Source organism: Schistocerca cancellata, chromosome 4 (assembly GCF_023864275.1).
Source record: "Schistocerca cancellata isolate TAMUIC-IGC-003103 chromosome 4, iqSchCanc2.1, whole genome shotgun sequence".
In the NCBI taxonomy this organism is placed as follows: Eukaryota; Metazoa; Arthropoda; class Insecta; order Orthoptera; family Acrididae; genus Schistocerca; species Schistocerca cancellata.
The window spans coordinates 520,964,052-521,093,853 of record NC_064629.1 but is presented as its reverse complement, the minus strand read 5'-3'; the positions used below and the strand labels follow the sequence as shown (position 1 = coordinate 521,093,853).

Sequence of the window (129,802 nt, the reverse complement as noted above, 5' to 3'; positions counted from 1 at the left end):
CTTAGGGGGAGGCCTTCTTGTCCTGGATGTGACAGGTGAGGAAACCTGGGTTCACCATTTTGAGCCCAAAACAAAACGACAGTCGTGGGAATGGCGCCATTCCCACTCCCCACAGAAGAAAAAGTTCAAAGCAGTTGCTTTGGCCAGTAAGGTCATGATCACTGTATTCTGGGACTGTGTGATTCTCATGGATGTAATGCCAAAAGGCAATACCATTAATACAGAAGCATATGTCAACACATTAGCAAAACTCAAAATGCGCTTCCAGCAACTTCGACGCCACAGCAACCCAGGAGATGTTTTGCAGCAACATGATAGTGCTCGGCCCCATACAAGTCTGAGGAATGCTGAACATATCGCAAAACAAGGTTTGGCTAGTGTTACCCCATCGGTCTTCCACTTGTTTGGGCCATTAAAGGAAGACATTTTGAGGACAATGAGGAGGTGATTCACACAGTGAAGCACTGCCTCCACCACCAGGACAAGGACTGGTACCAACAAGACATGCACGCCCTTGTTTTGCCCTGGAGGAAGGCCATAGAACATGGTAATTATCTGGAAAAATAGGGTTTGTAGATGAAACACCACTCTTTCACGTGTCTAATTCTCATTATGTTCAATAAGGAATTGTTGAAGAAAGAAATGTGGTGTATTACTGTCTGGGCAGTCCTAGTAATATATTCGAGAAATCTCAAACAAACACTAAGATTAACTTCTTGTAGCTGGAGTTCATAGAGATGTAAAATTTTATAAATAATGTCGTGGTTGCCTTTTGACTGCAAAATTATTTATTTGTAAAACCCAGTATTGCTACTTCGGCCATTTCGTCTTCATTGAGTAGAAGCAACTGTGTCTCAGAATATGCAAAAACATCAAAATCATCCAACATGACACAATGCACATGCTGTTTTCGTCCATTGTCTTCCTGAATAGGCCTACTTATGTATTTTACTCTTTGGATTGCACTGTGAATATGTTTTGGGGTAGAACAAATGATTCAATTTTTTTTATATATAACCTAACCTCCTTGGCAGTGACTCGCATACCCAGAGTGATGCTAACCTTGTTACATAAATATCCTTGGCAAAGATGCTGCTTTAATTTGCCTGATAGATTAAAAATCGAAGTGCTTCTGGAATTCAGCTGAAATCGGAAAGTGGTCACATGACGTCCCTCGCTCACTATGTATGAGACTCCATATTTTGTTCATCATATTTCGGTTTTTTGTGTATTATATCTTGCGTGTTATGACAGAATACCGTTTTAAGACTAATATACAATGAAGGTTTGTCGCTCTAGTTGCGATTTTTTGTAAATAAATACCAGTGAGTGGTATATGGGCTATGAGCGTCCTAAGAAAACATAGAATGAACAATTCTAATCTATTGTCTTGGGTATGTTCTCTATGGTTTCAGCTGCACATTCATTGAGATGAAGGTAGTCAATTCGAATCTAGGTACTTGTTAATATTTTATTTTTCCTCTTCAAATTTGTAATGCATTCTGGGAGTTCCTTATTTATGTAACAGAAGCACATTCTGCAATAGTCGATGTTATTTATATTCAAGAACATGCTCTCCCAGTAATAAGTAATTTCCATTTTATGGCTTCAGTCTGATTAAAGCACAGAACATGAAATTGCTTTGAGTTAAACAGTCAACAATGACATTTATGTTCCTTCTTGGCATCACTGTTTTACCCTTTTTTCCGAAGGTGTCGTTATTTATGATGGTGTGGTTAGGCAAGAACCTAAGAGTACAGCATAAATTTTTGAGGGTAAAATAAAGTGCAATAATGTTTATAGTCTTCCTTGTCACCAATAGTTCACAGTTTATTCGGCATCTGTCACGAGCTTAGAGCGTGTGGTTAGGTAGGAAACCAAGGGCACAACTTAAACTGCTGGGAATGAAACGAGCAGCAGTCATATTTATAGTTTTCTTGTCACAAATATGTAGAATCCTTGAAAACGCTTTCGTAAATTTGTCATGCAAGATGGAGGTAGCATTACACGAGAGAAGGGCGTCACGTGACTGCTTTCCGATTTGCATGTACATACGAGAGGTACTGTTACTGCGTTCGTTTCAAAGATATACTTTGGCTGAAGCTCCTCTATGAGGCCATATTGGATTTCGTCAAGCTCGAATTTAGTTTGTTTTACATTATAAACGCATTCTAATTGATGGCTTATAACTAAATGCTGTTCCAAAACACTAGCACATTGAGAATTTCTCGAAAAGGTACAATCTATCGATAGTAAATGTCAGATAACGAATTACTGGCGTTTAAAGGTTTCAGGACACGGATGATGCAAGACATACCCATAAAATTTGAATTAATGCAATAGTGTAGTGGATACTGTGATGTGTACTGGGAAGAGAGGAGGAATTGCATATTCTGTAGTTTTGGTTCGATTTCTCTCATCTGCAAAAATTTTATTATTCACCTTCATGGTCTGAGAGGTTCTGCGACTTATCGTTGTAAATATTTTACAAACTAAGTATGAAACACAGAAATGTGAGTGAATATTTAAAACACATTGATTATCTGGTAAAAATAACATTCCATTCATCGTCAGAACAAAAATATGAAAAAAACTACCACATATAAGAAAGAACTAGAAGGTGACTTAGTCTCACTGTCAGACACCTATGGAGTATAATGGATAATTTACAAGCTGGTTTTTTAGAAGGCTTGTTTTCCAAACATATAGTTCAACAAATTAAGCACATATGCAGACGAAATATATACGGGTATTTGCCAAGGCATATTTCTGCGCTGGTGTTTCAGTTACTTTCAAGAGCAGAGGATGAAGTTTATTCTCATAGCAGTGAATTGTATTTTTTCGCGCAAATTAGAAGATATTCACACCTCCAGCACATTTATTTAGCAGTGGTGGAGCTTCTTCTTACATATCTCCTGTAATGCAAACCACTATGTAAATAACCAGTATGTAGGTGACAGGTTCTCACTCTCAAAGAAAGAAAATACAGTAATAGATGTAATTTCTTGCACAATTATGTAGCATTGTGGGAGCTTCTTAAGTACTTTTGTACGTTTTTGTTTTGTTTTTTTGTTTTTTGTTTTCGGCGTTTCATTCTCTTCTCTGAGGGAGAGGAACAGGCTGTTCTAAGGCGTGCCTCTTCAGCCATGGGGTTCTAAGAAGTTTCATTTAGTTCTTTATTTACGTATTATTTCTTGCAAAAAGGGGGACTTATTTCTCCCAATTGGGAATTTATTTGCAGGAAACTGGGGGATAGCTCTGGTATTCACCTTACAGCCTAAGGAAAACCTGCAAAACCTGGGCAGATCTGCTGGTGTTGCCACATTGCATTTCCTTCTCTAGTGTTACCACTTTGTTTGTTTGTGTTTGTCCTTAGTTCTTGGCCATTTGAATTGCGGCAGTTAAACTCTCGAGCAGCCTGTCAGGCCACTGCTGAGTTTACCAGAGTTTTCATGTCGTCTTCCAGTTGGTCTCTTGTCCTATCCTCCTGCTCTCGCCTTGCCTTCTGTCACTGCTGCGACTCGGCCTGGTCGGCTTGCTGGTGACGACTGCCGCCGCTCTGCGTCGGGTGCCTGGCTTCCCCCTCCATCACACTCACTGTTTCTGGTGGAGGACGCCGATCGCCTTGGAGGGGCGGTTACGTCCGTTTCATCTCCATTCTTCTAGGAAGATATGGCCGCATTCTGGCGACGATTCCTCTTCCTGCATCGTCTTCTCTTCTTTTTGGCGTCTCCAGCAATTGTTTGGATCCCCTGGGATGCATTCTTCTCTTTTTCTTCTGTTGTTGTTTTTGCTTCTCGCCGACGTCGCTATTACCAGAGAAGGCTTCGCAGCCGCGCCAGCACGCAATTTGTAGCCCATCGCAGCGGGCGCATGCTGGTTGTTCTTCCTTCTTGTGACTGCAGATGTACTTGTGATTTGTAACTCATTTGACGCAGATCGCTTGGTTGTGGCAGTGTATCGCCACGTGCCCTTCTTTCTGACAGTTGAAGCACTGCGACTTCTTGGCAAAATTTGCTGGAACAGTTCGATTTTCACGTCGAATTCTGCTAGGCCGATCATCTTAAAGATGTCTATGGTGATGTCTTGACTATCCTTCCAGGTAGCTGCGTCTTCAGATACGTCCATCGCCAAAATGGACAGCAGCGGCCGTTTCTTATTGGTATGCTGGTGGAGCCTTGCCACTGCATCGTATCCACGGCGCAGCAGCATCTAGCGAACTGTTTGGGTATCGAATATCCAAGGCAGGCCTCGCAGTAATTCCGTAACTTGCTATGTCTTCTCCTGATGTTCTGTTCTGAATTGTTCTGCACTCAGATAGTCCTTCAGCGTCTTCTTCACTGTTTCTACGTCATTTATGGTGAATGCGCGCAGCTCCAGCGAGTTGCCGTTATCGGTCTCTGTGACCTTAATGGGGTATTGAAGTTCAGCAGCGATGGCATCATAGATCTCGAGCCAGTCGTCCTCAGTGTAATGGACGTACACAGGGGTGGGATTCTCGAGAAACCTCTCCCTTGGTTGAACTTCTTGCTCTTCTTCGTCACTGTATTGCACCCTTGTAGCGAATCTGTTGAGCTTATACTCTGACTTGCGTTGTCCGTTAGTCAGTCGGTTGTACTGTCATTCGTTCGCCCAGATGAGTCAGGTGTTCAGGTCCGCAGCGATTCCTTGTGTCCTCTACGAGTTAGCGTTGTTGCCACCTCGTCATCCTTTTCTCATGCTGAGCGCGGCACCTCAAAGACAGATTTGGTTTTCGCTGTGAAAACAGCAAACACGACAATTGCCAAGGCGCGCAGGTTTCACGCGTCCATCCACTTTCCTCACTCAGACGGAAATGTTTTCGTACTGTATACCGCTATGCAAGTAAGGAGTATAAAGAGCGCAGGTTGTCACTTTGGAAGAAAGAATGATAATAATAGTTTCCAAATTTGCAATGAGTGAACATATAAAGAGCTTCTGCTTTAAATCGTCTGCTAGACTGGCTGCTGCACTCACGGCGATACCTTGACAACAGAGAGGTATATCTATGCCTTCGAGAAAACCAAAGTATATCTCTGAGAGGAGGACAGCCACAGTATCTCTCGTGACGTATATACACAAATAAAGGCATGTTCAGCCGACTGCTAGACGTACTCATAGATGTTTTTCAGATTTGTGGTCATTCGCATAAAAGAAGAGGTGGAACTGTCATTACCTGCAATTCTTTCGTTGGTTGAGATCATGATACCATAGTCTGTGGTGATACCTTCCTATTGCTAGGGATGGGCTATGATCGCGCTCGGGAAACGCGCGACGCGAAGGCAATTTCTCGAGAATTTCACGGGTACGCTCGAGGAGTTGACAGTGCTGCGCTCTCTGAGAAATTGCGCAGACCTTCAGTACACGAAGCGCTCAGCCGCAGCGGTCGTACTCGTCGTACGTACATGCACAGAAAACTTTGAAATTCTATGATTGATATCAACTCTACTACCGTTATTAATGTGTACTGAAGTATTAGTATATGTCTCATAAGACAAAAATTATAGAATTTTTGTTTAAAACAAAGCACAGAATTCACGTGAAACAGAAGCTTTGTTCTTACAAAATAAATTACCTTGTACATTCTGGATGTATGCATGCGTGCTTAAACGTAAAAGAGAAGTGCTATAGCCTTTTATATACAGAAACTGCGTTCATTCGTTTACTTACTGAAGAAAGAAAGGAAACAAAAGTTGTTCAGCAGAAGGCATTTTTACATCCCATTGCTGCACTGCCGTCGACTTTTGTTTAGAAATGTGATTTTATTAACCAATTGGCCTTTTAGTCTGCTTCTTTGTTTGTTTATAAGTAGTCCCGTTTTCGAAAATATTCTTTCACTGGGAACAGAAGTTGCAGTTATTGCAAGATATTTTACCACGGCAGCTAGACCTGGGTAACTGTTTTTATTTTTTCCAGTAGTGTAAAGGATTATCCGTGCATTGTAGGTGCAGTTCTTCCAAATATCTTTGTACCTCCAGGTCTATGCTATCACAACCGCTTTTCATTAGATTTTTATTGGAAACATCTTCATCAAAAGAAGCACATAAGGAACTACTGGCGTTTTTTACGAAATGGTACTCGTGGCTAGTGTCGTTAGCAGCCGAATGAGTAGATCGTACGGTCTCTACCACGTTTTTGCACTCTGCAGCTAGGCTTGCAACAGCATGTTTTGAATGAATGGTTTTCGTAAATGGTAACGTTTTTGAACCTTGGGTCGAGAACTGTGGCTACGGCATGTACTTTGTTTGCTTCTATTAATCCTAGCCGGGCTATTAGTGAGTTGTGCAAATGTTGCTGTAGCTCTTGCGCTGTCGTGGTAGCCCACTTCCCATTGCATACGATTAGGATTAGCTGTCTGATTATTGGAATAGCTTTCGAAAGAGAGGTAAAGTTGTCAGTTGAGATTTCACATGTTACCACATCAAATGGCTCCACTACACATAAACATTCGCTCAAAATTCGTCACTCATCAGCTGTAAGGTTCTCTACACCTGAATACAAAGATGATAAACAGGCTGCAATCCATTCCTTTTGCTCCAATAGACGTTGTAGCACATAAAACGTACTGTTCCATCGGGTTCCGGTTTCCTGAATCAATTTATGAACAGGTTTTTTCATTAGATCCTGGATCTCATGTAGTTTTTCATTAGCTTTGCAGCTTGTTTTAAAATAGCTAACAATTTTTCTTGCCTTTTCCCGCATTATGCAGAGCTCACTGTTGCTGTTCAAAGAACCTTTCACAACTAAATTGATGGTGTGTGCTAAACAAGGCACATGTTGCATATCTATGTTGCCACTGTGAATAAGTTCTATGGCTGCCATCATGTTACTGGCGTTGTCAGTTGTGATGCTTACAACTTTGTTTTCAATGTTCCATTTTGAAGTCACGTTATCTAACGCCTCAATAATATTTAGCGCTGTATGCTTTTCCGGGCAACAGAATGTCTCTAGAGCTAAAGCTCTCAGGCACCAATTAGTGTTAATGAAATGACCAGTTACAGCAATATATGCCTCACTATTGAGTTAGGTCCAAATATCGGTCGTTAAAGAAACACATGTAGAGTCTTCCACAGCCAAGTTTACAGCCTCTTTCTGTTTATGGTAATCAACTTCAATCATGAGGCGCAACTTTTTTCGATTTGGTATCGAGTATTGTGGGTCCAACAGTGAAACAAAACGTCGAAAACCAGTGTCCTCGACGATTGAAACCGGATGAAAATCGTCTGTTATCACGCCCACTAGTGCTTCATCTAGTTGTTGTTCTCTATGAAGAGAAACGTAAGATTTAGATCAGTGCTCTTGCAATGGGATACATTATGCTCGACAACTAGTACAATAAAATTACATATCGTATCGTGCAAAAGCTAGGATAGTATAGGTTTGATTTTGGGATATGTTGTAGATTATCGGAGTACGATTTAAAAAACAATGTTTTTTAAGCCTGGTGGACCGCTTTGGACACTATACGAACTTTTGCACGGAATTCACCTTTTGTACCATACGTACCTGGATATTTTGTCTCCCTCGCACTATTGGAAGAATGAGCCTCTGTACCCATGGACATCGCTGTTTTATTGCCCGATAAATTGTGCAGTTTAAGATATCTAATAATGCCCGTAGTATTTTTTGATACATTACGGAGATTTTTACGACAAATGTTGCAAGTAATGCTACCTCCATCCCCTGTAAAGTATTGGCAGCACCATGATGTTCGTTTTCGAGTGTCCATAATGATTTGAATAACAACTTTACTCGAATGAAACCTGAGACATACTAGTTACGAGCACAGCGAGCGTGTTTGTCTAGCGGCGGCATTCGGTTCATAAAACAACAGCGGCGGGGCGTATGTTGCAGCCAACTGGCGCGCAGCGGCACACGCCGCCGAGCCGTTTCTCGTGAGCTTCTCTAGAATTGCTTGAGAACTAGAGGCTCGAGGAATTCTCGGTGCGCTCGAGTCGTCGCGCCTCGCCATCCCATCACTGCCTATTTCTGCCTTCGAGAGGGCCAGAGGAGAGCCACTCGTAGAATATATAAATAGCGACGCATATTATGAATCTATGGACCCAACTCCTAGCATATAATAACTTTGATATTGTTTGTAAACTAAATCTGAGGCGCCCTTGATGCACTGGGCCAAGGGCTTGCAATGTTGGTGTTGAAGCGACTGGAGAATTTAAGATTTTGTGCTTTTAAAACTTTTTTTGCGAGGACTATGGCTGATGAAAATTCGTTGGGTAGCCTGAAATCCAATCCTCACTATCAAAAATATGCAGAAAAAATAAAACAACTTCAAAAGTAAGTTACCGGCAGTTTTTGTAACTAATGTGCCTCACTTTTTAAAGTACGTATTCGACGGGCTTTTGTTGACTATTATTAAGACTTGTTCGACAGATACGAAGAATACTGCGGGAAAGGCTATGCTAATTGTTCACTGGTTCAAGTATCTATGTTGTTCAGAAGTAACATTTGACTAATTCTTCGCCTTGTAAGATCCTCAGTAATTGCAGTGCAAATAATGCGGATGTTTAAAGTGTTCGCTGTTGATTGATACTAACTACGTATATATATATTCTAGGGAATAATTTTATTGTTGTGCGTTAATAACTTACTAGGATCACACTCATTTTCCAAGTAATGTAGGTTAAAATATTTTTGTAATTTTAATCAGCTGTAGAGTAGCACACTGCGATGAACTGTTATGGTATAATCGTGTTCGTCCATAAAAGCTTAAGAACTTGATTTGTAGTCAATATTCTGCCACTGTAAAACGAACTCATAAGTCTAGCTATTGAAACGGTAGTTCTGATATTAAAGCCTAGATGATGATAATAGCTTTAAGACAAGAGGAAAGTGAATAGTTAGTCAGTTAGAAGGCTGTCGCAGGAGAATTAATTTCCAGTGGCAAAGTGTTAGTAGTCCTAATAGTTACTATAGGTCAATCATGTTGCAGTATTTTTGTCCTTTCAACATTTCTGAAGACATTTCTCAACAAAGGAATTCGTTGAGGATGTTAGTTCTCCCTTGTACAAACAGTGCAATTATTGTTTAATATAATTTGGGATATTGGAGTATATGCAGAAATGGAGATACAGTTGCATTTTTCATGCAGCATCTCCAAATGAAATGAAGGGGAAGAGAAATAATACACACGTTATGTAGTTTTTGGCGTAGGCTCTGTGTAACAGCTGATGAAGTGTGGGTGTAGATGTTCGTGACAATAACATGAAGCAGTTTAGAGGGAAAACCTAAATCTAGATGGCTGGATATAAATTAGGACCCAGGTCCTTAAGCAAGAGCCCAGTATCATAAACTTTGTGCCAATTCAGTGCAAACAGTGTCAGTCAATATGCTGATCTATGTGTAGCTACCATTTTTAAAGAAATTGGAAACAATTGTATATCTGGACTTACGTTAGATGAGTTTCTCTGTGAGATTTGTATTTGTTCTGTATAGTGTTGTATCTAGCATGAACACACATTCTTCAAGTTATCACATGGCAATATATTGTTACTTGGGGTACCTTACTGTACCAGCATTATTTGCAACTTGTCCATTTGCATTCATTTTATGTGAGAGAATGGTTTTCTTTATGTTTATAGACGTGCCTGATATATTCACAGGAGGAGTGGTACATGAAGATAGATACTTTCAGTTTAAGAAAATGTCTTCAGTACTCTCCCCATCTACTCCAGCCCCATATAGATCTAGTGAACAGTACGATGTAAGTCACCAACCACAAGAACTAAACAACACTGTAAGCAAAGAGCTGAACTGACATCTACAGCTGGAATATACATACAAATAAAAACATTAAAGATACCATCTACTCAACGTTTGATGTCACAGTTCGGAGGGTATATTGTTAGCTCGTGTTGTTCACTAACTGCCTCATCATGCATGGCTGTTGTATGAGAAAGCACATTGACATCTGGATACAGAAAGATGCGTCGGTATGTAGAGCTGTAGTGGAACTAGATCAGTTGAAGGAACCCATTTGCAAAAATAGACAAAAAGTAGAATTTCCTCTACCATGAATGTTGTCAAAAATTCAGATTTTTTTTTTTTAGTTTTAGTATTAAACAATTGGAGAAGATGCGAGCTTCATAGGATGATGGTGCAATTTAGTAAGTGAGCTCACCAATATTTTCTTGTTTGTCATTTACATAAGGAAATTACATTACTCTTCTTATGCACATGTTCATTTGAGCAATTATATACGGACTACCTTTCTCATAACTTGGAATATGTAATTTTTTCATGTGAATGTTGTCCTCTGTGGTCAAACTACTATAAAATAAGTCCTTCATTTTAAGTAAACATAATTTTTAACCAGTGAAGTCTGACATGTATGGGGGCAGAGATGCCAGTCTTAGTGTGGTTTATTTATTTATTTATTTTTTAATGTAAAAACTTTTTATGGGTAGATTGCAATTTTTCTATCACAATTAAAATTTGGTAACTAGTTGCAGTTGCTATCTGCAACCATCTTCATATTGTTGAAAATAGAAAAAGGCTGTGAATAACCATTGGAAAGCATCGTTAGCTGTGTTAGTGCAACAACAAGGCATTTGTAAGTACCAAAACAATAACAGTATATAGTTGGAAATGTCACCGCAAGCAAACCAGGTTGTAGATGGTTATTTCACAGGTTGACGGTCATATAGGAAATTGTCCAGTTGCACAAAAAGAACTTGGAGCAAAACTCATTACTTGTGATAGTATGATAGGTATTATCGTGAGAACAGTATATGCAGTGGTTCCAAAAACTGTCAGCTGTTCCATAGCCTGGGTTACATTTTTCAAATTAAATAAAATGTTAAAACATTTCCTTATTGTTCCCCCATGAAACTTGACATTGCATCAACTACAAATACTGTTGTATACAATTAAAGAGTGTTACAATGACCTGTCTTATGATGTGACAGGCAAAGCACTTGAAGAACTACCAAAGCACAACTTTCATCACAGCTGAGGGGGGGAAAAAAAAAGAAAAAAAAAAAAAAAAAAAAAAAACTTTGGCAGTTTTTAATTCATTTTCCTGTAACATATTTTCAAGATTTATATCCCCTTGTATGGTCAAACTTTTCCCAATTTCTGCAAAATTCTGACAGCTTGGACAGCAAATGTCTGTGCATTTCCATATGAGACTGTAGTTTCAATGGCACCCATAAATTATTAACAGTATGGTTGTTAGGGAATGCAGTGCTAGTGTTATCTTGCCACTATTGTCCCAACCAGAAAAACTGAAAGTTACACTTATTGTTTCACAATAAACACCAGCTATGTAACGTAACACTGGACATGCATTCGGGCAGACGATGACTCAAATATGTGCCTGACCATCCAGATTTACGTTCTCTTTTAATTTCTGTAAATTGCTCCAAGCAAATGCTGGGATGCTTTCTGTGAAAGGGCATAGCCGATTTCCTTCCCCAGCCTTGACACAATCTTAGCTTGTGCTCCATCTCTAATAACCTTGATGCCAGTGGGATGTTGAGGCCTAATCTTCCTTAACATTTTTGGCCATGTGATATGTGAGTTTCTGTGCTACTACCATGGGCGCTGATGATCGCACTGTTGAGTTCCCCACAAACCAGTCATCATATTTTTGTGGTACACGGGTCTCTTTGATAAATAGAATGTTTTAGTGAAAAATTACAAGTACACATGCTTAGTCACATGACCCATACATCGCAATTAGGAAGAAACTTTTTGATGTGAAATATGATGTGAAATATGATGTGAAATATGTTGATTGCACGAAAGTTAGACAAATTTCCTAAAAAATAAATATATTTATGTGGAACTGACAATTTCTGTTCAAAAATTTCTGTGGAGTGAGAAAGGATCTTTTAGGGAGAAACAGTGTTAATTTACATTTGAAAATGCCAATACTATGTGATGCTCTAGTCCTAGAAATGTCTGTCAAAAGCTTTGTTGCTATCTATTCAGTCCTCTAGCAAAAAAGTTGATTGTTCGCTGTTGTTAGCTGCTGGGAGACCGCAAGGGATAAGTTCATCTACTTAATTGGGAAGTTTCGCATTGTTCACACATGTTGGCACCTTGAATCAGTGGTGATGTGTGTGTTGTGTTGTAGAGGCACCTGTTTAATGTTGGTAACCACCACGAGTGTGTACAGAACTTTAGTATTGTGTTTGCATTGTTGATTGTGAGAAAGGGTGATATCCAGCACCACTACTTCGTATGCACCTCTCAAATAGCACCCAGAAGGATGTTGAGTTTAACGATGAGAAGGAGGGTTTGTACACTGACTACTGTAGTACCACTGCCCATACTGCTCTTTGTAATGTGATTTCACATTACCGTCTAACATCGTGACTGTTGTCAGGTCAACTGAGAGAAGTTCTGCTTGCAGTACGTCGGTGTAAAAACTCTCGTTTGTTGCTGAAAGAGTGACCTATTAGCAGGCATTGGTTTTTGTAACTTAATGACCTCTCCTCTCATATCTGCTGCTCTGTGGGAGGTGGCTGTGGAACTGCACTTCATTGTGTATTTTTGTATGTGAATACTACTACTTCCTGTAGTAATGCCAAATAGTGATAGAAACGTAAACTGATCCTCAGCAAAGCCAAGTTGACTAATAACAATATTTAACTGTTTTCTAATGTTGAAGTAAGTTGTTAACTTATTATTACCTCTTCACTCATTTTGCTACTTTAGGCATCTATTCCTAACTTGTTCGGTTACTCGTGAAATTGATCAGTATTGTGGCAGGGTGAATAATTTAAACACAGGCAGTTGCTGGCATGCTGTGTTTACTAAACCTTGAATGTGGCTCTCAGTCATAAATTTCCCCCCCCCCCCCCCCTTTAATTTTTAGGCCAAAAGTTAGATGATATATTAAAAAGAATATTATACGGTTGTGGAAGGATTATCTGAGTTCTGGGAATAATTCAATTCCATTATACTGGAGTATTAGAATAAATGCAGAGACACTCAGATAAGGGTAATGAATTCTCCACAGCTGTATAAAATTGTGTCTTTCAGATGTCATTAGAAGACTCAGTGCAAAATAGTGGTATTTTTTTATGCATCACTACCAGGGCATCTCGCCCACAAACTCAGACTTTGAGGGAACTTGGCTTATTTATTCTCCATATGGAGCTAAGTAACCACACCATATTTTAGCATTATATCTCTCTCTGATTCCATTTTATGGCACTTTAAAATGTGGAAATTTTGTTTTTGATGTTGTTGTGCCACAAAATGAAACTTGTGAAAGTTTGGAAAATAAATGACCATTTATTTATTTACGATCAAAACTGCATGAAATTACTATTTATTACAAGGACTTTAAAAATAATTAATTAAAACCATGAAAACATGGAAAAATGTAAACTCACTTTTTGTATTTTATTTTGTAGAAAAAACATAGTTTACCATTCCATCGAAGATCACATAAAAGAAAAGTGGTAACCTATAATTTTTTTGCAAAATAATTCTCAGACCATGGGCTGTAACATGGGAAAGTAAAATTGATGTTTTTTTTTTGTTTTGTTACATTTGTGAGGGGACGTTAAGCAGGACTAATGAAAAATATATGCCACAGAGGATACCGCCACAGAATGCAAAGTATTTGGAGAAACCTAGTTGCAAACTACAAATTTGCAGAGAAAGCTAAAAACACACTGTAAAACAGTGGTCAGAGGAATGCAAGAGGCAACACTGCAAAAAAGAACTATGAGAACAGTCTAACAAGTTCAAATGCACTCTTCAACTGTTCATAATGAAGAAAGAAAGAAAGAAGAAGAAGAAGAAGAAGAAGAAGAGAGATCCTAACCAATATACTTGTGACAAAAATGAAATTTTAAGTGGTTCTAGTAATAAAAGAAACATTCTTAACCAAGAGTATTAAAGAAAGGGTAAAGTTAATTCAATTAAGAAAAATCACATATGTGGTAGATGTAATTTACAGCAGGAACATTTATTTTTCTGAATAGAGCACTTGAACTGTTTTGAGTGTTGCTCAATGATATTTTATGAGTGTTTCGGTATAAGGGACGTGTGGTATCCAGTAGCTTGCTGTGGAGTACTAAAGTAGTTATGTTTTATTCAGTTTGTTACCCTGTCATCTTTGTTTCTGTGAAAATACGTCAACAACAGTGAAATAGCATGAAATATGCAACTACCAAAGTTAAGGCAATATGGAGTATAGTGAAGCAAGAGACAGGACAACCAACCACAGAAGAGGATAACATTACTATTGAATTGAATGGAAGGGTTATAAATGTCAAGTCACAGGTAGCAGATGTATTTAATAATCATTTCTTAAACACAGTAGAGAGCATAGGGACCAACAGTTCAAGAGAAAGATCACAACAATATGTTGAAGAAGTAACTCTCATAAAGTTACGTCATATGAATGGATGTACCACCAACTTCTACTTCTGAAATTAAGAGGGCCATACATTCTATCAAGAATAAAAGCTCTTCTTGTTTTGATGCTGATTCCAATGGAGTACTAAAGATTTGTTCCAATATAATAAGTCTGGTACAGTCCGAAATATACAATGCATCACTAAATCAAGGCATTTCTCCAGAGAGACTAAAATATGCCATTGTTATGCCCCTCTTTAAGAAAGGTGATAAGAGAGACATCAGTAACTATAAACCTATTTCACTGCTGACATCAATTTCCAAACGTTTTGAGAAGGTGACGTATTCTAGAATAGTATGTGATGTATTCTAGAATAGTATCTTCCCTTGCCAACAATAATATCCTCAACAAATCACAGTTTGGGGTTCAGAATGGTTGCTCTACTGAGATTGCCATTTACGTGTTCACACACCAGATATTACAAGCGTTAAATAACAAAATAGCACTGGTAGGTATTTTCTATGACCTGTCCAAGGCATTTGATTGTGTGAATCATAGTATACTCCTAGATAAATTGAAGTTTTATGGGATTGATGGTATAGCCAACCAATGGATCAAGTCATATCTAACCAAAAGAATGCAGAAAGGTGTACTTAGTAGTAATTCAACTAATAGAATTCAGGGACATAATTCTGACTGGGGAGAAATCATGTCTGGGGTTCCCCAAGGCTCAATCTTAGGTCCACTACTGTTTCTCATATATCTAAATGATCTACCAACTAATACACAACAAGCAGAATTAGTTCTTTTTGCAGATGACACCAGTATTGTAATCACTTCCAGTATGCATACAGAAATGGAAGAAATGGTGAACAAAGTTCTCCAAAGTGTCATTGACTGGTTTTCTGTGAATGGTCTCACCCCGAATTTCACAAAGACACATCATATTCAGTTCTGGAAACAACTTAGTTCAGCCACATTTGCAAGTAGAATCATAGCAAATTTTGGGGAAAGAGAAATCAGTAAGTTGACATATTTTGCTTATTTTCATTCAGTAATGTCATATGGAATAATGTTCTGGGGTGACACATCTTTAAGAAAGGTGGTCTTCATTGCCCAAAATTGTGCTGTAAGAATAATATGTGGTGCTCACCTGCGATCATCTTGTAGACATCTGTTTAAGGAGTTGGGCATTCTGGCTACTGCTTCACAATATATTTATTCCCTCATGAAGTTTGTTATAAATAATCGACTACAGTTCAAAAGGAACAATGAGATATGAAAGTCTCTTCGGGTTTGCTGCCGGATCCTAAAATCAACTTGACTCGATATTTTGGCGATCCAACTGTTCGCCATCTTCAGGAAATGCTGCTTCTGCTGATGAGTCCCGCTGAGAACTGACGCAAGATTGCAATTCGACGTCCTATATACGCCACCGTTCAGTACAAGGCGCATGCGCCGCCCATCACGGTTTCTGGCTTCCAAAACAGGGAGGTGGCGCCGCCCTTAGTGAAACACTGCTGGCAACGATATATCGCAATCAAGGCTGCATCGAAGAATGTTCAGTTTTGATGCGAGATAATACAGGATTCCACGTTTTGCTAAGAGGAAACCCATTGTCTCTGTTGATTAAATTATCGGCCAACCTAATTTCAATCGCCTCTTTATACACACTATTCCAAAAACCGGAAATGTTGGCAATTACAACAGTTTCCTCAAATTTCATTTTGTGTCCCTCATTTAGGCAGTGTTCTGCTACGGCCGATTTTTTCCGGCTGTTGTAGCCTCGTGTGACGGCGATGTTCCACACACCTGTCATTCACTGTGCGAATAGAACGGCCAACGTAAGCTTTCCCACATTGACACGGGATTTTATACACCCCGGGTTTCCTAAGTCCCAAATCATCCTTCACTGAGCCGAGCAGAGCCCTAATCTTAGAGGGTGGACGAAACACACTCTTGATGTTAAAACTCCTTAAAATTCGTCCAATCTTAAATGATAAGCCTCCAGCATAAGGAAGAAAGGCCACAGATCTATGTTCCTCTTCGAACACCTCCGGAGACGGTCCAAATTCCATAGCCCGACGAATCTGTTTCTCGGTGTATCCATTTTCCTTAAAAACAGTCATCAAATGCTCAAGTTCTTGGGTTAAGCTGTCTGCGTCGGAAATGGCATATGCTCTCTGTACCAAAGTCCTAAGGACGCCACTACGTTGGTGTGGTGGATGACAACTCTGAGGGTGCAGGTACAAATCTGTGTGTGTCGGCTTTCGGTGAACACTGTGTCCCAAAGTTCCATCTGGTTTTTTATAAACCATTACGTCTAAAAATGGAAGCATCCCATCATTTTCAACCTCCATAGTAAATTTGATACGGGGATGAAGACAGTTGAAGTGGTCCAAAAACCTGTTAAGAGCATCACGTCCATGCGGCCATATGAAGAAGGTATCGTCCACGTATCTCCAGAAGCACGTTGGTTGCAAAGCTGAAGTCCTCAGTGCCATAGCCTCGAAGTCCTCCATAAATAAATTGGCGACTATGGGTGACAAAGGACTACCCATAGCCACTCCGTCATTCTGTTCAAAAATGTTACCGTTAAATAAAAAAGGGACAATGGGTTTCCTCTTAGCAAAACGTGGAATCCTGTATTATCTCGCATCAAAACTGAACGTTCTTCGATGCGGCCTTGATTGCGATATATCGTTGCCAGCAGTGTTTCACTAAGGGTGGCGCCACCTCCCTGTTTTGGAAGCCAGAAACCGTGATGGGCGGCGCATGCGCCGTGTACTGAACGGTGGCATATATAGGACGTCGAATTGCAATCTTGCGTCAGTTCTCAGCGGGACTCATCAGCAGAAGCAGCATTTCCTGAAGATGGTGAACAGTTGGATCGTCGAAATATCGAGTCAAGTTGATTTTATGATCCGGCAGCAAACCCGAAGAGACTTTCAAGACTTATTACGCCGGGAAAGCCTACGTAGTCACAACAATGAGATACATAATTACAATACTAGAAGAAAAAATGGCATTCATTACTCAACATTAGGGTTGTCTTTGGCACAGAAAGGGGTGCACAATGCTCCAACAAAAATTTTTGACCCCTTGCCCAGTCATATAAAATGTTTGACAGCAAGGTAAAATTTCAAAATAAACTGAAACAGTTTCTCCTTGACAACTCCTCCTATTCCGCAGAATTTCTATGTTTGTAATGGATAAAAAGTGATGGGTCAGAATTGTTAACTCAATGTGTATATCTTGATCTTATTTCATGGAAAAAAATAATAATTATATGGTGATGTTTAGAGTACAAATAGATGTACAAATTAATGTGCAGTATGAATGTAAAATGAGTCGTTCCACATCATGACAATTTATCATGCAAAATGATCCATAGTACATGAAAGTAAGTAACTAACGTACAACTGAGAACACAGAGTAATACAGAAGTAGTGCAATGTGCGTTGTATGCCACATAACTACTGCAGTAGATAAACTTGTAATGCCAGTGACTGTGAAGCTTGATTGCTCCATTATATGTCTGTATTGTTGAGTTCTTGAGCTCTGACCCCAAGGATTGCCATTCTAATGGGTGGGATTTGTGCACCATTTGAAGATGGATTAACAGCTGAGGCTGTAAAGTAATTGAAAGGGAATGAAGAGAAGTTCTATACCATTCCGTGTCAGCCAGTGTGATAAAAATTATCATTTGGACTATACATTTTGTCACTCAGCATAGCAATGGAAGCATTAGTGTGCCCACTGCATCTTGGGCATCTTTGGTTCCTAAACAGTGAAAGCAGGTGCAATGGGATTCATGTCACCAATCCATCCTGCAGCAGACAGGATTAAATTATTATGACAGACAGGCCTCTCATTTCTCCATCTTTTAGCCACCATTGTGAATGAAGTCTCATGGTCCTTTATTGTTATACAGGAAAGGTGCATGTCATTCTCTGGTACAATCATATTTCATTACTCATCTCAGCTTATGGCTTTCTTTTGTACTCTGGTTCCACACTCGAACTCATAATTATCGTAGACATGTTGTCTGTATAGCCAGAATGATGTGATATAGAGGCCCAATACATGCAGACTGATATTCTGCTCTGTTAAAACTCTCTGACATGCAGGTATAGCACCTTTTGAGTTTTTTTAGGTATTTTCTCTTATGTTTATATATTGTTTGACAACTCTTCAGTGATTGAGTTTGATTTAACACTGAACTTTATTGTTACACAAGAGGTAGTGCTATGGAGCCTATCTGTTGGCCATCTTCATGCTGTGTTAATCAGTTATTGCTAGTACACTCTTCATGTCCTCTGGAGTTGGATTTGTTTGTACTAAAGAGACTGCCTACACTACACTTGTCTGTCCTCTGCTAGTGTATTGGGCGCACTGTGAGATCTGCATCAAAAATGTCCAAAGAAGGGCAGCTCATTTTTTATTATTGCAAAGTAGGGTAGAGTGTGTCCTGGATATGATATGTGAGTTCGGGTGGCAATTGTTGAAACAAAGGGATTTTTTGTTGCGGTGAGATCTTTTTATGAAATTTCAATCACCAACTTTCTCTTCGGAATGTGAAAGTATTTTACTGCCGCCAACCTCCATAGGAAGAAATGATCATCGTAATAAAATAAGATAAATCAATCTCCTCCTCTCCTCTCTCTCTGTTCATCTCCCCCACCTCCCTCCCCCCTGTCTCAGTCGATCTCTTCCTCCCCGTCTATCTGATGCCGAGCCTTGTTTATTGTTATTGCAAATGAAACTTTGATTGGGAGTTGGAGTCACTTAAAATGAATGGGTAAATCGGTTGGGATCATTGGTGTATGGTGTTGTGAGAGAGACCACTCCAGCTGCTGGATCTGTAAGGGTAGTAGGTTCAGTGGCAGTATTTCACATAGTTTAAATCTGTGTACATGTGGTGTTACAAAGTCTCTGACAATCCCTATTCCATAGTAGTATTTTAACAATAAGCTGATAAGCCATAAATATAACTTTCCTGTATTCTGTTAAAACTGTCTGCTAGGAAGAAAACAAAACAACTCATTCTGTATAAAATGTTTGTTTAGAATTATACATAAGGGGAAAAATATATGTGGGACAAGCAGTTTGTCTAGTGGTTTAAAGACCCTGCTATCACAGTCAGAACTACCTTTCTCACAGTCATTTTTAATGGAAAACCTGTAAAAAACATGTAGCTTATGTCTGTTGAATGTTTATTAGAGTATCCCGTAAAACAAGAACTTTTGACATTTTTGTTAACACCGTAAAACAATGTTTTGTCTTTGTGTAGTTGTATAGATTACACATTTTTTCTAATAAGTTTTATTGTTGTAGATCATCTCCTGATGAATTTCTTGAGCGAATGGAAGCTCTTAAAAGTAAACCTAAAAAGGTGAAGGATGCTGTTAAAGGCAGAGAGTTCTCAGCTATTTCATCGCCGAAAGAAACATTGGATAGCACTGGTGCAGTGACCACATATAAACAGAAAGTGAGCAGTTTTATAAACATTGGTAAGCTAGTCAGCAAATAGTTTACGTACTATTTATCTTGTCCTACATATTGCCTGCAACAATTAGACAGGAAAGATAAAATTAAATGGCTACTATGAAGCACTTTAGTTTCTGAGTTTTCAAAAAAAGTGAGCATGATTTCTTAACCAGTTTATGTATGCCATCTCAGTGCTTATGTGACACGTAATTTGATCACAGGAGTGATTTTCAGTATTCTGCAAAATTCTTGTAGTTAGGCATTATTCACTTCTTTGTCTTTAGTTATTGTTCACATCTCTACTTACTAGCTACATGTTCCATATCTAATTTTACTGCCTCTTTTGTCAAAATGATGTGGAATGGGACAGTTTTTAGTGTGTATGTATATGTGATTAGTGTTAACGTTAATGAAAACATTATTGTTTAGTCCTTCTCTTGCAACCTGCAGCTGCCGTGGCACTTTTTTCCCCTCTAATCTTAAAACCACTACTCTTCAATCACTTTCTTTAGATTAGATTTAATTTTAATTCCATAGACCCAAAAATGAGATGATTCTCGTAGGTGTGGACAAGTCAGAAAATATAACATGAAAAACATAAAACATCTGAATGAATGTAAAACTCACTACCCTGATAATTTTCTAGGACCTTGTCAAGATAGGTGAATACATCACAGTAAACTGGAACTGCTAATATTTACAGAATTAATACACTGTCAGAATGAAACATAGTTATGCACTTTAAACAGATTTATCATACAGTAAATACCTAATCTTGACTGTTGTGACCAAGTGCTGTCAAAACTGAAATCTAACACACATTTTCAGTTAAGCTCACCTAACAGTCCCTGTTAAGATATTCATGTGTAAAGTAAAAAGAGTTGCCTATCAAAAAGTCTTTCAAACTCTGTGTAAACTGTGCTTTATCTGAAACCAAGTTTTTTATGGTTGCTCACAATTTACTACAAATGTGTGTTCCTGAATATTTGACCCCATTTTGCACCAAGGTCAGTGATTTTAGGTGTTTATATAGATTGTTCTTATTCCTAGTATTGATACTATGTATTGAGCTATTGGTTGGAAATAGAAATATATTACTTACAACAAATTTCATTAAGGAATGAATATACTGAGACACAGTGGTTAGGATAGAAAGTTCCTTGAAAATGTTTCTGCATGATGTTCTTGAATGTACACCACAAATGAGTCTTATTACATGCTTTTGCATGCTTGGTTTGATGAGTTGCCTCAGAATATGACCCTCTGTGACGTAATAGAATGAAAGTAAGTAAAGTCTGCAAGTTTTTTATATTTATATCTCTTACATCTGACGTCATTCTCACTGCAAAAACAGACTTGATTAGACACTTCAGCAATTCTGTGTTACACCCTTCCCAACTGAATTTATTATCAAGTTGTAATCCCAGAAATTTAACACTGTCAACTTTGCTCTGCATGTCTTCACATTTTATACACATGCTGGAAGGAAATCCTTTACAGGTTCTGAACTGCATATAGTAGGTTTTTCCTATCAGCTATCTCCTCCATGGGACCGTATTAGTGGGTGATTGCACCCAGATGTACAGACATCATCACAGACCCAGATCCCGTGACTCCAAGATTAAAATACTAACCATATTGCAGAGGTGATAGTAGAACTTTTTGTGATGGTCACTGTGCTAATGCGGGCATGGAGGGGCTCCAGTTCTTATTTAAAAATCATGCAACCAAGTTTGAAAGCAAGGCATCCTCTTTTTTCCAAGGTACCAGTTTTCAAATAAAAATTTGTTTGTGTAATAGAGTTGCCCAGGGGAAATGATTTTAGGTTAGGTTTAAAACTTGCTTTGCTACCCATCAGAAATTTTGTGTTACTGGGTAAATGTTGAAAAAGTTTTTGTTGCTGCCTATTCAACCCCTTTCTGAATCACTGACTGGATAATACAGGTCATTTTGTCCTTTTTTTACTGTCATAGGTGTGGACCTCACAGCTCTTCTCAAAATTTAAGGGATTATTTATTATGAATTTTGTTAACAATTCTATATGTATTGTGACAGCGCAGTGGAAATGCCTAACTCCCTGAAGAGGTACCGATGTGACAACTGCAGATGACCACCACTTATTAGTCTTACTGTTTGATTTTGTGCAATCAGTATTCTCTTTCTGAGTGGTGAGCTACATCAGCAAATTATTGCATAAGATGTTATAAGATAGAAGTATCCAAAATATGTTCGGAGGTTGAGTCAGGTGTCTCCAAGGCTAACAGGTATATGAAGAGCAAAAGTAGTTGAGCTTAATAGTTTCAGAAGCTTGGTAATATGCTTCTCCAAGTTCAAGTTGTCATCAATATGTTCACTCAAAAGTTTATAGCATTCTACCCTATTTACTGACTCCTGTTCATATGATGCTTCAGTTTTTGGTATGACTCTATTTGTTGTACATAATTGAATATGGTGTATCTTCTCAATATTGAGGGAGAATCAATTTTCAGAGAACCACTTAACAATTCTGTGAAAAGATCATTAACAATCCCTTCCATTGCTTCCTCTCAATGGGATTCATTGTAACACTAATATTTTCTGTGAAAAGAACCAATTATTCTTCTCGAATGTTAAGAAAAAGATCATTCACATATAAAAAGAATTGGAGCAGACCCCACTATTGAACCCAAAGGGACTTCTTTTTTGACTTCTCCCTGTCCACTAAAATTTTTTACCCTTCCAACATTGCTGGACTTACTCATCACAACTTCTTGCATTCTGCTCAAGTATGATCAAAACCAGTTATGTGTAAAGCCATAAATTCCATAAAATTTGAGTTTTTCAAGTATTTTAACATAACCTACACTGTCAAATGCTTTGGAAAAATCACAAAAAGTGCCAACTGACAACGTTTTATTATTTAAGGCTTGTACTATTTGGTGAGTGGATGTATAAATAGCATTCAATGTTAGGCAACCTTTCTGGAATCCAAAAAATGATATGCTATGAGGGTGGCCTGGAAAGTTCTCAGAATCGCCATGAGAGGTCAGTGCTAGTGCAACGAGTTGTTCACGTGATATTCATTGGACTGTTGCCTGTAAACCCGTGCCACGTCAGTGCTCTTGGAAGAGAGCTGTGGCAGTGATGTGGCTGTGTTGTTGTTCCCATATAGTGATTTGCGAAGATGGAAAAAATCGAGATTTGAGCAGTGATTAAGTACTTCGTAAAGAAGGGTATGAAAGCAAAGGACATTCATGCTGATTTCCAGAATACACTAGGGGACTCTGCTCCTTCATATTTAACTGTTGTCAAGTTAAATTTGGTCGGGAGAGCTTAGATGATGATCTGCGCAGTGGTCGGGAAATCATTGCAAAGTGCACAAAATGATCTTGAAGGATCGCCGATTCAAAGTGCGTGAAATTGCTCACGCTTGCCCGATGTAATCTGAAAGGGTATATCACATTTTAACTGAAGAAGTAGAAATGAAAAAATTATCTGCAAGATGGACGCCGTTGCCATGGCAAAATTACACAAACTAGGGTATGAATTGTTGCCACACCCACCTTATTCACCTGATATGGCTTCGTCAGACTTCTGTCTCTTCCCAAAGCTGAAAATTTTTCTTGGTGGACGAAGATTCACTTCAAACAAAGTACTGATAGCCGGAGTTGACAACTATTTTAAGGCCTGGAGGAAACTCTTTTTGGAGATGGGATCAAGACACTGGAGCATCATTGGACCAAGTGCATTAATCTAGAAGGAGACTACATTGAAAAATAAAAAAATAAAAAAAATAAAAATAAAAAAAAATCAGTGATGTAAGTACTTTTTTTCTATTCCGTTCCGAGAACTTTTCAAACCACCCTCATAACATAAATTGTTTTGGCTTAAATGTGATACTAATCTTGAGTACAGTATATTACTTTTTTGAATGTTTTGGAAAAAGATATCAGTAAGGAAACTGGACAATAATGATACAAGTCTGTCTCTTCACATTTCTTATGGAAAGGTTTAACACTTGTTTATTTTAATCTGTCTGGAAAAATTCCCTGTGCCAGTGATGAATTACATATCTCGCTAAGGACATTATTTATTTAAGACAGAACAACCTTTCATAATTCTCTGTGAAATTCCTTCAACACCATATGAACTTCTATTTTCTTTAGAATGTTTTTAATTTTATTACTTTTAATGATGGATGTTGGTGCTACTACTAGCTGCTTAAAATTTTGTGGCACGACATTTTAAATACATTCTCTGGCTTCTCAACTGAATCACTTAATCCTGTTTTTGCTGCTACATGTAGAAAGTGATTGTGAAAAGTACTCACAACTTGTGATTATGAGTCACAACAGTGTCATTTAGTTTAATTGTTATGATATCTTGTACTCTGACTGGCTGTTTTGTCTCCCATTTGACAATATCCCATATGGTTTTAATCTTATTGCCTGCATTGTTAATTTCTGTCAGAATGTACATACTTCTTGACATTTTGGGGGCTTCCCTTAAAATATTACTGTATCCCTCATAGTATGCAAGTAATTTTGGATCTCGATTTATTCTGGTGATTATATAATTTCACTCTTCATGCCTCACATGAGATTTTAATTTCTTTAGCTCTCAGAGGCTTACTTTTTTAATGGATTTTGTGTATAACCTTTTGAGAAAAGCAACTTTCAAATAGTGACACAAATCTGCTGCAGAATAAATTGAATTCGACATCACATCTTTCTACAGGGTGAACGAGAACTCTACGAACATGCTTTCAGAGGTTTTTCAAGGTTACTTTTTGAGTATTTTGGTGTAAGGGACCCTTGGCCTCACATGGCTCATTGCAGAGTAGTAATATAATTATGATTGTTGCCCCATTTACCTTGTTGCAGGTGCTGTCACAACAATGAAAAAGACTGTAATATGCAATTACCGAAATGTACAACACATCCAGTTTTTCATAGATGCCTATGTATAGATGCAAAAGAACTGTGATGTGGTTGTCATCACAGTGAGAACAGCACAACATAGGCATTGTTGTGCTGCTCTTTGATTGCATTCTGCGGAACCTAACATGAAGCGCATATCAGTCATCTCTTCGTCAGTAAACCAGTCCGTACTGCTGTGTATCACTGATAACGTGCAACTAACACTGTCAGAAAAACAAATCTGAGATAGAATAGTGCAGTAGCGAATGCAAGCTTGAGAGTGAAGAGTTGTCAACAGCAAGTACTGTGAGTACAAGTTTGTTTCCAAACAAGACACACAGCACATAATGTTGACTTTTGCACTGTTGTGCACTATTTTCAGTGCCATACAGATACAAATCCAATTGGGTCAAGGAATCAAATGAATGCAATAAATTTGTAATGAGCTACAGAAGATCATGGTCCCTTATACCATAATACTCAGAAGGTATCCTTGAACAACCTCTGAGAGTTTGTTAGTGGAGTTGTGGTTCATTTTATGCATATACCTCATCCCATCCCACATCTTTTAAGTTACTCTTAAACACAGTTTATTCTGTTCTCCTTAGTAAGCCTCTGCCACCTGGCTAAGCTTAGCACTATGTTTCATGGTACTTGTTACCTGGTATTCAACACCTAGGTTTTGCTGTAGCATTTGGCCATACCCTGCTACGGTGCAGTAGGACTCTTTTCTTTCTGCTCTACTTTTCTACTGACCTAACGAACTAGTTGTTACTATGAGGCTGCTGCACTTTGCTTTGCTCAAAAACTTATTGAGGCTCTTCTGCTATTTCAGGTAACAAATGAAATGGATTGCTAACCGGAGTTTGAAATTTGGTTTCTGAGGTTTACTCCTTTTGATTATTACTTGTCACCTTTTCCCAGCTCCTATTCTCCCATCAAAACGTGCCATTTCTAGTTCCACCCAAGTCGCATTAATTTTTCTTCCCTGTTCCGTGATTCTCTTGTCTTGACTCCATAACCTACAACTCTGTGTGAGAGCCTCATCTTACGTTTTACTGGATTTCCTAGTGCAATAATCCCAGTGGAACATCAACTTACTTTTACAGTAGACTAAAAAGCACTATCATACATTTAAACTGTAATAAAGTAATAATTCGTGAAAATTTATATTTCGGTGAGTTGTGCGACTAACTTCCAGGCTGCAGGTAGGTGTAGAAACACAAATGTTCTTGACCTTTATCATCTCTTTGGAGAGCTTTCTATTAGTTTATCAGTCAGTGATGATATAAAATTGCACAAGTTTCACAAAGAGCCATCGTCTGATACATGTCTGATACATGTCAAACCATAATAATGAGCCATGTCTGGCTCAAATTGTGTGTGTGTGATAACTGATTTCAACTCTTACAACTTTTGGGACCAGTTATACATGTGAAGGAGGATGGTTTAGTATTGATTTCTGTTCAAACAATTAACGTGTTAAGACTTTCACACCTGAATAGTCTATTTTATCACACAATGTTTTCTCTCTCTATTGGAACCAGTATTTACGTAGTTATATCTTTCTGCAGTATGTACATTGATATTGTTAAGTATTCAACACTTTCAGAGATCTCCACTTGGTTACTTTTTTTAACAGTAAAAAATCTGTTGTTCCAGAAATTATCCGATATTATGAAAATGGAATTAATTGAGAACAAAACTGCAGATGAAGTGAAGCATGTAAGTATAGCAATAATAATAGTATTCTTTCTTCAAAAATACTTTTTAAAAAACGTGTGTGAGTACTGTTTGAATGACATTCCCTAGATAAAGAGTATAAATTCATTGCAGAAAGTTTCTAGAAAAAGACAATGCTATGTAATGTAGACTCTAGTGCAGTAAAAAAGGCCTTACTGCCTTTCTCTGTGGTGCCCTTTATCTAGCCAATACCAGTTTTGGACTGGTATAATTCTTTTTGAGTTTAATGGAGAACCAACCTTACAATGTGTGGCATTATGAAATTTATCACCTTCAGTGTGCTCTCCTCACCAAACCATTCAATGCTTCATACAAATTTTCCATTGTTCCTAGCAGCGCTGGAAGTTTGCTTTTGCTAACAAAGCTTCCACACTGTCAGATCTTGTCCCTTTAAGTGCCAGTTTGACTTAAAAAAGTCATAGGGGGCCAGGTGGAGTGAATAGGGTGGGGTGGTCCAACCTGGTGATGCCATATTTCACAAAGAACACCTTTGCAGACAAGGCAGGATGAAATGGTTAAATTGTCTTGGTGAAGCATCCAGGATTTGGTGTTCCACATGTCAGAATGTCTCTTCACTCATTTACGAATGGCAGTCAGATTCTCAATGTAATAATGTTGATTGACTGTGATCTTTGAGAATGATTTTAAGGGATCAGTTTATCAATTTTGTCAATGTTGTTTTCTGAATTTGATGTTGGAGTTCGTCCAGTATGGAGATCATTTACAATCGTTTCATGTCCTTCCTTAAACCTTTTGAACCACTCAAAAACTTGTGTTCCAATAATCATCCACTTCCATACATAACTGCCATGAGCTTCTGTAGTAATTTATGCAAGTTTCTTATGAAAATTGAGGTTAACTTTTTTCTCTATCAGAACACTTTGCATTTTCTGTGGAAGGACTTCAATGGATGATTGCTACAGCGAGACTGAGAGACAAATATCCATGCCCGTTGACCTCAGGGTGGGAGAAGCATGAGCTCACACAAACATGTTCAAACCAGCTGTGGCACAGAATGAGATTTTCACTCTGCAGTGGAGTGTGTGCTGATATGAAACTTTCCTGGCAGATTAAAACTATGTGCCAGACCGAGACTCGAACTCGGGACCTTTGCATTTCGCGGGCAAGTGCTCTACCATCTGAGCTACCCATGCATGACTCACAGCCTGTCTTCACTGCTCTGCTTCCACCAGTCCCTTCACCTCCTACTTTCCAAACTTCACAGAAGCTCTCCTGCGAACCTTGCAGAACTAGCACTCCTGGAAGACAGGATATTGCAGAGACATGGCTTAGCCACAGCCTGGGGCATGTTTCCAGAATGAGATTTTCACCCTGCAGCAGAGTGTGCGCTGATATAAAACTTTCCTGGCAGATTAAAACTGTGTGCCGGACCGAGATTCAAACTCAGGACTTTTGCCTGTCGCGGGTAAATTTTAATCTGCAAGGAAAGTTTCATATCAATGCACACTCCACTGCAGAGTGAAAATCTCATTCTCGAAACATGCCCCAGGCTGTGGCTAAGCCATGTCTCTGCAACATCCTTTCTTCCAGGAGTGCTAGTTCTGCAAGGTTCACTGGAGAACTTCTGTGAAGTTTGGAAGGTAGGAGACAAAGGTACTGGTGGAAGTAGAGCTGTGAGGACGGGCCGTGAGTAGTGCTTGGTAGCTCAGATGGTAGAGCACTTGCCCGCGAATGGCAAAGGCCCCACTTTTGAGTCTCGGTCTGGCACACAGTTTTAATCTGCCAGGAAAACTTCAGCTGTGACACGTTTGCTGGGTGAAGGAGTGGGTGGGTGGAGGGGGGGCGGGATGGGGGAATCATAGTACCTATTCTGTCTTGATCTAGTGTAATTGCACGCTCTAGTGTGACATTATGTTTCAAAGTGTTTGTACATTGTGCGTCTGATGTGGGATGTAGGGAACAGCCTGGTATTTACCTAGATGGATGTTGAAAACCATCCAAAAACCACATTCAGGCTGGCCAACACACCAGCCCCCATCATTAATCCACAAGGCAGAGTTAATACAGCGATGGTGTGCCTCCCAGCGTCCTGGAAGCAAGCACTTTAATGCACTTGGCTATCCAGGTAGGTTAGAATACTATGTGCACAATATCTTAGTGTTTAGAGGATATAAAAAGAAACAGTTTATGTGACAAAAATGCCATAGGTGTTCTGTTTACGCTCTAGGGTTCCATGAAGGTTTTGACATTAGTGATATTCAAACTGCTGTGTGATAAATATTGTTTTAGAGATGTTGCTGACCTCCAGTGGATTTCTTTTTGTGGGGAGAGATGAAGCGTTTGGTGTATGAGACATCAATACACACTCCAGAAGAGCTTGTTGCATGTTTGGCTGAAACTACAGCCATTATTCATGAAACACCTGGCTGTTTTGAGCATGTTCGACACTCATTAGAATGTAGATGCCAGTTATGCGTTAATGTTAACAAATTACATTTTTGCAGCATCTCAAAAACTGTATTCATCATATGGCAGTTTAAACACCATTCCTAAATGTCACTAGTGTCAAAACCTTCAGTGAACCCTAGCAAGGAAATGGCGTGCCTGTGATATTTTTGAATATAAAAAGTGTTTCTTGTATTTTCTCTAAAAACTCAAAAATTTTGTACACACAGTTTTTATGCCCTTTTTATGTCAGATTCATCTATATTAAACAGAATTTTTTAAATTTCCATCTCAGTGTATTATTTTAGCCTCAGTATAAAAAAAAGCAGACTGACATGAAAAGGCTTCGTGACTCTTAGAAAATTTCATGTGGCATTTCATGAGGAATTGTTTTAAGAAATCTTGCAGTGTGTACTAATGGAACTCCAATTTTTCAGTAGGGAAACAAAATCAAGAATGCAAAGTGACTAGATATTACATCTGAAATTAGATGGGGGATTGGGTGGGAGGGGAGGTGGGATGAATTGATAAATTTTCCCACTTTTTCCAACATTTTGTTGCAGCTTACAGTCTACTGGCATTATGAGACATTGGCATTTACTGCTGTAAACTGTGAATCATAGTGAAGTCAGTTTTGTCATGGAACTGAAATTGTGTCCTGTTACATGGGGTTCTCTAAACATTTTATGATTGTGATAGTTTTCAACTTGTCAAATGGGAATCTGAATTGTGTAAGCATGTAATGTACAGCTTTTTTCCTATCTGAGAAGATGGTCACTACAACTGAAACCTGTACGAAGTAAAGAATAAATTTTACAGGTGATGGCAAATTTACAGTTCATAAAAATTCTTAAGGCTGTGTCAAGTCACTTCATTGAACTGTTAATTATGGAAGTTTTTCTTTAACAATTGTACAGACGGTTGGAGAAACTTACAGGAAAAAAGGAAAAGAAAAGCCGTTCTCAGTATATGGATGAACCATGAAATCCCCCACTGTTCCCAATAGTGGCAGATTCACTTCACCAAGTCAGAGAGAAAAGATGGAAAAAATCCTTATCAATAAATGGATCCTATCCCACATAGGAACATCAGTGGATTCAGAAATTACACAGAGGAGCTAAAACTCATAGCAGTGGAAAGACCATCGGCATGTGCCTACTCCTTCAAGAATCTAACACTCCTGTGCTGCAAGGCTTTGCCTACTACAGGAGAGAGAATGAAAGACAATGTTGCTGTGTTCATCATTGAGACGTTCCACTCCAGCCACGCTATCTTCACCACTCACTCTAAAAAGTTCGTACTGTGGCTATTCACATAATGCATATCATCACAGTATGCTGTATGTACCTACATCTATACCCTGCAAAACACCTTACTGTGTTTGTCAGAAGGACCGTGTGTACCAGTGTCATTTTCCCCTTTTCCTGTTCTATTCACATAATGTTTGCAGGAAGGACTAGTGCTTGTAAAACTGCATGTGGGCTCAGATCTGGCAGATTTTATCTTCGTGGTCTTTTCTCAATTTATCCATAGGAGAAAGCAGTATATTGGTTGACTCTTCTATCAACGTACGCTCTCAAAAGTTTAACAGTAGACCAAACCGTGATGCAGAAAACCACTCTTGCAGCATCTGCCACTGGAGTTGACTGAGCGTGTCCATGATGCTTTCATGCTTATGAAATGAACCTGTAATGAAACATGCTGCTCTTCTTTGGAGCTTCTCTATTTCCTTTATTAGTGCTGTCTGGTACAGAAAATAGACTTAGCGATGTTCAAGTAGTGGTCAAATGAGTGTTTTGTAAGCTATTTCCTTTGGTGATGGACTACATTTCCTGAGAATTCTTCCAATGAATCTGTCTGGCACTGCCTTAGCTGCGATTAATTTTGTGTGGTTGTTCTCCTTTAAATCACTCCGTATTCATACTTTTAGATATTTTATGGAAGTAGCTGCTTACAGTGATTATGTGCAGTCGTGCAATAAAACAGCGTAAGATCTTTCTCTCTATACGTTCACAGTATATTACATATATGTTGAGGGTCAATTGCCACTCCCTGCACCAAGCATCGATCCTCTACAGGTCTTGCTGCAGTTTGCTACAATTTTCTAGCATTGTGACTTCTCTGGATACAACAGCATCATCCAAGAAAAGTCTCATGGAACTTCTGACATTATGTACTAGGTCATTTTTATTTATTGTGAAAAGTAATGGTCCTGTAACACTCCCTTGGGACATGCCCAAAGTTACTTTCAAGTCTGAAGACTTCCCTCCGTTCAGGATGGCATACCATGATCTGTTTGCTAGAGATGCTTCAGTATGGTCACACAGTTGGCCTGATGTCCTATATGCTCGTATATTGTTCATTAGGTGGCAGTGCAGAACTGTATCAAATGCCTCCTGGAAGTCAAGGACACAGTAACTATCTGGGCATCTGTATCTACTGTTTTCTCGGGCTTGTGGATGAACAGAGCAAGCGGTTTCATAGGATTGTTGTTTTTGGAACCCATGTTGATTCCTAAAGAGGAGATTTTTGGTCTCCAGAAATGTCATAATATGAAAACATAAAACATGTTCCAAAGCTCTACTGACATCAGACATATAGGCCTGTAGTTTGGTGCTTCGATTGGATGACCATTCTTGAAAGTGGTAATGAGTCTCGCTTTTTTCAATCTTTAGGGAAACACCTCTCCTCTAGAGGCCTATGGTACACTGCTTCTGTAAGAGGAGGAAATTCTTTTATATATTCTGTGTAGAATCGAACTGGTATCCTGTTAGGTCCAGTGGCCTTTCCTCTGTTGAGCGATCTCAGTCGTTTTTGTATCCCTTGGTTATGTATTTTGATATCGTCTTTTTGTCATTCATACAACAATTTAAAGAAGGAACTACAGTGTGATCTTAATCTGTGAAACAGTTTTGGAAAAAGACATTTAGTATTTCAATCTCTTCTGTGTCATCCTCTGTTTCAATCCGATTTCATCACAGTGTCAGGACAGATGGCTGGCTTCGATCCATTTATTTATTTATTTAGCATAAGACCAAAGCTTCTTAGGATTTTCTGTCAAGTTGTTAGACAGAATATTACTTTCAAATTCGTTGAAACTTCACTCATGGTTCTCCCTGCAGTAATTTTGGCTTTGTTTAATTTTTGTTTATCTGTGAAGTGATGCTTTCTTTGCTTTCAAAGCAGTTTTCTGACATGGGTGTCAAATCACGGCAGTTCTTTTCCATCCCTCACAATTTTGCTCAGCATGTACCTGCTTAAGCATATTGTATAATGCTCTTGAACTTTGTCCATTGATACTCAGATTGTTAGTGCTGGAGATGAAATTTTTGTGCTGACTGCTCAGATAATCTGATATTTGTCTCTTTTTGCTCTTGCTAAGCAGAAAGATCTTCCTGCCTTTCTTTGTATTCGTATGTACAGTGTACTCAATAATGCTGTAATTGCCTGATGATCACTGATTCCCTGTTCTATCCTGAGTTGGAAAGCTTGGGTCTGTTGCTCACCAGCAGGTCTAACTTGTTATTTTCATGAGTCAGTTTTCTGGTTAACTGCTCAAGATAATTTTTGGATAAAGCATTTAGAACAATTTCACATGTTTCTCTGTTCCTACTAGCCATCCTAATCACAAGTGTCTCAGTCTATAGCTGGTAAGTTAAAATTTCCACCTGAAACTGTAACATGACCAGGGACTTCACACAAAATATTCTGCAGGTTTCCCCTAAATTGTTCTGCCACTACCGCTATCGGGGCAGGTGGTCTATAAAAGCATGTGATGACCCATTTTGATCCACCTTTAACATTTACCTCCACCCAAATTATTTCATATTCTGAATCTGTACTAATCATAATTTTTATTGCTATAAACACATCACCACCACCAGCGTTAAGCCTATCTTTGCGATATACAGTTCAGTCAGTGTTTGTAATTTTATACTGTTGACAGTGGTTTCAACCAGCTTTCTGTCCCTTGTACTCTGTGGGTGTTGTTATCATTTATAACTGAGACTAGTTCCAGAACATTTCCATAGATGCTCCTGCAGTTAACTAATACTATATTAACAGTTCCTTTCACCAAGAAGCTCTCATACGGTTGACCCATCTCCTAAGGGATATGTATCTTGAATAGAAGCCAAGTGATGCACTTCTGTTTGACAGCAGGCACTTCTTTGCCCTAGACGTTGTGCTTTTGTTCACCTACCCTTGCAGACGAGGTTCAGTGGGAAGTTGTTCAGAACACCAGTTGAGAACCACATTCCAGTTTACCTCTCAGAAAGGCTTGTTCTAAAAACAAAACTACCAAAATTGTTCTTCAGTGCAGCAAACTGAATATTGTTCAGATAGTGAGATTTGAACACTGAGACAGTGACCAGGACAACATCACAAGTGTGCATTACTTTTCTGCTGAAGCATCCATCCCATACTCTTCAGGATAGTAAAAGAGGCAGACTGTACCATAGTGGAATAAAGAATGTCACTCTGCAACCTAGACAGGTATGTGGCATTGCAAAGGTAAAAGTTCTGACCATGAGAAGAGAACCTGGAAGGGTACCTACCTGCAATGTCTGTATTACTCTGTCTCTCCCTGAAGAAAGTTTGTCAAATTGTTATAAACTGATTTACAGGTGTTGATCTAATACTGTGTGCTACATACTTATTTTTGTTAACATTGACTTTTTCTGCATTTATTGTCTCTATCAACCCCCACCCCCCTCAATGACCAATTCCAGTTCTCTCAAGAAATATCCTTTACAAGTAGGTTCTTCCATCATCCCAACACAAAGATGGCATATACAACAAAACTACAGAACATTCTCACTGCCAACTTTGACCTTATGATGTCACAACAGTGGCTTTACTTTATGAAAAGCATTGCACACATTATAGTCCATGATGTACCAACAAAGGTAATAGATGTTCAATGTGCAGACACAGTAAATGCCCAAAGTGGCAGTAATACTCAGAACAGAAGTTCAGGAAAGACAACGTAAGTCACTGGTGAAAGTTTACATGTTAAATGAGTCACACAGATACACTGAGAGTATGAGTGACGGAAAGAGACTTTTCTGCATGGGATTATGCTTGTACCAGTCGGGAGCAGATTTGGAACCATTTTTTATATTATAGTGAATAATCGCAGTGTCCTGAAATTTCACATACATCTTGTATGCTAATCTGGCACTGACTCTCGCTGAGGTCTGGGCGTGGTGATAGCTACCTGGGGACTGAAGATTTTGGGGTGGGCTGTGCTATGTAAAGATTGGCATATGAACATAACATGATTATGCAAACTAATTAACAGTTTGAAAAATTGCTAGATAGGCTTTTGATAATTTAGATGTATGTTAAGGTAGTAATTTGGTGTACAAAATATGTGGTGGCTTAACAAAATGTAAAAGTTTGTGGAACCCATTTATATGCCTGCATTGGGAATAACCCATCTTAAAATTTATGATGAACTATACAATTTCTTAATTAATGGCTTAATTACTTAGCAAAGGGTGTCATTTAATTCATAAAAATTAGGCGACAAAAGTGCAGTGGTAAAAGCTGGGATGTTAACATGTACAGTGGCTAAATCTGCAGTGGAAAATCTAAGTGTATCTGAAATTTTACATTAATTATCTGGTACGTTTATTAGTTTCAGGAAAATCAGGTCTGGATGCCAGTCTTTTAATGAGTGGTGTCAATATGTCCAAAACAACGTATTAGTTCACTCAGGTGCTGATATTGTGTAGTGTAGTAATAAGTTTATAGGCAGCTTCTTTTCACTCATAAATATACAGAGAGACACACGAACTTTAGTTGTCAATATGTATTCACCTGCTTAATCAGACTGGAGCTTGACAACCAAAGTAAACAGAGAAATGTTGATCTAGAACTAAGACTAAACATAACAATGCAAACTGAGCCAGTTGGCCAAAGAATATGCGCTCTCAATCACTGTTCGAATTTGGCATTCCCCCCCTTAGTATAGCAGAGCTCCAGTGATGTGCAAGTATTTATGTTGTACCTGTCAGCCCTCCCTTGTATAAGTTGCTGGCATCTTTGCTGCTTCCTGCAGGCTTGTTTGCTGAGTCAAGGATGATGCTGCTGTTGACTGACCAGTACCACAATCCAGATGACTCAAAGTCGCTGATGTAGTATTAGAGGTATCTTCATGTTGTGCGGATACGTCTGGCATTAGAAAATATGCCTGCTTTACCTGTTACCATGACACTGCCATTGACATGTCATTGCACATTATTTGCACTATATGTACCTTACATTTTAGCTCCTGGAAAGGTCCAGAGTGTGGTGGTTGCATTGGAAAGCATACCACATCTGTTCGAAGCATCACATGCGAGCTTGTTTTAAGATCCTTGTGAATGAACACACTCTGTTCTCTGCTGCTGAAGGATGCAGCTTAGCCATTTAGAGCTTGACATGTTGCAGCATATAGCCCTGGTTCCATTTGTGTTTGTTTGTCCCAATGGGGGATCCTGAGGAGTTAGTGGGTACAGAGACAGCGCACAAAATAATAAGGTGCACACATAGTGTTTAAGAAACTTCTTTTACTTAACTTGAACAACAGCAAGTCCAGAGCGCAGCGCAAAGTAAGTCCTTGAGAGAGGCCAGTTAAGTATCTACAATAACAACAGATACTGAATTACAATGCATGGCCTACATAGGCAGAACTGAACTGACTGCCAGACTAGACTTTTGTGCAGCATCCTTTATGTTTGCTCTATGGCAACACTGGCCGCATGGAATGAGGAGGGTGTGTCATGGAACCAGCTGCAGATTGGCAGTGAAATCACACGGGCTACCACCAACTTCTATACGTGGACTGGCACAGCATAGTATGAATAGCACATACCACCATAATCTGCATTGATTTTCCCGGAAAAAACTCTTAGAACAGGTGCAGCATCTCTCCATAAACCATCTTTGCAGTAGATGCTCCAATTTCTGGTTTAAGGGCTGTATAAAGTTGCAGCATTCTGGTGCACTGGATATATGACACTGGTAAAAGTTGACAATCCCCAGGAATCTTTTTAATTTCTGGTAATACATCAGCAGAGGAATGGTCTTAATGACCTCTATATTTTCTTAGAGAGGACAAATACTGGTAGCTGAGACAGTATGACCGAGAAATTTCAATTTGTTTTTGACGCAGAACACTTTTTTCCTCATTTGTCACCAGGCCATATTTATATATACTGTCGAACATTGCCTTAAGTGGTTTGTTGTGTTATTCAGCTGTCTTTGAAAATATCAAAATATCATCAAGGTAGTTGAAGCAGAAATCCGAGCCCCTTAGTATTTCTCTACGAACCTCAGCCATGACTGAGCTGCATTCTTTAAACCAAATGGCATGATAGGTATCTGAAAAGACTAAAAGGCATTATTACGACAGGAATATTTTCTTCTGCAACTTGAGCCTGGTTATAAGCCTCCTTACAATCCACTACACTGAATATTGTAGCTCTGGCTAAAACGTTCATGAAACCCCTTAGGGTAGACATGGGATAGCAGATGGGGATTGTTTGTGGATTTAGAGTTCGGTAATCTCTACAGGGCCTCCAGATGCCGTCTTTCTTTTTAGCTAGGTGTAACAGTGATGCCTGTGGGCTGTGGGATCTTCATATGATCTCTTCAAATTCTGCTTTTGCTATTGAGAAATGGTTGGGTGCTAGTCTTTTTGGCCATCTAGAAACTGGTTGGCTGGGTGTTGTCTTCATGTGATGCACCATGGTATGCAATACTTTCTATGAAGTGGCTGACAACCTCTTGTCTAACTTATGTACCAACCAAACTACTCAGTGAGGCCATGGAATTTTTAGCACTTCTGCCTGTAGTACCTATTACCACTTCACTGTACACCTTAATTCATACCATACTTAACTTTTCCAGTCCTTGGTGGGGTATGAAGTCGATTCACACTGACCATAAGTGGTGATGGGTGAGTTGTTAACTGCTGTAGGTTGAGGGTACACTCATCACTGCAGTCCATCTTTGTATCTGAGCCCGAATTAGTAAGGTAGCACTGATCTGTGTTCCTGCCTTTACATACAAATGGCATTATAATGTCAGCAAGAACACTTGCTTTGCTGTATGTGTGGATGTGGGTGATCTGATACAAATAACGTGGCCGATTGTGAGTGCTGGGTCTTGGCTATTTCTGATAACATTGCTGTTGGCATCTGCGGGAGTAGTGGCAACTACCTCATCAACGCTTTGGCACCTTTGTGGAACTTTATGATCTGTTGTGCGTACTGTAGGCTGCTGGGGCCTGGAAATTCAAAGCGAGATGTGCATCTCGTGGCCTGATCACCATGGCTGTCTGTTTGATTCTGATGACTGGATGGATACCCCTCTTCTTTACCTTTTCTTGTGCGGGTCCACTTATTCATTTCAGACTTCTGAACTGCTTATTCATGTTCGTCTGTTGCTCATGTCGTATAGCTGCAGTATCCCAAGTGTTGACGTCACTACCACCTGTTTTGCTGCTGAGGTACTTGTTTGCTCCACTATAGTGTGCACCTTGTCTGCTACTGCAAGAACAGAATTTATATCACACTTCCCACGCGTCACCACTGCCATTTTCACTGAAAGTGATAGTTGTATTAGCCGTATGTGCTGTAGTGTTTCACCTCACATTGCTTCCTCTTCCACAGTTATCCTCAGATGTTGCCAGAGTTCAGATGGTGTTCTATTGCTGATACACTTGATCTGAATTACTTGTCGCATTTGTTGGTTCAACAAATCTGTCTGACTAGTGTCTCCTTCAAGTGAGGGTGTTTTCAACATAATATCCAACACCATGTTGACAGCTTGGGCATCAAAGCTGTTAGCCTCTACAGGAAACATGGAATAATTGCTAGTAATGCTATTTTGTATTAACATCAAATCCAGCATTGTGAACCACAGCTCAAGCTTCTCTGACAGGAATGCTGGTGTTTCTGTTTTTATCTTCAGGGTGGAAACCACATTAGACTCAGTGGGCAAACTGTCTGTCATATTCAACACCTGTTCGTATAAATTCATCTCGTCTCGATTTTGCAGATCCCTAATTTGCTTCTGCAGGTCCTCTTCTAGGCACAAGGGCTGCCCTTGTATCTGACTTCATGCAACATCACAATGCGAAGTCACTGTTTCACTCTGTACGTTGCTTCAGGTGTCTCCTGTCTTTTGTAATTTTGGGGTCACCAATTTATAGACAGCGTCCATCATTTCAGTCATAAATATGCAGAAACACACACAAACTTGAGTTAAAAAGATTTAATTACTTGATTGTAGAATTTTAGAACATGTATTATGTTCGACTATAATGACTTTTCTGGAGACTAGAAGTCTACTCTGTAGGAATGAGCATGGGTTTCGAAAAAGACAATCGTGTGAAACCCAGCTCGCGCTATTTGTCCACAAGACTCAGAGGGCCATAGACACGGGTTCCCAGGTAGATTCCATGTTTCTTGACTTCCACAAGGCATTTGATACAGTTCCCAACAGTCGTTTAATGGACAGAGTAAGAGCATATGGACTATCAGACCAGTTGTGTGATTGGATTGAAGAGTTCCTAGATAACAGAACACAGCATGTCATTCTCAATGGAGAGAAGTCTTCCGAAGTAAGAGTGATTTTAGGTGTGCCGCAGGGGAGTGTTGTAGGACCGTTGCTATTCACAATATATATAAATGACCTTGTGGACAACATCGGAAGTTCACTGAAGCTTTTTGTGGATGATGCTGTAGTATATCGAGATGCTGTAACAATGGAAAATTGTACAGAAATGCAAGAGGATCTGCAACGAATTGACGCATGGTGCAGGGAATGGCAATTGAATCTCAATGTAGACAAATGTAATGTGCTGCGAATTTGTTTAGCTACAATATAGCAGATCAGCAACTGGAAGCAGTTAATTCCATAAATTATCTGGGAGTAGGCATTAGGAGTTATTTAAAATGGAATGACCATATAAAATTAATCGTTGGTAAAGCAGATGCCAGACTGAGATTCATTGGAAGAATCATAAGGAAATGCAGTCCGAAAACAAAGGAAGTAGGCTACAGTACACTTGTTCGCCCACTTGAATATTGCTCACCAGGGTGGGATCCGTACCAGATAGGGTTGATAGAAGAGGTAGAGAAGATCCAACAGAGAGCAGTGCGCTTTGTTACAGGATCATTTAGTAATCGCAAAAGCATTACAGAGGTGATAGATAAACTCCAGTGGAAAACTCTGCAAGAGAGACGCTCAGTAGCTCGGTACGAGCTTTTGTTGAAGTTTCGAGAACATACCTTCACCAAGCAGTCAAGCAGTATATTGCTCCCTCCTACGTATATCTCTCGAAGAGACCAAGAGGATAAAATCAGAGAGATTCGATCCCACACAGAGGCATACCAACAATCTTTCTTTCCACGAACAATAAGAGAGTGGAATAGATGGGAGAACCGATAGAGGTACTCAAGGTACCCTCCGCCACACACTGTCAGGTGGCTTGCGGAGTATGGATGTAGATGTAGATTGATCAGAATGGAGCTTGATAATCAAAGTAAGCAGAGAACTGTCAAACTAGAACTAAAAGTAAAAATAACGATGCAACTCTGGCCAGTCAACCAAAGAACAATATGTGTGTTCTCAATCACTGTCTGAAATTGGCATTTGCCACAAGTTCCGTGCATAATATCATTTATTAACCTGGTTTTGTAGTGAAACTAGATACACTAATGGGATCAGAGCATTGAAAATAATAGCCTGAGTGATAAATGCAGATGAGGCAAAGTCTGAGTTATGTTTTGGTAGATTCAGGTACATATTTCGTATTGACTGCATAAATAAATGAAAAATGAGTAAAGAAAAATATTAATTGTTAGCAGGAGTGCAATCATAGCAGGTGGTGTAGTTCCAGCTTGCTATGTTATAACCTGTCAAAGTCCACTACACAGGTTTATAATCACTCATTTTCCATGAGGGAGTTAGAATCTGCCTTGTTTGTAGCAAAGAACTCAGAGTCCGACCCAGACAGATTGTGTATGAAATACCACTGTTGCTGCTGCTGCTGCAGCAGCTAAGTCCCAAATCAAGAGAAATCCTCCTAGAACTTCTTAACCTGCTTAGGTCAATATCCCAGTTCCAGGAGTGAAGCTATCTTGAGCATCTCCTAAAGTGAGGGCAGGATTGTTGCTGCACAACTGTTGATTCCACTGGCACCTCCGATTTCTCATGTGATCCTTCCTAAATGATAGGTATTTTAGGTATAGAATAGGGTGCACCTACTCAGAGCATTTTTTGCAGAATAATGTTGTCTGCAAGGCATTATTTTACTTGTTACCCTTTTTGCTGTTTCATGCAATTGTACACTCCTGGAAATGGAAAAAAGAACACATTGACACCGGTGTGTCAGACCCACCATACTTGCTCCGGACACTGCGAGAGGGCTGTACAAGCAATGATCACACGCACGGCACAGCGGACACACCAGGAACCGCGGTGTTGGCCGTCGAATGGCGCTAGCTGCGCAGCATTTGTGCACCGCCGCCGTCAGTGTCAGCCAGTTTGCCGTGGCATACGGAGCTCCATCGCAGTCTTTAACACTGGTAGCATGCCGCGACAGCGTGGACGTGAACCGTATGTGCAGTTGACGGACTTTGAGCGAGGGCGTATAGTGGGCGTGCGGGAGGCCGGGTGGACGTACCGCCGAATTGCTCAACACGTGGGGCGTGAGGTCTCCACAGTACATCGATGTTGTCGCCAGTGGTCGGCGGAAGGTGCACGTGCCCGTCGACCTGGGACCGGACCGCAGTGACGCACGGATGCACGCCAAGACCGTAGGATCCTACGCAGTGCCGTAGGGGACCGCACCGCCACTTCCCAGCAAATTAGGGACACTGTTGCTCCTGGGGTATCGGCGAAGACCATTCGCGACCGTCTCCATGAAGCTGGGCTACGGTCCCGCACACCGTTAGGCCGTCTTCCGCTCACGCCCCAACATCGTGCAGCGCGCCTCCAGTGGTGTCGCGACAGGCGTGAATGGAGGGACGAATGGAGACGTGTCGTCTTCAGCGATGAGAGTCACTTCTGCCTTGGTGCCAATGATGGTCGTATGCGTGTTTGGCGCCGTGCAGGTGAGCGTCACAATCAGGACTGCATACGACCGAGGCACACAGGGGCAACACCCGGCATCATGGTGTGGGGAGCGATCTCCTACACTGGCCGTACACCACTGGTGATCGTCGAGGGGACACTGAATAGTGCACGGTACATCCAAACCGTCATCGAACCCATCGTTCTACCATTCCTAGACCGGCAAGGGAACTTGCTGTTCCAACAGGACAATGCACGTCCGCATGTATCCCGTGCCACCCAACGTGCTCTAGAAGGTGTAAGTCAACTACCCTGGCCAGCAAGATCTCCGGATCTGTCCCCCATTGAGCATGTTTGGGACTGGATGAAGCGTCGTCTCACGCGGTCTGCACGTCCAGCACGAACGCTGGTCCAACTGAGGCGCCAGGTGGAAATGGCATGGCAAGCCGTTCCACAGGACTACATCCAGCATCTCTACGGTCGTCTCCATGGGAGAATAGCAGCCTGCATTGCTGCGAAAGGTGGATATACACTGTACTAGTGCCGGCATTGTGCATGCTGTGTTGCCTGTGTCTATGTGCCTGTGGTTCTGTCAGTGTGATCATGTGATGTATCTGACCCCAGGAATGTGTCAATAAAGTTTCCCCTTCCTGGGACAATGAATTCACGGTGTTCTTATTTCAATTTCCAGGAGAGTATTTCATCCATAACAAAAGTCTTGTTTAGTTATTTCTGTGTGGGGAAGGTTTTTCTATGTTCTGCCCATACTCTGTCTTGCAACTACTTGTCATTAACTTCAGCCGACACTCAAGAGACCAAAGAAATGTGCAGAGAATATTTATTTCAAGTTTTCTGCAGACAAAAATGTGTGCATCAATTTCAATTGCTCACATTGTGTTTTTAGTATCCCTCTTGCCTTTAAGAATGCAATGTTAAGGGGGGTAGGGCATCAAACGGGCCAACTTGGATCAGGAGAGACATCACAGAACATTTTAATTTCCAGTGTCTATACTTTTACAAATAAATTCATAAAACTTTGTCAGCATCACCAGGAAGGATTCAGGATTCACACCCATTGCAGTTCGAAAACATAACAAAATAATTTTTTTATGTGCAAAATTTCATCATTTTTTCACTTACTAATGGCTGCATTTGTTGCTATAGGTACACTTTTCTTCATAAGTTAGAGAGATTCTTCGATGAATTTTGCACAGCATACATACCATACTTACAGGTGTATGAAACTCTAGAATTTATTTAATTTATGAAAAAACGAATGAGTTGTTGTATTTTAAACTTCATGTTTAGAAAAAACACAAATTTCGTAGTTAATTACCTCAATTTTTACCACAGTTTTTAATAGATTTGGAAAATTCTAGAGTTTCATACACCTTTAAGTATGGTTATTATGATGTGCAAAATTCGTGGAAGAATCTCTCTTACTTATGAAGAAAAGTGTACCTATAGCAACAAATGCTGCCATTAGTAAGTGAAAAAAATGATAAAATTTCACATGTAAAAAAAATTATTTTGTTATGTTTTCGAACTTCCACTGCTAGTGTGAATTCTGAATCCTTCCTTGTCATGCTGACAAAGTTTTATAAATTTATTTGTAAAAGTATAGACAGTGGAAATTGTAATGTCCTGTGGTGCCTCTCCTGCTCCAAGTCGGCCCGTTTGATGTCCTACCCCCCTTAACGCACTTTTCATTTTAGTGAGACTTGCTTGGCCACCATAATTGAAAGGCCTTACAGCTAGATCAGTAGGAATAACTGACATATTAAAATGCCTGAATGCCAAAACTGGGAGGCAGGCAGAAAACCTCTGTTGCAATTATAGAAACTTTGTTCATACCCACATCTGTTACAGTTGTAGCATATATTGATCTGCACTATTGTCACATCTACAGATGTTAGATGCAGTCTGTCATGAGGGCATTAGGTTAGCTTATGGATGCAGAGAACAAACTTCATTTGCAACCTCTGCATTGAGGCTGCAGCAGCTTCTTCCTCATGTGAAGTGGCTACAAATTCCATTCCATTTCATTGAGCTGCCGGTCACCTGAATGTCCGTCTGTTGCCCATCTGTGTATGCAGCACTTATATGTGTGACATCCAAATTATGCGTGGACATTTATGACTTGAACACTCCAGATTCTGACAGACTTAGATGTCACAGGCACAAGGGTTCTAGCTTAGTACTGGAGTAGGTTTCATTTATGGTTATTTAAAAGACCCAGGATATTTTTAAACTTAATGAAGTTTGATAAGTCCTGTGCTTTATATTTAAAAAATGACAATTTAAATGAGAATAATGATTTTAACATTATGTACACAGATGGGTCGAAGAGAGGTGATAACCTAAACTGTGCAGCCACTTTCTGTGATAATATGTTCTGGACTTATTTCCTGAAGGAATTTACTACCTTAAACACTAAACACTGTAAAATCCTGTAGACACTGGAGCAGTTAAGATGTAATAGAGACACGAAATTTTTTATTTAGTCTGATTTCGTAAATGGTATATAGTTCCACCAGTAATTGTACTTAGCAACCAAAACTGTCTGTAGAATCCAGATCGCCATGTACCAGTTACAGCAGCTAGCAAATGTAGTGGAAGTCTGCTGGGTAACTTGCTGTGTGGGGAACCAGGGAAATGAAGTAGTGAATACAGTAGTGAGAAGCCCTATGCGGAACTGACAATAGGGCAGTGCCCCCTGCACACTACTGCTGTGCTGGTCGTCTTTATAGTGATACTCATGTGTAAGTGCTTGACTGGCTGTGAGTGAGATAAAGCTGCAACATATGAAGCCCACAAGACCACAATCAACCTCCATCCAGCCATGAAGAGCAGTTGAAATTTCTTTTTATGTGCTTGCATTTTGGTCGTTCTGCTTTAATGTATGGAACCAACTGTTTGTAATTCTTGTAAACATACTCTCTTCAGTGAAACACATTTTAACTGATAGTATTTTAGACATTGTCAGACTGGATACCCTTAGTTTAATTGAGGTCTTGCCTGCAATTTGAGGCAATGACAGGAGGAATGTAGTTTGTATTTTAAACTTTTGTGAATTGTCAGAACTCTAAAAACATTAGGAGATTGAAAGTGCCACTGTACTGAGGTTTCATCTTACGTGTTGCATGATCAACAAACTACATACATCTGCACGTTTAATTTTACACAAATTCTCTAAGATTTTAGGCATGTCAGAGAGAGAGAGAGAGAGAGAGAGAGAGAGAGTGTGTGTGTGTGTGTGTGTGTGTGTGTGTGTGTGTGTTTGCTTGCGTTTGCAGACATTTTATGTAATATAGTGACTGGCTCTTACCTGTTTGGTTATTTATTTAATTTTGGGTGGTTATTTATTTATTTTTGGGAGCTGTATACATCTAAGAGACACTTCATGTGTGGAGTATTAATGCTGATTTGAGATACTGACACAAAGTTTTTACAATCTCTGGACTCATTTGTCCAAACAATTTTGTACCTCAGCGTTGTGCAAGCTAAACCTTCATCATATGTGTGTGCACATGCGCACCCACCCACCCCTCACACACACACACACACACACACACACACACACACACACACACACACACACACACGGCTACATTAAAAACCTTGGAAACAAAACTATTCCCCAGATCATGTTGACATTTTATTTACATTATTACAGACACACAAAAGACAGAATGCCTATGATATTGATGTTTCCTTTGTACCAGGGCATTAATTTTTCACTTTGACTTCATATCCAGTGAATTAGCCAAATGCTGATGGCAAACAAGTACTGTCTGCCCACTGCTTCTGAGCCATTTTCAGAAGGGTGTAATAGAGAGAAAAAATAAGTAATCTTCAACTTGCACAATAAGTCAATGAGTGTGTTCTAAGAGGTAAGTGTGCACTTCACTACCTCTTTGTAATATTGACAACAAACCAAGTTTGTACTGTTTTGTGCTTCCCCCTCCTGAATTAAAAGTGAGATACTGAGGCAGTGCACAGATAAATACTTTAACAAATGAAATTCCTCTATGGAGGAGTTGTGTAAGGACCAAGAATTGCTTCTTGACCCTTTATGTGCAATGATTATGGTAATTTAAACACAGCACATTAAATGAAATACAACCTTCAACAATGACCCTATGGGTTCATTTACATCATAATGAAATGGTGTTAAAGGCAAGTGAGCACATTATTGTTAATAATAATAATAATAATAATGATGATGATGATGATGATGATGATGATGATATTCCTATTTCTACTGATATAGGATTGGAGAGTCAAGAAGTAAAGGAATGCATGCAGGTGCTAAGTATAGTTTAAATTCCCAACCTCATTCATTGTGTCTCATAATAGTATGTGCTACAAGACGGCTGTGTATCAGGCTGAATGAAATGGTGCAATGGTTAAAGTTTAATACTTGCTTTCAGTTGGAGGAGGATTCATCTCTGTTCCAACCATCCAGGTATCCCATGGTTTAACACAATATTACAAAAATTTCCAAGTGAGTTTGCATGCTGCCTCTAATGACCTCTTGAGTGGGATGTTGAACCCTAATCTTTCTTTTCCTTCCTTTGGCTGGCTGCGGTGGCTGAGCGGTTCTAGGCGCGTCAGTCCGGAACCGCGCTGCTGCTACGGTCGCAGGTTCGAATCCTGCCTTGGGCATGGATGAGTGTGGTGTCCTTAGGTTAGTCAGGTTTAAGTAGTTCTAAGTCTAGGGGACTGAGGGACCGATGACCGTAGCAGTCTGGTCCCTTTAATCCCACAAACCAACCAATCTAGGGGACTGATGACCTCAGATGTTAAGTCCCATAGTGCTCAGAGCCATTTGAACCTTCCTTTGTAGTGCGTCTGAAGAAGTTTCGCCTGCTAATAAGTATATATCTTCAACATCATTCCATCTGTTGTAAGAGTTATTACAACTTCTTTCTTTTAGAAGAAAAGGTGGGTGTAACAGAAATGAAATGCTCGAAACAACATTTCAAAGAAGTGTGATTTGATATGACTTTCTAAGTTAGTATGCTGAAGGCTATTAAACTTTTGCAAAGTACTAAGAATTCTGTTGAAACCTAGAAGTAATGGAAGGTTTTCAATATTCAAGAGGCCAACTGACAGGTTGATCCAGGCACCCTCATTTAAGCTACAGTATTCATAAATTTACGTAAATTGAGATAGTTTTATATATGAAACGTTACAGTTTTGTATTTCCATTGCGTAAAAATTGAGCTTCTGTCTGAGTTCTAATGATTGTGCTGGCAGCTTCACGTTAAAACATAAACAAAAAAGCATCCTTAGTATCTATGTGACTGGGTTGTTGTTGTTGTATTTCAGCTTAACTGCAATAAAATATTCTGTTGATCACCTGTATTTTAATTTGCAGATGTGAATGAGAGTGATGTTTGTAAGTAAAGGATGGAAGAACAAAGCCCAGTAAAATCAGTTTCATAACAGAAGTGTTAACATAACGTTATAATTGATTTGAGCAGTTGGTTCAGTGACTCCACTTCGTAGACTTCCTTGCACAGTTGAGGCAAAATTTCCAGCAAACGGAGTGACACTGTTAAAAGTAAACTTCTAGTAACTTTATAATGTGGTCAGTGAAAGGAAGCCGGCCGCTGTGGCTGAGCGGTTGAAGGCGCTTCAGTCCGGGACCGCACGACTGCTTCGGTCGCAGATTTGAATCCTGCCTCGGGCATGGATGTGTGTGATGTGCTTAGGTTAGTTAGGTTTAAGTAGTTCTAAGTTCTAGGCAGGGGACTGATGACCACAGATGTTAAGTCCCATAGTGCTTAGAACCATTTGAACCATTTTGAGTGAAAGGAAACTGATGCAAAATGTTAATTATTTAGCTAATTAGACACTATAGAGTTCATGATAACTCAGATACTCCTGTTATTACCTCATTGAAACCACACACACTTTCTTTGACATTCTGCAATGCTGACAGTGATATGGGAAGCTGCAGACTGTTTCATGTTAAAATAATAGTGTTGCAGAACGCTAAGAAAATTATATTTTATTATTGTGATACACTGTAGTTCCAAAGAAACTGGTACAGCTGCCTAATATCATGTAGGGCCCACGCGAGCACCCAGAAATGCCGCAACATGACATGATAATGGACTCGACTAATGTCTGAAGTAGTGCTGGAGGGAACTAACAGCACAAATCCTGCAGGGCAGTGCATAAATTCATAAGATTACGAGGGACTGGAGATCTCCTGTGAAAAGCACCTTGCAAGACATCCCAGATATGTTCAATAATGTTCATGTCTGGGGAGTTTGGTGGCCAGCGGAAGTGTTGAAATGCAGAAGAATATTCCTGGAGCAATTCTGGAAGTGTGGGGTGTCACACTGTACTGCTGGAATTGCCCAAGTCCGTTGGAATGCACATAGGACAAGAATGGGTGCAGGTGATCAGATAGGATGCTTACGTACGTGTCACTTGTCAGAGTCATATCTAGATGTATCAGGAGTCCTGTATCACTCCAGCTGCACATCCCCCACACCATTACTGAACCTCTACCAGCTCAAACAGTGCACTGCTGACATGCAGGGTCCATGTATTCAAGAGGTTGTCTCCATACCCATACTTGTCCATCCCCTCAATACAATTTGAAACGAGACTCGTCTGACCAGGCAACATGTTTCCAGTCATCAACAGTCTAATGTACGGTTTACGGGCTCAGGCAAGGTGTAAAGCTTTGTGTTGTGCAGTCGTCAAGGGTACATGAATGGGCCTGCAGCTCCAAAAGCCCATATCGTTTCGTTGAATGGTTCGCAGGCTGACAATTGTTGATGCCCCAACACTGAAATCCTTAGCAATTTACAGAAGAGTTGCTCTTCTGTCACACTGAACGATTCTCTTTGGTTGCTGTTGGTCTCGTTCTTGCAGGAGCTTTTTCCAGCTGCAACGATGTCAGGGATTTGATGTTTTACCAGATTCCTGATATTCACGATATGCTTGTGAAATGGCCGTACTGGAAAATGCCCACTTCATCGTTACCTCGGAGATGCTGTGCCCCATCGCTCTTGCACCGACTATGAAACCATGTTCAAGCTTATTTAAATATTGATAACCTGCCATTATAGCAGCAGTAACCAATCTAACAACTGCGCCAGACACTTGTCGTCTTATATAGGCATTGCAGTCTGCAGCACCATATTCTGCCTGTTTACATATATCTGTATTTGAATACGCATGCCTATACCAGTTTCTTTTGCACTTCAGTGTAGTTACTATGTTTTGTCAACACACCAAAATTTTTGGAGATAGTTAATACTTTCATTTGAAATGATTTACCCAGTCAGTAACATACTTTAAATTGTTTCAGATTTGGGAGGATTACCACAAAACAAAGGAAGTGATTGCAGGTGTTATTCCAGTTGAGCTATATACAAAAATATATTCCAGAGGCAAGCAGTACCCAGTTGTAAGTAGGCGTGTTGTTAAAAGCTTCTTATTATCTGCTTTCAGACTGCTCAAGCCGCCAGCCAGGGTGTTCACATGGGATGACTTGTAGAAGGGGGAATATTCACTTTTCTGAATTTCACACTGTGATACCACACTACATGTGTTAGTGTAGCACTCCCACTCCACCCATCCCTCTCCTTTCTTCCCCATCCCTCCTCCCCCTCCCCCGTCCTATCCTATCCCTCTCCCCTCTGCCCCCTTTCCCCCCTCTTCATCCCCCTCCCCGCTCTCTCTCCTTCTCCCCCCCTCCCCCACTACCCCCCCCCCCCCCCCCAGTTTAATGTTATCTGTGTAACTGAATTAATGTGTATGGAAAGCTTCTAGAAGTACAGGCCAAATACAGAGTGACAGCAAGAGAGCTCACTAATTTAGGTACATGTATTTTTATTTTAGAGATGGCATAAGCGATAGGGTATGTTTATCTAGTAATACCAAATAAAATTGTCATTTTTTGTTATTTTTATGTATGAAATTAATTTAATGCTCAGGACTATATTACTTTCTTTTTGCAGTTTCTGTTTCCATTGCCACGTGGGCAGGGGTATGAGTTCATTGTATCAGAAATTTCTGAGCATGAAGTACATTTCACTCCATTGATATCCTATCAGGTTAGTCCTTAAATAACTTACATTTGTTCTTTATAGGATGTGATTATGTGAAATTACTTAAATATATATTTATTTACTATAACTCATAGCATGATGGACATCTGCAATATGGCACAGACCTTGAGCTGCTGACATGTACATAAGCAAATAGTTGATTATTGTAGTTCAGCTATAGAACTGGCATTGCTTGTCAGCTCTCACATGAATTATTGCTTTTCCTGGTACCATTTATATTCCATCAAGGGCTTTCAAAGTAAATCTGGGGCATAACTTTTAAAGAGTATATAACTCTTTTTACATTTCAAAGCATGTCAGCAATGTAACATGCAGTTTCTTGATGTGTGTGATATACTGTCTGTATATATTAGTAAATCTTCAGTATTTTTTATACGGCCTTATGTGGTTTAATTTTGTTATGTATGTAAACCAGAACCACGTTTGCAATGAACTTACATACATGTATGTGAGTTTTGCATTAACACACTGTGACTTGCAGTATTATCTCCTTGTGATTCAAGTTTTTCATTTGCTGATATACTTAATTGAAAGATCTTCCTACTTTGCTGTGGGTATGTTTCCTTTGTATCACTTCGACTTTTATATTATGTGTCAACCAAATCTGTAGCTGAGGTTGCTCACACACACACCTGTGTGGTGGATGACACTCATCTTAAAGATAAACCAGTTTGAATCCTGGTGTTGGAACATTTTCACTGCCAGTACTTGGCTGGAAGGGGGAGGAGAGGTGGTGATCACTAGTCTTGGAGCCAATCCTAGTTTAAATTCCAAACGTCCCTGCAGTGTCTCATGAAGTGAGGTCATGTGACACTGTTTATGGTGATCTGTCTGTTGGTTGGGGATGTGAAGTTCGGTAGTCCTCTAGGTGTTATTCGAGAGGAGTGGTCTGTGTGCCAGCCCTGCATTTCATCCTCTCGCTTCCCATCACCCATGACAAGACATGCCCAATGCTACACTTTATGAGCACTTATCACTGTCATCTACATGACACAGATACTTACCACTTCATAACTGGTGGGAGTAAGGTAACAGCAAACAATTTCCACTAGAAAATATGCCTAGAACAGTCATGCAGTATTGCTTATCCCCATTTTCTTTGGCACTGTCTGGTGGTGACCTGTTCTATTTTACTTACCCAGATGGGCGAAAACAATATGACCACCTGCTTAACAGCTTGTTTGTCCATCTTTGGAATGAAATAAATCACTGATTCTGTGTATCAGGGATCCAACAGTATGTTGGTAGGTTTGTGGAGGGATGTGGTATTAGATGCCTGTGCACAGGTCATGCAATTCGCATAAATAATAGACCACAGATTTGTGTATGTGGTGATGGCATCTGGTAGTGACCAAAATGGGTCCCATAGGATTTACATCAGGCAAATTTGGTCACTGAGACAGCAATGTGAGTTCACTATAATGCTCCTTAAACAACTGTAGCACGGTTCTGCCTCTTCAGACACAGACAGTTGCACTACTGAAAGATGACATCAGCACCGGGGCAGGCATTAAGCATGAAGGAATGCATGTGGTTCACAGGTGTCAGTGTGTCTTCGATTACTACCAGACGTCCCCTGCAAGCATGGGAGAATGTCTCCCATAGTATAATACTACTCCCACCCGCCTGTGTCTGTGGTGTCCTGCAAGTTTCGAGCTTCCATTCACCTTGATGATGATGTTTATGGAGGCGACCATCGACCTAGTGTAGTAAAAATGTGATTCACCCAAAGAGCCGACATATTTCCATTGATCATATGAACACATAGGGGTGGTCTGCTGCTGGCTCCATGTTCAACAATGTACGATAAACAGTGTGCTCCAGAACACTTTTGCACGTGCCAGCATTGTGCTCTTTCGGCAGAGATGTCACAGATAACCATCTATACTACTTTACAGAGCAGACAAGCCTCCTAACCCCTCATTCTCTGAAGAGCTGTGTACATCCAACCATTTCACTGCTCTTCTACCTCTTTCTGTTAATGCTCACAACAGTAGCACATGAACATTCGACAGCATCGCTGTTTTCGAGATACTTGTTCATAGGCTCTGCATTATAATAATCTAACCTTTTTCAAAGTCATTTACTTTAATGTATGTCCCCATTTGGAGCCCATATCTCACTAAGGTAGTCCCCGTCCACATCTGCTCCGCTTACGTACTTTTGTTACTGTGTCACGTGGTCGCAATGCCACTAGGCAGCATCCAGCATCGCAGTGGGCAGTGGTTGTAATGTTTTGGCTTATCAGTGGATAGTGAGCTTAATGCATGTTTGTTAATCTGCACTTATTAATGGTACAGAAACACACTATTCTTGATGTTGAGACATTGCATCTGTTGTTTTCTTTGCACTTATTAGCAGTACGGAGACACACTATTCTTGATGTGAGACATTCCTTCTGTTGTTTTCTTATTAGTATGCATATCCTTGCATATACATGGGCATTATGCGGTGATTAGGTACACTTGACTGCACAAAAAGTGTAGACAGGAAATCAATCCAGTACAGTACGGACAAAAATGAAATGCATGTCATTTTATTGGGTTACAAGGTAGTTATAATTAAACTTTCACTACTAAAGAAGGCCTGTATGAAAACCAAGTGCTCTTAGCACAATGACACTTTGTGGAGACATTTGTAAGAAGATAAATAATGAATAAACCATTGAAAGAAACTGTTTTTAATTTCAACATGAGATGTTAACATTTCTTAATTTCATAGAATGCTTACATTCCAACTGCGAAGTTGCTTAATGTGACAACCATCTGCAACCATGACAACTTGGAACTGCACTAGAGATACCATTTCACGATTCTTCACAAAACTTTTCGAATGGTGGGCCATGAAATGTTCAGCTGTTGTGATACAACTCGAGCGTTGCTTGAAGATCACATATTGCATGAAGCATACTCATCCATGGGAAGAGTAACTTCTTCAACAATTTGTGGTGCAGTTGCCCATCAGCCTTTCCCAGGAACAATTTCCAAATCTCCAAGTAATTCAAACTTCTTAATCATGTTCTTCAACTCTGGTACAGAAAGAGGACCTCTCCATATCCCTTTAATGTATCCATACTTAAGAAGAGCAGCAATACTATTGATGTTGTTTTGGTAAAACAACTTTATGAGTGAAGCCCTCCTCACGTTTTCCAGACTCATGTTGACTGTCTGCTACTGTAATGCCCACTTCATGGTCACATTTCAACCATATGTTGCCATACCAGAACAGGTGCCTAATGGCAAGTCATGACACTACATGCAAATTCTGCTGCACATAGTGTGAGCACCATTCCTATAAAGTTGGGTATCTGTACTGTAAATAGTTTTCTGTATACACTGGCTCAAATAGTGGAAATTTAGTTGTAACCACCCTGTACATTGAGAATATGTGGGATATTGATTATTATTTGAAATATTATAAAAAAGTGGTCGCTTCTTGAACTTCACCTTGACAGTGTGTCAGTGATTAATTTCACAAAACAAATCAAAATGCAAAAACCATCATTGGCGGCCAAGATTTTGGCTTGTGGGCCATGCCTGGGCACCAGTGCCATAGTGCTCAGCCTTGCTGCACATTTTCCCTACTGCCAAGCGATGCTCTGTGGGTGCAAGGAGGGGGAAGATGGGAAACTGTGAACGCATTGCGTTTATATGGTTATGCAGTCACACTGAATAGGACTTGGTTTTGTATTTCGCATTTCTCAACAACATATATCACAAACAAAACACATTTTCAGTATTATTCAATTGCTTTTGGTATGCCGAAGACACAATATAATTTGTATCTGGTACAAATTGTCAGCATACAAACAGATGCCTACAGTTTCACAGATTTTTGCATTCAAGTTGCCATAACTGGGACTAACTTAATTTCATAGTCGAAAAAATATCTTTCACACAGATATGTTAATCAAAGTATTGTAACTCTTTTGCAATCTCATTATGGAGACATGGATACTCTACCTGAGAATATCAATGCAGATGTCCTGCATAGTTTTAATGTTAAAGGATTTGTCATTAAAGCGGGAATTACCTTGCAGGTCAGTCAGCTACATCTGCACATGTACATGCACAGGGACGCTTTCAGCTGAAACGGCAAATGGGCCTGAAAACAGGTTTAAGAGTGGCAGTGTCCTCAAAACATTTAGGAGACTTTGTAATTCTTTCAAGGCCACACCTCGCATTTCTTTAAAGGCAGTGAGGTTAGGGAATTGGACACTTTTGTGAGACTGTGTCCCTTCCATAACGCAATTTTCTTTTTTAATGCCTCCCCATCAAACTAGAAAGAAGTTGTTTCTCACCTTGCATTGTCTTACTGTGGGCAGTATGCAGTCAAGTCCACTTCAAGTGTGAGGTTCTCAATCCATTCCGGATGTTCTAAATTTTGTTTCTGCACTACTTTTAAATCGAAAAATCATTCCTGGCATGCCCCATGAGTCAATAAAATTACTTTGCAGTAATATATAAAGCCTCCATTCTCATTCATTTCCATCAAAAACCATTGCAGTCTACAGTAGAATAATGCATGGGATTTCATAGATATTAATATTCATACCACCAATTTCGTATCGTGCTGCACATCTGCAAATTTAGCACAAAGTGCTTCTTGATGTACTGAACAGTGAATCCTGTCGGTCAAACATTGTAATATGTTGCTCTTTCATTGCCAACTAAATCTTTAAATTCTTTCTGCATGGTATTGTAATATTGTTTTATAGCAAATTTATGGTACCCATCACTTCTGTGGCTGCATAATACATATTTTCATTCCACGAACAAATAGCAAAGGGAAAGCAGCACTGACATGAGTCTGCTGAACTGTAGAGAGTTGTGTCGACTGAAATATGCCACACTGCAACACTGAATGAAATGTTGCACTTACTGGAAGTTACAAACAAAGCTGAGACTATCCGAAGTGTGGCCCACACACGGCCGCACACCAGGCCCACGTAAAGTTTGGCTCGCTGTGGCCGGCCCTGTTGTACGCCATGCATGTTGAATAAAAGGCACTTTAGTGCATGCACATTTCTTTTGCATAACAGTTACTCAAAGAAAAAAAAGCTTTGATTATATTCATGAAACACATCCATGTGTAATTAGTTAGGGGTAACTGATGCCTGAATGGCAATACTAAACAATGTGTGTTACAATAATCTATAACAATATATTGTATTATTCATACCTATTGTTATAGAAAGAACAAACATGATTTATGGCACACAGTACTTTATAGAGCAATATGTAAGATACAATGAAGTACTGGTTGTGTGTAGCACTGGACACATCGACTGGACAACAGTAATGCATTTTGCAGAATAGTCTGAGCACTCATTTGTAATCGCTTAAATAATACTGTTTCTTTGGTGGCTCACCAGAGCACGCCAGGGGGCCGACCCAGGTGGCCTGTGAACTGTATGGACGTGATATCTGAAATCGCGTGCTTCATGAGTGAAGGTAAATCGCTCCTCTCTCTTCTATGGGGTGGGAAAACCACATACATACATACATACATACATACATAAAAACACTAGGTGTTGAAGAAAAGCACTGGTATGGAAAAAAAAGCACTGGAAAAAAAGCACTGAGACTACTGGTCATGGAAAACACCAATGATGGCGCTGAAGTCCATTTCAACACTTGACGACAGTGGCTGCTGCAGCACGTGTCAGGAAGGAATCAGTGAGTAGGGGCGGAAGTAATGAAAGGGCATTTTGGCATGGCATCCTCCCTCTCGTGATAGGCCTTAGGGCAGGCCAGGGGTGGTGTCTCAATAGTGATGTCCCCATTGAAGTCAGCGGGTGTGCTAGGGCTTCAGCTGAGGCATTGAAGATGACGGCCACACAGGACCCAAGAACAGAGGTGGAGGTGGCGGTGACAGCTATAGCATCAGGGGCAGCACTGACTGCACTGTTGACAGGAGTCAGGGAGTGGGAGTGGAGGCAGGGACCTCAGATAGCAATCTGCCAGACAGCAACCCCCATGGGTCCGCCGCTCGTGGTCTTGCGGTAGCGTTCTCGCTTCCCGAGCACGGGGTCCCGGGTTCGATTCCCGGCGGGGTCAGGGGGATTTTCACCTGCCTCGAGATGACTGGGTGTTTGTGTTGTCCTCATCATTTCATCATCATCCAGGAAAGTGGCGAAATTGGACTGAGCAAAGGTTGGGAAATTGTACGGGCGCTGATAACCACGCAGTTGAGCGCCCCACAAACCAAACATCATCATCATCATCATCACAGCAACCCCCATGATGGTGTGAACTGGGCTGTCTGCGACACACGAACAGCCATCGGCGGGGTGGGGAAGACAGTGGGCCTTCCGGAACAGACCCTGTTATGCATGGCCGCAGCTGGTCGAAGTGACAGGACATCTGCCTGTTGGGAGTGCAGACAATGCGCAGGTGCTAGTCCTGGCAGTGCTTGATGATGGCAGGAACTCAGTTTGGCTTGCAGCCAAAACCACGAGCCCAGACAAGTGCACCCAGCTGGAGCTGATGATGCAGTGATGGATGCAGCAGTGAAGGAGGGTCTCTGGCATCCATGTAACAGCTCTGCCAAGCTCTCCCCCCCCCCCCCCCCTCCCTTCCTCCCCCTCCCACTGTCTAAAACAGCATCAGGGGACTTGCAGCACACACAATTCTGCATCTAAGTTTTAAATGACCAAACCATGTGTTTGGCCTCACAATTAGATTGAAGATGAAAGGGAGGGAGGGGGCTATGGATGGTGAATGCCAATAGCCTGAAAAAAAGATGCACATTCTTGAGAAACAAATTGATGGCCATTATCGGTAACCATGGTATACAGAAGTCACTCAGTTGCAAAAATCTTAGACTGGGCTGAAATAGTAGCCACCACAGACAATGTGCCATATAGGCAAACTTGGAATAGGTGTCCACTACAATGAGCCAATACTGATTTAGTAAGGGCCCTGCAACATCGACATGTAGATGCTCCCATGGGCACCACAAAGTGGCCATGGCGTAAAATGACGCCCGTGGGGCTGCCTGTTGTTAAATACAGTGAGTGCAAGCGGCAATAAGCCACGTAATGTCCCCCATCTATGCCTGACCAATATACATGACAACAGGCCAAAGCTTTGGTGTGAGAGGTCCCTCAATGGCCAACATGCAGCTGCTACAATACATTGTGGCATAATGAAGTGGGAATCACAACCAAGATATGAGTGTCCTCTGAAGCTAACGAAAGAACCACATCAAAAAGAGAGAGGTGGTGCTGGAAGGAGAAGCAATAACACAAGGGATCCAAGGCACTGCCCGAGGATTTTTCCGGCCACCTGTACTGCACAAAAGACAAAACCTGACTAAGTACAGGATCTGCGATGAAGACCAATGCTATTGTAGCCCTAGTGATGGGAAAACCAGTGACCGCATTCTGGTTCTCAATATCTAAATAGAATAAAAGCAACTGGTCCTGATCAAATGTCAGGTCCAGCCCGCTAGGAAGATAAGGCACCGGGATTGGCATGTTATGCCATCAGCCAGTAATGGATCTGGTAAAGATAACAGGAGATGAAGAGAGCTCACTGCTGCAAACGATCTGCTGTTCTGTGTGGCACGGAAGCTGAAGGGTTAAAAAGTGCAACCAGTGGCTTGTGATCAGTGATTAAATGGAACTTACAACCATAAAAGAAGACGTGAAATTTCTTGAGAGTGAACAGAATTGCTAAAGTCTCCTTTTCACTCTGAGAATACCACTGCTGTATGGGAGTTAAAGTCTTAGAAGCGTAAGCAGTGGGTTGTTCAGACCCCTCCGCGTATTTGTGGGCCAACACCATGCGAAGACCATGTTGAAAAGCATCTGTAGCCAACATGAGGTGCTGACCTTGCTGAATGGTCACAAGCTAGGGTCCAGAAAAAAGGCACAATTTTATGCAGAAGCATGTGCAGGGACTGAGCAAAAGTAGGTGCATCCAGTAAAAACTTACAGTAGAACGTAACTTTACCTAGAAATGGCCTGCAGTTCCTTAGTGGAGGTCGCTGGAGCAAAGCCATGATTGTGTCAGTGTGGTGATGCAACGACTTGACCCCTATGTGAGAAACCTCAAAATCTAGGTACTCAGTTGACGGCTAAAAACATTGAGATCTGGCAAGACTGCACTTTAGACCTGCTGACAGTTAAACAGAAAACAATGATCAGAGACTGCTAAGGTGGTCTTTGGTCAAAGAACCCGAAACGATGACATTGTCAAGGTAATTGGTGCAATGTGGGCTTTCTTTTGGCGCTTGTTGCAAACACCGCAATGCTTAGGGCACGCGGCTGCTGCTGTGAGGCAGTCTGTGACCATAACCAGCACTGCCTCATGTGATGCTGAGTTGAAGATTGTACTGCTGCAATGGCTTCTCCGTCATCCTGAACACTTGCAATGTACCAAACATGGGTTGACTGAGCAACTTCAAATACTTCCCCCCATGCAGCAATCTGATCGTCTGTGGCTCATGATGCTTCAAAGGACTGTGCTGTATTGAGCACACCTGTAAGCATTGGATTTTCACATTGAAGTGCTTTTTCGTGGACTTCCCTATCCGTGGCCAGACAAATAATATCAGGCATCTTGTGATCAATGTATGGATTGTGATGGGCTTACAAGAACGGCTCAACCTATGTAATTCTTCAGTCCAGGCAATTTAAGAGTAGTTTGGTTGTTTCTGACAATGGTAAAATTCTACGCACATCACAATGACATATGTTCTGTCACAGTAATAGGTTGAGAAAAGCTTGCACATTTCATCAAATGATAAGCTGGCTGGTTCTTGCATCAGTGCAATTTGGCCCACGACTGGTACATGCAAGGTGAAATCCAGGAAAGAAAAAAGCCCTCCACAGAGTAGCATCACCCATCCAAGAAATCTGGAAATGTTTGTGTAACTGCATCTCATAGGAGTCCCAATCTTAACCCAATTCATCATATGCTGGGAAGGGTGACAGTTGCACTGATGGAAGAGTAACCTACCGCAAACATGCAGATGCCACTTGACTGAGAGCAGTGGTGAGAGCCTGCTGTTGTTCTGCGAAATCTTGCTGCTGGGTAATGATAGGTTTGAGTATTTCTTTTGAGTCCGGAACCGCGCGACTGCTACGGTCGCAGGTTCGAATCCTGCCTCGGGCATGGATGTGTGTGATGTCCTTAGGTTAGTTAGGTTTAAGTAGTTCTAAGTTCTAGGGGACTGATGACCACAGATGTTAAGTCCCATAGTGCTCAGAGCCATTTTGAGTATTTCTTCCATCTAGATGTTTGTTGGGTGACTTAGCACTGACACTAACACATGGAGAAATTATAACCCTCACTCATCGCCAAGTCTGTTATAGCAAGAACCAACACTATTTATGGAACACAGTACTTTATAGAGCAATATACAAGATACAATGAAGTACAGGTTGTGCGTAGCACTGAACACATTGACTGGACAACAATAATGCAGGTTGCAGAATATGACGAGCACTTGTTTCCAATTGCTTAAGTAATACTGGTTCTTTGGTGGCTCACCAGAGCATGCCTTCTGGCTGACCATGGTGGCCTCTATAAGCAGGCCTGTGAACTGTATGGATGTGTGATCTCTAAAATCGCACACTTCATGTGTGAAGGTGCATCAGCTATTATTATATTATCCTGTAATTATTGCGCAAAGCAAATTAAATGTTCAGTCTTAATAAATATATATGTGGTGTGTGTTCTTTTGGCATTGATTTAAATCAAGAGGAAAAGTTGGATATTTGTGCTGCACCAGGATTCGAACCCAGATCTTCTGCTCATCAGTGCCCACTTGCAGCCAATGTGTGTAACTTCTTTGTGTTTTATGAAAGCCTTTTAATTATATATGTGAAAAATAATAGTAATAAAAAACAAACAACTTAAGCATGAGGTTTGGAATGCACATCTTAATGGTGGTGTACTAGAACAACAGCATCTGTAATATTAGATATAGAATGTAGCTGCATCTAATATGTCATCGAGATCAGTTTTCAAACAACCACCAAAACAACAACAATAATAAAATTGTATGAAAATCATGGAAACTAAGTATTACAGTGTTAGGTGTCAGTTCATATTATTTTTTTCTTTTTCTCAGCAGCCAAGCATGATCATTTTGCTATTTGTATGCTTCATACATATTCTCTTTCTTTGCAGGCCTATAAAGAAAACGCACCAGAATGTCTTACACTTGTTCATTATGCAGAACTGCAATCCAAGGGGATTATACTAATGCGCGGAGATTACAATAAAGATATTTTGGTATGTATCATGAAGTGATCACGTTCGGGTTTAAACTTTAGCATGTGACCACTTACATGGTTAATGAGTAATTGTTAGTTATTGGCTGGGAGACATTGAAGGCTATCTGACCCACCTAGTGGAAAAACTTAAACATTTTTCTGTGTTCAAATGTGCCTTTTCTTTAAGAAGTATGTATTTTAAGTTTAGACGACTGAAAATAAAGTATTGTGATTGAGTTGACAAGGAAAGAGTGACTTGTGATACTATCACATAACCTGCTCTTCTCAAATAATTCCAAAGTGACTTCCAAGCCTGAAATCCCCATCTGACAGACAGACAGAGTGATACTAACTTCATGTTTTGCCCTTATACCTTAAGAAACTGTTATGGGATTTGGAATTTAGTCCAGCAATGATGGAGAAATTGTGATCATCAGGGACTGTATGCTGCCATCTCCCATTCTTTGTCACAGACTGAGTTGGTGCAGTGTTTAAGATGTTCACATTCAGGAGCAACAAGGTTCGCCTCTCTATGTGGCCATCCAAATTTCAATTCTTTATGGGTTCTTTAAACTGATGGTCTATAAAGAATGATCAAAAGAGGGTGGGACATGACACTCCATCCTGGGGTATTGTTTGTGGTTGGTACAGAGTCAACAACACTGAATTAATATGTTTTAGTAACTAATCAGTTTTCAAGCTGAAATAAATGTATATAAGTTGTCATTAAATAACAGTGTGTGACATTTGCTTTATTGAAGTTCAATCAATGCTCAGTTTATTTAACACCTAAGTCTATATGTGCAGCTATAGTTCTCCAGTAGTGGTGCAAATTATATTTCACTAAGTTCATTTCCATGGAAGCATAGAGCTTAAGAAATAATGTCAAAGCTCATTTGCTTAAGTTCTAGGCACTATCTCACAAAGAAATAAAGTTTAACAACAATTATCTGTGTTCTGTTTGTGAGTTCATGGACTGACTTGACAAAATTCTAAGTCCATGCAGGGCTAGCTTGCTGCCCACTGTGTCACAACTCCTACAACTACTTAAGTGTATAGAGAAACTTAACCTATTAAAATTTGCATTTGAGTGTTCATTCCAACAGCAGCAAACACTTACGTTACACATTTATTTATTGCATAATGAATTGTTTAAATTGTCTTGTTGTTGTCAAATAACTCCAACAAAAAAACTCTCAAGTTGTCAGTCATTCATAAACATAGGAGGATCAACTCAATCGAATTTTCCTCTCTTTTGGCTGGTGCCCCTAGACTCATATCATCTCCTTTCTTTTATTAATATTATTGATTAAGATTTACAATTTTTGGCGTCCGTAACTGCCATAAAAAGCTATACATGTGAAAATATTATCCTCAACCTAAACAGTAAATATATTGGAGATGAAACTGATTGTTGTTTAGCCACATATTGGATGTCTCCATCCTGTAACCCAGGTATTCAGCTGAACATTGCCACGGAGCAGTCGTAATTTGTAGGTCTGAACAAACTTGCGGAGGGCAGGTGTGGATGAGCAGGCAGATTCACTTAAGTTTGGGCGTTGTTGTTATGAGTGAAATGAGCGAATGACATGTAGATTGACTAACTGATTGGTTGACTTGACTGTTTAATTTGTTGCAAATTGTGATCACTTTCACTTGTTATTTGAGGTTACTACTGAAAATAATTTGTTAGATGTATGACAAATTATGAAAACAGTCAACAGTAAACAAAATATCACCTGTCTGGGAATATTTGTATGTAAAGTGTGACAGTAATAAGTTTGATGTTTGTTTGTTGTGCTGAGTTAAAATTTCTCATGGTGCAGAAGGAAAAATAACTGTTTTGACTTATCTTTAAGCCTTTCATTTTAAATTGTTTTATTGAATCGATCAACAAGATGTCATTACAAACATAGTAATTGTCACTTCCTCAAGTAGGTGCTTATTTATTGAATACTCATTTTAATTATGCTTGTTTGGGTTACATGAATGTTTTTGTGAAACTTAGTTATAAAAAACCATTGAAACTGATAGAAAATATCTAACATACCTGAAACACAGTGGAATATTTGTTGTCTACAGGTACTTCAGCTATGAAAAATCATTTGAAAATGAAACATCCAGATAAATTCCAAGCAATTAATACCGGCACAGGTGCTGCTGTGCCTACACAACCTTTAGCCACCTCCAGTCCAAGCAATTAATACAGGCACAGGTGCTGCTGTCCCTACACCATCTTTAGCCACCTCCAGTACACACTCATCTTCAGTATCACCAGAAAAGCAATAGACTGTCAGAATTGTTTGAAAGAAAATTGTTTTGGGATATAAATGACACAAAAGCCAAAAATATCATTGTTTAACAGTAGCAATTATTGCACTAGACAGTGAGTCATTATCTATTGTAAAAAGGACTGGATTTATGACACTCTTTGAATAAACTTTACCAAACTATAAAATGCCAAAAAATGTTCTTGGCATCTATGACAGAGTTTCTAAAAAAATCAGAAGGAACGTTTCAAGTGCTCTCTTGATTTCTGTAACTTCCGATGCATGCATCTGTTTTCAAAATAGTGCCGTGTCCTGAGATTTACAGCTCATTGGTTGCCTACTGTATTCCAGCTGGAGCACTAAGTTATTACTATGAAGCCTTTTGTAGGTTCTCACACAGGAGAAAATTTAGCATTGGAGATTAATACTATCACAGATTTCTGGGATACTGACCAAAACAAAATACATTTAGTCATTGATGACCTTGGTCCTAAAATGGTGATAGGTGTTAGAGTGGCTTAGTAATGATTGTGTTAGATGCTTCATCCATTTGCTTTGGAGTGTACACTTGCTTGGAGTGGAAGGAATGACCGCTTTGGTACACAATCCGCAACCTTCATGTCATTCCCCTGTCAGTTTGTGTGACCCTTTTCTATCCATTGGTTCCGCACATGCATCACTGCCATATCATACTCTGTCAAACTCATTACCCAGTACCTCATTTGAACTCATTGACATGCTAATTTATGCCATTTGATGCCAGTGAGGTGAGCTAGTAGAAGTTTCCAACTCTCTTCAGACACGGTGATAAAGGCACAGCGACTGTAACAACAGTTGAAGATGATGATCATGTAAGAGGATAGGCTGCAGGCAATGACTTGCTGTTGGCCCATATGGGAAGAGATCCTTTCATTGGGGGCATAGAAATCAGCCATGATGGAATCGCGTGGTTGGTTGCACTTACAAATATTGGAAAGTGGGAGAGATAGGAGACATAGGGGTTTGGGGATGAGCTCAGCAATTTAGGAAGTTATTGAATCTCATGTAGGACTTTGGGGATATGGTTGCCTCTGCTGTTGTGTACAGATGCCAGCCAGATGTGTGTGTGTATTTGTGTCTTGTATTTGGTAATTTGTGTTCATCTTCTTATAAACAAACACCACATGACAAGTAAATGATGAGCAGTATACACTGTATTTAATAACTTTTTGTCCATCTGTATTAAGATTAATATATCACATGTAAAATTTAAAAATTTCCTGGCAAATCAACTGTTCAAAGAGATTTTGGGATTGCAGCCAGTTGTCGTAAACTTAATTCCACGATATTTCAGCTGGACAACTGCCAGCCATCTTCAGGTGAGCCGAACGAGGACTGACAAAGACGTTCTCCGCTCCGTCTTATATGGTGCGCTTATGGTACTGCCGCACATGTGTTGAAGTCGCGGAGACAGAAGGACCACACTGCCCAGTGGCAGCACCCTCGCTGGTGGAACTGCAAAACTCAGCTGCCATCAGTATTGTCGCTGGCCGCAACTATCGAAGTCTTCTGACATCTTCGTCTCGAGCAAATTTCAGAGATAATGGGAATCCACGTGTTATCCAGTTGGTAACCACTGTCACGGTTCATTAGATTTTCCGCAATGCATATTTCAATGGATTCTTTTATAATGGAGTCCCAAAAGGTTGTTGCTGTGGCCAAAATTGAAGTTTTGTCATACTCCATTGAATGTCCATTGGAAATACAATGTTCCGCAACTGCAGACTTAATGGTTTGAAGTAGGCAAGTGCAACGTTGATGTTCCATACAACGCTCTTCCACTGTATGCGTTGTCCGTCCTATATAGCCCATACCACATTGACACGGTATTTTACAAATTCCCGCCTTCCACAGTAACAAATCATCCTTCACCGATCCCAGCAGATCCAAAATCTTAGAAGGTGGATGAAAAACCACTTTCACATGAAAATGATTAAGAATACTTGCAATTTTGAAGGAGATATTTCTAATGAAGGGAAGAAAAGCTAGGGACTTGGTTGGTGCGTTCTCCTCTTTATCCACTTCCCTGTTCCTGGCTTTAGTTGAGAAAGCCCTGTTAATTTGCCAGATTGAGTATCCATTGTCTCTGAACACCGTCCTTAAAAGTGCAAGTTCCTTAGGCAAATTCTCTGCATCCGACACTGTATGTGCCCTGTGCGCAAGGGTTTGGGATGGGTGATGGTAGCTTGAAGAATGCAAGTACAAATCACTGTGAGTGGGCTTAGGATAAACAGAATGTCCCACCGAGCCGTCACTCTTTCGTTTAACCAAAACATCCAGGAAAGGAAGGCAACCATCTGTCTCTAGTTCCATAGTAAATAGAATATTCTCGTGGATGGAGTTAAGATGATGAAAAAACTCCATTAACTTTTCTTCTCCATGGGCCCACACTATGAAAGTATCATTGACGTCTCTCCAAAAAACAGTTGGTTTACAAACTGCTGATTCAAGTGCTCTTTCCTCAAAATCTTCCGTAAAAATGTTAGTCACCAGAGGAGACAGAGGGCTGCCCGTGGCGACACTGTCAGACTGTTCAAAATATTCCTGGTTAAACATAAAATAGGTTCCTTAGGCAGGAAAGAGCATGTCGTAACAAAGCAGTGATGTCCAATTCAAACTGTTGACCAATTAGCGTCAAGGAATCCGCAAGAGGTACTTTTGTGAAAAGGGAAACTACATCAAAACTCACTAGAAGATCCGAACTACTTAAGTGCAGAGCCCCCAGTCTGTTGATAAAATCAGCAGAGTTCCGTATATGGTGTGAACATTTGCCAACCAATGGTCTCAGCAAAGAAGCTAGATGTTTGGCTAAATCATGTGTGGGTGCGTCAATATTACTCACTATGGGCCGTAAAGGAAGACCTTCTTTATGTACTTTAGGAATACCACACAGTCTCGGTGGTATGCTGCCGTGTGGTCTCTGGAGCTAACGAGGAAGAGTTCAAAAGTGCGCACATCTTCCATTGCACACATGCTGTTGGGTCTTGATCAGTCTTCCTGTACGTAATATCACGAAGTAGACTATACATCTTCTCCAAATACAACCTACAAGATAACAAAATGGTAGAATTGCATTTATCAGCCTTCAGCACCACTATTTCTGGATCTTCTCGAAGGTTCTGTAGTGCAGCCCTTTCTTCAGCGGTTATATTACTGTGTTGGGGAGGAGCTTTCAGGAGAACCCAACCAGTTTCCCTTCTTATTTCTTCATCAGGTTGTCTCTGCAATGTTTCTGGATCTTTCAAAGGCATTTGACACCATTGACCATGAAATGCTGATACAACAATTAAGCAACTATGGCATTCGGGGGCAACCAGGTGAATGGATAAAATCATACTTGTGCAACCACAAGCAATATGTATTGTTAGGAAACTCGTACCAATCAGAAACCAAATCCATCAAATATGGAGTGCTGCAGGGTTCGGTAATGGGGCCATTGTTATTTAATGTATTTGTTAATGATATAGGTGTTGAGGAGGAAGAAAAGAAAATATTGTATGTTGATGACATAACAATACCAAATAGTGACCAAAATATGGAACAGCTTGAGAGAAGAGCATATCTGCAAATGTCACAGCTCAATGGCTGTTGGAAAATGAACTGGTTATAAATCTAAAAAAGACTATGTATGCAGTGTTTAAAAACAAGGAAAAGGCTGTAGACATGGATTTAGAGGTTGATGGAACAAGGCTGGAAGAAGTAGAATCTGCTAGATTCTTAGGTATTCTTGTGGACAATGAACTGAAATGGAAAAAACATATTAATAATGTCTGTAAGAAACTGAGCTCTGTCATATTCTTAATGATGCAGCTATCACAGTATTCAGACAAGAACCTTCTGTGTACAGTGTATCATGGACTTTTCGAACCATACTTACAGTATGGAGTGGCTGTGTGAGGAAACTCAAACAAGAGACAAAACGAGTGTTCACATTACAAAAAAAAAAGCAATTAGGACCATTTTAAGAAGAAAGACCTCTCAAACATGCAGAAACTGCTTCAAGAATTTATGTACCTTAACTTTTTCATCGTTGTATATATAAAAAACAATAATGTACATCACAAAAGGTAGTGAGGACTGGATTACAAATGCTAGTGTACACACCCACAATACAAGAGAGAAGAATGAAGTACAGAGCATACCCCACCGACTGGCAATGCTAGAAAAAGGACCCCAGTACTCTGGTATCAGACTACTAAGAAGTCTGCCCAAAAACCTGCAAGATAGTGTACTTCACAATGACTTTCCAAAGAAACTTAAAGACTATCTCATTGAAAAAGAGTTTTACAGTGTTGCAGCATACTTATGCCATTAAATTTGTATATATTGTTACTCAATATCAGTGATTTAAAAATGTAAGCTAAAGGTGTAGAAAAATAAATGATAAAGAATCTTAATACTTTGACATGTCCTATATTACACGTACATTTACTGTACACATTGTAATCTTACAGGATCAAATAAAATTCAATTCAGATTAAAAAATTCAATTCAAAAAGCATCCATAGCAAGGTGATGTAGAGTTTGTTCAACACCACTTACAAAACTTATAACAGGTACTGACTGCACTTGGTGTAGGTGCAAACTTTAGACCTTTGCCCAAAACTGACAGGGTCACATCACCTAAAATCTTCTCTGTGAAAAATTTCGTCTTAATTTTACACCTACACCAAGTGCATTACCTCTTATAAATTTCGTAAGCTGTACGTCGCCTTCCTATGGACGCTGCTGTTCAGCGTGTTTGCTAGTCATTGAGTCTTACTGCTCAACATGTTGGAGTGTTGTCTTTACTTTATCCATTGTTTTGCTCTTTTTTTTGTGTATGCCAGTTTTTGGATTGTGATTTGAACATTTGCTTTTTTTTGTACATACTTACTGGGGTGCTGAGTTTAATTTAGTGAATGTGAGAATAATAAAATTTTTTGTGCAATTTATAAAGACCATAACGATAATTTTGTTTTCAGAATGGAAAGGAATCCCAATGTTTGGCAAATCAGCTACAGATGTACTATGGCCAGGACAATGAGAAACGGCTGAATCTATTGGAGAGATTTACTTCAAGACCAGATGACTTCAGACACATGGATCTTATTGCAGAATTGGAATGTCTTAGCCTATAGATATGGAGGAAAACATATTCAACAGTGCTGTGATAGTTTCACTTAGAAATTGTTTTCCTATTTCTGACAAATAAATTAAAGTTTCTATTTGAAATACACTGCTAATTGAGATGAGAATCATATGCAATGTATATTGTGCTTTCTGATGGTGCAGTGGAAATGGCAGGAGGTCTGCTGCATCACCATGGCTCAAATTTAATGTTATCACTGGTTGTGAACGTCAGGATCTCGTGGAATTAAATGTCACATCTTTTTTGCCAACTTAAAAAAGAAATAATGCTATGTGAGTTGAAAACTGGCAGTACAATATAGGCCACAAAATAGTTCTTACTATTTCATTTAGTGTCACAGTTCTAATTCTTTAGGTAGGAAAATTTTACTGCTTCCCAATTATTGGTGTGATGAAACTGTTCAGATCTTCCTGCTTTCACTTTGATATGGTGTCCTAAGTATTGCATGAAGCTGGATTAGATTTGTCATAAATAAAGTTTCGAGGACACTTTTCACTAAATGAGTTACTTGATACTGTAAAAAACTGTTAATGTTGGTTCATTCGAAGACTGTGTAAAACGGGAAGCATCAGTATAACTGTACTTTGTCTTCATTTTTATACTGCAATCAATTACATATTGTTACATGACTAAGGTGATAAAGCATCATTACTCCAGTTGAATCTTTTTGATGGAAAGTGTACAGAAAAAAATTCTAAAAGTAATGCTTGTGTTTGGGTTCCTCGTTTTCACGTTTCAATGAAACTTACATGTTCTTTCATGTCACTTATGTATATGATTTGCATATTATGTTTGCTGCTTCGAATGAAGCAGTCGCTTGTTAAATGTGTTTATATACTCCAGTATGAAAGGGAAATCCCATTATTTAGCCATGTTATTTTGAAGTGGATTCCAATGCTGAAATTTCTTTCCTGTTTGAATAACACATTTTGTGTATAAATAGCCACTGCTAGAACAGTAATTCAGTAAATTACTATATCTTCTTTTCTGTGGATACTAGCATATCAGACATGACCATAGGACTGACTGACTGACTGACTGACTAACTGTTCGCTGGGCAGCCATGTTTATATCAGCTACGAGGAACATTATGGGCCAGTGTATTCACGTGAGGAGATGAGTTGGTGCGTTCATGCTGCAAGTGCAGTGCTGCGATGAGACTGTGCCCTCTAATGGTCATCTAGGCTCATTACCTTTGGCAAGCATCCACCTTCCGTGGAGCCAGATACATCTACATCTACATACAAGAATGAGTAGGAAAACCAATCCTGTAATGTTTGAGTGTAGCATTAGTAGTGTGCTGCTTGACACAATCACATTGTTTAAATAGCTAGCCATAATAGTGCAAAGTGATATGAAATGGAATGAGCATGTAAGGACTGTAGCAAGGAAGACAAATGATTGACTTCAGTTTATTGGGAGAATTTTAGGAAAGTGTGGTTTATCTGAAAAAAGTGTGACACATTATTGAGTACTGCTAGAGTGTTTAGTATCCCCACCACTTTGGAATAAAGGAAGCCAACAAAGCAATTCACAGATAGGCTGTCAGATTTGTTTCCAGTAACTTCTATCAACACCCGAGTATTGTGGAGATACTTCGTGAATTCAAATGGGAATCCACAGAGGGAAGACAATGACATTCTTTTTGTAATACGCTATTGAGAAAATTTAGAGAACTGGCATTTGAAGTTGACTGCAGAGAAATTCTACTGTCGCCAACATTCATTTCACATATAGATTACGAGGATAAGGTAAGAGAAATCAGGGCTCGTATGGATGCATGTAGATAGTCATTTTTCCCCCGCTCTTTATATGAGTGGAACAGAAAGGGAAATGACTAGTAGTGGTACAAGGAACCTCCTGCCATGCACCATAAAGTGGCTTTCGGAGGACGTATGTAGATACCAGATTAACCTGTTAGCTAATTGATGATGCAGTCATAATGTCACTATCTTCTGCCTCCATCAGAGGTATTCCCATTGGATGTGCCCTTCACTAATAGTGAACCACTTTATCCAGTGGTACTGTTATTAAGTAGCCCAATGATGAAAAAAGAACCACTGATGTCACAGTTAAACAGGGCTCATCAGCTTAGGGGATTTGACAAAGGAAGCATGACTGCTACTTTTCCAAGCCACGTCTTCCAAAAATGTGCCAGATACCTTAACTTATTTAACATGAAAATTCTACCTCTCACTGTGGTGGTCTTTCATGTTTGTCTTAAATTACATTGCCTCAAAGAAGGCTCATGAATTATATGTTATGTGTGTAACCTATCTTCATGTTGTTGACTGCTAGTAAAGATTTTCATGTTTCTTGATGGAATTTTATAAAGTATTTATAATATTCTAAAATTATACGTAAGTAAAGAATTGCCCTCCAGACAGAAAAAGTATGAACCAGAGTAATTATATTATGGTTGACTTATTATTGGTATCAAAATATACAGGAGACCAGAATATAGCTTATGCCATTTTCTATTGATTCCTGAAATGAATTTAAGAATGAACTTAAGACAAAATTCACAAGCCTAATATTTACGCAAACATGTTCAATGATCCAGTGACAAGATAAACTTATATTCTAATTATGAGCTAGTTCAGTCATTCGTGGTAATGGAATTGATAGAAAGGACAGGTAGAGAAAAAAGATCAAATAAAAGAAAATGATGTGATGAAGTTTGTCTAAAAGGAAGTGGAGAATATGGTCTAAAGTACTGTGGTTTGAAGACTGAAAATGGAGACAAGAGTTACCTCTGATAATGTATCAGATTAACCATTTGAATTCTTAGAAGAGAGAAGAGGAATTAATAGCCTTGCAAAAGCCTTGTGACTAGAAGGTGGAAATAAAAGTAAGGTTGCAAGAAAGCTGTTAGGTGCTCCATAAGGTGTCATAATGAAAACCTTTACACCACATACAAAAATTAAAATTTGTTGACATTCTTGTCCAGTGAACAAAACTGTTTCTGTACTACTGAATTTCCTACTTTTGCAAGAGAGAATGGCGAAGACTGAGGATCACAACTAAGACTTAACAGAACAGGAGGTAAGTGATGATGTGAAAATGTTGAGGAGGAGGAGGAGAAGGAGAAAAGAAGAAGAGGAAGAAGAAGAAGAAGAAGAAGAAGAAGGCACTTGGTATAGTTTAACACATTGACTGCTGTGAGGCTCCCAGCGGACACAGCAGGGGATGCTGTGTGCCCACTGGTGGACACAAATGTCACTCTGTTTAGTACAGTATACCTTTGTTTGTTGTATAAAGTTGCAAAAAACAAAGTTCAAAACTGTGATCAAGATACTGTACCTGATGTCATGTACACTGGCATCAACTCAAGAAATACAGATGAATGCAGAGTACTGTGGTATATATGCTTCCACTGATCAAATATTAAATGCAATGAATAACCGAACATCGCCCATTGGGATATTTTGTGACCTCTCAAAGGCTTCTGATTGCGTGAATCATGAAATTCTTCTAGATAAGCGTAGGTATTGTGGTATGAGTGAGACAGTGCACAAATGGTTTAATTCGTACTTAACTGGAAGAATGCAGAAGGTTGAAATTAACAGTACAGATAGTCTACAAAAAACAGCAAAGTCCTCTAACTGGGGAGGTATGAAGAATGGTGTCCCACAGGGTTCAGTCTTGGGCCCCCTTATTGTTCTTAATACATATTAATGACTTGCCACTCAATATTCATGGAGATACAAAGTTAGTTCTTTTTGATGATGATACAAGTATAGTAATTATACCCAAGAAGCGAGAATCAGCTGAGGAAATTGCAAATAATGTCTTTCATAAAATTATTAAGTGTTTCTCTGCAAATGGACACTCACTAAATTTTGCGAAAACACAGTTTATACAATTCTGTACAGTAAATGGCATAACACCATTGATAAATATAGACTATGAACGGAAGTCTGTTGCTAAGGTAGAATACTCAAAATTCCTGGGTGTGTGCATGGATGAGAAATTGAATTGGAAGAAACACATCAATGATCTGCTGAAATGGTTAGGTTCAGCTACTTATTCTACTAGGGTTATTGCAAATTTTTGTGATAAACATACCAGTAAATTAGCCTACTGTGCCTATTTTCATTCACTGCTTTTACATGGCATCATATTTTGGGGCAATTCGTCATTAAGAGAGAAAGTATTCGTTGCACAAAAGCGTGTAATCAGAATAATAGCTTGAGGCAACCCAAGCTCACCTTGAAGATATTTATTTAAGGAACTCGTGATATTCACAGTACCTTCGCAATACATATATTCACTTATGAAATTTGTCATTAATAACCCATCCCAATTCAAAAATAACAGCAAAGTGGATAGCTACAACACTAGAAGAAAGGATGATATTCACTATTCTGGATTAAATCTCACTTTGGCACAGAAAGGGGTGAATTACGCTGCCACAAAAATCTTTGGTCATTTGTCAAATAGTATTAAGTCTGACAGATAGCCAACAAACATTTAGAAGCAAATTCAAAGAATTTCTGAATGACAACTCCTTTTACTCAATAGATGAATTCTTAGATATGAAGTAGTAACTGTAAAAAAAAGAATTAATTAATTAATTAATTTTGTGTAAAGAAAACTTGTGTTAAAGTGACACATTCCACATCATTACGAAATATCGTATTCATGATCTATGGAATAAGGATTAATGTATGTATGTATGTATACTGTACTAGATGAAGTGGAGTCAGTGACCATCAGTGGGCACAGTGTTAGGTGTGAACCTCTGCTGTGTCTGCTAGCAGTCAACGTGTTAAATAAAGTGGCAGATAATAAAGGAAAGCTAATCATCCTTTCACAAAGCAATCCATAAATTGGTGAATGTTACACAGAAAACTGAGACTTTACCTGTCGAATAAAGAACTGCTAACACAAAGAATTAACAAAATCAGTGGCAAGTGTAGAGGAAACAGGTAGGTGAACCTACTGTCACAAAGTTCCGTAAATCGTTATTTTATCGTACTTAAAACCAGTAAAGAATATATTAAGGTTAAAGGAAGATATTAATCTCCAATAGAAGAGCATTTTTGTTGCTTTGGAGTGCTGTAGATGGTGAATAACTGTTATCAGGCTAACCTGTGATTTTGCACCATTGGCCAAAGTCTTGGCAGTGAACTGTCTTTGTGCCTATCGGTTGTTTGGAGTCGTACAATACTGTGGGTTAACAATGGAGGCATGACAGAATTGTAGAAATAAGATATCGTGTTTCGATGTGCCCATGTCACGCTGTGAATGGGGTGCCCGGTTTCTTAATATCTCCCGGACTGTCCAGTATGTTTAATAGGAACACTTGTAGCCATGTAACTTGGTGTAAGAACAGTGGTCATAGGAAGGTGCTAATGTCAGAACTGGAGGCTAGTGTTGTGCCTCCTCAATGGCAACTGGTTTCAAACTTACCAGTTTTTGAGGGAGCATTTGACCTACAGTGTGGAGAGGGTGCAGATCAGGCTGGAGGTGATTCTGTGATCTTTTGGTGGTGGTTTTGTACCATGAGTTGGGACTACTCATTCATGTTACTGAAACTGTGAACCAGTATGTTTATTTCAACGTTCTCAGTGACTTAAAGAGTTTTACATGGTATTAGCATGATGTCTCCTGAGGATGACAAATTTTTTGCCCAAGCCTATCAAGCTTGTTTGAGATGTAGCAGGATGGCATTCAGCTATCACACTTGGGCAGTGAGGGTTCAAAGGGTTAGCGAGGGCTGCAGGAGTCCGTTGGAGGAGTAAGGTGGCTCAGCAAGATACACGACATTCATGAAAATGTTTTATTGCTCCAACAAGCTTACAGTAGCTACAGGTGTGCACAATTGTCATGTGGCACAGCCAAGTATCAGTATATAGCATTCATTGTTCCATGAGCATTGTCAGTCATTGATCTTGTGGACTTCAGCAGGAAGTGTTGTCTTAAAAGACATGAATAATTGTTATGCTCAGCGTAACCCAGCAGTGCCATGACCTTGCGTGGTTGGTGTTTCTCAGCAATGTTGTGATAGGTGGTCTGGAGTTGTTACGTTCCTAGGTGGCTGAGATCTGCCCAGCTGAGGCAGGTGATGTGTCTACACATTTGGAGAGTAAACAGGTCAAGGGACTGGCTGGTGGTTACGGACACTGGTGGATGACCCAATAGCTCAGTGGCTAGGAGCATCTCAGCTTGACCCTCAGCGTGTCTGGTGACAGCTGGACCCTATGGCTGAGTGACCTCATATCGGAGACTGATATTGTGATGGACACCAACTCCATGACTTGCTGATTTGATGATCTGCCTGGCAGTGACCTGTATTTACACATGCCAAAGCTAGTTTTTTGTGGTGTCAGTGCTGCAGATGTCATGTACACTGCATGCCAAAGTGTTCCAGGTTTTGGTAACTATCTGGGCACTGACTGGCATGATGGGTACTGTGATGCAATGCTATGTCAGCATAATGCTAAAAGTGACCCTTTTTACAGTGTCAAGCATTCTTGCCAAGTCCCACATCGTTACACTCCTTTTCTCTTTGAAGAATTTGGCTCAAAAAGAGACCACGATGTCATTTATAAAATTCCACATGGTTGTGAACCAGTCCCACCCATAAAGTATAAATGAAAAATGTTCTTATCTCATACTCATATTTTACATTTTTGTGCTATATTTTTCGAATTCTGAGTTTACTACCAGGCCGCTAGGAGTGCTATTTTCATTCTCCATTTCTGTATTGTAACATGGATCTTGCACTTCCTACAATTTGGTATTCTGTGGTGACAACAGTAGTGTACTGACTGCATATGGTATGTAGTTTTTGTTTTACTCTTAGAGTGTTTTTTTAAAAAGCCTTGTACCATATTCTTGAATATGATTATTATTCTGCTTCCAACTATTCGATTTGGTGATTTTTATATATTTTTTTTTTTGTTATTTTATTTTACAGGAAGTTTTCACCATTGTTTTGCATCCCCATTTAATAAGTTCTGTGACTATAAGTGGACGTCAGCAGCATATGTTTTCACAGATGTCTCTCCATAAGAAAGTTATGGTTAAGAAAAGAGGTCGCTCAACACTTAACAGTCTAACAGCTCAGCCAAGGATAAGACTTGATGTTAAATCCTGAGCTTGCTTGGGCTACAGCTCATGATGACAGACCATGAAGTAACTGACACTAAGTCATTCTTTCCAAAACTTGCAAAAATGAGTGCAATGTATTTGACTCACTGTTGGATTTGTTATGTGCTCTTGTATGTTTGGACTTGGGCTGGACAGCAGGTTCCATAGATTTTTATGCCTGTGAGCATGTACAGGGTGTTTCTATGAGAGCTGCAAAAAATGTAACAGAACATAGAGAATGCTCCACTGAACAATTTGAGGTAGGGAATCTGGGGTCAAAGAAGCCAGCTTATGGAGAAACCGAAGTAAACTTGTCTACTACCTTGTCTAGCATTACTCTTTTCCAGATTACGTACAATTAATATGTGTACAAGTTTACACATACTGTACTGTTTATTTGCATGTACATTCTTTATTTCCTGCAAGGAAACAAGGATGATGAGCCTGATTACTAGGAAGTCATGATACAGGCTTTGTTTACTTTACTTACGCATAACGTGGCTCTGTTGTATTTACATTGTCCCATGACAGAACATGCTATGAATCAATGGCAGACCCATTCATTACTCAGTGCTATTCATAGATGTACAGTACAATACAGTGGAGCAGTATCAGTACAGTTTTGCAGGACTCACTGACATGCACCTTATGTATGGGGAAGTACGTTGCAATGCTCTCGCTGCTGAAAGGCTACCTACACAGGGAACGATACCCTAACAGGCATCATCCATCATAGCGAGAGTTTATTTCTCTTGATCAATGAATGCAAGAGACTGGTTCTTTGGAAAGGTCCCTGAAAACGCGAGGACCACTAGCACACCTGATTTTGAGGAGGTGGTGCTGTAATGAATTGTAACAGGCCCCCTTACAAATACTCATGATATTGCACTTTAAATGAGCACTGCACATACTAGCGTGTGGTGAGTACTCCACAAACAATAACTATGCACATATCATGCACAAGAAGTCTATGCAGTGCTTATGACTGACTTTGCATCAAGGGTCATACTGTGTCAGTGGTTGTTCCAACAATGGACTGATCGACCAGATTTCCTCCAAACCGTACTGTTTACTGACTAGGCCTCTTTTGATGGTGATGGTATTTCAAACAGCAGGAATAGCCATGTGTGGGATGAGAAAAACTCTTAATGCTGTAGTAGTCACACCACCAAGTATGTTTTCCTGTGAATATCTTGGCCGGTATTGTAGGCAACAGTCTCAGTGGGCCATATCTTTTACCTGGCCATCTGAATGGCCACCTGTACTTCAGGTTCATGCAAAGAGTTCTACCTGAGTTGTTGGAGAATGTACCCTTAGTTGTTTGTGTGATGATGTGGATACAACGTGACAGTGCACGGCCACACTCCAGTGTGAATACCCTCAACCATCTCAATGCTGTATTTGCTGGTCACTGGATTGGAAGGGGAGATCCTTTTCCAGGGCCTGCGAGGTCACCTGACCTGAGTCCCCTTGATTATTTCTTAAGGGGATCTCTAAAGTCACTTGTGTATGAGACACCAGTGGATAAGGATGGAATTAGTTGCCAGAATTGTAGCTGCCCATGATGTGATTTGAAATACACCAGTGATATTTGTAAATGTGCTTCAGAATCTGTTCGCTGCTGTCATGCTTGCATTGAGGTTGATGGCCATCAGTTTCAGCACATTTTGTAAGATACAGTAGAAATGGTACCTTTAGTGTGTCAGTGATGGTATTTGCAGTCAACTGTAAATAATGTAAATAAAAAAGTACACCTTAATCTAATTTTATTCTTATTATCTTCATAAGCTGACTTCGCCAACCCAGCTTCCCTACCTCAAATTGTTCAGTGGAATATTCTCTATGTCCTGTTAAATTTTTGCACACTTACAGAAACACCTTGTATATGAGCTTTAATGCTATTTGTTCCTATAACAATAATGTTAATAATAATACTATTATGGCCATTATTATTAATATTATGAAAGTCATTAGATATGAACGGGCCATGTTTGATTTTATGTATGTATATTTGTAGGATTTGAAAGTCTGTCCCCAGACATCAGTATCCTAAAGCAGTGCAACACAATTAACTCAAAAAAGTTGCCTCTAAAAATGAGTAAGTATTAAGGAGAAATTGAGATTTTCAGTTATTGAGCGTAATATGAAGGTTAATAGAACCATTAAATTCTGTCCAAAACAATAGATAGCATTTTCTTGTGTGGAAACTTTGAAACTCTGTTATGTAGATGTGATGGAAAAATGCGATTCAGTAAATCTGAGAAACATTTAGAGGATTAATAAATTTTGCATCTAGTTATGTTCAGATTTGAAGACTCATGTAGAAACCACTGAAGTCTTCAAAGATGTTTCTAAGACCATTCAGAATGAGATACTTGATCGCCTGCAACAAATATACCATGAGGAGGTAATAATGGAAATTAAAAAAGCATCCTTTGTAGCTGTCATGGCTGATGACACAACAGATCTTTCAGAACACATTGAAATGATCCTCTTTCTTTTGCTATGTATTAAATGGAGAAATATCTGAGTGTGTTGGGGATGTTTTTCCGAGAAAATCAAGCTGCAGATGGCTTGTCAAAACATATTTTGAACAATAGGACATAATCCATCAAGTAAATGGACTAAACTGGCACCTCAGACATTTAGTGGTGCAAATATTATGAAAGGGAGAAAAGCAGAAGTTCAAGCAAAACTAAAAGCAGTTTATATTAATGGACATATTATTCATTGTTATGCACCTCTACTTAATTCAGTAATGAGAAATACAACAAGTATTATATGGAATGTAAGAATATTTTTCTGTAATAATCTGACTGTATTCCAATACCCTGCTTGAGATAACAACATGTGTCCATTCTAAAGAAGCATATTGATGCCAACATTCCACATCCGTCCCCTACAAGGTGGTACTTCGACATATGACGCATAAACAAAGTTCAAGAAAATTTGTAACCTTTCAAAAAACTAACTTACTGAAATTCATTCAACGTCAAATGCAGATCAAACCATTGCAGAAGCAACAGAAACTTTAAAATTTCTGGTTGCTTATTATTTTAAGTTTTGGTTAGAGCTTTTTTCTCAGATTATGTTTCATGTTAAAAGTAGTTTACAACTAAATGCAATTTCAGAAAATAGTATGTTTAAAATTGATGAACATTTGACAAATTTCAAACTGCTATTTTAAAATTAAGAAGCTCAAAGTACTCTAAGAGTCCTTCAAAGGAAGCTAAGGAAGTATGTGACTTTATAGATGTTAATCTAATGGACAGATATTCTTCTACTAAACACTTTGTACGTGCTAAATTGTTCAACAAGAAATGCTTCACTAGGTATAAGGATGAACATCCTCCAGAAGAGAGAGCGCTGACCAGTGAAGCATATTCCATGACTGACAAAGAAAAGCTAGAAACGGAACTAAAAATATTCTGTCACAGGAGTGATGTTCGTGAATATTGCAAATTAATTCAGCTGCAGAAATTTATATTGAAAAAAGTAAAAATCCAGATGATGCTCTCAGCGAAATTACAAAACTAATAAAAATCCTCATGACATTTCCTATGACTATATCACAGGCATACCACTGTTTTTACATTGAAAAGAATAAAAAAAATTTAAGAGGCACTAAGGATTTGGAAAGACCAAATTCACTCAGTTATTTCAGTGGAGACAAATTTCCTCAGTTGTCATCCAGAGTTCAAAGAGAAATTTATTGACCTTTTGTGTAAATTAACAAAAGAAGATAGGATTTCATTTTTAAATGAGTAGATCAAGCTTGAACTATAACAATTTAGGTTAAAGTAATTAAAAATGTTTTATTTTGTTCTTTATTGTTGTCAAATTCCAGAAAAAGTTCCTTTTTCTAAATTTTTGTTTCCTTTTACATGATTTTAAAATAATGCTAAAAATTTTCTGAAGCAGTACCTCCACAAATTTTAGCTATGAGCTGACACTGATTTTATATCAAGGTCATAACTCATATCCAGGAAAGTGCCTCCCACAGACACCGTAATTTTTGAGCAGCCACATTCAACACACATTTTCTCTCTTCTGATAATGAAAGTCCACCTCTCTTTCCCTCCCTCCCTGATTTTTTAAAGTCCCATGGGAACTATGTATGAGGAATAAAACATACTGCAACTTGTGAAAATATTATTTGTTATTGTTTATTGTGATACAACTTTCATACAGTGTCAATATACACCTTTGTGCGTAATTGACTGTGGAAAATAAATGACTGCTATTAAAACACTGCCATCCTTTTTTTCCATAAGTTTCATTTATTACTCTGCAATACTTTCCAAATAACTGTTTTTTATGTGCTTCAAATTAAACACGTATTTCATTTAAATCAATTGGAGCATTAATAGGCTTAGGTACACCACCTGTTAACTTCACTTGTATGGAATTTCTGTTCATAGGAGTAATACTAGCAGATTTAGATATAACACACATGCATGCACTTGTACACTTATCTAACTCCTCATCCTCCTCATGAACTTTTTGTTCCAACACATACTTGACAACATCATTGAAGAGTGCTTTAAACATATGCTTGCCATAGATTGAGCCTGTCCATGGAAATGAATATTGCAGTACACAGAGTGAACTCCATTATTGTACCCCATCTGATGATCTCTACTTCTACTATAACTTCAAAGTTATAACGTGCTAAACTGAGATTAACATGTTGACGGTCTGTTGATAAGTAGGGGTGAACAGCAGCTTTCTGAAATGAATTACCTGTAGCCTGATGTGTGGTGCAGACCTTGGATATAGTGTAAACTTAACGTCTGGAAACAGTTCTATGTGCTGACTTGATTTCCACTCTAGTGTCATGGGAGTTGCACCAAGGAGTGTGTGCGGGTGCACTGACTCGATATACACTGCTGGTCAGAGGTATCAGGCACTGCATCATCTATTTCAGGGGCTGTTGTAATGAAGGAGGATTAAATGAAAACCATAAAATAAGTACACATATACAATGAATAATAATAAACATTGAGAGAGAAAAAATGGGTTGATGCAATTGACTGTGCAAGTCAGTTTTCTCTGTCTGTAGGTGGTGGATCTTGCTTTGTAATGATCAACCTTTCACTATGGTGCACACAGCATGAGTGTCGAATCCACGTGATGGCTAGAAGCCTGGATGCTATGGACGAGTGGTGGGGGTAGGTGATTGCAGTGCCATGCAAACAGAACAACTACACTCTAACACACACAAAAAAATCTATGCACCATGGAGAAATTACGCAAATGTGACAGAAATTGGTAGGCATGATGTACATTCACTGTCAAACTAATGATAGAATTTTAAAAAAATGAGATGATTTTTTCAAGAGAAAGAGTTCCACAAACTGAGCAAGTCAATAATTCGGTCTTGGCATTGATTGATGGAGTCGTTGGCTGCCCTCCTAAGGGATATTGTGCCAATTTCTGGTAAATTGACCTGTTAGATCGCCAAAATCCTTAGCTGGTTGGAGGACCCTGCCCGTAATGCTCCAAATGTTGTCACTTGGGGAGAGATCTGATCACCTTGTTGGCCAAGATAGGTTGTGGAAAGCACGAAGACAAGCAGTAGAAACTCTCACCATGTGTGGGTGGACATATCTTGCTGGAATGTAAGCCCAGGATGGTTTCTAATAAGGGCAACGAGCCAGGGCATAGAATATCATCAATGTACTGGTGTGTTGTAAGGGTGCTACTATGAAAGGAAATGGCACCACAGATCATCACTACTGGTTGTCGGGCTCTATGACAATTTACAGTCAAATTGGTAGGTCCTCACTGTCTGGTGCATCTCCAGACACGTCTTTGCTGGTCATCAGAGCTCAGTTTGAAGTGAGACTCATCACTGAGGACAATTCTATTCTGGCCAGCAAGGCACTGGATCTCTCCCTAATTGAGAATGTTTGGAGTGTTGTGAACAGAGCCCTCCAAACATCTTGGGATTTTGATGAGCTAACTCACCAATTGGACATAATTGTGCACAATATCACTCAGGAGGACGTCCAACAACTCTATCAATCAGTGCCAGCCAAATAACTGCTTGTGTAAGGGGCAAAGGTGGACAGGTGCATTATTGACTTGTTCAGTTTGTGAAGCTCCTTCCCTTGAATAAATCATCATTTTTTTTTAAATTTCAGTATTTTGTCCATGCATGTATATCACTTCTACCAATTTTTGTCCCATTCGCATAATTCCTTCATGGAGCATCACTTTCTTTTGGTCATAGAGTGTATTTTGGACTGGTAAAGCAAAAGGCTGTACCTGTATCCCCAGATGAGCCACCATGGATCACCATCATGGATTCTGACATCACTGATGATGTCTTGAATCACCTTTTTGGCTTGTGATGATGTATGGCATTTGTAAGGTCGACCATCTTGGGTTGAAATCTTTGATTTTAAACTTAGTGGTCAACTTGGATTTTTGCAAGGGTGCACTTGAGTCCTATAGTTAGCACACATGATTTACTTTCACTGCGATGTCTTTAGAAAAACCCAGTAGGGCAACTGAAATTTGGCAACCATGCAGACTGCACCAGCTGTGGAATGTTTGTGAGCTATAAATACATCCCACAACTGTTACATTGCATGACACAGGGAAGAGCCCAATAGGATATGACTGTGCTGGAGCGAAGAGGTCTTTGGTTACAGCACTGAACACTCAGGAAAACTTTGACATTGCATTTAATAATAGCTCCATCTCAGGATAATGAGTAGGTGAGTGATGCAGAACTTCTACCAGTTTGTTGTGTTAAGTCTGTGAACCTTACAGCTCTCACATAACACTACAGCTTGTGTGCATTCAGCGAATTTTGGTGTAACATAGTGGTGTATAGGTAATTTGTTACAATTTTTGCTACAACAAGAGCATTTTGTCAGAACTTTGCTGTAACATAGGGCATTATATCACGATATTTGCTGTAACATGGGGCAGCTTGGTATAATTTCACTGTAACAGAGGCATTTTGTTGCAATTTTTTACTGCCAGAAGGGGGATCTTGTTGGGATTTTTTTTTCTGTAGTATGGAGCATTTTGTTACAACTGAACTGTAATGTGGGGTAATATGTTACAGTTTCACAGTAATGTGGGCATTTTGGTATAATTTCGCTGTAACATGGGGTAATTTGTTACATTTTTGTTGTAACATGGGTCAATTAGTTAAAAATTTGTTATAAACCGTAGATGTATGGGGTAAATTTTCATGAAGTCTCCATGGTGCAACAAGATAAGTTAGCATTATTAATGCATTGCATTTATTAGTTCCTCAACATAATCACACAAAACTAATTTTATGTAGATTAAAACTGTGTGCCCGACCGAGACTCGAACTCGGGACCTTTGCCTTTCGCGGGCAAGTGCTCTACCAACTGAGCTACCGAAGCACGACTCACGCCCGGTACTCACAGCTTTACTTCTGCCAGTACCTCGTCTCCTACCTTCCAAACTTTACAGAAGCTCTCCTGCGAACCTTGCAGAACTAGCACTCCTGAAAGAAAGGATATTGCGGAGACATGGCTTAGCCACAGCCTGGGGCATGTTTCCAGGAGTGCTAGTTCTGCAAGGTTCGCAGGAGAGCTTCTGTAAAGTTTGGAAGGTAGGAGACGAGGTACTGGCAGAAGTAAAGCTGTGAGTACCGGGCATGAGTCGTGCTTCGGTAGCTCAGTTGGTAGAGCACTTGCCCGCGAAAGGCAAAGGTCCCGAGTTCGAGTCTCGGTCGGGCACACAGTTTTAATCTGCCAGGAAGTTTCATATCAGCGCACACTCCGCTGCAGAGTGAAAATCTCATTCTGGTAATTTTATGTAACTTAAATGACTACTGAGCAACACACGAATTATTCAGTAAGCCACCATATTTCCGCTTCACAGAATTATATTTAAAGTCTGACGTTTGTTTGAAATATTTGAGACCAGCCTTCATAAAATCAAAGTCCCCACAACATTGAGTAATTCTTAAGTTTGATGATTGTCAGAAATATTTCAAAGTCTAGTTGCATTTGAAAATATTTCAGTGTTCCACAAACTAGCAGACTTGCAGAATTTCCCAAAGTCCACATGTGTGGTTGTTTCACCACTCATCTCCTGATACTCAGAAATGTGACTGGCAAAAGACTTACCGCACAAGTGCCCTTGCTGAAAGAATCATACCAGAATTTGTTAGAAATTATTTAGAAATCCTGTGGAAATGTGTAAGCTCATCAAAACAATAAGTTGCTAGCCAATAGACATCCCACTATCCCACCAATTGATTTTGGAAATGGTAGATGTTCTACGTACAACATGAAACACTTAGTATTTATATTATGAATCACTTAAAAATGCAATGTTGGCCTGAACACTAGATCTCTCTATTTATAGGAGCGTTGACTGGGGTTTAACATATTGTCTACATCAATATTATTAGAGACAAAATACTATCTCACAGTGACAACAATATAAATCTGTAGTGACCTCCTTGAAGGAGGCATATCAAAATATCCATTGGATGTCTGCAATTTATGGAATATGTCAAAAATGGGGTAGAAATCCTATGGAATTAAGTATGCTTGCTAAAAACACATCTTGCTAGCAGTACACTGCATGCCAAAGGACAATTGCATCTGGTTGTTTCACGCTACATTATATGAGCCATATGTGAGGTTCAACTACTCAACATTCCATTCTACAGACCTGTATGACATGTGTTCTCATGTCTATAATGGTATCATATGAGTTTAGTTAGCTGCTGACGACAGGCTTTGTCCTTACAGAGGCAGTTGACGTCTCCATCAACCAGTTTCGCCTGCACAGAAAGAGACTTTGCCTTTTGACATCACATGTTGCAGGTCACTCTGGTGTTTCCACGAAACACACACCTCTTGATAGTGTCCTGGTTGAAGGAATTATACCAGTATTCGTCAGAAATGATGTAGAAATGCAGTAGAACTATCTGATGATCGAGTCATTCAATGCAATTTATGTGGAGGATTTCTAAAAAATCACTTAAAAATGCAATTCTAAACCGAACACTATACTAGTATCTGGTTATAGGAACGATGGATGAATGGTGTTCAATGTGCTGTCTACATCTAGAGCTACAAAACTCCATTTCATGCTGAGGAGTGCATTGCTCCACAGTGACATTGTTGGAATCACGCCAGTATGTGCCCGAAATGATTAAGAAATCCTGAGGGAACGTTTCAGCTGGCGCACTTTCCTAATATGTACAAACCTGAGTTGTAACATCTCCTTAATGCTTCCATATGTGTGTATTGATCTGTTACAATCCTTGTAGCTAGTCTTCAAATTTGTTTGATAAACGCTATCACATCTGCTTGGTAACATCATCAAACCAGTGGTAGCTGTCTGGACATTTTAGGGGTATGTATACATTATCATAGACGCCGACACACACAGGTGCATGCATGCAGTGGCCAGCTGCTTATCAGAGTGCTGTCTGTAATGGTTGTGTCAGTTCATGCAGCACAGTAGGACGCTGTCTAATTCTAAAACTAGGGCAGGTTAAGTGTAAAATCATACCACCTTAGGAATGAGTCTGAGAACTATGTCTCAGATCTAATAATGTTGGCTATGGTGGAGGTGTGCTACCCATAGCTTACAACAGACGACAGTCAAATGGCTGGATTCCAAACTGTATGGCGTGGCATTCCTCTTCTGGAAGTCTCAGCACTCCTCTTACTGGTGAAAGCAATCTATTGGTGTGACTATGTGATGCCATGTGGAGCACTGTTTGCAGCCATGCCATAAGAGCCACACTAGGGTGGGCCTCTGAACCAGCGAAAGTGGTGCCTGGAGAATCCAGTCAACTGCCTGGTGAAGCGCAGGGGGCAATGATCCACGGTGGCTGTTGGCCTGGTGCACTTGGGCTCGTTGGCGCAACTCTCTCCAGCACAGTGGCGCCACAGAGTGTCATGTCATGGGGAATGCAGAAGTTTTCTCTGGCGATAAAAATGTGTAAATAAAGACGCATCTGTCCCACTCCTATTGTACTGTAAACATTTAAAAAGCACGCTGTTTTAAACTTATGACAAGTGGTATAGTTCTGACAACCATGTAGACTGCACCAGTGGGCTTCCCACCATTTTAACCCTTTGACCACTGTGAATGAGTAAACGCATCATGCTCCACTGCTCCTCGGGTGCTGAGGACGTGTCTAAACGCTGCCTCTGGGTGTTCCTTAAGTGCTATTGACGTGTTTACACATCCCGTTCTGATGACGTTCTCATTGCTGCGGATGAGTTACTTCTATATCTTGGCGAATGAAAAGGTTTCGAGTATTTACAACATACGTGCCTTTTCTGAACAAAATAAGATTTCCTTCTATTCTCAATTGACATTTCATACACAGCAGTGGGTGAGGTAACATCAACCACATGCAAAGGCTACACAATGTCATTTTACCTCTCAAAACTCTTAAAAATTTCGTGAAGTACTTTTCTTAATTTGATGCAACACAGTAACTATGACAAATAACAAAAAGAAATTCAGTTCCTCAAAAGTAAAGATATCAGATGGTAAGATGTGCAAAAGTCAGTTTTTTTACCTAACAGTTAAAAAAAATCGGATGATAATACACTCCTGGAAATGGAAAAAAGAACACATTGACACCGGTGTGTCAGACCCACCATACTTGCTCCGGACACTGCGAGAGGGCTGTACAAGCAATGATCACACGCACGGCACAGCAGACACACCAGGAACCGCGGTGTTGGCCGTCGAATGGCGCTAGCTGCGCAGCATTTGTGCACCGCCGCCGTCAGTGTCAGCCAGTTTGCCGTGGCATACGGAGCTCCATCGCAGTCTTTAACACTGGTAGCATGCCGCGACAGCGTGGACGTGAACCGTATGTGCAGTTGACGGACTTTGAGCGAGGGCGTATAGTGGGCACGCGGGAGGCCGGGTGGACGTATCGCCGAATTGCTCAACACGTGGGGCGTGAGGTCTCCACAGTACATCGATGTTGTCGCCAGTGGTCGGCGGAAGGTGCACGTGCCCGTCGACCTGGGACCGGACCGCAGCGACGCACGGATGCACGCCAAGACCGTAGGATCCTACGCAGTGCCGTAGGTGACCGCACCGCCACTTCCCAGCAAATTAGGGACACTGTTGCTCCTGGGGTATCGGCGAGGACCATTCGCAACCGTCTCCATGAAGCTGGGCTACGGTCCCGCACACCGTTAGGCCGTCTTCCGCTCACGCCCCAACATTGTGCAGCCCGCCTCCAGTGGTGTCGCGACAGGCGTGAATGGAGGGACGAATGGAGACGTGTCGTCTTCAGCGATGAGAGTCGCTTCTGCCTTGGTGCCAATGATGGTCGTATGCGTGTTTGGCGCCGTGCAGGTGAGCGCCACAATCAGGACTGCATACGACCGAGGCACACAGGGCCAACACCCGGCATCATGGTGTGGGGAGCGATCTCCTACACTGGCCGTACACCACTGGTGATCGTCGAGGGGACACTGAATAGTGCACGGTACATCCAAACCATCATCGAACCCATCGTTCTACCATTCCTAGACCGGCAAGGGAACTTGCTGTTCCAACAGGACAATGCACGTCCGCATGTATCCCGTGCCACCCAACGTGCTCTAGAAGGTGTAAGTCAACTACCCTGGCCAGCAAGATCTCCGGATCTGTCCCCCATTGAGCATGTTTGGGACTGGATGAAGCGTCGTCTCACGCGGTCTGCACGTCCAGCACGAACGCTGGTCCAACTGAGGCGCCAGGTGAAAATGGCATGGCAAGCCGTTCCACAGGACTACATCCAGCATCTCTACGATCGTCTCCATGGGAGAATAGCAGCCTGCATTGCTGCGAAAGGTGGATATACACTGTACTAGTGCCGACATTGTGCATGCTCTGTTGCCTGTGTCTATGTGCCTGTGGTTCTGTCAGTGTGATCATGTGATGTATCTGACCCCAGGAATGTGTCAATAAAGTTTCCCCTTCCTGGGACAATGAATTCACGGTGTTCTTATTTCAATTTCCAGGAGTGTATTTCGTAGTGGCTGGAAAACTGTCTTTCAGCACAGGCAGCAACATTCCGTAAGTAGTATAGCAACAACAAAGCGCGCTCGGCACGAAATGCACAGCGCACATCTGTAGCAGTCAAAGATTAAAGTTACGGTAAGTAGATTTTTGAGGTTCTCTTCATTTTAAACTTAGGACAAGTGAGTTTTTTATTTTACCAATATTTTAAACTTAGGACAGGTGGCTGTATTGAATATCCCGCCATTTCAAACTCAGGAGAAGGGGGCTCTTCGGTTCCATATTTAGGGTGGCAATTGTTTAAGCATGCAAGCTGTGTCAGTGAACTGTGACATAGAGGGGTGGGATAGATTGTTGAAACACGCAGGCATTTCATGCGGACTGCAGAAATTTTAAACTTGCAGTAAATGCTCTCTTAGCAGAAGCGAACTGTAACATCATAGGAGAGGGGAAACCCATTGATTTTTGATTTTCCCGCCATTTTAAACTTAGATTTTAAATTTAGAGCAAGTGGTCTGTGATGGAAGAAGAAAACCCAGTGGCTATCTTGGAATCTATACTTAGAATGCATGAAATCTAACAAGCACACAGGCTGCAGGTCCGCCATCTTGGATTCTATATTTCGTACAAGTAACCTATTTCCACCATCTTTAGCCGGCCGGTGTGGCTGTGCGGTTCTAGGCGCTTCAGTCTGGAACCGCGTGACTGCTACGGTCGCAGGTTCGAATCCTGCCTCGGGCATGTAGTTCTAAGTTATAGGGGACTGATGACCACAGATGTTAAGTCCCATAGTGCTCAGAGCCAGTCCACCATCTTTGATTTCCCACCAATAGCACAATTCTCAACCCTGGAATTTCCAGCTAATTTACATTTAGGACAATTAAGTTCTGAGCTGTGATGTCTGAGGGATGGGGAGAAAACCCTGAAGCACAATTGGCTATTTTGAACGCCTCACTAGTTTTTGAATTTTCCATCAGTTTATAAATGTGGATAGTGGCCTATGACATGGGAGGTGCGGAGCTATGGGAAAAAATCTGGCAACATTGCATGGTGACACATCAATGACGTCACTGGAAATCTAGTAACAATGCAGAAAGGGCTTTATCTTGTACAGTCACTCTATTCCAAAGTATCTACCATAAAAATGTCCAAACATCATGTGCAGATTAAAAACATGCATATGAACATCCAACCGTAGAACTTTGTTTAAAGCCCTGCCAGGATCATGTTCCTGGAGCTCTGAGATATGCTTAGAATTTTCCAACCACTCCACCAACAAGATGCTCAATTGTGTTTCCCTGCAAATATGGAGATTTCGTAACAATGTCACTATTCTTTGTGAGGCCAAAGTCACAAGAAAATCATGTGCTGCACTTTATGGAAGGATAGTGAGTTTCTGTAAGCTGTTTAGAAATCTTCCACTCTCAAGTGCATCTGCAAGTACTGATGAATAGGAGCAAATTGTTATACCCATCTCAATCATAGATATGGAATTAAAGATCTTATTCACAATCACATCTCGTATGACTGACAATGGAAATGTGTTTAACATTCCTGTTCTTAGTTATTATTAAGAGGAACAAAGTGAAAAAGGATCTCTGCAGCCCAATAGAGTCACATACACTGATCAGCCACAACATGGTGACCACGTACCTAATAGCCAGTATGTCCACCTTTGGCATGGATAACAATGGCGATGCGTCATGCCTTGGTAGGTCGCTGTAGGGAGTTGGCACTACAACTGCACTCACAAGTCACGTAGTTCCCGCAAATTTGGGGGACAGGGGCGATGATCTCTGATGCCACATTCAATCATATCCCCATGTGTTCCTTGAACCACTCCATCGTACTCCTGGCCCTGGAACATGGCGCATTATCTTGTTGCAAAATGCCGCTGCTGTTGGCAAAAATGATCGCCATGAAGGGGTGTACGTGGTCTGCAACCTGTGTGCGATACTCCTTGGCTGTCATGGTGCCTTGCACGAACTCCACTGGACCCATGGATGCCCACATGAATGTTCCCCAGAGCATAATGGAACCGCCGCCAGCTTGTTTCCTTCCTTCAGTACAGGGGTCAAGGAACGCCCTCCCAATGGCATGATGAATGAGGTATTGGGATTCATCAGACCATACACGGCCCTGCCATTGCGCCAACGTCCAGTGTCGGTAGTCACGTGCCCATTTCAGTCGTAGTTGTCGTTGTGCGGTGTTAACACTGGCACATGCATGGGTCGTCGGCTGTGGAGACTCATCATTACGTGTGCACTGTGCGTTGAGACACACTTATATTCTGCCCATCATTAAAATCTGATGTTATTTCCGCCACAGTCCACCGCCTGTTCTGTTTTAGAAAGCTGCCCAGCCTACGACATCTGACATCTTTAACGAGGGTTGGCCACTCAACCCGACTATTCCTTGACTGGACATTGCACACCACACAGTCACCCGTTGAGGGTGAAGGGACTGCTCGATCGCGAAATGTGGATTCTCGGTCTCCTAAATTCGCCAATTCTGCTTATTGACGAACCCTTCCAATGAAAGTGGGCTTCGTCGCTAAACCAAACCATATTCACAACAACTCCTGTTCGTCAATTCTGTGGACAATGGAGGTGGCGAAACACGACTACTGTTCCATGACCCCCGGGGCTTAGCGGCTGATGGGTTTGAATCTGTATGGGAAGAGACGCAGGTCTTCAACGTCAATTTGCCACAGTGTCTCCCGGTTGATTCCCACCTGTTGTGCAGCTCGTCTGACCGATCTCCTAGGGCTGGTTTAAAACACAGCGCTTGTCTTCTCGATGTTTTCACGCGTTTTCACCCTTTTGGACGACCAACATTGCCAACACTGTCATCACGAACACTACCCGTTCTCTCAAACATGGCAATCAAATTATTGATTGTTAGCACACTTGGAGCAGTTGTCTTCAGCTTGAACTCGCTCGCAAACTTCCTTTGAGCCGCAGGTGGGCTGGTATTGCTCGCATAGTACGCCTTCACAAGCAGTATACGCTCAGGCACGCTGTACCGTGACATTTTCACGCGCAAGTGGCCAACAAAAAGGCGCGTGTACAAGCGCATACTAATTCCCATCATGCCCCGCGGTCTACCGTGCAATTTCAACGTCATAAAGCAAACCGTTCACAAATTATGACGATTTTATTCCGTATAGTCCAATAATTGTCACCCCGTATGTCTGCGCGTGAGAAACAACACGGTGTAATCGAATTTCTAAGCGAAGAGTTTGTAAACGCGTGGAGCACCCACATCTTCAGAGTGACTATGCAAGATTACACACGAGCGCTGCGTTATAAGCAACAATCCGACACCTTGTGTTCACTGTCATCGATCATCCCCTATACAGTCCCGACTTGGCTCCATCCGATTTTCATCCGTTTCCAAAACTTAAAGAATATCTTCGAGGACTTCACTATGATAGTGATGAAGCGGTGCAACCAAAAGTGAAGTTGTGGCTCTACAAACAATGTCAAATATTCTATAGTGACGGTACCGACAAACTGGTCTCTCGTTGGGAGAAATGTTTGTTGCCAGTGTGACTACGTCGTGAAATCAATACGTAGACATGAAGAATAAAGCTGTAGATTGTTAATAACGTTTGTTTTATGTAAAAGACTTTGAGTTTTCACATAAAAATTCGGAGGCATTACTTTTCAGCACGCCCTCGTACCTTAATTTCAAATGGCTCTGAGCACTATGGGACTTAACATCTGTGGTCATCAGTCCCCTAGAACTTAGAACTACTTAAACCTAACTAACCTAAGGACATCACACACATCCATGCCCGAGGCAGGATTCGAACCTGCGACCGTAGCGGTCACGCGGTTCCAGACTGAAGCGCCTAGAACCTCGTACCTTAAATTCAGCATTTAGTTCAGTATCTAATTTATATTCTGGTTTAGTACGTAAGTCAGATTTAATTTCATTTCTTAATGCCTGCATCAGGTTGATCATTCCGAGCAACACACTAGATGGCTCCTCCGTCTCAGCTCCTAGATTACTTTTTTTTGGTTCACCTACCAATGAGTCCTCTGATCCTGTCTCACTCTCTCGAAGTTTTTCTTTTCCTTCTCTTTCCCTTCCATAGCACGATATTGATTCCTAAGCGTCTTATTTTACTTATCTTAAAATAAATGGCACACTAGTCCGTGTTACGTGACGATGATGACAGCCGGTGCGATGAGGTGGACGAGTTGCAGAATCTCGGGCTGTCGTACCGCAACCAGCGCTCTCTGACGACCACTCGCAGCTGTGGGCAGCAACGATCCGCGCCTCGCCCTCCCGGCCTCGCACCGGCTCCGCACCAGCTGCTCTCGACCGCCTCGTATTCGCTGCTGCTCGCCCCTGAATTAGCAGGCACGTACACCCATGGCAATTCAAGACTGTCCAGGTACCCTTGTCTTAGCACAGGACTGTGCAGGGTAGATCTGACCGCCCTAAACGATGACACCACTGCACCACATCCGCTCGCTCGGGTAACCTACAATTCACAAGACATCGTGCAAACTTGACGTCATTTTGTCGCCACTCGCTGTATCGAAGACAAAAAGAGCTTCTGTTGACTTTCGTGATTGTTCGATTCACAAAATGCGAGGCGAACATGACGTTCAAAACAATAACATTCACCTAAAGTAGAGAGAACAGGAGGTTACGCTTTTTATTTACTGCAGGGTACGTTAACCTCGAAGTTACGTTATTTATAAATATGGAAAGTTCTGGGTTCATGTGAACAGTGAGAAATTAAAGCGTTAGCAAGAATTAACTCTGAAACTTACTGAAAAAGTTGTACTATTTTTCCTAATACGCCTTCATCAACACCGACAGTGAGACGACTTACTGATTTACAAGAAGAAAAAAGCTGAGACAGCCAGCATTGAATCCAATAACGCATATATTCAACAGTGTTCATTAAGGCGCCTCAACAAAATAAGCCTGTTTTTAGAAACTGTGAAAATTAGTCTGAGGAGTTTGTCTGCAATTAGAAAGGATTGGTAGCCATTCCAGGGGACAAATTAAAGCTGTAGTTTATTTATTTTATTTCCAATGAATAAATACTCTTTCTAAACACTGAGGACCTCCTGAAACCGCGTCGGTATTGGTAAAATTTGTTGTAACAAAATTACAAACAAACGTAAGATTGGTGGTTAAAGGTGTGTTGTAACCGAACCCACTGATTGCAACGTGTGACCAATACGCATAACTTATTAAAGTACACGAATCGCCTGTTACGAAATTTTTCGGAGCCGGGAAAGAATTTCTTTTTAACCGTAAAAATCGCAAGTTTTAGCTGATAGGAGAGGCGTGTTTGCTCTTGAAATGCCTGCCATATGTAGAATAATAGGTTACGTCACTGGAGGAAAACTTGATTCTCTGACTTCCCGTTCCAAGAATTTCTGACACTGGCCACCTTCTGCGGCGACCGAGATGCTAGCGAGCCGACCCTCCGTGTGCTCCGCCCCACCGGTAAAACGGCTCCTTTCTCCCAGTGAAACCGAAAGCTTTTAGCGCTCAGTTGAGCATCGGCATTTACTCTGTACTTCAAAACTCTTAATTTTATATTGACTTAAAGGATGTTTAATTATTTGTGGCGACACGCAATCTAACACTCCTCCTGCAAAAAATATCATTTCTATGAAGATGTGCGTTTGCCAACTCTGAAGAAGCAATTCAGCTCTAATGTTTCTGAAATTGTTTTGCTTCAGTATGTAATGAATTTCCTTAAACAAAATTTGTTTGAATTTTCCTATCTAGAGTAAGATGGATACATGCTGTGAGACTGTGACAGCCCATGGCTACGATCTTGAAATATGAGTTACTGAGAAAGTAAAATTTTATAGTTTGAAATAAGTAAAATTAATCTCGAGAAAATTCTTAGCGAATGCTTTAGCAAAGCGACCTCTGTCTTTATGTTTAATACTCATAGAACTTTGAAGCTGCTTTTACTGGCTTCGCTACTTTAACTGAAATTACGACAATCTTGTACTGTCGCGATTCTGAAACGTTTTCTAACGACCTTTTGATCGTTTGAATTTACGCAAAATCTGTTAAAAGTACTGACAGAGAAATGAGGATATAGTTTTTTTGGAAATGTCAGTGAAATAACTTGGAAGAGAATTTTTAAATTCACAGTTTCTATACAGAAAATGAACACATGAGAAATTGACTGTAATATTCGTTTACAAACCTATCCAATTAGATTTAATAAAAAAAGTTCTTGTCTTAGCGAACCTAGCGGTGGTTGTGCTGTAGTTGTAGACTGCAGTATGAGAAATGGTTAGGCCCTCCATGTCTCCAGTAAGATGGAATTACTATATTGCTACCACGCCACTTGCTGTAGTCGTTTTGTTGATGTACCAAAATTCCGTTATATATTATCTTTGGATAAGCTTACTTGCTGAGAGTCGTAATTTCCAGGGTCGATTTTAGTACACAAATATCGCTGCCATACACCAATAACCACAATTTTAGCGCTTTGTAGCACTTAACATCGGCCGACATGACCCGCTAAGAATTCAAAGCAGGCTTCCTCGCCTGCGGCTCTGCTGCAACTCTCTTCCACTTACCTCTTTTTCCACTCTGCCCACGCATCCTGGGCGCCAAGGTCATTCACACAACCGCGGGTTGAAAACTTGTAGTGGCTCCTCTTGTTTTCTATTTACGTTGGCAAATATTTTTACATTTTTAAATTAACTCGTGATTATTACAGCCTTTACAGTCATAATACACATTTATTATTTTAGTCTTAGTTTAATAGGCAGATACTCTTTCCTGCTTCTTACAACTGTTAGGCCCATACTTTTAACATCTCGCTACAACTGATATCTAATGATAGGTTTTCAAAGTGTTTTCTTAACGAAAAAAAAGTTACAAATCTTTTATCAAATTTACGTTGTATCGTTACATATGCCATATATTTCGTTGAATTATCCTGAGTATCACTTCAAGAAAATTTATCTTCAGACAACATAACTCTCATTGAATCATTAGGACGTTAATTTTTTTACATCTTCCAACAAGATAACATACCCAGTCAAAAAACTCTACTGCTCACAATGTAATTAAGAAACTTATTAACCAATCCCTTTTTTTCACAATAGTGCCCCTATTTATCATTACATAGGGCAACCTATTGTAAAAAAAAATCGTTTACTGAACCACGTCCATCATAAATTATCAATTTCGAAAATCTACTGACTAAGTTATTAGATGCATATTCTGTTTATCTACATGTACACACAGATCATTCGCAGCTAAGGAAATAAACTGTTCTAAATATGAAATTTAAAATCAAAAGGAGGCAGTGCGTCCTAGATCATCCCTTGCTTACACTTCATTTTTACTATGTGTATGCACCTCTTTACTGAACTTAGTGAGTTTTTTCTCATTCTGTCTGATGTCTCTGTTCTCACTATTTTGTGAGTCTGTTATCTCAACTCCCTAAGCTATTCCTTTTTTTCAGTCTTCGCACACTTACATTTTATAAAATATTAGGTTTTTCTGAGACTTGATGAACATATAACATAAACATACAAAATTATTTTCGTGACGCAATGTTAATAACTTCACTATTGGTTTTATCAATATATCTCAGGCAATTTTCTTCCGTCTGTAAATTATTAATTTGAACTCTTAATTCATATTTTTTTAAATCGACTATGTTCCTCAAACCTAGTCTTTTACCAGATCTAGGAAATTTCAAAAAATAAGCATCGGCGTGAGGAATATTTACAGTCTTGTAAGGTCCACTGTACATGAATTAAAATTTGCTAATATCATAATAAGTTTCACAATGTTTATTGTGAGTTTTCACAAGGACCAAATCGCCTGTCTTGAAGTTAGGAAATTTCAGATACTCCACATGCCTACGAATCCTATTCTCAGCTTGCTTTTTCATTTTGTTTCGAAGTTCTTGTTTTTTCTCGTCTATTGTAATTTCATTACGAGGAGCCAAATCTAGTACGTCTTCTACCGGACCATTTGATTTCTCTTCTTCCAATATCTCTTCTGGAGTAAAACCAGCCGACCGTGTGGCCGAGCGGTCCTAGGCGCTTCAGTCTGGAACCGCTCGACCGCTAAGGTCACAGGTTCGAATCCTGCCTCGGACATGGATGTGTGTGATGTCCTTAGGTTAGTTAGGTTTATGTAGTTCTAAGTTCTAGGGGAGTGATGACCTCAGATGTTAAAAATGGTTCAAATGGCTCTGAGCACTATGGGACTTAACTTCTAAGGTCATCAGTCCCCTAGAGCTTAGAACTACTTAAACCTAACTAACCTAAGGACGTCACACACATCCATGACCGAGGCAGGATTCGAACCTGCGACCGCAGCGGTCGCGCGGCTCCAGACTGTAGTTCCTAGAACCGCTCGGCAACACCGTCCGGCCTCAGATGTTAAGTCCCATAGTTTCCAGAGCCATTTGAACCATTTTTGGAGTAAAACCTGTAGTCTCATGATTTAACGTGTTCATTATTTGTTCGAACTTTGTTACATAACTTCGAATTAATCGCCCACTCACTCGCATATACCTCCTACCAGATTACTTGACGGGTGGTAGGCAGAAACATACGTATAACCTGTACTTGGTTGTTTGCCACACCATCTGTCCATAACTTTGACCAGAACTGCGCGCCATAATCCGATAATACACTTTTTGATTTACCTATTTTTACAAAATAGGCTAGGGCCATTTCATTATATACTCCTCTAGTAATTGCTTTTCTTAATGGATGTAGCTATATAAATTTAGAAAAAAGCTCTACCGCCATCAAAATGTACGAAAAGTTCACTGGAGTCTTTGGTAAAGCGCCGAAAATATCCAAAGCGACTGTATCCAGCACATCATCTGGTTTGATAATCTGCACTGGACCTCTACTGGTGGCATTCACCACTTAAGCCTTTTGACAGATATTGCACTACCTTCTTACCAGCTTATTAAAATTTTTCTGCACACTTCTTAGCTGCGCAATGGCCATACGCCAAATGAAAATTGTCTATAACTTCATTCACAAATTGTGAAGGCCAAAATACCCTCCACATTCCTGGGTTAACTGTTTTTTGTAAGTGCAATATTCCTTGTATGTCTTGTAAGATGCTCTAATGTTTACCGCATCGGCATCGTCAAATTTGACTTTCGCTGACTTTAAATCTTCGTTTGCGTTCTGAAAGTATCTCACATTTTTGCAAATATCTTTTATTACATCTTTGCATTCTACATGTTTAAATTGCTAATCTGGAACGTATATTATTTTCGTCCATCTTATTTGGGAATCTGCATTTTAGGGTAATCTATATAAAGCATCAGAAACATAGTTCTCTGTGCTCTTCATAAATCTAATTTCGGCTATCTTTTAAAAAAGTCAACTGCCGATGATTTGTGTGAATTATGGTTTTATTTCTCCATAAGTAATTCTTAAAATTTTGTAATCCCCAAACAATCACCAATGTTTCATTCTCAGACACAGTATAATTTCCCCCAGACTTACCGAGGGTTCGTCTAGCAAAAGCTACAGGTTCTTGTTCTAGCTTGGCACCTATTTCCTTTTCCTGAAACAGGCACACTTCTAATCCGTAATCCGAACTGCCCGTTGTCATGTGGAAAGGTTCCTTTAAACTTGGTTGACACAATTTAATTTCTCTAGCCAAACACTCTTTAAAATTGTTGGAGGCTAATTCACATTCATTTGTCCAAATGAATGCACTGTTCTTTTTAAGTAACTAATTTAAATTTGGATCAATAAATCCTTGGTCATTTACATATTTAACGTAGAATGAACACATTCCTAGAAAAGACTTCAATTGTTTTCTTGACCTTACTCTTGAAAATCACGGATAGCCTTCACTTTATCAGGATCCTTTTCAATACCGTTGACTATAACAATGTACCCCAGGAATTTTATTCGTTTCCTCATAAAATCGCACTTCTTCGGTTTCAACGTCATGCCCCCTTTTATCAAAGCTTTAAACACCTTGCCTAATAGAATTAAATGTTCCTGCCAGGTCCGCAGCTTGTGGTCGTGCGGTAGCGTTCTCGCTTCCCACGCCCGGGTTCCCGGGTTCGATTCCCGGCGGGGTCAGGGATTTTCTCTGGCACGTGATGACTGGGTGTTGTGTGATGTCCTTAGGTTAGTTAGCTTTAAGTAGTTCTAAGTTCTAGGTGACTAATGACCATATATGTTAAGTCCCATAGTGCTCAGAGCCATTTGAACCATTTGTTCCTGCCAGGTTTTACTGACAATCATCAGATCGTCAACGTATGCTGATATTTGTGAATTTAACTCATTTCCCAGTACACTATCTAGTGCTCTAATAAACACCGAAACCGAAGTGTTCAACCCAAAGGCTACAACTTTTTAATTGTAATACTTCCAGCAAAAAGAAACGCGGTATACTTTCTCGATTCTTTACCTAAGGCTATCTGCCAATACCCAGCTGTCAAATCGAGACTGGTCATGTAACGTATATCATGGAAGTTCTGGAGAAATTTGTCAAGAGCTTCAGGACGATCTGTCTTTCGTCTCCCGTTTTAGTATTTTGTTTGGTGTTCTTGCGTCAATAACTAGTCTTACGCTACAATCTTTTTCATTCGCTAGCACTATTGCTGCATTCTAGTACTCCCCACTCGATCATTCTATTTCTTTTTTGGCTACAGCTTTCTTTGAAAAAAAGGTTTTTGTTCTATTACATCCAAATGACGTTCGTAATGTACTATCCTTCCTGGTGATTTGAGAATACCTTTTCATTCTTCATTACAACTTTGAATAACTCCTCTTTTTGTTCCGCTGATATTCCACCAGTTGAGTCTAATATCCTCCTAAACTCATTTTCTTTGCGGTTATTTTCGGCCAGATGCTGAACATGATGTCTGGCCTAAGGTTGCTTCCTGTTGTATGTCTCGATATTTTCTCCTCCGCTTCTTTTCTGCGTTTTTGGCAACTTTTTACCCTTGATACATATCTTCTTCCCCTTCTTCGTCTTCTTCACTATCTCCGTCCAGTATTAGTTTAGTATCACATGGCGTTTCAGCAACTTCATTGGCAGCTTTTTTCATTAACGTTAGCTTTCTTATTTCTTCTGGAGGAAAACTAAACTTGTCATCGCTACTACTTTCCGCTGCATCGATTACTTGAGGCAAAACTGTGCTCTTTCCTTTGGCTCGACATGCTGCTAGAAATTCTGCAGTTAATCGGTAAATCTCTTTACTGTCTTCATCTTCTTCCAACAAGTTCCCATGGGAATCATACAAGAAATTTTCTTCATCATCCTACACTGTCAATGAATCTTCCCGATTTTCTACGATTTCAGCAAAAATACTATCAGCTTCCTGCCCTTTCTCTTCATCGGGTACATATCTCATGATCTCCTTACTATCTTCAGAATTGCTTACATCATGATGAACATCTGCCTCTACTGAATACACATCAAAACTGAAATGGATTTCTACTAATTTTATTCTAGGATCCTCTTCATTTTCCTCTTCGAAGTTACCCTCCTTTTGAATCTCTTCTCTAAAAATTGGTCGGTTTCGGAGAATAGGATTATCTCATAAAAATCTATTAGCTCTTGCATTTTTGTGCACAGCTGTTTCCTTTCCTTCTCGTCCGACCGGTCAGTAAGAATATGCCCTTCCTTCGGTACTTCCAAAATAAAATTCCTTGTCCCTGAACCACAAGCTCTACCTCTCTTCCTGCCACTAACCCCTCTTCCGTCTGATGATCTCCAATTCCATTTACCTCTGTAGCGATCGTTTCTTATTTATTTCCATGTGTCTGTATCCCGAGGTTTATCATTTTATTGTCTTGGTTGCGAAATGAGTTTCCAACTGGACAATACACCACCTCTCTACGCCTATCTTCGTGCGAATAGTATTTTTGCCGTCTTCTTCTCTTGTGCCAGTTTCGACACTCCATGCCTGACAGACCATAAATGAACACAGACTTTAGTTTTCCTCTTCTCCATGCCACCTACAAGTATTGGAGTTGCCCCCACCACGGTTTCCAAAACCGCCTCTACCACGTCCTCTCATCACATTTATTTGATGTCCATTTCGGCCACCTCTTTCAGGCACATTTTCGTCCCTGAAAGTTCTTTGGTCGCGTGTCTGACGCCACCTATCTTCGTCTTCGACCTTCTCTAAGAAATCGTCGACCGTCTTGTGATAGCTACCGGTGTATCGTTTTGAATCATCGAGCAATTTCTTCCATAATTCCCACACTGTCTCTGACTCTGAACGCCTCTCTTTCAAATATTCCAAACTCTTAAACCAGGATTCACAGTAGCTCTTCATATTATAGCATCACTGATTCTCTGACATTTTCGCGACGACGAACTCTCGCCACAACCTATCCTGTTTTTGGATAGACCAATACTCTTCTAAAAACTTCTCTTTCAACTCAGAGAACGTCGTATTCGCCGTGTCTAAGTTTAACTCCCAGATCTTAGCACTACCTGTCATAGGATCAATTGCTAAATTAATCTTTTCCTGTTGTCTCATTTCCCTTGACAGCATTTCGTTCGCAATTCTTTTCAAAATCCACAGGCTGCCAGCCTTTTGATTTGGCTTGAGGATATTGTGTCTCCTCCTTACTCAAAAACTCCGTTTTATGCATAACCAAGGGAGTACTACTCGCTTTGTTTTGCAATTGAAGGCGTAATGATTCCACTTCACTACAGAATTGTGTAGTCATATTTGTTACATCACCAACACTGCTTTGTACTTGCGATAAAGCGCTTTAACCTTCGTGAAATGAACTTTTAACGCCACGACGTCAGCTTTAGTTTCTTCGGCAATTTCAGTCTTTATTCACGGAAGGAGTGCATGTAATTTATTCCCTGCCGTCGGTTCTACATCCTCTTCTATTCTTTGTAATCCGGTATTAAACCTTTAATTAATACCTACTACTTCGTTTTCTACTTTTGCTAATTCACTTTTTACTGGAGAAATAGATGTACTGAGTTCAGTAATCCTCTGTCTCTGTAAATTCAATTAGCCAAGTTCGCATCCATCGTTTTCGTTAAATTCGCATCTAGATCACAGATATTCTTGTCTAGATCAGAGATTTTTACATCCAGCCTTTGGGTCTCAGTTTTCACCTGTGTTTCCAAATCCTGGTTACCAGTTTTAATATCTGTTTGTAGCATCCATATGTTACGGTTCATTGTGGTCATGTTAGTCGCCACGTTTTTCAAGATTTCCATGATTTCAGAAGTAGAAGATTCCCCTCCTACTTCCATAGTTCGATTCTGTTCAGCTTCTTGCTGATCGAAACTTACTGGCTCATTCTCTAATTTGATCACCATTGGTGAGGATTCACTTCATGGTCAAGTAAGCTTGAGCGCACTGCCACTTGCTACTGGCGTTGCCAACTGTTGGCTAACGTTTCCATTATCTCTGCTCGCGTCAGTGCCATCAGCAATCGCATCATTTTTGCGAACGCTATAGGCTCCATCTTGATTTTTTGGGGCCCCTGATTATTGTTAGGACTCGCCATTCTCTCAAATTGTTGTTAATGCCTCAATAATACCTATATACTTTCAAATACGAACTGTCGTATGGTCCTAAACTGCTATTGACCCAGTACTTTATAAGTTATCGTTATCTACTTTTAACAAACTTCTGGTATTTTTCCGAACAGAACTTAAGTACCTTTTCTCACTAAAAAAGACTTAAAAGTCCTGTCACGGTCGGCAAGTGTAACCGAACCCATCGACTGCAACGTGTGACCTAATCGCATAAATTATTAAAGTACACCAATCGCATGTAATCGAATTTTTTGAAATTTTTCCTAGCAGGGAAAGTATTTCCTTGTAACTACGAAAATCGCAATTTTTAGCTAATATCAAAGCTGTGTTTGCTCTTGAAACGTTTGGCATATGGAAAATAATAGTTTATCCCACTGGAAGAAACTTGATTTGCTGATTTACGGTGTTCCGAGAATTTCTGGCGCTAGCCGCTTTCTGCGGCGACCGAACTGCTGGAGCGCCGACCCTCCGTGTCGTCCACCACACCAATAAAAATGGCTCCCTTCTCCCAGCGAAACCGAAAACTTTTACCGCTCAGTTGAGCATCGGCGTCTAATCTACACTTCAAAACTGTTAATTTTATATTGACTAAAAGGATGTCTAATTATATGTGACCATGAGCAACCTAATAGAATGTAAATTTAATTTTAAGGCTGATAATTTACTATGGCTCTCTATCCAAAGCGATATGTGAATAACGGAGCTCGATTTGCACTTCTTTCGGCACACAGCGAAGGGGAACACACTGTACAATGACTTGACTGTCTACCATACTGTTTCATCCAACCTCCGCATTTGGTTGTAGACTGGTTCTTATCCTATCCAACGACGGTCCTCTTGCAAAAAATATTATTTCTACGAAGATTTGCGGTCGCCAGCTCTGAATGAGCAATACAACTTTACTGTTTCTGAAATTATTGTACTTCAGTATGTAATGAATTTACTTTAATAAAATTTGTCTGAATTTTCCTACCTGGAATCAAGATGGACACAAGCTGCGAGACTGTGACATAGCACAATGGCTACCGTCTTGAAATAGGGCAGTTATTAAGAAATGAGAATTTTATGACTTGAAATAAGTAAAATTAATCTCAAGAAAATTCTTAGCTACTACTTCAGCAAAGCGACCTTTGTTTTTATGTTTCATACTCTTACAAGTTTGAAACTGTTTTTACTGGCTTTGCTAACGTTCACTGAAATTACGACAATCTTGGTGTTGACGTGATTCTGTAACATTTTCTAACGACCTTTTGATCGTTTGAATTTACACAAAATCAGTTAAAACCATTGACAAAGAAATGCGAATATAGCTTTTTGGAAATGTCAGTGAAATAACTTGGAACATAATTCTTAAATTCGTAGATTCTATACAGAAAATGAACACATGAGAAATTGACTGTAATATTAATTTACGAGAGTTGTCCAGAAAGTAATGTACCACATTTTTTTCTCATCCGAAAACAATGCTACGAATGCGAAACGTTACGTATGTATCATTTGAAGTTACCTGAGTGAGCGCGCCAAGTTTCGGTCACTTCCGACAGATAGAATAGCTGCAGGACAGTTTCAAAATGGCGTCTGTAGGTGATGTGCGTTATAAGCAACGTGCCGTCATCGAATTTCTCACTGCAGAGAAAAAAACTGTGGGGAATATTCACAAACGCTGGCGCCAAGTCTATGGAGCATCTGCTGTCGACAGAAGTACAGTTAATCGCTGGGCACGGAGGGTGAGGTCATCAGAAGGCGGTTCGGTTGAGCTTCACGATTTGCAGTGGTCGGGGAGACCATCCACGGCTGTCACACCTCCCCATGAAGAATACGTGTCTCGGTTCGAATCCCGGTCTGGTAGAAAAGTTTCCATCGTTTTATTTCTAATTGTAGCACGCGCACACTAAACTACAGGTGGCAAATGGTTATGATTTTTAACACCTCTCCATGCGTTTTCAACAATAACGGTTGGTACAAGTTGCGACTTCCTGTCAGACATAGAACTTTTCGTCGTATCAGTTATCTCTTGTGGCCTCTTGTAAAACTATTTTGTACAGTCAAACGACTGTACCGAAAAGAGAGCAGAGGACCTGCAAGACATTTACGTTATGTGAGTTGCATACAAATCAGGTGAAACGTAATTCAGTTCGTTAGGATACTTTTGAACATGATAGTACAGTCTCTGTTAACAACATTATGCTATATCGTCTTCTTTAACGGCAATGTGGAGGCTTCGTGAGGAACATTGGTGTCCAGACCTCTCTATACAGATCTTCCAAAGTTGCGCTCACAGTGGCTCCGACAATGTCGTCAGACATCGCCCGAACGTCGGCCGACAGCATGGTCACAGTGCGTCCGATCTCTCTCGCTAGACTTTGAAGGGATCAAGGAGGTCAGAATCTGCCAGTAAAACCCCGATTCAAGAATCGAACTCCCATGTGCAAAGGAGATTTAAAGTATAATTATTTTACAAATGACTTAATCAGTTAATGTGTTAAATACACTCCTGGAAATTGAAATAAGAACACCGTGAATTCATTGTCCCAGGTAGGGGAAACTTTATTGACACATTCCTGGGGTCAGATACATCACATGATCACACTGACAGAACCACAGGCACATAGACACAGGCAACAGAGCATGCACAATGTCGGCACTAGTACAGTGTATATCCACCTTTCGCAGCAATGCAGGCTGCTATTCTCCCATGGAGACGATCGTAGAGATGCTGGATGTAGTCCTGTGGAACGGCTTGCCATGCCATTTCCACCTGGCGCCTCAGTTGGACCAACGTTCGTGCTGGACGTGCAGACCGCGTGAGACGACGCTTCATCCAGTCCCAAACATGCTCAATGGGGGACAGATCCGGAGATCTTGCTGGCCAGGGTAGTTGACTTACACCTTCTAGAGCACGTTGGGTGGCACGGGATACATGCGGACGTGCATTGTCCTGTTGGAACAGCAAGTTCCCTTGCCGGTCTAGGAATGGTAGAACGATGGGTTCGATGACGGTTTGGATGTACCGTGCACTATTCAGTGTCCCCTCGACGATCACCAGTGGTGTACGGCCAGTGTATGAGATCGCTCCCCACACCATGATGCCCGGTGTTGGCCCTGTGTGCCTCGGTCGTATGCAGTCCTGATTGTGGCGCTCACCTGCACGGCGCCAAACACGCATACGACCATCATTGGCACCAAGGCAGAAGCGACTCTCATCGCTGAAGACGACACGTCTCCATTCGTCCCTCCATTCACGCCTGTCGCGACACCACTGGAGGCGGGCTGCACGATGTTGGGGCGTGAGCGGAAGACGGCCTAACGGTGTGCGGGACCGTAGCCCAGCTTCATGGAGACGGTTGCGAATGGTCCTCGCCGATACCCCAGGAGCAACAGTGTCCCTAATTTGCTGGGAAGTGGCGGTGCGGTCCCCTACGGCACTGCGTAGGATCCTACGGTCTTGGCGTGCATCCGTGCGTCGCTGCGGTCCGGTCCCAGGTCGACAGGCACGTGCACCTTCCGCCGACCACTGGCGACAACATCGATGTACTGTGGAGACCTCACGCCCCACGTGTTGAGCAATTCGGCGGTACGTCCACCCGGCCTCCCGCATGCCCACTATACGCCCTCGCTCAAAGTCCGTCAACTGCACATACGGTTCACGTCCACGCTGTCGCGGCATGCTACCAGTGTTAAAGACTGCGATGGAGCTCCGTATGCCACGGCAAACTGGCTGACACTGACGGCGGCGGTGCACAAATGCTGCGCAGCTAGCGCCATTCGACGGCCAACACCGCGGTTCCTGGTGTGTCCGCTGTGCCGTGCGTGTGATCATTGCTTGTACAGCCCTCTCGCAGTGTCCGGAGCAAGTATGGTGGGTCTGACACACCGGTGTCAATGTGTTCTTTTTTCCATTTCCAGGAGTGTATTTGACGTTAAGCTTATAAGCCAGAAAAGCTTTCGGAAAGGTGTTGGAAATCGCTAAGTGTTCTCATGATGAAATACTGAATCAATATCGTGTGGGTAATGTGCGCTACATTTCATGAAAACGCTAATTTTTCACGCGTCCCCATAATTGTGACTTCATATCTCCTGTATTATGTGTCATACAATGACATACTTTTGCAGGTGCTATAACACGAAAGCTGCAAGTTAGCGCCAAGTATAACGCTATGCTCACCGTTCAGTGTTACCCGTATTACGCTCTGGGAGGATTTTAGAAATGTTTTGACCGTGTGTTTACCTAACGGGCAGAGGGTATCGAACAGTAATTTCGTATTTATGGCAATTAACAGAAAACTGAACAGGCTTTGCTCTGGGAGTAACGAAAGTCGAAAGGTTCATACAAATGAAACTATAAACGGTCGCCAGCCTAATTAGGCATAATAATTTGAAACATTATGTTTTAAGAAAAATGAATATGAGTTACTGAATTGACTTTCATTAATACTCCTTTTGAATAGTGCAATGAATACACACGAGTACCGGAAGAACTGAGTAGTGGGTAGCAGTAGTTACTGTTTACACAAATCAGCAATCATAGGAAATTCAAAAGTTATTTCACTTGTAGTAATAATAGTTACTGTAGCAATCAATAGCTAACTCAGCACTAAGATGTTATTAAAGGCCTCATGAGACTAAAATTGGGCATGACAAAAGTCCTAGTTTAACTAACATACAGATACCACAAATGAGGTTAAATAACATTACACAGACACTTTTTATACTCACACTCTTATGGAAATGCTTCAGATTTCTTTAGCAAAAGCAATATTTAGTTTATCTTTCTTATAATAGAAAAGAATATAGTGGGGACCCATAAACTGAAACTGTATTTACAGGCAAATTCTGTGACTATTCCAGAAACAAATTGCAATTTTCCAATATTGATTTCCAACCCGACTTGAAACAGTTTATGTGTTCATGGTTTAAAGCAAGTAATTCAAATATTAAGTTCAATTAACTTCAGAAAATAGTTCATGGTAATAATCAAAGCAAAATTACTTTTCATATAGGTTAAATTTGTGTGCCTTATCCATTACCTGTGAAACAGGTATTTTTACAGTAACACTACACAGTTTGGCACTGAACTTGAGCACATTTAGTACAGAAGCAAACCATTAATTAATTAGAAACAGGATACTCTGTTTCTGTACATTTAGGAACGGACCCTACATGACACATATCTGAGTTCCTGAAGTGGGCGGAACAGTGGCGCAATAGTGGTGGCTATCTGGTCTCACACTCTTGATGTTGAATGCTCTTTATAGATTCTTCTTGGTGACGTATTATCCTTGTTTTAGAGCCATTCCACAATAACAAGAGCACCATACGACAGCCAGAACCACATCCGAGGCAATTTCAATATAAATTGGCTTTCAAATGCCTCACTTGACACCCTCGATGTTAACCGTACAACGGCTAGCCACTGACTGCTTAATGTGCTCACCCAGTAGCCGCCCAGATCGACCGCCAAAACCACCTTTTAACGCGCGCCAGGCCACTTCCGTAGCGGAGGGGTTCCCTACACCTTTTGTGCTATGCAGCATTAAGCATGAACCAGTTTCCAAAGTACAATTTATCTTTCAGAACAAACATATTTTATAAAGTTTCATTATTTTTAAACATTATTTTAGTTTCCATAATACATATATTACAAAATTCCACTTTCTTTCTGACAATTCAATGACCTTCATTAGTAAAGAACAACCACTTCATAGTTACATACACATAATTGCACAGTATAAACTACTTACAATCGATATTGGTGTTACAGTACCTTCAGTGGCATACTCTCTGCAAACTCTTGCATATAGAGTCTGTAATAAAGAAGTAATCAAGTAATACACACATCAAAAAAAAGTTTTGCCTCACCTCGGTTCCGAGAGTTTCGGAACCTGTTCAGAAAATTGGAATAGAGATCAACATAAACATCATTTCCGCCCTTTTTAATGATCATGAAAACAACACATTGCACATTGTAGCATCATACAGCGAGACCTTCAGAGCTGGTCGTCCAGATTGCTGTACACACCGGTACCTCTAATACCCAGTAGCACGTCCTCTTGCAATTGATGCATGCCTGTATTCGTCGTGGCATATTATCCACAAGTTCATCAAGGCACTGTTGGTCCAGATTGTCCCACTTCTCAACAGCGATTCGGCGTAGATCCCTCAGAGTGGTTGATGGGTCATGTCGTCCATAAACAGACCTTTTGAGTCTATTCCAGGCATGTTCGATAGGGTTCATGTCTGGAGAACATGCTGGCCACTCTAGTCGAGCGATGTCGTTATCCTGAAGGAAGTCATTCACAAGATGTGCACGATGGGGGCGCGAATTGTCGTCCATGAAGACGAATGCCTTGCCAATATTCTGCCGATATGGTTTCACTATCGGTTGGAGGATGGCATTCACGTATCGTACAGCCGGTAAGGCGACTTCCATGACCACCAGCGGCGTACGTCGGCCCCACATAGTGCCACCGCAAACCAGCGGGAAGCCTCCACCTTGCTGCACTCGCTGGACAGTGTGTCTAAAGCGTTCAGCAAGGCCGGATTGCCTCCAAACAGGTCTCCGACGATTGTCTGGTTGAAGGCATATGCGACACTCGTAGGTGAAGAGAACGTGATGCCAATCTTGAGCGGTCCATTCGGCATGTTGTTGAGCCTATCTGTACCGCGCTGCATGGTGTCATGGTTGCAAAGGGACTGTGTCTGTGATACAATATCCATAGTCAACGTCTGTCTTCAGGAGTTCTGGGAGTCGGAGTGATACAAAACGTTTTTTGGTGTGTGTAAATTAAAACGTCACGTCTGTTTCTGAAGTTTTAGTGCATGACAGTGTAAACGTAGTAACCAACAAACTTTTTTCCATTCATAATTTTTTTGGGACGTGGCCTCGAGAAAATGTTTGGTAAAGGTTTAAAATTATGTGGAAAGTTTGTTGGAAGTCGCTAACGTCTCCCCCTCTCAAAAACTTGGTGAATGAAGTCCGGGTATTTGCGCGCCGAGAGTTACGCTGCCTCAAGTGTTCAAGTGTGTGTGAAATCTTATGGGACTCAACTACTAAGGTCATCAGTCCCTAAGCTTACACACTACTTAACCTAAATTATCCTAAGGACAAACACACACACCCACGCCCCAGGGAGGACTGGAACCTCAGCCGGGACCAGCCGCACAGTCCATGACTGCAGCGCTTCAGACCGCTCGGCTAATCCTGCGCGGCGCTGCCTCAAGACAAACGCAGTTTTTAACTACAATACTTGTCTTGTTGTGTTAGCCTTTTAACATAAGAGTAGACATCTTAATGAGTAGATTATGACAGCAATTTAAATTTTTGTCTATGATTACGGGAAATATTGAAAATCAGATTTGTGTTGGCCCCGTATGCCATTAGATGGGCAACCCTACAGTTGGTCTTGGGTTTCAGGATAATCACGTTAAAGTGACCACCGCCTATTTTCGATGTCAGCGTGGAATAACCACTCACAGACAGCAGGCAGCAGCACTAGCAGTGGAAGGGATATAAAGCATGTCGGGAGACACAGGAAAAAGTGCAGTCGTTGTAATGCGAAAACGGAACCATTTATCTGACGTCCAAGACGGCATGATCATTGTGTTTCGGGCCAAGGCTGGAAGCGTTTCCAAAACGGCTAAGTTTGTAAACTGCTCGCGTGCCGCCGTGGTTGAAGTATACCATGCATTGCAAAATGGCGCTATCCAAAACCAGCAGCGAGGCAACAGTCGTGCATCGAGGACGATAGATGACAGGGGTAAACGACGGCTTTGGAGATGTTTGCGGGCGTAGAGACGTGCAATTGTTGAGTAAATGACCACTCAGATGAACGACCATTCAGTAAATGTTGCTGAGTATAGGCCTTTGCATTAGGTGTCTGGCTCATGAACCTATACTGACTGCAGTTCACCTGCGACTAAGGCTGGGATTTGTATATCTTCACCGCATTTACACTTCCACTGAGTGGCGACAGGAGGCCATTTCAGATGAATCACGTTTTATATTGCACTGCGAAGGTAGACGCTGGATGCATGGCATGGAACCACTGAAAGCCAACACCCTGCAACAGGGAGGGAGCATTCTGTTCTGGGGACTGTTTTCGTGGCATTCCCTGTGTGACCTCGTCGTTCTGGAAGGTGCCATGGATCAAACCAAGTATGCACATACCCTTGGGGACCATGTCCATCCCCACATGCAGTTAGTTTTTCCTCGTCACGATGGCATCTACCAGCAGGACAATGCAACGTGTCACACATGTCACGCTGTACGTGCATGGTTCGAAGAGCACCAGAATGAGTTCACAACAGTCACCTGGCCATCAATCCTCACTTATTTAAACTCAATTGAGAATCCGTGGACCATCTCGATCGGGCTGTTCGCACAGTGAGTCCTCAACTGTGAAACCTAGAGAAGCTGGCCGCGATACTGGAGTCGGCATGGCTCCACATCCCGATCGGTACGTTCGAGAACCTCACTGACTTTCTTGCTGCATGTCAACACTGCAAGAGGTAGTTATTCATGTTTTTGACAGGTGGTCACATTAATGTGACTAGATCATGTAGATTATAACCGATATCTGACTGAAAAAAAAACGTGGCGAATACTGTAGACTCTTTCCTCAGTTATTCGAATAACTAGACAAATTTTACGAATATACACTCCTGGAAATGGAAAAAACAACACATTGACACCGGTGTGTCAGACCCACCATACTTGCTCCGGACACTGCGAGAGGGCTGTACAAGCAATGATCACACGCACGGCAGAGCGGACACACCAGGAACCGCGGTGTTGGCCGTCGAATGGCGCTAGCTGCGCAGCATTTGTGCACCGCCGCCGTCAGTGTCAGCCAGTTTGCCGTGGCATACGGAGCTCCATCGCAGTCTTTAACACTGGTAGCATGTCGCGACAGCGTGGACGTGAACCGTATGTGCAGTTGACGGACTTTGAGCGAGGGCGTATAGTGGGCATGCGGGAGGCCGGGTGGACGTACCGCCGAATTGCTCAACACGTGGGGCGTGAGGTCTCCACAGTACATCGATGTTGTCGCCAGTGGTCGGCGGAAGGTGCACGTGCCCGTCGACCTGGGACCGGACCGCAGCGACGCACGGATGCACGCCAAGACCGTAGGATCCTACGCAGTGCCGTAGGGGACCGCACCGCCATTTCCCAGCAAATTAGGGACACTGTTGCTCCTGGGGTATCGGCGAGGACCATTCGCAACCGTCTCCATGAAGCTGGGCTACGGTCCCGCACACCGTTAGGCCGTCTTCCGCTCACGCCCCAACATCGTGCAGCCCGCCTCCAGTGGTGTCGCGACAGGCGTGAATGGAGGGACGAATGGAGACGTGTCGTCTTCAGCGATGAGAGTCGCTTCTGCCTTGGTGCCAATGATGGTCGTATGCGTGTTTGGCGCCGTGCAGGTGAGCGCCACAATCAGGACTGCATACGACCGAGGCATACAGGGCCAACACCCGGCATCATGGTGTGGGGAGCGATCTCATACACTAGCCGTACACCACTGGTGATCGTCGAGGGGACACTGAATAGTGCACGGTACATCCAAACCGTCATCGAACCCATCGTTCTACCATTCCTAGACCGGCAAGGGAACTTGCTGTTCCAACAGGACAATGCACGTCCGCATGTATCCCGTGCCACCCAACGTGCTCTAGAAGGTGTAAGTCAACTACCCTGGCCAACAAGATCTCCGGATCTGTCCCCCATTGAGCATGTTTGGGACTGGATGAAGCGTCGTCTCACGCGGTCTGCACGTCCAGCACGAACGCTGGTCCAACTGAGGCGCCAGGTGGAAATGGCATGGCAAGCCGTTCCACAGGACTACATCCAGCATCTCTACGATCGTCTCCATGGGAGAATAGCAGCCTGCATTGCTGCGAAAGGTGGATATACACTGTACTAGTGCCGACATTGTGCATGATCTGTTGCCTGTGTCTATGTGCCTGTGGTTCTGTCAGTGTGATCATGTGATGTATCTGACCCCAGGAATGTGTCAATAAAGTTTCCCCTTCCTGGGACAATGAATTCACGGTGTTCTTATTTCAATTTCCAGGAGTGTATGAAGTGAACACAGATATGTTCTATTACATACTCGAGATGGTTTATGGTGACATTGAAACATAGTATTATAAAAACCCTGCACAATTCAAATAAACTAGCAAAACAGATATACGTTAATTAACCTTCCTTGATTGTCATTCAGCGTATATGTGACAGGTAAACGTAAATAGTAGAATAAGATGCTCTGAAAACTTAAAGAATTGAACAGTGGAAACACATTTATCACATCGTCAAACCGCCTCATGTAACAATCACCTCACTCATAGCATGAAAGCCGCGCGGGATTTGTCGAGCGGTCTAGGGCGCTGCAGTCAAGGACTGTGCGGCTGGTCCCGGCGGAGGTTCGAGTCCTCGCTCGGGCATGGGTGTGTGTGTTTGTCCTTAGGATAATTTAGGTTAAGTAGTGTGCTAGCTTAGGGACTGATGACCTTAGCAGTTAAGTCCCATAAGATTTCACACACATTTTTTTGAACATAGTATGAAAACACCAGCAAGTAACAGTAATAATTGGTAGACATCTAATGCTCACTTACCACAACCCAAAAAAGATCCACTACAGTTATTTCAGACATAAAAATTGAGACACGCTACCTTTCTCAGTTGAAGAAATAATTCTTTGAGGTAATAATCTAGGTCTCATATTTCCGATACAGATTTTGCCTATGTTGCAGATGCCATGCTGCATAAAGAATAGACATGAGGCTAAAATGGCTAGACAACTACAGAACATACATAATGTATGTAATACACTGTCCAGTCACATTAATGTGGCCACTTGTCAAAAGCCTGAATAATCGCCTTTTACAGAGAGAGACGCGCAGGAAGAGAGTCAGTGAGGTTATGGAGGGTACCGACAAAGACGTGGAGCCATGTCAACTCCAGTGCCGTAGCCAGCTGCACTAGGTTTCTCGGTTGCGGATTCATGGCCTGAACAGCCAGATCGAGGTGGTCCAGCAGATACTCGATGAGCTTAAATCTGGGAGTTTGGTGCCAATGGGCGTACGGTAAACTCGTCATGGTACTCTTCAAACCACACATGTACGAGTATGCTGCGAGCTGTGTGACACGTTGCATTGTCCTGCTGGTAGAGGCCATCGGGCCGAAGAGAAACAAACTGCATGTAGCGGTGAGCACTGTCCCCTAGGATAGATGGATGCTTGTGTCAATTGTGCCTTCCAAAACCACGAGGTCACCCAGGAAATACCATGAAAACATTCCCCAGACCATAACCAACGCAGGGTGTTTGCTTTCAGACGTTTCACGCCGTACAGGTCAACGGCCATCCGTTCAATAGAGCATAAAAAGTCATACATCTGAAAAAGCCACCTCTCGACACTCAGCAGACGTCCAGTTGCGGTATTGTCATGCAGATTCCAGCCTTCGTCGTCAGCGTAAGTGCTTGAACTAGGCGCTTGCTGCGGAGGTCCATACGCTGCAACGTTTGCTGAACGTTCGTTGAGGAGTCAGTTGATAGCCCCTCGGTTCATCTGGACGGTCGGTTGCTATTCGCCCGTACACGTCTCCGCAGCCATTGTTCACCCCTGCCATCTGTGGCCCGTGGTGCACCACAGCTGCCTCGGCGCAGGTTTTGGATAGCCCCGTTTTGCTGTGCATGGTATACTGGATGAGCACAAAGTCTTGCCCTGATTATAGCAATTTATTACAGAATATCCGTTTGACATAATAACTTACATTTTATGCCGTTACATAGGTTAGTGCTACTAGTTTTTTTTAATACCACTTACGTTTGTAAGCCTCAACGTGTGCTGACTTGGTAGCTCGGAGAATGTCGCGGCGGTATTCAGTTCCCGCGAGGTGTTTCGTAACATGTGATCTGTCACAATGCCCACAGCAGCTTGTATCCTAGCCTTCAGTTCGTCGACATCAGCAACTGGTGTGACGAAGACTCTGTCCTTGATATAGCCCCAGAAAAAAAAAGTCAACGGGCGTAATGTCCGGAGAACGGCACAGCCAGGGTGTCGGACCCTTCCTTCCAATCCACCGATCCAGAAATGTTTCATCCAGGAAATCACGCCTTACCAAAGCCCCACAGATAGAAGAATATCAACCATGGATAAATTTCCAGCAAGATGGAGCACCCCCCTCCCCTCCCACTGGGCTTTGATAGTGCTTGATTTCCTGGATGAAACATTTCCGGATCGATGGATTGGAAGGAACGATCGAACACCCTGGCCGCCCCGCTCTCCAGACATTACGCCTCTTGACTTTTTTTTCTGGGCTATATCAAGGACAGAGTCTTCGTCACACCAGTTGCTGACGTCGACGAATTGAAGGCTAGGATACAAGCTGTTGTGGGTACTGTGGCAGAACACATGTTACGAAACACCTGACGGGTACTGGAATAAAGCCTCGAAATTCTCCAAGCTACCAAGGGACCACACGTTGAGGTTTACTGACGTAAGTGGTCTTAAAAAAGTAGTAACACTAACCTATGTAATGGCATCAAATGTAAATTATTATGTCAAACGGTTATTCTGTAATAAATTGTTATAATCAGGGCAAGACTTTGTGCTCACCCTGTACTTTAACCACAGCGGCACGCGAACAGTTAACAAACTTCCACCCTTGGCCAGAAAGCCACTGATCGTTCCCTTTAGTACGCCAGGTAAATCGCTCCGTTTTCGCGTTACGACAACGCAACGACTGCACTGCTTCCCGCGTCCCCTTCACGTGTTTTATATACCCTCCACTGCTGCCATTGCCACCTGCCGTCTGTGAGTGGTTACTACACGTAGACGTTGAGCACAGGCGGTAGCCAGATTAGTGTGACTGGACCACGTATAAGGTAACGTTCAATTAATTGCTTAAGTTGTTCAAAATTTGTGGTTGCCAATAACGTAGCGATTTCAGACCATAGATTAAGAGACATATGCCTGTTGTCATATTTCTCATCCTCGGGTTCCTACAAACGTCTTCTTTCTAGTACTAAATTCAGAAAAAAACCCTCACAGTCCACGGGAATGTCGGTCGTTTCTACCACAGAAAACTAATTGATTTGAGTTCCGCCGACCATCATCCGAAATTTGTATATTCGGGCGTTGAGATCGGTTGCACTGAGATCGAGCACATACAGGTGTATTGATTTGAAAAGATCGGTTGTCTTCGGCTGATGTCTGTGGCCGGCGCATTCCCACGATGTGGATGCCACTGTGACTTCAGCCTAAGTCTGCTAATATTAAGCTCCGCAGAACTGCTAAAAATTAAGAGCAGCATTAAAAGAAAAGAAATATACGTCCGGTCAAAACTTCAGGGTTGATACTGAATAGAACGTAACGTTTTTCAGCATCCAGCAAACATTTTTCGTACCAGTACGTTGGAACATGATGGCTGAACTCCGGAACGCTAAAGGCCACACAATCCCAGACAATTAACTTGAATTTCATAGCTCACTGTGCTTTTTTACGTTTTTCCGTTCTCTCTCATTACGTGATAACCTTTCTATGCGAAATGAATCTTGCGTTCTTTAATGGAATATGACGATGGCATTATCCTTAGTGCTTAAACCTCACTCCAAAGTCTTTGGCAGAAACTACTGGAATAGTGCCTCCCCACTTCGACTTGCAGCGTGAATTAACGATGTCGAAACGGATATAAAAAATGTCTCAACTTCACGTTTAAAGCTTTTCAAGCGTGTAGGGACTGCTGAGTTAAGTAGTTTGGTGTAAGTCACTTGGAGTGGCAAACGTCGGTAAACAGTTCGGGTCAGACATATATCTCAAAGTTATAGCATGCTGTTTTAAATAATACTCAGCATAAAGTTAATAACATATTGTGAGATATTTAAAAAGCAACACATGTTTGTGTAACGGTGTTACGTTACTTTCCAGAGTTACAAGCTGAGCGAAGCCGGTATCGGTCATCAGACTGTTAAGCCAATTTTAAGACGCTTCCTGCCTCTACGATTTCAAGTGTCTTATCAAATAAGAAACTTTAGTCTCCTTCACAGACCAAGGTAATCCAACAGGATAAGTAATTTTAAGCTCTATAAGACGACATAATTGTTAGCACCATTCTTAATTCAGTACTGGGAACTGAACGAACTCATAAAATGACCACAGAGATCAACAATTAACACACACTCACTGCCACTCTCACGGTATCACTATTTTTAATAACATCTCATGGATTTCTTCTGTAATTAATTTGAAATCCCTGTTACCACATAATCAGTGACGCCTGGCAGAACAGCAACTCGATATTAATGGATGATTGCAAATAACACTAACAAAAAATAAATTTATAATTGCTGAGCTTTCAGACGAATAACAACATAATCTTGAAGCAACGCCTCTAAACGTTGTCTTTACAGGTATGCACCTTACTTGGATGAAATCCTACCGAGAATAGAATGGGATGCCTATGGGTTATAAATGGTACGGACAGAGAGACAGTCTTGTGAAGCAGTTCTGAAAACGTTTTCCGAAAACTGTTTAGAGCAGATAATTCAACAGCCCATACACAATGGAATTATATTTGAACTTACAGCTACAAACAAGCCTGACTTCATCGGTAGTATTCGTACACAGAAAGGGATTAGTGATCATGATGTCACGGTATTACAAACTCTCCCTCTGTTACTTCTAAACAATAAACCAATTATTCATGTGCAGTTTTTAAGAATAATAGCTCTAAGTCAGTGCAGGCATTTTATGTGAGAAAGAAGTTCGAAATAATACTTAAAACTAAGATGTTCTCATCTGGTTCTCGTGGGTCTTCTTAGAAAATATGGCTCGCTGAAAACATGGCTCACTGGAAGCAATAATTGTCTAGGTGGTACGATCAGGGTTGCACTTAAAATTTGAACACTGCTGGTTTCCATTTCTTCGTCATTCCTTTTATTTTCTTCGTCTCATATTTCAGTATAATGTCACGAATAGGTTTCCATTCTCATACAGTACATTCATTTGAGCATAACAGTATCATAGCAACTCTATGACAGCCAATTAATTACTCCATAAATGACCAACTCCTGACCGACTGAAACAAAGATTTAATACAAAAAGTCGCAATGCATCGATATTACACAGAATCGGCTTTACGTTCGAAGAAATTAATACGCAATTACTTCTTTTACAAATATTGCCAAACTATTACTGAAAACAAATTATAGATTGACACTGACAATTTGAAATATGATTATAATTTTTAATTAATTTGAAGTATGGAAGATAATTGTGACTTCTGAAAATAAATATTATGTCAATTCTTATGTGTAGTTTCTGTTTATAAAAATGTATATGTTATTCAGACTTACAACAAATACCAAGTTATGATTTTGATTCAGTTCGATCATGTTATCAAGTTAATGTGAATATCGTAGACTACGTGACAAAAACAACGGCACTGACCAGTTCCATTACAAAAGCTAGGACGGTTGTCAAAGTTAATAAATCCATCAAGAAAGCTAGAAGAAAATTTTTGCTGGAAGAACAGATAAGCAGTTGTTAGCATCCTAATGGACATAATTTAGTTTCAATATGATGGACGTAGAGAAATTATGGGCAAATTTTAAACTGATGTAAATGGCGCTCAATAAAAGTACCCATCGAATAAGTGGATTAAGTACGGAAAAGACCCGCCGTGACTTAGAAACAAAATTTAGAAAATGCTGAGAAAGCGGAGATTGTAGCACTCTCAGTTCAAAAGAGAACGTGTAGATATAGACTGTCGAAAGTTAGTAGAAATATGCGCATCTATAAAAAGATCGATGCACTAAGCAAACGACTTTCACCGCCATAATTTTGCGAAAGATCTTGCTGAGAACCCGAGAAAATTCTGGTCCTACGTAAAATCACTAAGCAGATCGAAGGCTTCTATCCAGTCACTCGCCGGCCAGTGTGATGTGGCTATAGACGACAGCAAAAAGAAATCTGAAGTTTCAAATTTCACGTTTAAGAAATCATTCATGCAGGAGAGGACTCCACAAATACGCTGTCGATGACTGTTTCAGAGACGCCTTTATAGACGACATAGCACTCGTTATCCGTGGCGCAGAGAAACAGCTGAAAGAATTGAAAACAGTAAGTCGTAATTTCTGTTTTACAGTCTTTGGTACTGGCCCATTATATAGCATTTCTCGCGAATCTCTTGCCCAACATAAAGTTAGAAACGACTGGAAAAACAGTGTAGGTGACTCTTGTATATAAGAAGTGAAAAAGAACGGCCCACAAAATTACAGAGATCTGTTTTATGCAGAGTTCTAATGTAATACACTGTCCAGATACATTAATGTGACCACCTGTCAGAAGCCTGAGTATCCACCTTTTGCAGCGTGGACAGATGCGAGACGTACAGGAAGATAGTAAGTGAGGCTCTAGAAGGCACAGACAGGAATATGGAGCCGTGACGACTCTAGTGTCGTGGCCAGCTGCACTAGGTTTCTCAGTTGAGGATCCACGGCCCGAGCAGCCAGATCGAGGTGACCCTACAGAGTCTCGATCAGTTTGAATATGGGGAGTTTGGTGCCAAGGGGAGTATGATAAACTCATCATGGTGCCCTTGAAACCATGCATGTACGCTGCAAGCTGTCCGACACATTGTGTTGTCCTGCTGGTAGATGCCATCGTGCCAAGGAAAAACAAACTGCATGTAGGGGTGAACATGGTCCCTAAGGATAGATGTGTACTTGTGTCAATCCATTGTGCCTTGCAGAATGCCGATATCACCCCGGAAATACCACGAAAACATTCCCCAGACGATAACCAATGTAGGGTGTTTGCTTCCAGACGTTTCAAGCTGTACATGTCAATGGCCAGCCGTCCGATAGAGCAAAAAACATGATTAATCTGGAAAGGCCACCTGTCGCCACTAGATGGACCTACAGTTGCAGTATTGCCGTGCAAATTCCAACCTTCGTCGCCGATGAACACCAGTCAACATGAGTGCGTGAATCAGGCACCCGATGTGGAAGCCCATATGCAACAACATTCGCTGGACATTCAGTGAGCAGACATTGTTGTCAGCCCCTCAGTTCATCTGGGCAGTCAATTGATCAACACTTGCACGTCTATTCTCTCATAGACGTCTGTGCAGTTGTGGTTCACTCATGTCATCTATGGCCCATGGTTCATCAGTGTTGTCTCGGCCCCGGTTTTGGATAATGCCATTTTGCCACACATTGTATACTTTAACCATGGCAGCACGCAGACTGTTTACAAAAATAGCCATTTCAGAAATGCTTCCATCCTTCGCATGAAAGTCAGTGATTAAGCCCTTTTTGATACTAGATAAATCACTCCATTTCCGCATTACGATAACAACTGCATTGTCTTCCATGCCCCCCCTTGACCCATCTTATATACGCTCCACTACTGGTGCTGCCACTTGCCGTCTGTGAGTGGTTATTGCACGTTGACGTCGAACATAGGTGGTGCTCACATTAAAGTGACTGGCCCATGTAAATTTCCTTGAGACAGAAAAGCTTCTGTCCATAAATCAGCACAGATTTAGAATAGACTGCTCATGCGAAACTAACCTTGCCCTCTTCTCGTATATACTGCGAACCATGAGTGAAGGGCAACAAGCAGATTCCACATTCCTAGGTTTCCAGAAAGCATTTGACATGGTGTCCCAATGTAGACTGTTAACGAAGGTCTGAGCATATGGAATAGGTTCCTTGATATGTGAGTGGCTCAAGGGCATTATAAGTCGTATGCAATATCCCGAAATAAAAGAATTTTAGAAGTCTTCATTTTGTAACACAAGAGTCGAGCAAATAAGGACAGTTTGCAGCAGCCAGGTGGAATGGCAACAAGGGAGGACTGCTGATGTTACATGAAATACGGCAACAAGACAGATTTCATTGCTACACACTGTAGAAACTGGGTGTCCAGAGAAAGAGGAGGATGCAGTCATTGTGTTGACCTAGGAGAGTGAACCAACAAGACCTAAATCAGGTGTAAGAACGGTTATCCAGAGCACCAGCACTAGAGAATATGTCCACCACTGCTTCTGAAAGGCAAAGTTAAGACACCTTTCATCTACAGCTGAAGTATCCAGAAAGCTGAGCAGTCAAGGAAAGCAGGGCAAGTAATGTCATTGTCGCTTCACAATAGCAACATATACAAGACAATTCTTGCATATTACTCCTATCCAGTGACTTGATCTACTTGTGGCCAGTTCACAGCTGATTAATCTGGAGGTAGAACGTGGATCGATCCATCCTCTGTTCATTGAGAATGCCTTCAAACTCTGATGAAACAGCGAGAGGACTTTGCTACTGATAGGAATCTGTGGGTAACATCCACCATTAGGCCTTTTGGATGCATCACCAATGAGGCCACAGAACAGTTAACAATTGTTATTATGGAAGAACATGCTGCAGCTGCTCCCTGCCTTCCGTCGCTGTAGACATACTCAGATGCCGTGGGCCTTCCACGTGTCGAAGGCGGCAGTGTGACACAACCCGGCATCTCACACTCCACGCAGAGACAGTGGGAGCTTACTGGAATGCTGTCTGCGATGTTAACGAGAGCACTCTGGAACGCAGGCCCCCAGCAGCTAACACCTGAGGCTGTGGCCAACGTGCCGTGACATTGCAATAAACAGAGTAAGAGTGTCCACTGCTGCAGTGACTGAGACGGTTCTGTGTGCAGGTTAGCGTTCCCTTATTTTCCCAATTTTTTTTTTCGAAACATTTTACGCTCACCCATTAAGTGTTTTCTGTCTAGTTAGATTTCAACTCAGTAGGATGACACTAAACCTGTGCTGCCAACATGACAACAGTGACAAATTTTAGTACTGGGAATTTTAGGTTTTACATTTTTAGTCATTTTAAATGTTACTGATGACTGCATAAAATCATGAAAATTAAATACATTTGTTATTTTTTAGGATGAGTTTAGTATTCTTGCGAATATTCCTTTTTCAGTGTTTCTTTTCTTGCAATTTGGTTACGAGTATACGATGTTTTTGAACACAACATAATACAAATTGCTTTTACTTCTCATCTATGGTCAGTAGTTCGTTAAACTGTTGCACTGATGTAACATACCTTTTATCAGAGTCAGTAACAGCTTGTAACTCCCTATTATCCTTTTAGTGTCTAAATATGAAGTGCTGTACAATGTCGAAGGGCATTCTTGAATAAAACCATTATCCATAATTTTGAGACGAGAGAACAGAACTCTGCTCTTGCTTGACATGAAGTTGGCTGATGTTTTCTCTGAAATGAAGATGAGAGTGGATTATGAGATGTACATTAACGAATTAAAATCAGTAACAAATGGTAATCAGAATAATATTAGCCTTACCATATAATTAATGGTAAATACAATTTACTACCAAAAGGAATATATCTCTTTTCCACTTCTAGATTATCTCTGTCCAAATTTGCTACCATTTTGATTTTGATTTGTATGTCTACTTCATAATCAACGAGAGAAAGACAGATACGAGAGAAACTGTTTTTAGCCGCGCGGGATTAGCCGAGCGGTCTGCCGGCACGGTAGCTCAGCGTGTTCGGTCAGAGGGTTAGCAGCCCTCTGCAACTAAAAAAACTGAGTAAATGGATCAACAACGAACTTAAACGGATGTCTTACGACGTCCGCACCGAGCAGATGGAACGAACGAAGGCGAACAAAATGAGATTAAAAAAAAAAAAAAAAAAGCGGTCTAGGCGCTGCAGTCATGGACTGTGAGGGTGGAGGTTCGAGTCCTCCCTCGGGCATGGGTGTGTGTGTTTGTCCTTAGGATAATTTAGGTTAAGTAGAGTGTAAGCTTAGGGACTGATAACCTTAGCAGTTAAGTCCCGTAAGGTTTCACACACAGTTGAACAGAAACTGTTTTTACAAATACCACAAATTATGACTAAATTTCCTTATAGTTGCTCTTGAAGTGGTGGAAGCTGTTCTCTCATATGATTTAAAATTTTTTAAGAAGCAGAAATCGAGATGAGAATCTTTTACAGTTCTACTGCACTGAAGCCACAGTTTAATATAAACACTTACAATGAAAAGAAAGACATTTCTCACAAGGGAACCTCCCCATCGCACCTCCCTCAGATTTAGTTATAAGTTGGCACAGTGGATAGGCCTTGAAAAACTGAACACAGATCAATCGAGAAAACAGGAAGAAGTTGTGTGGAACTATGAAAAAATAAGCAAAATATACAAACTGAGTAGTTCATGCGCAACAGACGTAACATAATGGATAATGTGAGCTGAGGAGCGCCGTGGTCCCGTGGTTAGCGAGAGCAGCTGCGGAGCGAGAGGTCCTTGGTTCAAGTCTTCCCTAGAGTGAAAAATTTATTTTTTTATTTTCACACAATTATTATCTGTCCGTTCCTCCGTCCGTTGCGAGGTAACTGCGCCGTAGTATGGGGACGCTACACCTAAACAAACATCGAAACACACTTTTTTGGGAGTGATTATTACATCCACAAGAAAACCTAAATCGGGCAAGGTAGGAGATCTTTTTGCCCATTCGCCAAGAGTACAAGTTAGGTGGGCCGACAACATATTCCTGTCATGTGTCGCACATGCCGTCACCAGTGTCGTATAGAATATATCAGACGTCTTTTCCTGTGGAGGAATCGGTTGACCTATGACCTTGAGATCAAATGTTTTCGGTTCCCATTGCAGAGGCACGTCCTTTCGTCTGTCTACTAATCGTACGGTTTTGCGGTGCGGTCGCAAAACACAGACACTAAACTTATTACAGTGAACAGAGACGCCAGTGAACGAACGGACAGATCAAAACTTTGCGAAAATAAATTTTTCACTGGAGGGAAGACTTGAACCAAGGACCTCTCATTCCGCAGTTGCTCACGCTAACCACGGGACCACGGCGCTCCTGAGCTCACACTAGCCTTGATGTTGCATATCTTTCACATGGACTACTCAGTTTGTATATTTTGCTTATTTTTTTCATAGTTCCACACAACTTCTTCCTGTTTCCTCGATTGATCTGTGTTCAGTTTTTCAAGGCCTATCCACTGTGCCAACTTATAACTAAATCTGAGGGGGGTGCGATGGGGAGGTTCCCTTGTCAGTGCGTTTCATTTCAATTATAGTTCAAGTTGCGATCATAACAGAAACATTTTTAAGCTATAAATTGCTGTTGCCATCCATCTTGATTGATGCATTGCTCCATGAGGGAATATTTTCAGTTTTTTTCCAAAGTCTCCTCCCAAAAATATTACACAGACCTCTATGAGTTTACGGTAATCACAGTTGGTATATCTCATTCACTTTCATAAAAGTCTAACATCTCCTGAAATTCTAACTAGCTAAAAAACAAATACACAATCTTTCTGTTGTTGTTGTCGTGGTCTTCAGTCCAGAGACCGGTTTGATGCAGCTCTCCATGCTACTCTATCCTGTGCAAGCTTCTTCATCTCCCAGTACCTACTGCAACCTACATCCTTCTGAATCTGTTTAGTGTATTCATCTCTTGGTCTCCCTCTACGATTTTTACCCTCCACGCTGCCCTCCAATACTAAATTGGTGATCCCTTGATGCCTCAGAATATGCTCTACCAACCGATCCCTTCTTCTAGTCAAACTGTGCCACAAATTTCTCTTCTCTCCAATTCTATTCAATACCTCCTCATTAGTTATGTGATCTACGCATCTAATCTTCAGCATTCTTCTGTAGCACCACATTTCGAAAGCTTCTATTCTCTTCTTGTCCAAAGTATTAATCGTCCACGTTTCACTTCCATACATGGCTACACTCCACTCAAATACTTTCAGAAACGACTTCCTGACAATTAAATCTATGCTCGATGTTAACAAATTTCTCTTCTTTGGAAACGCTTTCCTTGCCATTGCCAGTCTACATTTTATATTCTCTCTACTTCGACCATCATCAGTTATTTTGCTTCCCAAATAACAAAACTCCTTTACTACTTTAAGTGTCTCATTTCCTAATCTAATTCCCTCAGCATCACCCGACTTAATTCGATTACATTCCATTATCCTCGTTTTGCTTTTGTTGATGTTCATCTTATACCCTCCCTTCAAGACACTGTCCATTCCGTTCACCTGCTCTTTCAGGTGCTTTGCTGTCTCTGACAGAATTACAATGTCATCGGCGAACCTCTGGGTTTTTATTTCTTCTCCATGGATTTTAATTGCTTCTCAGAATTTTTCTTTTGTTTCCTTTACTGCTTGCTCAATATAAAGATTGAATAACATCGGGGCTAGGCTACAACCCTGTCGCACTCCCTTCACAACCAGTGCTTCCCTTTCATGCCCCTCGACTCTTATAACTGCCATCTGGTTTCTGTACAAATTGTAAATGGCCTTTCGCGCCCTGTATTTTACCGCTGCCACCTTCAGAATTGGAAAGAGATAACTCCAGTCAACGTTGTCAAAAGCTTTCTCTAAGTCTACAAATGCTAGAAACGTAGGTTTGCCTTCCCTTAATCTACTTTTTAACATTGTCAAAAGCTTTCTCTAAGTCTACAAATGCTAGAAACGTAGGTTTGCCTTTCCTTAATCTATTTTCTAAGATAAGTTGCCTCACGTGTTCCAACATTTCTGCGGAATCCACACTGATCTTCCTCGAGGTCGGCTTCTACCAGTTTTTCCATTCGTCTGTAAAGAATTCACGTTAGTATTTTGCAGCCGTGGCTTATTAAACTGATAGTTCGGTAATTTTCACATCTGTCAACACCTGCTTACTTTGGGATTGGAATTATTATTTTCTTCTTGAAGTCTGAGGGTATTTCGCCTGCCTCATACATCTTGCTCACTAGATAGCAGAGTTTTGTTAGGCCTGGCTCTCCCAAGGCTGTCATTAGTTCTAATGGAATGTTGTCTACTCCCGGGGCCTTGTTTCGACTTAGGTCTTTCAGTGCTCTGTCAAACTCTTCTCGCAGTATCATATCTCCCATATCATCTTCATTTACAGTCTCTTCCATTTGTATAATATTGTCCTCAAGAACATCGCCCTTGTATAGTCACTGTATATACTCCTTCCACCTTTCTGCTTTACCTTCTTTGCTTATTACTGGATTTCCATCTGAGCTCGTGATATTCATGCAAGTCGTTCTCTTTTCTCCAAAGGTCTCTTTAATTTTCCTGTAGGCAGTATCTATCGTACCTCTAGTGATATGCGCCTCTGCATCATTACATTTGTCCTCTAGCCATCCCTGCTTAGCCATTTCGCTCTTCCTGTCGATCTCATTTTTGAGACGTTTGTATTCTGTTTTGCCTGCTTCATTTACTGCATTTTTGTATTTTCTCCTTTCATCAATTAAATTCAATATCTCTCCTGTTACCCAAGGATTTCTATTAGCCCTCGTCTTTTTACCTACTTGATCCTCTGCTACCTTCACTATTTCGTCTCTCAAAGCTACCCATCCTTCTTCTACTGTATTTCTTTCCCCCATTCTTGTCAGATGTTCCTTAACCCTCTCCCTGAAGCTTTCTACAATCTCTGTCTGGTTCTTTCGGTTTATCCAGGTTCCATCTCCTTAAATTCCCACCTTTTTACAGTTTCTTCATTTTTAATCTACAGTTCATAACCGATAGATTGTGGTCAGAGTCCACATCTGCCCCTGGAAATGTCTTACAGTTTAAAACCTAGTTCCTGAATCTCTGTCTTACCATTATATAATCTATCTGATACCTTCCAGTATCTCCAGGCTTCTTCCATGTATACAACCTTCTTTCATGATTCTTGAACCAAGTGTTAGCTATGATTAAGTTATGCTCTGTGCAAAATTCTACCAGGCGGCTTCCTCTTTCATTCCTTACTCCCATTCTATATTCCCCTACTACGTTTCCTTCTCTTCCTTTTCCTACTGTCGAGTTCCAGTCACCCATGACTATTAAATTTTCGTTTCCCTTCACTATCTGAATAATTTCTTTTATCTGATTATACATTTCATCAATCTCTGCGTCATCTGCGGAGCTAGTTGGCATATAAACTTGTACTACTGTGGTAGGCGTGGGCTTTGTATCTTTCTTGGCCACAATAATGCGTTCACTATGCTGTTTGTAGTAGCTTACACGCATTCCTATTTTTTTATTCATTATTAAACCTACTCCTGCATTACTTCTATTTGATTTTGTATTTATAGCCCTGTATTCACCTGACCAAAAGTCTTGTTCCTCCTGCCACCGAACTTCGCTAATTCCCACTATATATCTAACTTCAACCTATCCATTTCCCTTTTTAAAATTTCTGACCTACCTGCCCGATTAAGGGATCTGACATTCCACACTCCGATCAGTACAACGCCAGTTTTCTTTCTCCTGATAACAACGTCCTCCTGAGTAGTCCCCGCCCGGAGATCTGAATGGGGGACTATTTTACTTCCGGAATATTTTACCCAAGAGGACGCCATCACCATTTATCCATACAGTAAAGCTGAAGGCCCTTGGGAAAAATTACGGCTGTAGTTTCCCCTTGCTTTCAGCCGTTCGCAGTACCAGCACAGCAAGGCCGTTTTGGTTAGTGTTACAGGGCCAGATCAGTCAATCATCCAGACTGTTGCCCCTGCAACTACTGAAAAGGCTGCTGCCCCTCTTCAGGAACCACACATTTGTCTGGCCTCTCAACACATACCCCTCTGTTGTGGTTGCACCTGCGGTACGGCTATCTGTATCGCTGAGGCACGCAAGCCTCCCTACCAACGGCAAGGTCCATGGTTCATTGGGGGAGGACAATCTTTATACGAGTGTGAAAATTACTGACATCGGTATTTTTCCAGTTTTCTTTCAGATGTTTCAGAACTGGTACGCCAGGACTGTTTGTTACACCACGTACTGTACATTCGAACAAAATTTTTAAAAATAAGTTCATATATGTGATGATGGCAAGGAAACACAACTGGCTGCCCGATTTGTCTTCAAGTAAGATTCATGCTCCATAAAGATGGCCAGTGTTTAAAACAGTTGTGTCGCAGCAGAGAATTTGTTCTTTGCCTTCAATACCTCAGTACGTTAATGCATTCCAAACAGCGTTTGCTTGCGCTTTACCAGAACCATTGTGTAATTTTGGAAAGCCAATGAGTTGTCCCCAAATATAACAATGACTGGAAGTCTTTCCTCTTTTGAGTATCTGATATTTAATGCTGGCATCAGTTCACCAGCAGGGATATCATTCCTGCAAGCTGATTTTATTGCAACCGAACGCTCGATTCTCTTCTTCTTCTTGATTCTATGATAAGAAGATTTATTAACACAGATCTCTTCAGTATTGCGACCAAGTGCCTTTAAAAATGGATTTAAATGGCTCTGAGCGCTATGCGACCTTAACTTCTGAGGTCATGAGTCCCCTAGAACTTAGAACTACTTAAATCTAAGGACATCACACACACCCATGCCCGAGGCATGATTCGATCCTGCGACCGTAGCGGTCGCGCAGCTCCAGACTGTAGCGCCTAGAACCGCTCGGCCACCTCGGCCGACCAAGTGCCTTTGATGTCGCCTGAAGAATATGTACGAAATCTCTTACACTCAGCTAGCATCTGTCCAAAGCAGCCACTAATTTTTCAGTAGTAAAATATTTGGTACGTCGCCTTGCAGCAGGCTCCAATCAACTAGTCTCAGAAGTACGTTCTAAAAGCTCACCATCACTAACGTCAATTTCATCTGAAGTTGAAAGTGCCTTATCTGATTGTTCAGATGATGTAGAAGGCAGTATAGCAGAAGATGTAGAAGTAGACACTGTACACTTTTGCTTCTCTTGCCTTTTCTTTTCTTCTAATTTCTCTGCCTCGTCCTTTCTGTTTTACCTACAAGTATTCGGTCTGCTCCTGCAAGTTAGTCTTATACGGCCTGGCTCAAGTTGTCTAAGCAGAAACATCCTGTATATTTCCAACTGGAATATTTGCAGAGCAATGGCATGTGCAGTAGCAAATAATTTGTCCAACCTATTTATAAACTTCTCTTCACGGCTCTTAAAAACGTTTTGTCATTTTTTGTGTTGCTTTTGAAATTTTCAGCAGTCTAAATGCAAATAAATAAGTTTTTGTGAACAATGGTCAGTAATTCTTACCGGAATTCGTGCTTTCTCCCAAAATACAACGCACTCACGACCCAAAAAAATTAGCACTTTCACTAGCGGTTAATTTAATTTTCCTTTTTATTTTATAAAATAAAACTTCCAGCATTGTCTGTTTGATAGAAATTTGTGTCCAGTTTTTCGGTATTTAATATCTCCTATTAAAAACACACTTCTTGGCATTGTGTGATTGAAGTGACATCTTAGATAGCGACTTGAAAATACGTGTAATACGATCGTTAACAAACAAACAACTGACTGAACTGCACGTGGACGTACAATTAACTGAAGTGACGTCAGCGCGACATCTGTGAACAATGAGAAAGATCATGTTGCTCATGCGAGTTCGTGATCAAGTCGGCGCGGGTTACAATGCTTCGAGAGCAACAAAATTTTTTACAGAGGTGTTTTAGAATCATTCAAACAATGCTGAAAGGTGAGCGCTCAAAAATATTGAAGGCGGGGAAGAAGGGACACCTTAGCGCGGGTGTCAGCACTTCCGGAGTGGCTAGTGCCCTTCTGCACGCCGCTATTACTGGCGGATATGAAGAGAACAATGTATTTTGGAACAATAAACGCTTCATTGTTAAAGATGTATCGTTAGTGCCTCCAAGCGCCCAAAGGAGCTACGGCACGGGTGACGGTGCGGCCTGTTCCTGATATCGACGACCTAACACCGTCACCTAATGTGCGCTGCAGTCATGGACTGTACCGCTGATCCTGGCGGAGGTTCGAGTCCTCCCTCGGGCATGGGTGTGTGTGTTTGTCCTTAAGATAATTTAGGTTAAGTAGTGTGTAAGATTAGGGTTTGATGACCTTAGCAGTTAAGTCCCATAAGATTTCACGCACATTTCAACATTTGAACTTAATGTGGTGTCACCGCCAGACACCACACTTGCTAGGTGGTAGCTTTAAATCGGCCGCGGTCCATTAGTACATGTCGGACCCGCGTGTCGCCACTGTCAGTAATTGCAGACCATGCGCCACCACACGGCAGGTCTAGAGAGATGTACGAGCACTCGCCCCAGTTGTACGACGACTTTGCTAGCGACTACACTGACGAAGCCTTTCTCTCCTTTGCCGAGAGATAGAATAGCCTTCAGCTAAGTCCATGGCTACGACCTAGCAAGGCGCCATTAGCCTTACAGTGCTTGTATTTAAAGAGTCTCATTTGTATCGTCAAGAGCGATGTACCACAATGATGGAGTAAAGTTAAGTATTAACGCAGCTACGTACTTTTCTTTATAGCATTCATAACGTATCCTGTTTCAGACCTCACGCAAGCCGGCGTGAGTTAACGCGTGCATTTCGGCTACCTCCGAGTGGCGTGGCTGTCTTGCAACGCCAAAACACTTAATGTGCTGCACGGCTCCCGGGCGGTTACGTTTAGGACTCAGTACGTTGTCCTCGACGGAGAGTGTTTATCAGAGACAGGGGTATCTTCAGGAGTGCCCCAGGGAAGTGTGATAGGACCGCTCTTTTTTTCTGTGTACGTAAATGATCTGATGGATTGGGTGACTGACAATCTGCGACTGTTTACTGATGACGCTGTAATATACGAGAAAGTATCGTTGTTGAGTGACTGTGGAAGGATACAGGCTGACTTAGACAGAATTTCTATTCGGTGTGTGAATGACAGCTTACTTAAAACGTAGAAAAATGTAAGTTAGTGTAGATTTGTAGGAAAAACAATCTGGTAATGTTGGAATATAGCATTAGCAGTATGCTGCTTGTCACAGTCACGTCGTCTAAATATCTTTGCGCAACGTTGCAAAGTGATATGAAATTGAACGGGCACGTAAGGACGGTAGTAGGGAAGGCGAATGGTCGACTTTGGTTTATTACGAGAATTTTATTCATCTGTAAAAGGAGACCGCGTATGGACACTAGTGGGACACATCCTTGAGTACTGCTCAGGTCGGATTAAAGGAAGACATCGAAATAATTCAGAGGTTGGCTGCTGGATTTGTTACCTATAGGTTCGATTAGTACACGAGTGCCGGCCGTAGTGGTCAAGTGGTTCTAGGCGCTTCAGTCTTGAACCGCGCTGTCGCTACGGTCGCAGGTTCGAATCCTGCCTCAGGCATGGATGTGTGTGATGTCCTTAGGTTAGTTAGGTTTAAGTAGTTCTAAGTGTAGGGGACTGATGACCTCAGATGTTAAGTCCCATAGTGCTTAGAATCATTTGAACCATTTTAGTACACGAGTATTATGGAGATGCTTCGTGAACTCCGTTTCGCGCAACATTATTGAGAAAATTTAGAGAACCTGCGTATGAAGTTGACTGCAGAACGGTTCTACTGTCGCCAACGTTCATTTGGGGTATGGACCATAATCTTTGCATATACAGCACTTGCCAATGACAACTGCATATATTTTCGTAAAAAATTCCTTATGCTGGTTGCATATATGTATATACAGGAAGAAATAGATAAAATTTGACCACAAATATTGCGGAATGGGAAAGTGCTATTGATGTGCGGTTTTCACAGCATGGATTGAGAGCCAGGGCCACGTATTGTTAGCCAATAGCTAGATTGTAATAATACTTAGAAAGGGTACTTTTTGTACAGACATACACTTTTTTAAATGGAACAATGACTATTGACGTTAACAAACTAAAAATAGGGTAAATTAGAAGTCAGTGGTGTTTTTTGCAGGATTCGAGTTCCAGTCGCTTAAGAGATATCGCCGGCCGATGTGGCCGAGCGGTTCTAGGCGCTTCAGTCTGGAACCGCGCGACCGTTACGGTCGCAGGTTCGAATCCTGCCTCGGGCATGGATGTGTGTGATGTCCTTAGGTTAGTTAGGTTTAAGTAGTTCTAAGTTCTAGGGGACTGATGACCTTAGATGTTAAGTCCCATAGTACTCAGAGCCATTTGAACCATTTAACGGACCATCTTCCATGGATACTAGAAGATGTTCCTATGCAGACTAGGAGGAACCTGTGATACTAACATAATGGCTGTCCAGCCCATAGTGCACAAAGTACTACAGCATGTCTTCCCAAATTGTTTCCAAATCGTTGAATTCGACGCAGAGAACCTTTACCTTGGCCGATCCATTCCCCGGATTCGAAGCCTATAGACTTTTTCTGTGCCGAAAGCTGAAAGACGCTGTCTACAAGGACACATCAACCACACCGATGTTATGCAACGACGTATAACTGCAGCCTGCTCGGACACCTCTGCTGAAAGCTAGCAACTATTGCAGCAGTCGTTCCACCAGACTGGAAGCGTGCATTGCCATTGCCTGTGGTCATTTGTAACACAAACTGTGATGGTCAGTTATCTCGTTAGAGGTCAGAATCCACATAACCAGCGTATGCACTTGTGTTGTCCTTTAGTGTTTGCTGCCACAAGTATTATACATGTGGCAGTGAGGGAACCTTTCAAAATACGATATTTCGTGAACGACTAGCACCAGAATCCTTCAACAGACACCACTGACATTCTGATTCACCCTACTTTTATGCCGCTAATGACAATAGGCATTGCCACATTTAAAAAAGTGCATTTTTGCACAAAAAATGTTCAAATGTGTGTGAAATCTTATGGGACTTAACTGCTAAGGTTATCAGTCCCTAAGCTTACACACTACTTAACCTAAATTATTCTAAGGACAAACACACCCACCCATGCCCGAGGGAGGACTCGAACCTCCGCCGGTACCAGCCGCACTGTCCATGACTGCAGCGCCTAAGACCGCTCGGCTAATCCCGCGCGGCTTTGCACAAAAATCACACTTTCTAAGTATTACTACAATCTGTTGATTGGCTAACAATACGAACCCCCGACTACCAGTCTATTACGTAAAAACTGCACATCAATAACACTTTCCATTTCTGCAATATTTGCGGTGCAACTTGTATTTGGTTCACCCTGTATAAATCATATTATCGTATTATTACATGAATATTACGAAATATTATCAATGACAAACACTAGAAAGTGCGTATAAGGCAAGTCACATTGCAGTGATTTGAAAAATCACTTACGCATAAAACACCACTATATACACTGTAAGTAACGTTTTATAAGACATATTTGTCTTTTGTAGTACAGATAACGTCAGTGATGGGCAACGCACGAAGCTTATCCGGTAAAATAATAAACTGCTACCATCAAGAAGCTTATGTCAAATAATTCATCATTAATATGATACTGTACAGTTTCTACAAGCTGCAGAACACCAAATCAAATGTAGAAGACTTTCTTAGTACTATTTATTAGCGTTACAGGTATCCAAGCTTTACCACAGATCAGTAAGCGTAAAAGGACGTCACACAAGTTGATCGCAGAGGCTGGTGATTTCTTGTGGGAACTGCAGTAACGTTCACGAGGCTTTGGGGTAAGGGGGGGGTTAAGGATCAGTTCTTAGTGCGATGACTG

General features: G+C 40.9%; 1 protein-coding gene and 1 pseudogene across 1 annotated transcript; both read left to right on the top strand.

Moving 5' to 3' along the window:
* Nucleotides 1-8,109: 8,109 nt before the first annotated feature.
* On the top strand, nt 8,110-68,769 carry LOC126183850 (ATP synthase mitochondrial F1 complex assembly factor 1). Its single transcript, XM_049926137.1, has 7 exons — nt 8,110-8,313; nt 19,694-19,847; nt 26,407-26,469; nt 48,299-48,397; nt 48,951-49,046; nt 59,204-59,308; nt 66,563-68,769. Exons 1-7 carry the CDS (start codon nt 8,165-8,167, stop codon nt 66,716-66,718), a joined length of 822 nt encoding a protein of 273 aa, XP_049782094.1. The 5' UTR covers nt 8,110-8,164; the 3' UTR covers nt 66,719-68,769.
* Nucleotides 68,770-76,585: 7,816 nt separating this feature from the next.
* On the top strand, nt 76,586-77,587 carry LOC126184303 (uncharacterized; annotated as a pseudogene).
* The last annotated feature ends 52,215 nt before the right edge of the window (nt 77,588-129,802 follow it).

Bases quoted from the DNA above. Each gene is read 5' to 3' on its own strand.
- LOC126183850 (XM_049926137.1), top strand. From the start codon at position 8,165: ATGTTGGTGTTGAAGCGACTGGAGAATTTAAGATTTTGTGCTTTTAAA. The intron at 8,314-19,693 runs GTAAGTTACCGG...TTATTGTTGTAG, and splicing joins AAAATAAAACAACTTCAAAA to ATCATCTCCTGATGAATTTC. The intron at 48,398-48,950 runs GTAAGTAGGCGT...TTCTTTTTGCAG, and splicing joins GAGGCAAGCAGTACCCAGTT to TTTCTGTTTCCATTGCCACG.